This window comes from Simochromis diagramma, unplaced genomic scaffold, assembly GCF_900408965.1.
Source record: "Simochromis diagramma unplaced genomic scaffold, fSimDia1.1 OVJJ01000131.1, whole genome shotgun sequence".
NCBI classification, from domain to species: domain Eukaryota; kingdom Metazoa; phylum Chordata; class Actinopteri; order Cichliformes; family Cichlidae; genus Simochromis; species Simochromis diagramma.
The window spans coordinates 375085-519263 of record NW_024387200.1 but is presented as its reverse complement, the minus strand read 5'-3'; the positions used below and the strand labels follow the sequence as shown (position 1 = coordinate 519263).

Sequence of the window (144179 nt, the reverse complement as noted above, 5' to 3'; positions counted from 1 at the left end):
AATGTGAGTATAGCTAGTAAAACAAACTTCAGAAACAATAACTTGAAGTAATTTTTTCAGAATAATTTTATCAGTTTCTCACAATGTTGTGGAAGAATTGTGGCCGACCTTCTTTACCGTACTGCTCTCAAAGTCTCCCAACACAGCATTTCAACTGGGCTGAGGTCTGGACTTTGCCTGGGCCTTTGCAACACTTTAATTTAATTTCTTTTTGAGCCATTCTGCTGTAGCTTTGCTCCTGTGCTTTGGCTCATTGTCCTGTTGGGTGAACAGGTTTGGCCTTTAACTGTCACATTTAAATCTGGAATACTTTGGTAAACAGAGGAGTTCATGGTCGACTCAGTGACTGCATTTTATGGCCTGAAGCTCAAGTGCATTTGGGTTATGCAACAGGACAAACCAGTACATCCACCTCTGAATGGCTCAAAAGGGAAAATAAAAAGAGGCCTAATAAAGACGTTCTTGACTTTCTTACCAGCGCAGTTTCATTAGTGCTTCTCTCTTTGAAGGCTGATTTCCTAATAAAGACCAAACGTGAATCAGATTGAGATGCCTTTGCATGACCTTAAACAGGTATTCCGTGCCTGGAAATCCTCCAATGTGTCTGAATTAAACCAATTCTGCAAAGACTGTGCCCAAGTAATGTGAAAGACTCATTGCCAGTTATCACAAACACTTGATTGTATACCGTATTTTCCACACTATAAGGGGCACTTAAAATCCTTTAATTTTCTCAAAAATCAACAGTGCGCCTTATGTGTGAATTCTGGTTGTGCTTATTGACCTCGAACCAATTTTATGTGGTACACAGCGCTCAAAAATCTGTCAAAAAATGTTTTAGTACGACTTTGGTAAGCTATGAAGCCGCACCGCTTTGATGGATTGTCGGAGAATTACGGCTGCCGTAGTCAGAAGACTCGCGGAGTAATCTGGGTCCAAAACTCCCTCTGCTTCAGGTCCCAAAGTCAAACAAACACTGCGGCATCACTGAGAGTTAAAAACTGTCTAAATTCTTTCATCTTTAATAAAATGATCAGCGTTGCTGCTTTACCAGGTGTAACAGTTAAGTTTAACATCCAAGCATCCATGAAAACAGAATTTATTCAATTTAACAGTTAGAAGTTAGCAGGAAGTTAGCTCGCTAGTTTCCACCTAAACATGATATAGCATGTTCTGACTGAGAGATTTCTGAAAAAATTAAGACGTACAGCTTTGCTTTCACTTCCAACATAAATAAAGACAGAAAACTAAACAGCAGAGACGTTTGTAGGGTTACTGAAGTTGGACTAGCTGGTATATAATGATGTGATTGCTGCTACGTGATTGCTAGCGACACAGCTATGTTAGCATAACATAAACACAGTGAAGCTGTAGGATGAACGCTAATTTTTTTCCACTCGATAAAAGTTAACGTGAGGGTTCCCGATGGTTAGGGACAAATGCAATCGCATGGCAGGATGCTGTAAACGGACCAAACTTCAGTCAGGAGAACAACTGAGAAAATCCATCCACAATACGAGGTTAGTCATTCATATATTGCAACATGGGAATAGAGCAGCTGCGAGAGAATTCAACATTAATGAATCAATGGTACAGAAGTGGAGGAAGCAAGAAGAATGAGTTGAGTAAAGTTTGACGTATCTGACTGTTTGTTTTGCTTAATGTGTCTTATGGTCCGAAAAATATAGTAGTTATTTATTAGGTTTAGGCCTTTTCCACACAGGTAGCATTGGATAGCTTTTATCAAAACATCATTTTATATTTATTCAGTTTATCTTTGCCTAATATTACAATTCGTTTGATGTGAAAGATGTAAGTGTATCAAATGTGGGGGGAAAAAGACATCAGGAAGGGAGCAAATACTTTTTCACAGCGTGAATGTGGCACTCTGATTTCACTGCTGTAAATGTTCAATGGATTTAATTATGTCATCATCGTGTTCTTCTCCGATGGTTTAAAGACACCCAGCTTGAAATTTAGCCACAACAAGATTACTGTTACTTGCATAATTATGGCCTTCAACAAAACAACCTTTCCTGCAGCTTCAGTGTTGCAGACAAATGTCCAAAGCTTTAATAAAATCAGAACAATTTTGTTCTTGGTATGAGATGACCATGAAAGCAGTCAGCCTTTTCTTATCTTGAAATTCCAATAAATTTAAATATGTTTAATATTTGCTTACTTTTTTTTTTCTTGACATTATGCAGATAAATTCTAACCACATGAAATTAATTTCAGTCTCTCTGTTCTATCCCAACTATTGCCACTGTCACATCCACTCTGTGCAGTGTCTTCTTTTTCTCATGGACACACACACATTGGCAGGTCTGGCCAAGGGCAGGCATGCTGCTTTGTTCAACAGTTTTTCTTCTTGGAAATTTCCACCAAGGGCATTTTAGTTGTTATCTTGTAAGCAGTGACCCAGCAAGATTCCTGATCTTTGCAAAATCTCATGACTGTTATGTCATCTTTAGATTCAAGTGAGTGCTAGACCGTCTTTTCAGAGCCTTAAATAGATAATGGACATGACATCAGTGGACTGCAATGCTTTTAGATGCAAATCTTCAATAAATATTATTCTATTAATTCATTATGTAAACTCAGCCCTCAGTTTCAATTTGTTCTAAATCTAGAGAGGACAGAGGGCACTGAAGATGGGCTCTCCCAGCTTTTTAAGGAACCTAGACTGGATTATTTTGTGCTGTGTAAATTCAGAAATGTTTAAATGACGTTCTTAGCAGCGCAGTTTCATTAGTGCTTCTATTATAATCTCTCTTTGAAGGCTGATTTCCATGAACAGGCAGAGCTGCAGTCTCTTTTCCCTTCCATCAATTGGCCAGCACCTCAGCGAGCATGCAAACCCAGTCTGAGTTTCACAGCAGATGGATGAGTGGCAGCAGCATGTATATATCAGCACAGATGGATGGATGCCAGCAGCAGCAGAGAGACGGAGGCAAGGACTTTGCATGTGCTGCTGTTTTGTTTTTGTTTTTTTTCTTTTGGATCAGACGGAGGCCTCTGGGCAGCTTTTAAATATAAATGAGTTAAGTATTGATGACACTTTAATGATGTATGAGACAACAAATTGTATTGATGAATCGATCAGGCATTTTTCTGTGTGTGTGTGTATGGACAAGTAGGCTTGAAAGTCTCCTCACACCTCAACACACTCGTGCTGTCCTCATACATGTCCTGCAACACCCTCATACAGTACCACAGCTCCTCTCTATCATTTCTCCAGGTCCACAAAGACACCAAGGTTCTCCATCAGCACTCTCAAAGCCAATATTGCATCTTTAGTGCTCTTTCTCTGCATGAAGCCATAATGCTGCTCACTGATTCTCACTTCTCTTCTTTACCCAGCTTTGATAACTCTTTCATGGTACGGCTCATCAGCTTTACGACAGTTCTGCACTTCACCTTTGCTCTTGAAAATCAGAACCAATACACTTCTCCATTTCTCAGTCTCACTCTACAAGATTGTGTTAAACAGTCTGGTTAAAAAGGCTGCTGTTCTCTCTCAGGGACCAGCCACCACTCTTCATTCTCTTCATAGTTCCCATCACTTTTTCTTTACTAATACTCTGCACTTTAATACATTCATCAGCTCCTCACAGCACTCCTACCACCTTCTCAGCACATTTCTATCTCTGTCTTAATCACCCTGACCTGCTGAGCATCCTTTCTAAAAACTCCAGCCCCTCTTTACCCTCCACTGATTTCAGAACCTCAGCTGTGCATTGAAGTCTTTAGCTAATCTGTATCTCTTAATCTCCCATACAAGATGATATGATGTGCCAGGTTTCTAAAGACAGTTTGGGCATTTGGGGAGGCCTTTGATTGATGCCCAATCTGCAAATTACTGGGCCGAAGGCTCCTTTGGGCCCAGCCACATGTTTCTCACAATCAGTCCCTTACCCAAAGACGTGGGCCCAGGGTGGGGCACTGGTGATCAGTAGATGTTGGCATCATAGGCATATTTTGAGTCACACTTATTTTAATTTAGACCCTCAAACAGAACCAGTTTTGCTTTGGAGACCCGACCAGGGTTAAGAAACCCCAGCAACACCCTCCTGGGATCACTCGGAAATGTGAAATGGTGGTGATTCATTGAGGAGGACAAGTCTGAGTCTGAATATCCTGTGTGGGAGGAATAGTGGGGTAAGAGTGGAGCGGATGATTGGCAGATTGGTGCATTCAGCTTCTGCTGTGGTGAAAAAAAGAGCTGAGGGTGAACAGCAGTCACCTGTGTTCATCCATTCACAAATACCCACAAGCTGTGGGTAGTGATCAAGAGGAAAGGATCAAGTGTACAGGCATAGAAATGAGCTTCCTCTGTAATGTGTCTGGGTCAGCCTTAGACACAGGGAGAAGAGCTCAGTCATTTGAGAGGAGCTCAGTGTAGAGCTGCTGCTTCTCACTGAAAAGAACCAAATGAGGTGTTTCTGGCATTTTCAGAGCAGTCTGAGCCTGAGTTTGTGTCTCATCGGGATTAGCCGTGCAGACACTGACCTCATTATTTAAACTTTGGCTGTGTTTAATATGGACGTCCACCAGTATATGAGAAAAAAAAATAGGTCACCTTTAGGCTTGAAAATGATGCTAATTTAGGCTCTGGACATTTTTAAAAAGAAGACTAAGTAGTACATTTTGGGTTTTATTTAATAACATAAAATATAAGTGGAAGATTGTACCATTTTCTAACATTTTGTTCAATTCTCACTTTTTCAAACAGCTGTTTGGGGGGTAAAACTTCAAGGTTAAGCTTTGTTTTGTGATGCAGGCAGACTAAGAGGTTGGGGAATGGATTTTTTCACTAAGGGTTCTCACAGTTACAGAAGTACAAATCAGTGTCTGCAGACACGCGTGACAGTCTTCCATGTGTAGTGTAAGCATAAGCATCTGCCAATGCTTGTCTCACAGTTTGTCCCCATGTATGTGTGTTTATGTCTATGTGTGTGTGAGAGAGTGAGACACTGCAGCCTCTTCTGACCTTGGACGCCCGTGAAGCTGCTGGAAACATGCAGCAGCTCATCAAATATTTACGGCTCCATCTAATTCAGGACTTCATGTGGTCTTTCTTCCTCTGGCCTCGGGCGATTGGCCAGAGGCTGCCAGTGCAGGGAGGAAATCATCTGCTCTCAAGTCCAAACTTACTCTGAACACATGAAAAGCACCAGTCACGCATCATGCCTTTAGGAGCTGTTACACAAGCTTTCTGGGGTTTAAACTGTAGTCGGGTCTGTGCTCTGGAATTTACGTCTGAAGAATGTTTTGGTCTTAAAATGAAATGATTATTATAGTAATAACTGAGATTGTTTTGATGTTAAAATTAAAAATTAAAAAAATCTCAAGCCGGCTCTGTGACTGTAGGGGGAACAATACTGGTCAGATATTAAAATGGACTGAAATGTAATTAGAGATTCATCTCCCCCTTGTGAAATGTAATCATGTGTCACTATTAGATCAATATACCAATTAATGCAATTAGTATGACTTGCAAATCTTGTTTTGCAAGTTGCAACAGCAAAGTGTCTGCAGTTCCTCTAGTGGCCACTAGAGGCTGGCTCCACAGCTCCCGTGGTTAAACCTCACAGCATAAATAAACATGTTTGCAGCCTAGAAAACTGTTTTATTCACTGTAGGCAGTTTCCCCAATTTTGTTTCTTTACAAGGGTTTTTTTTTTTTTTTTTAATAATCCATATAGAGACTATTAACAATTAAAGTGACACTGTTTCCATTTGATTGTGCCTTTTGACAAATAACATGGCCTGCTGTGTGGTACAACCCATGTAAGAAGCTTGTGCTTTTTTTTTTTTTTATTTGTTTCTCTTCTCTTTACAGCTTCTATCCTTCCCTGCCTGTAGGCTCTGGGTTTGTTATAGTCCATATGCACTCATGTGAATAATAATAAAAATGAATAAATAAATAAAAATAAAAAGGAAATACAATGTTTTTTGTCTTTGGGCAGGGGGAGCATTGACCCCTGAGGGTTGAAAGCCCTACTTTAGAGACAAGTCCACATAAGTACCTGTTGGGGTGGTGTGATCAGTCAAAACACCGTGGTTCACATTCCCATTCCCGCCTTTTTCCCCACTCACTGTTTAGTTTTGTATTCACTCACTTCATGCATTTCCTTTCACTTGCTGTTTAGAGTCAGTGACCTAAAACTATTTCATTAGGTTTAGGAAAGTAAAGCACAGCCATTCAAACTTTGCACTGAGAAAAGATGAGTTCAGAGTGACAACACCATGTAACTAATGGCATCACCCTGTGCACACATACCACTGCTAACTGATCCACCCCAGCTGCTTTGAGAAACTTGCATAGTGTTACATCCTGAGAATGAGAACAGCCTGTGTGCAAACACCAGAACAGGATACCTAACCAAAGCACTTTTAGCCACTGAAAGTTAAAGGTTTAGCATATAAATTCACACAGTTCTGTTTGATTCTTAAGGAAGATGCAACTTCGAAAGTTTTTTGTGACTCTTGCAGAAAAACTTCTCTCTGCACAAGCCCACGTGTAGAATAAGCCTCGTGTCATTAATTAAACTCAATCGAATGAGTTTAGTTTTGTCAAAAGTAGATTTCAGAGCATTCATGGTTATTTGTCACCTGCTAAGTTAACAGCACCAGCTTTATACTTAGCTCTGTACTTTGTAGATGTAGGACAAACATAAATTGCTACTGCCTTAAAGAAGGAGAAGCAAAAACAAGTTACTAGAACAAATAGTTGAAGAAATAAATACGACAATCCTTTTTTTAAAGCTTTTTGTCATAATCATGAGGGCCTCCTCTGCTAAAAAAAAAAAAAAAAAAGCCAAGTTTGTGCTCAAATCCTATGCAAATTACAAAAGTAATAGATAGTAATAGATAAATAGGTTGGTGAATGTGAAGAATTGATAGGCAACGGATGTTGAAGAGAACTGACTGATACATTCTGAGACGGTTTTGGTTGCATGCAGTTAAACAGCACATGTGGAAAGCGAAAGACAGAATGGATTTGCCTATGTACAATCATGTGATGACATTATTACAAATAATTGTAATAATAAAAAATTATTGATGAAAAGTGTGTGATGTGCAAAGAACTAAGAAGCAGTCAGTTTAAATTTCAGATGGATTTTCACAATGGGTGAAACGCTTATTCAAACTTTAGTCAGGTTTCTTTACAGGCAGCAGCTGTCCTTATGTGTTACAGTTAAACACGTAAAGCGTATACTAAATAAACAAATTCTAATTTGAAAGAATTTACTCAAGTCCGAGCTTTAAATCTCCAGTCTATCAAATGTCACTAAACAGTCTGTAACTTCTCTTCATCCTCTCCTGTCATGTCTATCTTACACCTTTCTCCATCTCTGAGTGAAGTTACCTCACTCCTTTCTCTCCCTGTGAAATACCTCAGCTGCACCTTTAGCTAGCAACACACTGTGCGACAAACTACACACAAACTGTTTCTGTGTTTGCTGATGTTTGTTGAGCTGATAGAAACATTACATTTAAAATTACCTGCTGAAAGACTGTGACCACAATGTATGGACTGCTGTTCTGGATCATTCTAGCCCTCTTTAACCGAGTCCAGGGCAATTAATGCATTAATCATTTATTTTTTACCTTTTTCATCTCTTCCTTGTGATAAGCCCGTTGCTGAATGCACAAATACGATTGTCTTGTGTTACTGTTTCCTTCATTTAGGTTCAAATGGGTTCAATACTGGGAGGGAGCTCAGTGAAGTGAATTATCTGTAGATATACATAAATATTGTTAGTATCTGTAGAACATATAGATATTTATTTAAAAACATAGGAAGCAAATGTAAAAAACCTGTCAGAAAAATAAATACTCAGAGTACAGATACATGAACACTCTAATTAAGTACAGCAACAGAGTATTTGTACCTTGTTATCTCTGTCTTTTATATACAGTCTATGGCTGTGTGAGGCAGAAGAAAGTTTTAAATTTCATGCTCCCTGAAATTTGTTATTCTTTAACAGGCACAGCTTCCACACTCACCTCTCCCACCCACTCCCACTCCGCCCCACACATGACTGTAAATGTGTTCTGACACCGTTTCCATACAGATTTAAAGGTGTTATCACTGTCTCTACTTTTGGTACCTTGCAGAGTCAACCTGAGTTTGGGTGACAGAAAAGATGGAGATGAAAGCTGCTTCACACATTGGAAAGCTCCATCTGACAGAAATACTGTGAGGTGACATGAGTGTGAGCGCTTTTATTCCCAAAGCAAGCGACGGGATTAAAGAGGAAAAGATTAATCACTCATGATTGTAGCTTCCTGTGAACGGAAACCATTTGTACTTCAGTTTTCAGCAGGTTTTGTAATCCAGCTCTGTTCACATGAATGTGCTAAGTCAAACTGCAAACTCTGGAGGGCTTTTTGATTTTATTCTCAGAGTAAATGTCTTGTCTGATAGTAAAATATCCAGTCTTAGCCTTATCAGAGTTTTTTTCCCGTAAGGTTCATCTTAAATCTTTTCATGTGTACAGCAACGTAATGAATGTGGTTTATGGCCATGCTAGCATTAGTGTTTATGCTGAATAATCCAAAAGCTAATTGATGCTAAATGGTGCAAATGCAATGTCTCTCTGTTTGCGTTCGTTTCGCATGTTACATTCAACATACGTTGCCCTAAGTAACTTAATTTGAATATTGTTTGAATCACCACTAAATACAGAAAGAAGAATTTGAAAAAAGAGGCCTGGGAGGAAATCATCCATGGGACGGGTTTTTACCAGTTAGAACGAGCAAAAATCTGATCTATGGGGAGGCTTGTGTCTCCCAAAAACACCGACAGCACAAACACAGTCAAGCGGTCAAGTTCAGTAACAGGAATCAACGTGGCCACACCACAAGTTTAAGGCCTAACATCATCTGAATGAACAAATGATTAACAAAAAAATTAATAAAATTCATAAAATTAACTTGATAAAAGATATTTGTGACACTGTAAAAATATTTATTTCTTCTGTAGTTGATGTCTGAACATGGGAGTCTCACGTGGCCACTAGAGAAAATGACGTTGCTTCTTCTTTAACTCGGTGCTTTGCGATGGGCAATAATGTGTTCATGCTAAAATGTCAAACGGAAAATCATCTTTTTTTATTCCGACTGAGAAAATTATCTCCGAATTCAGTCATTATCTATAAAATTCTAAGAATGAAGTGACTCACATGCTGTTTGTTACTTTGTTGCTGACAGTTACTTGCTACTAGATATTCAGAGCTCCCGTTGCCTAGGTAACCTGCTAATGTATTTTACCACCCTGCAATGTATCAGTTAATGCTGTCCCTCACTGGTAATCACTTCAAAGTCCACCTCGAAGTTAAGAAAAGTTGAATTCGAGACTCGTCCACTACATGTTGCCATTTACGTCACTTTTAGTTACTTCCTGTGAGGACGCCTCTGTACTCCACAATAAACAACCTTGGGCTTCACAAATCAGATGCTTGTGTCACCTTCACCAGGCCTGACAATCAAAATACACATTTTTACTTTTGTCTAATCATCTTCATCAAAACTGCAAATTAATGTGTAAATATGAGTATTAATATAGCCGCAGTAAACACTGATAATATTGTAACTGCTGCTTCTTCTTCGTCTTCTTCTTTCAGCTGCTCCCTTCAGGAGCCAGCACAGCACATCATCTGCCTCCATCTCACCCCATCCCGACTATCGTCTCCTCTGTCACGCCAACCATCTGCATGTTCCCCTTCAACACATCCGTTAACCTTCTCCGTGGGCTTCCTCTTTTCACCTCTACCAAATTTCATGAAACAGAGCAGTGGTGCATCTTTCTTGGTCATAGTGATACTAGTCAAAGTCAGTTTGATTCAAGAATTGAATGCCTCAATTAAAAATCAGCCATAAGAAGGCTTTAGTTGGGATACATGCTTATTTATACTGATGCAGAGGATTTTAAGAAGAATATGTATTTGCAGCAGAGCACACACTGTTTTTGAACTTTATCCTGCTATTTCCCATTATACAGTAGATTAGCGCTAATGCTGGGTTTGCTTATGATTGCATACATATACACACAGTCAGAGAACCTGGTGACCAGCATGTGTCCACATCCCTTCAAAACTTAAATACGCACATGTACAGCCAACACCACCTCACTGATTTTGTTTCACTGCTGTGCTCAGCTGCTTCTTGTCTTTTTAGTCTCTTCTGATCCCTTGATTGTAATTCAGCGGTGGAGGTGAAGGGCAGATGGAGGCGATGGGAAGATCTGCAGTGAGGAGAAAACAGAGGAAGAGGTTTCCTCAAGTGAAAGGCGTGATTAACAGCGAGGTTGAAGGTGACTCTGAGAAAAAAAAAAAAAAAGAAGCTGAGAGAGTGTAAGGATTTGTGCGTCAGTGGAAGTGAAAGTGCAAAAGAGAAAAGCAGAGGAGGGAGGTGATGTGTCGACAAGACGTTCGCTGCTGTTAACATCATGTTTTTGTGTCTGCGTGAGAACAGAGTGAAGACAAAAGCCACGGGAAGAGTTCAAAGCTCAGCCTGTCATTATGCAGATGTCAGGCTTTATTGTTTTCTTTTGTGAGCTTTTATGGAGAAATGTTAAGTCTCTCATCTCAACCACTAATCTACAAAATTAATTACACAGATTTACAGCACTGTGGTGCAATAGTCACAAACTGCCTTTCAGTCAGGACCACTTCAGTCCAAACAACATTGTTCCACCTTTCCACAGTTAAGGCCGGGCATGCAAATTAACCTTAAGTTCAGTGCACCTTTTTCCTTTACAGCTGTAAGCTTTCACCTTTTAGTTCACCCTGAGGTCGACCCATGTGGTAACTCAAGAACGAGCCAATGTAGGTTTTTCAAATTCCTCCCATAGGATTTATCTACCAAGAATCTCAGATGAGTTTGAATCCGGGAGTTTTGTAATTTCAGAAAATCTTGTGATTACAATAACTCAAACAAGGCAATGTAGGCTTTGTAAATTCATCCCATAGGTCAATCTTCACAACATACTTCATACCGTGTACATTATAACATACCATAATAGACCCATTTCTGTAATATACTCACATATCTATATTATTGCTAATATATATTGTAATATATCTATATCACTAAAGCACTTCTGGATGGATGCAAACTGCATTTCGTTGCCCTGTACCTGTGCATGTGCAATGACAATAAAGTTGAATTCTATTCTAATTCTATTCTATTCTAATCTACCAGGTCTACCAGGTCAGCTTTTAGAAAAAACACCTTGTGCTTTTCAACTTTATGCTATAGGTGCTGCTAGAGTGTTAGAGGCTGTTATAAATGCTAATACTGATAGATCAATAAATAGCCAAAATAGCATAAATAGTATTGGGTGATAATATTGGCCTTCAACAAATCACTCAGGCTCTTTAAAATGATATAGACTGAGCCATCAAAACTGCAATCTGCTCTTTTCAAGCATGAGTTTGGCTCATGGCTAAAACTGAACAAACGTTATGCTCAGTTTGTCTTGATTAAGAATATGAGCATGTCTGAAACTGTTTATCCAATCATCAAATCATCCGATCATTCATTACTTTTATGGCATTTGGGAAAGTCTTATAAAGTGAGCCAAAACTGCCAAATGCAACATCTAAAATGATCTATGGAATATGTTCGGTGACAGCACACAACTGCAAAACGTTGCTGCAAAGCTCTGCATAGCACCTACAGACTACAGACACACAACCATGCTGGGAGTTTAATAGAGCACTTAATCACTCGGATTCTTGGTCAAACAGCCTTTGCAGAGCTGTCAGATGTATCTGCTGCTTGAACTCTGGGACGCACCGATGTGAGCGCAGATCTGAGCAGCTGTTAATCGCTGAGTCTTCGTCTTCCTTTCCTTGGGCAGTCATCCCGAGTCAATTTAGATTTTTTTCACAGGGTTTGAACTTGAACTGAACTTCAAAAAACTTTAAATGTTATTGAAATCTTCAGCAGTTTTCTTATATTCTTATACACAGAGCTAAATCCATTCCCCACTGTGTGTTTACATTGGACTCAGAAAAGATGCTGAGCTTAAAGAACTCAGAATAAGCAGGGAGTAAAAACCCATCTATAACTCACACACCTGTGATCAGCAAAATGAAATCTACTTCAACTGACAGGACGTGCCTTGGGGTTTTCCCCTTGTCAGCAAGAATTAGGGTTTTGTCATGAACAGCCAAGGACCAGACAAGACAAGCAAACTTATTTTTGGAAGATGAATTATCTTATTACAGAAACATCCATGAGTGAGATATAACCAAAAGACTGGACTGTTAATGTAAGGTAGTCTTGACTTCATCATTCGATGTGTGGCAGTACTAAATGTGTTTGCATAATTCAAACAAATTCATGTAAAAAGTAAAATGCATTCATACAATTTGTGATTGGAACACACCATCACTATGATGGCAGCATAACCTGAAGCCAGGTGATGCGTCTCATTTGGTAAACCAAATAGTGGGTATAAAAACACAAAGCCAAATACGCAGTTGAGGATTGTGTCACTGTAACTGTGAACTGTGTTTTTGTCCTACAATGAATTAGTTCATTGTGCGTGTCCTCATTCCTGGGGCGTCACTTCGTACAGCTTTGCTGCTAATGTGGCTAATTTACAGACAAGGTGTCCTTAAGCATTTGTGCTTTGATGCACCGAGTTATGGCATAACTAAGAGTGATGTGATACTCACAATGCATCATTGTCAGGGTAACTATTATTCAATTCAATTCAATTTTATTTATACAGCGCCAAATCACAACAACAGTCGCTTCAAGGTGCTTTATATTGTAAGGCAGACCCTACAATAATAGATACAGAGAAAAACCCAACAATCATATGACCCCCTATGAGCAAGCACTTTGGCGACAGTGGGAAGGAAAAACTCCCTTTTTAACAGGAAGAAACCTCCGGCAGAACCAGGCTCAGGGAGGGGCGGGGCCACCTGCTGCGACTGGTTGGGGTGAGAGAAGGAAGACAGGATAAAAGACATGCTGTGGAAGAGAGACAGAGATGAATAACAAGTATGTTTCAATGCAGAGAGGTCTATTGACACATAGTGAGTGAGAAAGGTGACTCGCTCTCCCTCCCATTCTACTTTTAAATACTCTAGTAAGCCTGCAGTGTGAGAGTGAAGTGCTCTAATGGGGTAATATGGTACTATAAGGTCACTTAGATAAGATGGGGCCTGATTATTTAAGACCTTGTATGTGAGGAGCAGGATTTTGAATTCAATTCTGGATTTAACAGGAAGCCAATGAAGGGAAGCCAATACAGGAGAAATATGCTCTCTCTTTCTAGTCCCTGTCAGCACTCTTGCTGCAGCATTTTGGATTAACTGAAGGCTTTTCAGGGAGTTTTTAGGACATCCTGATAATAATGAATTACAGTAGAAGTAATAAATGCATGAACTATGAAGGAGAATATTTTAACCTATTGTACACAGTGCCAAACCTAAGTGAGACATCCATGATGCCTAAGCCTAGAACCCAGAAGAGAAATCTTCTGGGAAAAATGTCAATGTTCACATTTTGGACAGAGAAGACAGATGGTTTGAAAGAGGAGTGAAAGAAGCCATTTATGTCCACTGTGATTGACCATCTTTGAACAGAGGTTTAAGACACCATTAAAGCGACAAGCCAAGGGATCACAGAAAAACACACTAGAGAAGAGCTGGGCTACACTAACTGAAAAGAGTATAACAATCCAGCGAAGACCAGTACTCCACGAGGCCTTGAATACTGGCTGGAGTAATCAGCTGGGATGAACAACAGGTGAGTAAGTTGTGGGTGTTGAATCCAGGGGGACACAGAACCTTCAGGCGCCGCCGTGGAGGAGAAGGTAAGCACAACCACCAGAGCAGCATCCAAAAGACCGTGACAATTAGAGCCACAGACTAAATTGCTATATCTGGTTAATGCAAACATATCTAACTTCAGCCAAGTTAAACTGCGCTGATGAAAATATATTCCTAACAAATGCACAGAAGCAAGAGAAATGCTGTTTCAGTGTTTGCTAGAATGATTCAGACATTTCATCAAGAAATTATTAGACTGATGGCTTTTTAGGGTTTTTTAATTAAGCAAACCTAAAGCTATTTTCACTTGGTTTCATAACTATAATATAATAACAGTGAAAAAAATGTATTAATGAGCCTCAGTCTTCACCTGCACTCTCGTGTTAGTCATTTCACATCTACACTAATTATTTCAGGTCAAAGGTGGAAAATAATGAATACCAAACAATGCAAATGAGTAAATAATTGATTTTCAGAAGCAAATAAAAAATAAATCATTGCTCTTGTGAAGCCTCACAGGCAGAGAGGTAGCAAAGGGCATCATTTTTCACTTTACAAATAAATAAAAATTCTCTACTGATCTTTGTGCTCATCAAAAGAAAACCAAATGCTAAATTTGCATTTGAATTGCCAAGATTATAAATGCCTTTTGTTTGCTTGCTATTAATAAACTAAGTTGTTCTTTTTCAAAGCGTGACTGCAGCAGACTGAGGGACTGATGTTGTGTAACAGCCCACTCATGTATTCAGTAAAAACACCGGCTATTCACTAAAGTCATTCTGTAAAGCTGAGTGATCAGCCACAAATTGCTTTGCCCCACATAAACCCAGTTAAGAAGGAATTATGAGGTTTGTTAATTAATTAGTTCTGCGATTTTATCCTCACATAAATCATAAGTAAAGACAAACACGAGGTGCTTACGATAACAGCATTCAAAATTTATAATCCTTTATTGAAGATCCATCAAGTGATCGCCTAATGGGTGATCACAGTGCTGTGATGACTTTTGACACGCACGTGACCTCAAAACCTCAAACATGTCCTTCTGGTAGTCATAAATCAAACCTGCAAACTTTTTGGAGGTGTTTTCTTCCTCCTAACTGCTTCAGCTCAAATGTATCCTCAGTATTCTTTTATGTTTACAACAGCTGTCCTGCTACGTGATCCAAATTCTGCTGACTATCAGTAAAATTAATAAAAAACAACCCCCTGACATTACCCGTTTGGATACCTTGATAAAACTGAGGGAGAATACATTTCATTGAAGCTGCTGGGGTGGCTGTGGCTACGGAGGTAGAGCAGGTCATCTGCTAATCAGAAAGTTGGTGGTTCCATCCCTGGTTCACTGCTGTCCTTGGGTAAGATGCAGAACCCCAAGTTGCTCCTGGTCGGATTTACAAATTAATGCACAGTTCAAATTCAGCAAATGCACTGGTGATCTACTGAGAATGCTCTAACTGATAACCAAAGACACAGCCGGTTCATTCCAATAATGACCAGCAGCGTTCTCGCACCAGCAAACACAAATTAGTGGGACAAAAACAAGCAGACCAGATGAAGGACTGAGTAACACACTAAAAATAATGTTGTGTAAGTGTAGATTTCTTGCTGGAAACAGCATGGCAATTCAGAACCATGAGAAGCAGCTGAAGGGGAATCAATACAAGGGAAAACTCTTGTGTGGGCCTCTAGGTTGAGACAGCCACAAAGCCATGAGCCAGAGGAGAGCTGGAGTGTGACAAACCATTCCACTATAATCTGTGTAGCAGCTGAATTATATGATGTGAAGAAGAATGTAAAATATTTTTTAACTGGAAGATTCTTAAGTTAATTATGTTTTTGTGCCATGTGTCTATCCATCGCCCTTTTTCAGGCTGCAGGTATTTATTAAAGTCAATATTTCCCCTTTCATTTTACGATTCAGGTGTTAATCTAAGCCACTTGAGGTCTGCCAGTCACATTAATAGCTGCATTGCAGCAGTCACTTTAATATGGTGTGCTCCAACAGAATATGCCTCAGCCTTGTAAGCAAGCCACGTTACATTTAGTTAAATTCTGCCCTGTTTCATCTAAAAGAGAAAGAAATAAACACTAACATTAACTGATGGTCCTGATCTGTATTTACAGGTTTTCTGCATTACTCTGTAGTTTCATGATTGCTAAGTCAGGCAAATTAACAAATAAGCAGATGCACAATTATTTTTGTCCTTGAGATCACTGTTGGGCGCGTGACTCTAGTCTGTCTGGATTTTTATGTTCCCTCTTCTTGCAGTAAAACCATTATCCTTCCTGTGATTTACTTTATGTGGAAGGTGATACTGTTATTATGCCTCTCAGCTGCTCACACCTGTACTTGCTTACAGACACCTCTACTGACTGGTGTAATCTCATGTGTGTATAAAACTGACTACAACAGTCTAATGTGAGTTAGTGTGTCTCAGTCTGTATACGTCCGCTACTGCACTATGAGTACTACACTATGTTCAATATTTAAGGTATGGTTGGTATTCTGTTTGTAGTCCGTTTATATTTTGGTTCATTTTCTTGGTTTTGTATTACCCGGTTACCATCTTCTGTGATACCTTTCTGACTCCCCAGTCATGTCCCTATATCTGCCCAGTCTGTTTGTGTTCTGTCTATGTAGTGATCTGATTACCCATTTCGTTTTGTCAAGTTTCAGATTCCAGTTACTTCCTGTTTTATTTTGATAGTCTCTCATCCTGTCCTATTAGTTGGATTTAGTTCAGCTGTGCGGTTTTCCCCAGTTGTATCTACTTGCCCCTAATCCCCTCTTATGTACTTAAACCTTCAGTTTGCTCGTGCCTTTGTTGTGTCCTCTCTCATCTCTCAATGCTCCTCTAATGGTGTGGCTGCTTCTAATTTTATTTTTCAGTCAATTTGCCAAAAAAATAACACCATCTGTTGCCAGCAAATAAAATCTGTGTTTTAAGCTTATTTCCGCTCTCATGAGTCTGGCTTTGGGGTCCAACAGGAATTTTTTTTTTTTTTTAAAATGCAAGCAATCATGGAGGGTAACCCATGAAGAAGAATAACAGACATGTTTACAAAAAGGGAAGATAGGACTATCTGTAGATTAGAGCATAAGAGTAAAACAGGTGTTCAGGTCCAGGCAGGCTTGGGTTTGGTATCTCCTTTCTTCTTCTGTCCATAGAAGGAAAAATGTCCAGGGCTGGCATTTCCTTGCTGGCCCACCTTGGGCTAAGTCTCTGTCACTTGGGGTTTTCTTCCCACATTTGCTGCAGTTCTCTGCCAGTGTCATCATGGTGGCAATCAGGCCCACTTCTTGCCCTCTAACCTTGTTTTTTATCTGCCTCTCAATTGCCTGCTTCAAGTCTGACCTGCAAACCTGTTTGCCTGGATCCCTGCTCTCTGAGGGGTTTTGCAAACACCACCAGTCACCTGAACATGATTATCTCAGTCAGTTCCTTCACCTGCAAAGAAAAGTACTTACCAGTTACTCACCTAGCTGTCCACTCTTTCTGACTCTCATCCACATACTTGAGATATTCACCTGCCTGCCAGTAACCCCTCCAGAGCTCCTGTTTCACAAAAGAAACTGTTCTCAATAATTACAATATTTCATTGAACTCACCTTGGCTACTCCTAACTCTCCTCCCTGTCTCCCCTCTCTGACAGGGATGTCAGGAATGTTTCAGTGTCCCACTGGGGAGCTGGAGGAGGTGGCTGTGGAGAGAGGGTCTGGTCATCTCCATTTAAACTGCTGACCCCACAACCCAGACCCAGATAAGTGGGAGAAAACAGATGGATGGACTTTTGTGACTGATCCTCTGTATAAAAGCTACAAATGCAGTCCATGCAATGCATAAATTACAGTAAGAAAAGGGTGTGCAGAACACAGATTTTATGTCTGTGAAGGTTCTCAGTCATCCAGATCATTGTAGTCTAAGGAGCTTGGAAAGAAAAGCGTCTGGACTTAAAGAAGTCCAGACGCTTTTCTTTCCAAGCTACTTAGAACACAGATTTTAAGACTTACCAAAACCTTGAACAAATCAATGAACAAAAGAGATCGTCAGCACAGATTCAGAGGCAAATCTGAACGCATTTACACACAAAAATGATGTAAAAATTCTATCATTATGTTAGTGAGGGCAGGAAGGCTCCTGGAAGGTTTGTAATTTGCATTTAGAAGTAGGAGGGGAAAAAAACTTAACGCTACCCAAGATTAATAAGCACTGCAAAATGCCCCTGAAAATCAGATTAATAGCTCGACACTATTTAATTTCAGGCCAGAACTCAAATTCAAAAACTGATTAAATTCTGCAATTAAGTACGCTGGACCCGAACCTGTGAACACTCCCACCAGAGCTGTCTGCCACTGTGTTTCACTGCTTCAGCTTCAGAGAGCACTGAATAAAAATCTGCTGCTTCTGGCTCGTCACGGGCTTTCTGAACAGCCACTCGCTTGTCAAACAAAAGCTAAGCTCAGCATTTGTGATGGCTGAGTGATGTGTGCATCCAGAAAATGTCCATCTGGCAGTGGATTTCTCGTCCATGTGTTTGTCTCCAGAGAGTTACTGCAGCTGAGTAATTTAACTGGGAACAGCTACAATGCAGAAACTCAAAACACAAAACAAACACAAACATATTTTCAACAATATGAAGTTTACAAAACTTCATCTATTTAATTTCTCTGAGCACGCAGGTTCACTGTGTGCATTAGTTGCTGCTTTCCTCCAGAATGCACCGCTGTGAATGTGTCCTCTAGCTTGCGCTGAACAAATCTGCAGGACTGCCTTATTTAATCTGTGCAATACTGTCAAAATAGAAGCATCCTGTCTCAGAGTGATGCTACAAAAAAGTAATGCATTTGTTATTTGTAGGCTGGACTGTTGTAATTCCTTATTACCATAAGTACTAACAGGGACTAGAAAGAGAGATTATATGCATTTTATCTTCCCTTAACTGGCTCCCCGTTGAATTATTCTGATTACATACAACATCCGATGATCAGGACCTGTCTTACTTCAAAGCCCTATTAGTATTGTATCACGCCGACCGTGCACTTTGCTTTTAGACTGCAGGCTTACTCGTGATTCCTTGAGTCTCTAAAAGTAAAATGGCAAAGTCTTCAGCCATAAGCTTCCTGGGAGCTCCCAGTTTGGGTGGAGGAGGCAGACACTCTGTTCTTTTTGACAAAGCTTTTAGTGAAGGCAGAGGTTAGTAAATACTAGTGATTAAATGCAGATTGGTGTATAAACACATAGTAAGTATCCAGCCCGATATGCCTATATTGTCAAAAAGCAAAGATTTCAGCCTAATCTTAAAAACAGAGAGCATGTGTGTTTCCGAATACATACTTGGAGCTGGTTTCACAGAAGAGGGGCCTGAAAGCTGAAGGCTCTGCCTCCCATTCTACTTTTAAATATCCTGGGAACCACAAGTAATCCAGCAGTCTGAGAGTCCAGCAGTACTATGAGGCCTTTAAGATCACGTGGTGCCTGATTGTTTGTTGTTTTTATCTGTCTATGCTCCCTTTTTCTGTCTTTTTTCCCACCTTGTAGTTTTTCCTCCCCACTGTTGCCAAGAGCTGCTCAAAAAGGACCATCTGTCAACATCCTCTCTATAATATTGCAGGATCTTTACAATATAAATCACCTTGACATAGCTGCTGTTGAGAATTTGCACCATATAAATAAAACCAAACTGAACTGAACTTCATAAGTAGTCAGGGATCTCTTCCATATCGAATTCTCTTTTCACTGAAATCAAAGAAAGAGAGGACTTCTTTTTTTTTATTTGCTCTGCTGCGGTGAATCTGAACATGGCCTAAAAAGTAGTCAGACTTTGCATAATGTAGCAGGAATGAAAGTCTAAATATCTAAGTTTTCAGCTTACATAAATCCACAGGATTGTAATAAGTGTGAAACCAGAACGATGCCAAGAGTGGAACAATCCAAACTTGTGCGTGTTTATATGAAAACAGGCTGTAGGGTTGCAGCAGTGAGGGAGGCTCTCTCACTCCACAGTCCACCTGCTGCTAAGTGACGCAGACAGGGCTGCCACACACGCGCGCGCAGGCACACACACACGTTCACCCCTATAACCCGGCACTTTGCTGATGCAGCAGTACAACAGCCAGTGTGTCTCTCCATCTAAACAGTGTTACTTGAGAGCGGTGCAACATGACAGATAAGCCTCGTCCTTCTCTCCACTTGAAGGGCTGAGACGGCTGCTGATGCACACCGTTACAGATAGACGTGGGGGACCTGACGTCTGTGGCGTTAAACGCATACCAGATGGAGGGAGTCAGCTTTGTGCGTGTGTAAATGTGAGATTGTGTGTGCGTTTGTGTGAAAGAGACAGCTGACTTTAAATGTGAGAGAGAGAGAGAAAGAAATATCGTAGGAGAATGAGAGCAGAAAAAATAGCGCGAGTGTGTGTCTTTGCTGCAGCGTGAGAGATGCCAAACACAACAATGGTGCGCACACATCAGTTCAAACCACAGGAGCCTAAATGATCAGCTGTCACATGTCGTCTTCATCAGCCCCAACTTTCAGCTGAACCAGAGTGTGATTATTAATTAACGAGAACAACCAGCTAAGCATGGAAATTGCTGCAATTATTGCAATTTTCAACATGACGTGGCATAAAGTCATCAAAATCAAATGCTCATTTGGATAATATGTGATGTATATTAGCACGCTGCACTTCTTAGTTTATTCATCTGCACGGTGGTGGTGACTCACCAGCAGGATTACTTTGTATTACCTGAATTGCCTGGGCTTCTGCTGCCAGAGAGCTTTTTTTGCCTCTACACCTGAGATCAGTCAAAAAAGTGGGATGCTCCACTCTGCTGGAGGATCTAGGAACCAAAATCACCTCTCAGCATAACATTAATAATAATAATAATATTACAATATATCCATTATTGACAATATATCAATATTTCATCTTTAAGTGTGTCAGGATATGATTGGCAACAACAGGGAGACATATCTGAGTATATGGGCAGGACAGCTCGCCGTAGGGTTGGATGTGAGAGAGTGTGGTTGTTTGTCTCTCAGTGTTTTCCCTGTGATGGACCACTGACCCATGTAGTGTAAAATTCACAAAGAGCCACACTAGAAAATGGGAATTGGATCAAGGTCCTGACATGTTAAGTTTACTGAGAGGCATTAAAACAAAAGTTGCCTTCACGGCGCGTCATTTTAAGATTTGGCTTGAGATGACTTACTGGTGCACCGCTCGTTCCAGTTCAGTAGCTTTGTGTTTCCTGTCTGTAACTCCATATTTAGAGGTTTAGAGGAAAGAAAACAAAGTATATTGAATTAATCTGTATTCATGTGGCAAAAAATATCACAGCCAAATTAGAAATGAGAACAGTATGACAGAATTAACTGTCAATAATCCAGTAATTTAAAAAAATAAGGGGGTGTATTATAAAACCAGCTGGTTAGCACATCTGTACAATTAAGTGATTTGTCATACATGCTGATGTGAAAGTGCAGCTGGTACCTGCAGCTGTTTCACTTGCCAAACACACACGGTGGAAACTGGGGGTTTTCTCCTGGTGATCAGAATAATCGCTGTGAAAGATTTCATCACTAAAGTGTTAAAGGAATTATTAAAAATTTGTTCAGACCACAAACTCATCTCCATCAGCCATGTTGGCAAATGTGATTAACAACAGAAAATTCATTGGCGAAGATGAGAAATCAGAGTAATTATGTATTCACTTGCTGCCACTGCTTCTGTTTGCATGTATCTGATACACAGATCGTGGCTGATCTCAGGGCAGTCAAAGCAGAGCCAGGAGTAGCTTATCTAACATGCTGGTCTCCTGTCAGCCTCCCATCAAAGACCAGAGGGTTGTCCACAATATGCAAACAACCAGAAAAACCATACGCTTCAGAGCTTGACAAGCTGAAGCTTTGCAAGTGGAGCAAAGACACACCCAGGAATCATCTGTGGCTCAAAGTCGAGCTAAATCCAGAAACAATAATCAGCTGCAGCTTCGACACGACAGTGATTTACACGATGGATGGAAATAGGCAACATGAGATCCTTTAGAGGACAGAAGACTGTTAGAAATGTAAGGAGAGAGGACACTTTTACTTTGTTGGGCTTTAATTGATGTCTATTTTTAGATGTCTCTGGGGAAGTATTACTTGCATTGGATGGATGGATGGATGGATGGATGGATGCATATCTATAGAGAGAGATCTATGTAGATATATACAGTTTAAGTGCTTGCATGGACATGCTCTACATTATCTCTCAGGTCTTTGACAATGAGGAGGTTAGTAATAGGGAAAGAGATCGCTTTCTTTTATGGAGCAAAACACATAAAGGTGTGTGTGGGGGGGGGGGAGTATCGTGAAATCTACCAGCCTGTGGCTTCAACTGGACTGAAATCATCAGCAGACCTCAGTTTGAGTGTGTCACTGCAAACTAAACATCCCTTGTGAGGGAAAGCAAGGCTATTTGAATAGAATAGAATAGAATAGACAAGGAAAGCAAAGTGCAAGTTATATACTGGTGGAGTTGTGAATTTAGATATCATAGATTTGATGCCATGTCCAGACTGCAGAAAGCAGCAGTCAGTACTGCCCTTATCTGACAGCGCAATCGAAAGAAGAACTCGTGCCAACTCAGATGAGCTGTTTTGTGTAGATGATTATTGTGGTGTTCCCTGAAATTTTAGTCCTTTGGTGCAAAAAAAGTTTGAAAACCACGGGTAAAGCTTTTTTCAGACATGGGATCATCGCTGGTTTCATCCAGTGGTTAAAGTGACATCATTCAGACATGAGTCACTTCTCTTTTAATGTTCCTCACAGCTTCACTGTAATAACACTAACTTGTGTTATTTTTTTTTTTATTTAAATTAAATGACATGTAAATTTGATCTAAACTGAGTGACATGTAGCTGGCACAGGTTTGTTGGTCAGAGCGGTTGGAGGTGCTGCAAAATCTGCCCAGATGTTGTGAAACAACCTGGAATTTTTGACATATTGCTTTTAACATGCTCCGTATCTGGGTCAAACTAAATCTTCTTTTGGCATGCTAATATGGTAACTGGAACACATCCTCCATGTGCCCTGTTGGCCACACCCCCACAACGATGACATGTCTAGCAAGCCTTGTCATAAATATTCTTCCACAAAAAAAAAAAAATCACGTCTTTTGAGATAAAAGGAGATATAAGATTTTTTTTTTTTAAATAAGCAGAGAACCTGGAGTGTATGTTTGAATGCCGACATGCTCACAGAACATGTGGTTTCCCTTTTTCTGTAATTTACAGAGACATGTAATAGTTGCATTGCTTGAAAATGAAACTTTAACAGTCTTCACACCTTTGCTGTGAATCTTCACACAAATTCCACTGTCCCTCTCTTTTATTTAAATGAGCCCCACATAACAGGATTCAGCAGGGAAAAAAGAAGCGTTCTTGAATTTCATCAGTTACAGGACAGACTGTCCTCGTGTCCCTGAAACAAACATTTCATGGTACGTGCAGCCATTTGTAACAGTGCACAGGTTCTCTGAGGTCAGCGAGGGGTAACAAGCAAAGACCATCATGCACAAAATCCAGACTGTCCTCATTTAGGTGAAGTGGGAAAGCACCTCCTTTGCCAGTGCACATCAATTTACTTTTTGTATTTATTTTATTTGTTTCTGTAGTAGTAATAGTATAAGTAGTGTATTCATCTGCAGATGTCCAGGTATCATAGGCTGAAAGGCAGCATACACCCAGGAAAGCTTTTGAGTCCATCACAGTGCAAAAACAGCGAGCCAGACAACCACACACTCACATCCACACTTACAGCCAATTTAGACTCAACAGTTAACCTGAAAGGCCCATGTGGTCATTTCTATGGGGAAAACTAACATGGCTGATTACACCTTCTGCCAGGCACTAATGAAAAGTGGAAAAAGGGTAAAGGAGAACACGCATGGGTGCACCTGACAACCAGGTTCAAACCCAGAACCCTTTCTTGTTTTTTTAAAAGGATATGATCTAATAGCACTTCCTACCGGTATGCAATTTACAGCCTTTTGGTGACTTCAATATTTCATTGGCACAATTGTGAGTGCTGTTGTCTGTCTGGTTGTACTAATTACTGTTGTTTCTGTGGTGTTTGCTGTATGCACCTTAATCCATCTCTCACTTACTTGTAGCCTACAGTATACTCTATGTATAGAAGAATAGCAACAAAGTTGAGTTTATCGCCATCTGTGCTGCAGCAAAATAACTTATGTTTAAAAGAGATTTAAAAATACTTAAACACAAGCAGAGGTGTATTTAGAAGATAAGTTTAAACAGAAAGCCAGATAGTTAAGTCAAATAAAATCAAGGTTAAGTTAAAGTAAAGTGCAAAAAAGGGCAAATACCGGTAGGTGAATGTTAACATAAATAAATTAAATGAAGGAATAAAAGCAATAGAAGATTAAAACGTCAGTGTGCACGCTTCTTCAGGTTGTTTTACAAGTAGATGGTCCTGATGCCAAAACTGCAGTCACCTTTAGATCTAAGGTACACTCGCGCTATCTTCACTTTAAAACTACAAATACACCCAGTGTCCATGAGGCTGATGTGTTTTATAACCCCTCAGTAGAAACCCAGTTTAAATCTGAAACGTGAGAGTTAGTATTTTAGTCCAGACCAGCTGTGGAGAATAATCATGCAGGCACTCATATTTACCTCTTAGCATGACTTAAAAATCAAGTGAAAACACATTTCAGATAGGCTCACATTCCTTGTGTGATTTCAACCTTCACGTGTGGGTGTCTTCACATCGCCATGACTTTGTTTGGCAATGCTGGTTCTAGAATTGCTCTCATGCCATATTTGACTGGCAGTGCCAATGGTTTCTGCTCTGCTAATCTCTTTTTGCTGTTCTTGTTCGTCACTTGTATTATTTTCAATGTAGAACCAAGCCTTTACTTGCATAAATGCATGCAAGCCTATTGCCCAGACACTCACCTAGACCTAACAAACAAAAACAGGGTTTTGATGGTTTTATGTGGATGTGATCTTAGTTCTCAGCCATGAACAGCAAGAAGGGCCCCAGAGAAGAGAAGAGGTGAAACTAGGATACGAATTCTGCAATGCAGCCTGAGGCCAGACTCAGATGGGTTTTGAAAGATTACAGTAAAATCTTAAGATTCACTCTAAAATGAACAAAAAGTTAGGAACTGGGTGAGGCGATGATGCCACCTCACACACTTCCGACCAACAGCCAAGTTACTCCCTTCAGAGGGAGCCTGAGTAAAGAGAATCCTTCATGGTAGTGTGTGAATGTGTGTGTGAATGGGTGAATGACTGAATTTAGTGTAAAGTAAAGCGCTATACAAATACAGGCCATTTACCTTTTTTTTTTTTTTTAGAATGGAGGGAATTATGGAAGTCAAGGCTCCAGAAAATAAGAGGCTCAACTGAACGAATGGTTTATTTAATGGCACTAATTTTGTAGTAAATGTTATAAATTGGATGTGTTTTTAAATTTTGAATTCATGTCTTTGAAAGCTGGTTGTCAGTTGGTGGGCATATGAACTGTACAGCTGTGTCACATTTTCTGTGGATAATTCAGCAGCAAAGTGATTCACACTAACTGGTAAGTGCACTGAGTGACTTTGTTGTGGGCCGAAGTCAAATTAGCTTTGAGAATATCGCGTTACAACCAGCCAGACTAGAGGTGCACGCCGGCCGCCGCAGAGGTCTGAGTGGTTGTTTTGCAGCAGCCTGCTATTGACTGGGCACAGCTTAAGAGTAAACAGTGCACCAAAGCACGGTGTGCAATGTCACGGCAGTTTTCAAATTAGAGGCTGCAGATGGAACATTTAAACAGTTGAATGGGAGGGCTTGCATGCACAGTAAGAATAGCTATGGACGATCATCCATTAATCTTCACCCAGCAGAGGCTAGCCTCCTGATGTAGCTACATTAAAGTTGTAATTTTGAGCTCTATTTTTAGTACAGCTGTGCCCAGAGAGTCCCTGAAAGTCCTTGGCTTGTGTTATCTAATCTGCAGGGAACTTACCTCCCCCTCAGCCTTTACACCTCAGCCTGAGTAAGCTGCACATCTCACAGAAAATCTTATCAACACTGCATCTAAAATGCAGAAAAGTACAGATTTACAAGCACAGTTTGCTTTGCTATATAGTGTACAGCACATTTAAGCCCAACAGTAGAAGCTCTTTTAGGCTCAAATTAAACCTGTATAGCCGAGTGAAAATCATGAAAATGCGTGCATGGTTGGTTGCAAATAGACAGAAGTTGCAGCACATAGATACAGTATCTGACTCAATCGAAATACCTGTGAACCCGCAGCATAACTGATCTATGAACTATGCCAAGGTGCTGCAGATGGCACACCAGCATCTTCCATAGCAGCTGTGTGAACGAGTGAATGAGAAACACACTGTAAATAACTTTGTTAAATAAGCATAATGCATCTACCGACCATTGTTTCTGTGTTATAAATGAAATTGAGTTGGATGAAGAAAAGAAAAAAAAAAAACCCCACATAAATAAACTGTAATCTGGAATAAAAATCAGATGGAATATTCAGTGTTCCCAGAGCACTGACTTTTCTATTATCAATAATCTTTATTATTCACCATTCATTACCAGCCATCACTAATGAGCAATAAAACAGCTTTTAGTTTTAGTACTAATTTCTATCAATCAGATATTTTTCTGTGTATTACTGACTGAGAGTGAAACTGTCAAGAAGCTTTAGCTTTTGTAGCCTAGACATACACAACAAAGCACATAAATATAGACTGCCTGAGCATCGTGCTGATTAGACACATTCAGTTTTTCCTAAATTTAAGAGTTAATAGGGACCAAGTGTGTGAGAAATTGATATGTTTAATCTGATTCATTTTAGATTATCTCAGAATATTTTAAGTTATACCTTTCTTTTCCAAGAGTCTGGGTTAACCACCAGGCACCTATTGAAACTCAATAAAATGCTAGATTTTAGGGAAAAATAAACTGTATTTGAAAATATTTTATATGCTATATCAAATATATGATAGTCATGGTAACTGGTGGGTGCAGACTTACAGTGTCTCTCTGATAGAATAGCATTAGCTTTTATGCAGTTTTCTGTGTGTTCATAACTTGAGAAAAACTCCAAACTGAATTATAGATGAAAAACAACTTGCAAAAAATAAGCAAATTTCTGATTTAATTTTAATCCAGTTCCATTCTTTCAGCAACATTTTTCCACTCAAAAGGTCCTTAAAGGATACAAAAGAAAATTCTACTGGAACCAGTCCCTGAGGATTTTATCAGAATGGACCTGGTGGGTTGTATGATATAGGATCTTAACCTATATAATTTTAATATATTTAATCATCTTATAATTTCTACAGAATCATGGAGGAATTTAGTGTGCATCTCATTCTGCCAGATTATCCCTTGGGATTAAGTGGAATAGGTGTTGAAAAAGGGGACAAAGATAATTAAAGAATTAGTGTAATTATTAAAAAAGAAACAAGCCCACATTCTCATATGTTTTTACATTTTGGAAATATAATATAATAATATAACTACAGAATTTTAAATGTGCACCTTTTAGACTTTTAACAGATTTAATGCTACCCCCTTTTGTTAAAATTATGACTGCTTTGCAGGTTAAAATATTATATAGGGGAAAAAAGACTGGTCCCAACAAACAGATTTTTATGCCAAAATGTTTGTTTGTTTTGTTTTGCTTTGCTTTTTAAAAACTTTTTTAATGGGGGATTGCAGCTTTTATATTGCCTGGTCCTATTGATCTGAAAATGTAAGACTGCTTCCATAGGCAGAAAAGGACAGAATGTAAGAATATTGCTTGAATTCTTGAATGTCACTAAATCTGAAAGCTGTACTGTACTCTAAAGATAGTGTGACCAGGGCACAAACCCCATTTATAGAGACAAACTGGACTGCAACTGCTCATTAGACGATCTCTGTTTTTGCAGTAGCGATCGTCGTGCGCATGCGCGGCGTCAGTCTCCACTCTCTCTCCCTGCGCTGAGCGCTGACAGGCAGCAGGCTGGCCGGAGACCGTTGGTGCTGCTGCCGTTGTTGTTGTTGCTGCTTCCGCCGCCACCGGCTTCACTCCACGTTGTGAGCTTCCGTCCGGATACAAAGTGACGCCGGAGCGGGACTTACATTCAGTTAAAGGACAGAAACAACAGCAGCAAAGTGTTTTCGGAGGCTTTGGACTCGCTGACCGGCTGCGCTTTCTCCTCCCGGTCGTCCGCGGACAGTGGTTTGAGGTAAGTGTCCGCTTTTTGTGACAGTTTTTGGGATGAGCGGTCGGCTGCTGCCCTGCGGGTGCCTGGTTTAACTTCAGACCGGCTTTAGCTCAGCTTCAGGACTCCGTGTTTTGTTTGAACGTGTTTGAACCAACTGCTCGTTCACGAGACGGACAGTTTAACGGGAAGTTTTCCTCGCGCGTGGAGACCCGCGAACCGTCCTGAATGTGGCTTTTAAGAGAAAGCAAACTGTCAGCACTCCTCTACAGGGTATAAACCCTCTCCTGTAGGTAGCGTGTGTACTACCTGCTAGTAAATGCCAAATGAAGTTTTCGCTGGCGTTCATTTGTGGCTCTGACCAGCGGAGAAAGAGCACCTGTTTGTTGGAGTATTTGAGGAGGACAGGTAGGCCCGCATAGCGCAGATGCACCTACACCCTGCATGATTTATCACACATTACCCTGCAGGTTTCCACTGAACAGCATCAGTACTTTGCAGCCTTGTTAACGCTGCATGTTTAGTCTGCCGCACTGCCTCATAGTAATGCTGTAAATATCAGGCACTCCATCTGCTAAAGGCTGAAATATGGATCTTTTGGACAAACAGCCTTAATATTCATGCTACTCTCAGAGGCGTGTCGGGGGGGGGGGGGTCATTGGGTGGTACTGGGCCCTCTTAGTGTAACAAACAAAAAACCCACATCAACAGGACAAACTAGGAAGTTTTCAGCAGGTGCGCATTTATTTACCACCCACATCAGAGGAGAAAACCTTTGCTTTCCATTGAATGTGCTTCCTTGTCAGGAGAACAGACTGTTACGTACATGTTGTAGCTGTGCAGTGTCACCAGGGGGCAGTGTCAGAAATGTGTGGACCAGGTCTGTGGGCTACTCAAGCTTGTGTTTATGTGGTTGCTGTGTCTTTGTAGCTATTGCTGTTCAGTGCATGACTGTTTCTCAATACCGAAGTACGCAAGTTTGTACTTGTGTACTTTGCTAGTACTTCCAGAGGACAAGTGGAATGGCAGTGTATCTGATCACATGACATCTCAGCTCAGCCCACCTCATCTCCATGTTTTTACTCCCATCCATCCATCCATCCATCCATTCTCTTCCGCGTATCCTTTTTAGGGTAGCGGGAGGGCTGGAGCCTATTCCCCCCACCTTGGCTATGTTTTTACGCCCATTTCCCCTTAATTTCACAGATTAATATTTACGGTGGAAATTGCCCATGATACGCTTAATTACTAGATTTCTTTGAAGAAGAACAATAAGCATAAAAAAGCCATCAAGGTGAAATAATATAGAAAGATTTAGAAAATAGCTTAATTTAGAAAAATTGCAGTAAACACTTGTCGTTGGCTGTAGCTCAGGAGGTGAAGCAGGTCATCTACTAATCGCATGGTTGGTGGTTTGATCCCTGGTTACTCCAAGTTGGCATGCCAAATATCCTTGGGTAGGATGCTAACCCAAAGTTGCTTTCCGATGCATCCATTCGAATGTGAATGTTAGATAGAAAGCACTCACTAAGAAAAAGCATAGAAGAAAGTGTGAATGGGTGAATGAGGCGACTGTTCTTTAGATCTTAAAACAAGACTAATATGATAGTAGTCAGCACCTCTAGACTTAAAATGTAATTTATATGGCACATGTATGCACATGTTACTGAAATGGGAAGTGGACTGGTTGTTATATGGCACTTTTCTACTCTGAGCACTCAGAGCAACCTCACTGCTTTTAGTCTTCATGATTATTATTATTAGTGATTCATATGATCTGTTTCACACTGTTTATTGAACAAAGACAAACTGTCCAGATGCTAGAATGATTTCATTTTTATTCTAGTAGACTCTCACAACTTACAACAGACAGCTGGCGTTTAGAATAGAGTTGAGTAAATATTAAAAACATAATTTGATCATTTATGGTTTATCGTTTCATAGCTTGACATCTGTCTCCATGAACAACATAAACATGCTGGCCCAGATGTTTCTGCTTCCAGAGAAAAGGCTCATACTTTCCTCCTGGATTAAAATATTTTTAATGTTCGTTTTAATTCAGGAAAAGCTGCCGTTACAATAAGTACAGCACATTTCTACTTTAGGGAACAAACCAATTTTCTCAGAAACAAGTAAAACACTGAAATAAACCAAACATCAACAGTTAGAAATAATATGAGTGAATTATATCTAGTGTTTAACTTTCACTGAGTGGCGAAAGGGTTTTGAAAATGATGTGCCAGGACTCAGATTTTCTGCCAGGTATAATGATCCTTAAATGAGTGGTCAGCTGACAGCTAGTGGGGCAGCTGGCCATTAGACCAGCAGAAATGGATATCTACAAAAACATCGGAGCACTTTTGCAAGCAGGAAATGTCTTGCTGATAAATCAAACAGATATTTGAAGTTTACAAATCTGCATTCATGCCTAAAAACATTTTAAAAGTTTGTTTAATTCATCAAAGACAGTAATATTTTAAATTTTACTTACAGTTTTGACCGCTGTCCTCCACTATTGCCGCTTTTGAGTTTCAGATGAAATGCATTCTGGGGTACTTGGCTGCACCAAGCACACACAAAAGTGGAATATTTCACAATATCATTGCTATCGCAATGCCATGTGTTTACATGTCCAAGTCCACACAACAACAAGACGAGCCTCAGCAAGACTCGGAGCTGGAGGCAAATCTCAGCCTCTGATAAAGATTTAGTACCTTCAGCAAACTCCACCAAAGCACAGTGCTTTGGAAGATATTCAAAAAACCGTTCTGCAGCCCAAAAGTAAACAATATGATGGAAATTACTGATATGGTTATGTGGTGGAAAAGACTTGAACAGAAAAATAAAACATTCAAGGTAAAAAAACAAAAACAAAAAACATTCTGTTTTATTTTGTGGCAGTGTTTTGCAGCGCTTCTCAAGTTATAAAGTTAAATTACTCTAGTTGTTGTTAGTGTTACAGTTATTTTATACTTAAAAGACTGCATAAAATGTCCTGGGAAAACATTCCTACTACTACCAGCAGTTTGGTCTATAAAATGACAAAGTGGCCTGTCCAACACAAGCATACAATGTACTATAGTGAGTTTTAAGGTAGGGCTGCTCGATTATGGCAAAAATGATAATCACGATTATTTTCACTGAAATTGAGATCTCGATTATTTGACGATATTTATTTAACAATAACAATGTATTGAATAATGGCTTTAAAGATTGTCAAAAAATAATATAAAATAGTGTGCAAATACTGATAACAGTGCAAATGTTTGCAATACAGGGAGTGCAGAATTATTAGGCAAGTTGTATTTTTGAGGAATAATTTTATTATTGAACAACAACCATGTTCTCAATGAACCCAAAAAACTCATTAATATCAAAGCTGAATGTTTTTGGAAGTAGTTTGTAGTTTGTTTTTAGTTTTAGCTATTTTAGGGGGATATCTGTGTGTGCAGGTGACTATTACTGTGCATAATTATTAGGCAACTTAACAAAAAACAAATGTATACCCATTTCAATTATTTATTTTTACCAGTGAAACCAATATAACATCTCCACATTCACAAATATACATTTCTGACATTCAAAAACAAAGCAAAAACAAATCAGCGACCAATATAGCCACCTTTCTTTGCAAGGACACTCAAAAGCCTGCCATCCATGGATCCTGTCAGTGTTTTGATCTGTTCACCATCAACATTGCGTGCAGCAGCAACCACAGCCTCCCAGACACTGTTCAGAGAGGTGTACTGTTTTCCCTCCTTGTAAATCTCACATTTGATGATGGACCACAGGTTCTCAATGGGGTCCAGATCAGGTGAACAAGGAGGCCATGTCATTAGTTTTTCTTCTTTTATACCCTTTCTTGCCAGCCACGCTGTGGAGTACTTGGACGCGTGTGATGGAGCATTGTCCTGCATGAAAATCATGTTTTTCTTGAAGGATGCAGACTTCTTCCTGTACCACTGCTTGAAGAAGGTGTCTTCCAGAAACTGGCAGTAGGACTGGGAGTTGAGCTCGACTCCATCCTCAACCCGAAAAGGCCCCACAAGCTCATCTTTGATGATACCAGCCCAAACCAGTACTCCACCTCCACCTTGCTGGCGTCTGAGTCGGACTGGAGCTCTCTGCCCTTTACCAATCCAGCCACGGGCCCATCCATCTGGCCCATCAAGACTCACTCTCATTTCATCAGTCCATAAAACCTTAGAAAAACCAGTCTTGAGATATTTCTTGGCCCAGTCTTGACGTTTCAGCTTGTGTGTCTTGTTCAGTGGTGGTCGTCTTTCAGCCTTTCTTACCTTGGCCATGTCTCTGAGTATTGCACACCTTGTGCTTTTGGGCACTCCAGTGATGTTGCAGCTCTGAAATATGGCCAAACTGGTGGCAAGTGGCATCTTGGCAGCTGCACGCTTGACTTTTCTCAGTTCATGGGCAGTTATTTTGCGCCTTGGTTTTTCCACACGCTTCTTGCGACCCTGTTGACTATTTTGAATGAAACGCTTGATTGTTCGATGATCACGCTTCAGAAGCTTTGCAATTTTGAGACTGCTGCATCCCTCTGCAAGATATCTCACTATTTTTGACTTTTCTGAGCCTGTCAAGTCCTTCTTTTGACCCATTTTGCCAAAGGAAAGGACGTTGCCTAATAATTATGCACACCTGATATAGGGTGTTGATGTCATTAGACCACACCCCTTCTCATTACAGAGATGCACATCACCTAATATGCTTAATTGGTAGTAGGCTTTCGAGCCTATACAGCTTGGAGTAAGACAACATGCATGAAGAGGATGATGTGGACAAAATACTCATTTGCCTAATAATTCTGCACTCCCTGTATAAAGAATAAATGAAAAATGTAAACATCTATGTTTAGTGAACTTTGCAGTGTTGCTCTGTGGTGCAGCTACGACACTGTAGTTTACACACTGTGTCTACTTGATCCACGTCTGGCTCCGCGAACCCATAATGTTTCCACACCACTGAAGTTTTTTTTTACCTCTCTTTTCAACCAACGGCAGTCACTCTCTTCCAAATAACTTCTGCTTAGCTTTCTGAGCTTCCCTCGGGTCCTCTTAATTGTTGTGATGCGTATTCGAAATGCAGAGGGGTGCGCTCGATTTGCCACGCGGAATAGCGCGAGAGTAAAGCACGAGGGAGGTGCTAATAATCGGCTCAGTCATTTTTAATGATCGTTGAAAGCCCAGATCGTAATTTAGATTAAAATTCGATTAATTGAGCAGCCCTATTTTAAGGTTTGAATAACATATATGTAGGCAATGTGAAGATACACGGACATAAAATAAATCACCATAGTCCTGCTGCCATAAGAGTAAAAGCAACAAAGATCTTTCTCGTCTCAAAGGACTGATAATAATAAGTCAAATAATTTCATCATGGTTGTTGAGAATAAAGGCTCAGAGCTCTGCAGCTGTAATGAGGATGTTCAGGTTACAAGGAGAAGGACTGGGTGAGACTACACTGGCTGTGTAATCATTGCCATCGCCTTGTGGTCATTTGAACACACCCTGGACCATGTTTGTTTAATGAGGAAAAGATTTGACATGCGGAAAAGAGTTTATGTAGCCATTGTTTTTGAAATGTCTCAGTTAGGGAACTTTAGTTTGTTTATATTTTATTTAAAACTGATTTAAAAATTCATTAAAACCACAGGCATTCCTTAGAGAAAATGTCCTCATTTTTTTGGAAATCTGATGTGTCATGTTCAAATGCAAAATGAGAATTTTTCCTATTCAGACATTAATATTAATATGTACAATGTACCATTCATGCCTTGTAAATAATTCATTGTGTGTGTTAAATTGTGCCAGGCATCTTATAAGTGTTTAATTATTAATTGGAGGATTAATTCTTCGCACTATAAATAGCTGCAGCTGTGATTGTTGGTGTGTAAAAATGGTTGACGTGCCCGGCGTTTTTGGCGAACCTTGCCATTAACCTTGTCGAGCGTTTACTAATGTTTCTTTCTTTACATCTGCCAAGGTATTTTTCCCTCCATTACTTTTTTCCCCATTTAGAAGTTTTTGTTCTATTCACAACCTGAAAAACCATAAAAAAACCCTCACATTTCTTCTCTCCGCTTTCTGCTGGTCTTTGTTGGTATTTTCATTTTTTTTTTTAACTTCTGGGGAAAAAAAAATATTTATAGGTGGAAATAGTGTGTGTGTGTGTGTGTGTGTGTGTGTGTGTGTGTGTGTGTGTGTGTGTGTGTGTGTGTGTGTGTGTGACACTACATGGCTATCTGCTGACTCCAAACACTGGCTCAGTCTGACTGGAAGAGACCTGGGCCATTTGCCAGTGATCATGTCTTAATCACATGTATAATTAGCCTGACAGTTGTTAAGTGTGTGCCCAATTTTAGACAGGATGCTACAAGATCATCATCAAAACAACAGATACCAGTATTGGGAGTATCTTTTGAATCTGCGAGGTTCAGTAGAGTTCTCAGGCAAACAATGCCAAGCAGCACCAAAGCTTTTGACAAAAGACATTTCACACAAAAAAGAATTGAATAAGGATTTGGATTTACCATGGCAGTAGTTGAAGCTTTGTGACATTTAGGTGTGAAATTAATTTTGGTTAATTGGCTGCATACAGGCAATTGGATATCAAGTAGGCTGAGCCGGTCAAACCTTTGGATAACAACTTTTATCTTTTTTTTTTTTTTTTTTTTTTTTTTTTTTTTTTTGTATGTTCATATTTCATGGGTTACTTGATGTTTTTTGTGTTAGTTACAGAAAAATACTAACTACTAAATACTAAAAATACTAACTGTTACTAATACTAATGTTTAGATTTGTATAGGGCTGAATGATTAAACAAATTATAGCAGTACTAAAAATGCCCTTTGTTTAAAAAGAGTGTAAATCATTCAGAAATTAACTAAAACTATCAACAGAATGTGAAGATGGCATCTTATGTATTGTGCTGCTTTGATGCTGGTTGAAGTTGAAATGGGGACCATTGCGAGAGGGGAGAAATTGAAACCTGGGGAACACAACAAGGTGGAGATAAAATGAGAAATCAAGACAAATCCAGTGTGTATTTATATCAGACATCACTACTTCTACTCTTCCCAGGAAATTAGACAAATTGATTCATTCTATTAAAATGCTTAATGAATGAAACTGCACATTATATTTATTTCAGTCTATGTAAACGGTGAAGTTGTAATTTGAATTTTAATTACATTCAGGGAATTTGTACAGTTTAGATTTGTGTCCTAGAAGAGACATTTAAACATTATTAAAACTGGTGTTGGCTCAAGGTTCGTGTAGAATTCATGTTATTATTGTAGACAGTTGACATATTTTGTTGGCTAGAAGAGCTGATATTCCATTTATCCAAGGTAGGGCCTGGCACTAGGAGACACAAGCTAGTGTCACAGACCCTGAGGCTTGTTCTCTTCCAGGTCTGAAAGAAGGGATCTTTTGATGTAAAGTGAATGTATTAACCAGTACACCAGGGAACCATCGCTTAATCAAACTGAGAAAAGTAAAGCAAAATAAAATATAAAAACACACTACATTTATATGCTAAAAATGGGTAATTGTAGCCTGTTCCTAGGTGGTTGCTAGGCAACATGATGGCATCATGATATCTGATATAGATACAAACCTTCAGGTTCCTAAGGTGTACCTGGTACAGGTAATCAAACAAACCCACAGACAGAGTTGTGGTCACATAGAGCAGAGCAGCGGGCAACACAGCAGCAAAGAATCATACAGGAATCTTCCAAAACTCCACCTTTAAACCTGAGAGAAATTATATTTTTAGATTAGTGGTGATGGTATTTTTTTTTTGCTTTGTCACCCAACCCTTTTCTTATTTTACGTCCACTAAGGAGTTTGACTTGGTTTGGTTTGTCTGGATTTTTCAAAAATATCTGTATGTTAGCAAGAACGCTTAAAGTTGTGTGTGGGTTATTTTGCCTGAGTTTGGGCTTTGCCCAACTTGTAAATTATTAACCTTTAGAGTCATCACCAAGGACTCTTGATTCTTGGTACATTTGTCATCACATCTTCACAAATGCATATCAAATTAAGATAAGAAAAATTCAAAATTCAGAGTTCACACCCACCCAAGAAAATAATCCGAGACTGAAGTCATGCACTGTGTGGAGTGAATTTTTAGCTGTGGGGGAGGCTTGGAGTCTTGGACCGCTCTTATAACAAGTGAATCAGAGTCATTGGATTCAGAGGCCAAAAATAAGCCTTTTTACCAGATGTAGAAGTAACTTAAAAAACCCTCATGCCTAATCTATGTTTAATTATATTACTCTGTCACATGTCTGTGCCAGATTGAACCAGCTGATTATGACTTAACAGTCACTTCTGAAGCTGCTGATGTTTTAAATGACAGTTTGAGGCTCAAATGAAAGCAAGTTGGTATGGAACAGCAACAGATCCTCTCCTCCTCAGGTTTTACTGCTTGAAAGGCAACAGGGAAGAGAAATTGGGATCTTCTGGCCCTTACCTCTGCTGTAATGGACAGTCAGCAGCTTAAAACATGGAAATATTAGTGTTTGGGAACAAAGAGGAGCTGAGCACTATTACTGCTCCCCTGCATTTGCATTCCGTGCATTTGCCTGAACCTGATAAATACACACACGCACACGTCACAGGTTCAGGTTTCAGATGGGGGGGTTGTACTAGGTGAGCAGAGCACTGCTCGAAGCAACTGGCTTCTCCAATCCCAAGGAAGGTAAATAGAAACGGTAACCAGAGCCTAACCTTGGAGCTCAGCCTCCTTGGGATGGGGTGCAGCTAAAAGTGTTGACGAGGATGCAACACTGCTCTTGTAAATGAGGATCAAGTGTGTGTGTGACATTTTGATTTCAATTAGAGTTGTCCTGTGCTGTATGTAAGGAATACACAAACAGTGAATACTAAGAGTTTATTTGAAGCTGTGGTGACCAGTGGTGCTGAGGTTGACTTCAGATCAGCACAAACTCATTGTGTCTGACATAAAAAACAAAACCATGCAGTGTTTATTTTTCCACCATAAGTATCATGAGCTTTAATTTTTTTTCCTTGATACTTTTATTAACTGAGAAGTTAACAGATTAGGATGGGACAAGTTGGTAACTGTTTTGAATGACTTCCTAGTTCTTATGTCAATCAAAAGAAGAGATGTTACATCACTGATATTTTTGTTGCACATTATGTAGAATTGCTATTGTAGTAAATCAAAGAAACCCATTGGCTTGGCTTCTCTGGCCTAACCACTCAGAAAAATCTCTTAGTCATTACCTGGACTTGTCACTTAAAGCATTAAATAACAGAGAACATTATCTATTATTAAAACTTTTTTTTCTCAAATGTAGTACTGCCAGTAAATCTCTTACTTATGTAGTGGTGAATGACGGGCCAATGACAGGCCATGATAACCTTGTTATGAAAAAGACTATAAAATGAACAATGATCTAGATTCATCTCGCTCAAATGAAATGAGGAATTCAGACTCCATGGGCGTAATCGATTGTTAAGGACAAAATACAGGTAAAAGTTAAAAATGCACGCCCTCCTTTCTTTTACAAAGTCATCCAGTGGACGGGATTGGACGTTTTTGGTGGACTGCATGCTGGACATCCCAGCTGTGCAGCTGTCTAAAATCACTTCACTGTCTTTTCCCAACGTGTCGGTTGTGACATTAGCTCTGGAGCACCATCACATGGTATGTTTTTTTTTTTTTTTTTTTTTTTTTTTTTTTTTTAGCTATCCCCAGCTGTTGTGGGTCACTTCAGGTTCTGCAGTACATGCAGGGGATGGCAGTGATGCTGTCCTTTTGATTTGCCCTCCCTGCAGTAGCACACAGTGTCTTTATAGCAGAGCTGCCTGCACTAAGTGAATATCTCAGGATGTTTTATATTCCCTGTTGATCTTCCATTTTCATGAATAACATATACTGAGCGTGCCTTTATTTTTTTAGCATGGAAAGGCTTTGAAAACACATTTAGATGATCACGGGAAGCTAAAGCTCTCCGTGGAAACCAGCCTCATGAAAGTATTTGCTGTTAGAAGATCTCAACTCAGACAGACCTGCCACACTTATTTAATAACTACATGTATGAATAAGAAATGGTGGATTAACTTGCTTGGTGATTAGGCCAAAACCGCTATTAAGTATTCACTGGGAACTGTTGTATAATGACTAGCTTCAAGGTAGCATTGTTTTACTAATTCTTATAACTTTTTTAAGGCTGTAGTTGTTTATTTTATATTATTTAATATTGTACTACACTATATTTCATTCATCTCATTCTCTTTCTCTTGACAGTAATGTCTTTAAAGATAAGAAATGTGTTTTGGGGTCAACTTGAAAAGCAGATACAAAATGTCAAAGTGAGATGAGAGGTTAAATGTGACATAATATTTGGATGCTAACTGTATGACATTTAGATTTCCCATATACCTTAGTCACCCTTTGTAAAAATACACAAAGAAATCTAGCAGTGAAGGTCATACTTTGCTTACATCTTGTGGGAATCTCACTGGTGCATATCAATAGTGAAATATCTCTGCATCTCTTTAAGCTACAAGCTTCTCGTTTTTGTTGAAGAGTGCAGGTCAAACTGGGGGATTAATCCTTTTAACCTAAAAAATATGTTCATAAATTGACTGTGCATTATTGAGATGAGATTATACATTTTTCCACCAATAATGGTGATGTTTAAAACTCGCAGTCAAACAGTAAATTTAGAGTTTATCACAGAAATAGATTGTATTTTATGATAGTAAATAGCGGCAATAACAAGTTCCTCTTACTTTCTTCTCCAGTGGGGGAACTTCAACTCCACTGTTGGACTACAGGGCGGTAGTCCTTGTTCTGCTCTGTAGTCTCAGTGAGCTGCAGAGTTACAGAGTAGAAGAAGAATTGGCATCGCCAGCTACCATCAAGAGTTCATCAAACTGAGCTGAAAGACCACAACATCGTCGACCTGTCAGTATTCTGGACCATAAGTCCATGACTGAAAGGAATCTTACATATAAGATGCATCTGTGATGCTGCAGTTTAAGAAATATCTAATAATGAAAACATAATCAAAAATCAAACATAAATAATGGAGATGGGAGCAATAAGATTTGATGTTCTTTAATAATGCATTATCACAGTGGAGGCCACAGATTCAGCCTGTTTTTTAGAGACGGATAACTCAATATTTGGGTAGTATGGCTTCTGTAATTCAAACTGTTTTTCTTTTCTTTTTTATCCTGATATTTGTAAATTTGTCAGATCCGCACAAACCCATTTGTCCTTTTAAAGGACAGCCAATGCCTGAGATTAAGATTAAAACTTCTTTTTCTTTATTTCTTATGACAGAGAAGCTTTGCAATGCTGGACACATGTAATCACATAAATTATGAATTGAAATTAACATTTAATGAAAATTACATCAGCATATTGTTCTCTCGACCTGCTGCCAGCATTGATCTTCAGACTCCGGTCTGCTCTCGTGTATTGGCTGGTCTGCAGAGGCTTCTTGTTCTCTGTAACTGAACAGAGCTGTTGAGGTAAAACTGTGAAACCTGAGTAGAGACTTTCCTACCACCATCAGCTCCATCTTCTCTTATTTCAGCTCATCCTTCGCCCTCATTTCACCAAGCTAGAGAGCCCGGCTCATCCTGCATTACAAACCTCAGAAAGTAACCTTGCTTTAGAGCCCTGATGATGACAGAATCCAGTTGGAGCCGGCATCTCTTTGGTTTTGCTAGGGTGAAATGAATATCTCATCATCTGAGACATTTTTTTTTTATTTATTTTTTTTACTTTTTTCCAGAGTCCCTGAGGACATCTCTTCTCCCGAGCTGTTTGATGTGCTCTGAAAACAGAAACCCTGCAGCACTCTGAATGTTTGAATTGTGGTAGCTGCCAGTCAGTTTATTTCTGCCAGCACCAGAACTTGTTTACCAAACCCTGCATGGACTTTGATCACAGCCCTGTTAGCTTACATTTACACTCAATTCCTCAATGACATGCATCAAAAGCCAGACCTCTCTTGAAGTATTTCTTCATTTGCTATTTAACTATTTAATGTGTGTTGTGGTTGTGACTATGAACTTGTGTGGTGCTATTCAGCAGCTCACTGTGACTAAACTATGTCTGGTTGCTAATTTTATTTCTACTTTGCATGAGTGGCCAGTTTTCAAGTGGACAAGTCTCTTACTTTTATTTTGAAAGTTCCACTAACCAGCTAGCCCAAGCAGTACATCTCTGGAGTTGGAACAATTGGTGGTGGGCTATTTAACTGCTGGCTGGTATTTTGGCCTGAATTATAGTCAATATTTAACAGTTTAACTTTTTTAAAGTAGTGACTCGATGTCATAGCCTCTGAATAGCAATAAATGAATGTATAGATGGATGCTAACACCTGTGGAAAACCATTAAACCTTGAGCAGTAAAAGGTTGTGCAGCAGCAATAAAAATCAATGTTCCGCCGAAAGTAGTGAAAAGGAAAAGATGGGCAGTAAAAAAAAAAAAAAAAAAAAAAAGGTGAGGAAGGGCTGAACATATCAGATCTTTTAAAAAGGAAAAGAAAAAAGAAGGGCACTGGGAGATGATGCACCCAGATGTGCAAAACTGACATGTTTTCAACAGCACAAAGCAACTGGAAGCTGTGGATAAAGAGTGAAATGTTGAAGAGTTCAGACTTTTAAGTATAATACTTGTCAATCTTTTACAGAGAATTTTGTATGCGACATTTGTATGTGGCCAAATATCACAAATCTCTTTAATTTTTTCAAAGATGACTTGCCTATGAGAAATACAAAAATTCATTGTATCCATTGTCTTTTTATAGTGACAAAAACCCAAAGTCTTCCACCAATATTGACCTATAAATTAGCAATGATGATCTTAGAAATTACTTTTGTCCTGGCTCAGTGGCCAAGTTTCTGCCACAGAGGTAGCAAGTACTTCTGAAGGAAAGATAATGTACTCTGGTCAGACATGCTCCATCTCCACCAACTTGGACTCCAGCTGCTGACAGTACTGCTTGAGCTTCATGTAACAGATGATTATGTTGTTTAGCTTTTTATTGGTCATGAAATATTTTGCTAATACAATGATTGCAGGAGAAGAAACATATGAACAAGATTGTTTGAGAGTTCACTTAGAAAAGCAAATGTACCAATTTTCACTTCATCTGTGCCTATGTGTGTGTGTGTACACATCGGATATTTCCTGACTCAAAATGCATTTTTAAGAGAGAGGCTATTGTGCTTGTTACCATGATTAGTGTATAGTTGATGCAAAGAGTCCATGCCACCTAATTGAAGACGTCTTTGCATTTTACCGCTGTCACAAATACAATGTAAGTCTGTGAGGGAAAAACTGTTCTTCATAGTCTGATTGTCCTAACATCACCCTGTAAGACTGCCAATACCTGATATGATTGCTGTGAAGATGGGTGGGGGAGGTGAGCATCATTTTAAATCCCTGTTTCTGCTGGAAATAAAACAGTGCAGTATGAGATGGGAGAGCCAAAACAATAGTACTCAGAATAACTGCAAGGTTACTAATAAATCTGTCGCTTAATCACTTGAAACAACTCCTGTCACATTTATTGGGTTTTCTATGTAATTTCTAATGTAAAAATATTGATTAATTGATCTTTCAGAGTCAGCAACACATGAACCAGTTTCACTTTAGGAGTTTGTGTGCTGCCTTAGTGCTGTCTAATTTATAAATGAAGATGCATTAGTAAACTTATGAATTTTTTAATCTCTGTATGCTGAACTTGCACAGACATTAATGTATACTGTATTACATTTTGGCACTGGTGCAGCTTCCTGATCAGCTGTCAGGCTCAAATTCAGTTGTGATGTGTTTACAGGCTGCTGGAAATAATGCATTGATGATTATGATTATAATGGTCAAAGGTACTCACAGTAACATGTAGGGGGTCAGTTGTGAATGCTGGGTCGCCAGTCCCAATCAAAGTCTGACATATATTTTATAACAACCAATCAACCCTGCAAAGAACTAGGATTTGTACCAGTCCTAACAAGCTATACACATCCCAGTGCATTACCTGCACTAACCAGGCTGTAGTCTCCAGTTCTTCCACACAAACTCCAGTTACTGTGCTGAATCAGGGGTGATGGAAGCCTCCCAGGGATACAGGACTAGGATGGAGGATAGTTGGTTTCCAGATTTGGCAAGAACAATGTTCGCCTTCACAGTAAACGCTGTGCCTTACCCCTGAAAGCAGCATGTTTCAACTAAATGCTTTTCCTGTCAAAGCAAATTTCCGTTTCTGGTTTGTGTCATTCTCTTCACACTTTAGCTACCCCTTAGCGAGTAGCTGGTTTAGTTGGATACTCATTTATTCCTAGCAACCAGTGGTTGCCAGGCAGTTGCCAATGAGTCTCTAGACCGTTTGAAAGAGATTGCCTTGAGCCACTGCTTGTTTGAGGTTTGCTGGAAAAAGGCGCATAGAAGCAGGGTACTTTGCACACAGCATGAAAGGATGGTCTTCACTTTCTCCTCTGTGCATTCGCGTTCATCCAGCTTCCTGCAGATGAAGGACATAGGACAGAGCTTATACACTGGATAAGCATAAAAATGGATTTCAGGGTGACACTGGCACATTGAGCTGAAACTAGCCCTTTTATTTATCATCAAGACATCAGCAGCCAATGATCCCTAAACACAGCATGAGGACCAAAGAAATATGCTGTGACTTTATTTCTGTAGATACTTTTTGTCATCATTCAATCAGTCAGCAGGAAATACTATCAATTATCTGTTGACTAGACTGTTGGTGTCTATTTTTCCTAATATAATTCAGGTTGGTAGCTATGACACCCAATTAGGGCAATTAAACTGAAAATAATGTTAAATTGAAGCGTATCGTGCCAAAATAATTGAACTTTACAGTTTTCTTTGGAATGAATGTGACATGTTTGACTGCATATCATTTTGCTGTCCAGTAAACGATGTGAGCAACAAAGGATACTGGAAAACTTTCTGGGAAAATCTGGGCTGATTAAGAGAGACGTGCCTCTCACTGCAGATGATGCAGCTCTCATATCTAGAAACATGCTGAGTTTCTATTCTGTTAAAGGAAAGAAAAAGGAAATGTCACTAGTGTGATGTCAGTGGAGAGTTTGTTTTGTCTCAGTGGTCCACTCAGACTCTCAAATATGCTGTCTGTATTTTTGGCACGTAAATATCTGAAGTAGACTCAGATGGTTTGGATGAAATTACATTTTTTTTATCACCACAAATGTAATTAATGCTATTGATATCTACAGTAGTTTTTTGGCTCTGATCCCAACCCAAGTTCAGTAATAGAGCAGACAATATTGAATTGACTGGAGTCCAGTGTTTATCACAGAACTGCTTTCTACTTGTGGTGATAGCAGGGGTGCATACACGTGTGGATGAGAGTGCGCATGAAAGATGGTGAATGCTGTTCGCATCCTAAATGACTTCTGTTTAATAAGTGATGACCTAATGATCCTATTTCTCGGTCCTTAAGCCTAGCGCACTGGATGAGCTCTCATCCTCATAATGAATATTTTCACCTAACAAAGCCACGCCAGGTGGCTGAGTTTGTTAGCTGCGTAAATCCATAATTTTTCGACAGTCCTTACTGTTATCATGGCTTCTCAGGGTGTGTTACCTGTTTTTGTGAAAACATGGTTTTGACACAGTTTAATGTGTATTCTGCTCTGTTCCTTTGTTGGGTTTTAAATAACCAGAACATCTCCACACTTCCAAATTAGGTCAAAAGGCGACAGTGTCCTCGTCTTTTGAGACTTGGGCTGTGTGTTGGGGTGCTAGCGCTGTTGCTTTAGTTTTCATTTTGTCTTTTTTTTTTCTTCCTACGTAAAATCCTTACATACTAGTGTGTAGCAGCCCACACATTAGCACATGTGATGCTGCTGGCTATGCTCTGTGTATCAACCTAACCTAACCTGACATTGCTGTAACTCTATTGCAGCCACATGACTGGTCTGTGGGGTGCTATTACCATTGTCACTGGCTGTTCATGTTGTCTGTGAAAGTATGGATCTCTGTCAACTTTATATTGATGTTTTATATTGCGATAGAGGAACTTTTTTTCACGATAATTATTTTAATGTTTTTATTGTCCAGCTGTACTTTGCTGTGCTAATATATTTATATTAGCATGCCTAGAAGTCTTTTTGCTAGCCAAAATAAGCTCGACTTTACCTCCAGACATTGCTGGTGTTTAGTTTTCCATCTTTCTACACATCCAAAGTTATAGCACTGCTCCTTTTTATTTATTTATTCTTTAATGGAAGCTTTAGAAACCAGATAACTACCCCAGACTCTGTTAATGCTTGTAAATCATTTTTTTCATGTCTATGTTGACATGAGATTTTCTTGTAACTGTTGGGGGAACAGTTACATGAGCTGAAAGAGTTAGCTCTCAGTGGTCTCTGTGTCTGTTTGCTTTTGGGAACTGGGTCATTTGAATCTGAAATGAATAATAATGTCAGACTTAACAAGTGGATAAAGTAAGAGTCTACTTTTTGGAAGCACGCTGTCTTTTCTTCTAGCTGACAAATAGTCATTATTCTGCTCTGTAGCCCTGGTGAGCTGTAGGTTCTGTTTAGAGCGACCATGTTGCTCACAGTGGGTTTTGTAGAAGAACTACCATCTCAAGCTGGGATCCACAATAGTGGAGTTGAAATCCATCAGGCCGCAAGAGAGGCAACTTTCTGAAGAAGCAGTTTAAAGATATCAAGGACCACTGCGGTAGGGGTCTGCAGCTATTAGGAAAATCTGAAACTCTGATGTGAAATTTAGTATTTTGCTTAGTGTGGCCTGAGTTTGTTATAAAGAACCAGATCAAACTAATGAAGGAATGTAAATATTTGGTGATCAGATTAAAACCTGACAATTGAAACAACAAAACTGTCCAAATAACTTATTTGCAGGTTGTTTTTCTGTGTGGCTTAATATAACCACTTCAGTGCTTACATCTCGAGGTAAGGACTGTCTCAGGGTTTATACTATAAGATGGCTTCGACTGTCAGGCTGATGAGAGCTTACATTTCAGCTCTTTGCTAACCCTGAGTGATATCTCTCATCTTTTGCTAGCATCATAGAGCTGTTTTTCACTCAAGTCAGACTTTTGAAATTACTTGCTGCTGAACTTTAAATCAACTCATTAAACCAGGTTTAAACTGGAACAAAAATAAAAAAACTTATTGGTGTATATGAAGTTAAAGCTGAGGTCATCTGATGCTGTTAGGATGGGTGATTTTTTTTATTTTTATTTTTTTTATTTTATTTTTTTTTATATTTTTTATTTCCCCCTCCCTCTCATTTCTTCACTTCTTTTATTTCACACAGCAGAAAAGCTGTGAATAGGTATGTAAGCTGTGAGTGTGATGAGGTGGAGTCAAGAGGCACACTAATGAAAGCCATCAGTGGACTGAACTACTTCAGAGGAGACTCTCCCACAGCTTCACCTGAGCGCGATCCAGTACGGGAATTGCATCATGGCCCTAAAAAGCTGCCAGGGCTCAAGCTTTCATCTTCACTGTTGAGAACATAAAAGCTCAACTTTCTTTGTGTTTTTCATGGTGTATTTAGGGCCTGACAGTGAGTAGGTTTGGCTCAGGGCTCAGGACTGTTTCAGGCTGTTCTGATGGCCCAGCTGGTGGAAAGTACAGCCACAGCAAGCTGGTTGAATCTCAAAATGCTCTTTATATGTGAAAAATCACTTTAAAGTGAATGGCCCTATTATGCTAATTTTCAGTTACAAGTGTTTATTCTTAGACTCCACTACAGTGGCTTTGCATGATTCACAGTTATGATTCATTTATGTTCTGCTCGGCTTTGGTACAGCTCCTTTATTTATAAAAAAAAAAAAAAAATCCTGTCCTAGCTCTGAAATGTAAAAAACAAACAAACAAACAAAAGGTATTTGAGTCCCTAGTTGTTGTTGTTGTTGTTGTTGTTGTTGTTGTTGTTTACATTTATAATAATAAGAAAAGAAAAAAGTTTTTGTCTTTTTTACTTTTAAAGTTAATTCTTACAAGACTAACTGCTGGTTTCGTGCTGTCAGTGTTGGACGTCTGTGTGTGCAGGGCCACAGATGGCAATGGACTCTTGTACCTCAGGAGACCAGCAAAATGTAAAGCTTGTTGTTGACTCTCCTTTTAGTCTTTTGGATCATTTGGAAGAAGAATAGCTACTGCGCTGCTGTCTTTAATGGCAGATCTTAATAAACTAAACTAGTCATCATGGCTCACGCTGAACTAAACTATATATGAGTTTGCACTTTGAAATCAACCTTACAGTTTCCATGTCTTCAAATTTAGTAGGATTTGTGTGCGTGACCTCAATTTTACCGTAAGATGGTAAATGCAGCGGACTGTGCTGATGCTTTTGAAGTCATAACCTCTCTGAACTCACCACTTTCCTACTTTACAGGTCTTTCTGTTTGTTTGACTTGGTTAGGGCTCTTCTTCTTCCTCGCATGTGTTTGGCATCATTTTGAAATGCTTTGGTTGATCCTATTATAGGAACAATCATCTGTCATTTGCATGTGACTGCGTATAGATCCACAACCGACTATAAAGGCAGGGAAAAATGCATCGCTATAAAGGAAAGAGCTGTTGATTTATTTAACAAGAATAAAATAGAGGAATAATGTTACCCTCATTATTTTGTTTTAATTGTTATTAGTGGCTCTATAGTGTGGTGGTGTACAGTACGTGTTTGCCTCTGATTTTGATCCTGGGAGGAGACACCGTTGTGGTTGCATCATTAAGGGCATCTGGTGTGAAAAGTCTGCCAAACCAAACATGCGGCACAACCCACTGTGACAGCCACCTGTGAAACAGGGAGCAGCCCAAAGTAGCTTTTTCATTTTGTTTTCATAGTCAATAAAAGTTAAAATCATAATTAAAATGTAAAATTCATAAGCAGCCCTATCTCAGTCATGAAAAACAGTTTTTCTTGGTGTTTGCTTTCATTTTCACATTCTGGTTAGGGAAGGTGGTCCACACTGCTAGGTTTAGACACCTAGTGCACTGTGCTGTGGAAAGAGATTAAACCTTAGGCCAAAATACATTATAGGAACATCTTACAAAGCTTAACACAACATTGATAATGGAACTTTTACTTGTGCGTCTTCATACGACCGTAACATCACCTCTTAAAGGCAACAGCCTACTGAGGCACCTAGAAGGTACAGAGACTCGTATCAGCTCAGGTTGGCTGTTCATTGAACTGAACTTTCAGTGAACACCGAGATCAGGTGCTGAAACCTCCAGATATAATATTTAAAGAGCAACTCTGATGGTTTATGTGTTATGGTAAAGTCAGAGTAGAGAGACCGCTCAGGCCCTTGTGTGATTTGCTCTGTTGTGTGAAAGATTAAGGGATTCAAGGTAAAATCTAATGATGCTGTTGTACCTTGGATTTGGAAGCAGTATAAAAATGCATGTTTTTGTATTTGTTTCAAAGCACTATTTCTACGTATACTATCTCTTTTATGAAAGAAACCAACAATTTTCACCATTTGTGTTACATATCGTTTGAATTGAAATAAAATCCTTAAATTTCATGGCCACTTCATCAGTATTTTATTTTGATGCCAAATCTTTGCAAGGTTGCATGAAAGAGCTCATGTTGGGAAATGGATTTTTAAAAAATAAAACATCATAATATCAGGACAAAAACGGTCCCTAAATCCCTGCATAGACTGCCCCGAACTTTGAAAGTGGATTTCAGAGTGCGGCTCACAGCTTTATTTGATTCCTCAGGTGTAGTGGCAGCAGGTCTGCTGGAGCGCCGCGAGGTGAAAAGTCTGGCGGTGAGATAACTCTCTCCCAGGCACTGGATTGTATGAGGTGAATGGTTGTACTGAATTGGGCTGAGTCCATGAAGGCTGCCTGGACGGGAGCCCAATACTACGCTGCTGTGTATTATAATTAGCTTCTTACACTGGAACCTTATTCAGGGCTCACACAGGGCTCCCAGGGAAGTTTGGGAAAGGCATTTCATTCTGTGCACTCCCTTCAAAATACACAACAACCACACTAAAATAACAATGAAGGCTATGCAAGAAGCAGAAAAAATAGATTGAAAGAAATTTGTTTGGGCTCATTGGTGAATGGGTCAAATGTTTCAGTTTTTATATCATAAAGGGATGAGCCAAACGCTCAAATAATTCTATGCACCATTTACTGTAGCACACTGCAGTGGGTTTTTGGTCAGTTTCCACAGATGATTTTTGTGCTGAACTCACTCCTGAGTGGACATTATTTACCTCACTTTATTTGTCTAATCGTGAAAAAAATCTAGCTTCTTTATCTGGCGTATAAACACATATTACATTACAATGTTTTTACGTGTCGTTGTTACATGTTTTAAGTAATCATTTGAAATTGATCTTAAATGACAGTTTTGGCTTCCAGTGTTTATTATAAAAGAATCTTTGTGCTTAAGATGGTTTTTCAGTGTTTCTTTTGACTTGTCAGGTGTTAGAAGGTGTTATTTATTCTTTTTTTTTAATGCCTACTTAATCATTTATAGCTTAACTGTAAATTTAGTTAATTACCAAAATGAACTGAAACATGAAGTTAGTCTTTTCTAAAGCTCCAACACTTCAAGTTCATTTACTTGTTCTTGCTAAATGAAAAACGACACTTCTTCTAACAGTGTGCTATACTCCGAATGTCAGCTTGTTACTCGAAGCAGTAGCCTGTAGTCGGAGTGATACTGACACCCATTTACTCAAATATATAGTTGTTCAACAGTGCAGATATGTGAAATCATTTAGGAAGGAAACGGCCGAGTGTAAGTGTCCACGTTCTCTGCCCTCTGAGTTCCTCTCTGCTGAGCTGTGAGTGGTCAGCCATGCATGGCCACATGATGTCTCCATTACCTGGCTGAGAGGCGGACATGCTGCCTGCCACACGCACACTTATATACCACCTGCTGCTTGTGTTCACTGCAGGCAACTCGCTTCATTGTCACTCTCTTCTGATTGGTTGCAGCCCGTGCCATGAGGCGAAATTGGATACAGAAAGTGTTTTACAGCTGCACATATACCAAAGTCTGCTCGCCAGCTTATTTGTTGTTGTTTAAGGAGTCCTCTGCAGAGCGTTTTGCACTAGTTATTCTTTGAGGCCGTATGGGTTGCATCCCTATTGTTGTCTGTTTTAATTATTTGAAGCTGGCAGCTAGGAGAAAATGAGCAATTAATGTGGACTTGAAAGGTAAAAAATGGGTTTATTTAATGTGAATCTCTGTTTACAGTAGGACGGTTCAAAGCAGCTCTTTAACCAGGGTACAACAAAGCTGGAGTTGCCATTAACAGTTTACTTTCTTGATTACATTTTTTTAAGCCTTTATTAAAGTTGATATTTTGTGGGTTTTTCCTTTTTTTTTCTGTTTCTCATGGGGGTAAGAATGAATAGTAAAAAAATAATATTTTTACAGTGATTATTTTGTTTGGTGAAGGACCCGGCTCTATGCTCGTAAAATTCAAGAATTAAATCATAGAGCTGGATATAATCATAACAGGTCCGTGTGGAATAAAAACTTCAGGTATCTTTAGTTCAGTAAAGAAAAGATACCCAAAAGATATTCAAATTTAAGAGCAGCACAATTTAAAAAGTCTGAATATTTTTTTTGCTTGAAAAATTGCTAATTAATGAATAATTGTCCTGCCTATAAAAACTGACTTTTTTTTATGTGGACGTAGTTCTCCAACTGGAAACGCTAAGTTCAGATGAACAGAACTGACTTTTCTTACCTGGATGATTGAGCATGCATCAAGAAATTTATTGGACTGGCTGTTCCTTAGATGAGGTGTGGCTTAAAAGCTGTTAATGGAAGTCAGGCGAAGGGCAGCCAGTCAGAAAAAAGGCTCCTAGGGAGCAGAGCTTTAAAGAGACGGGAGCAAAACGGCGGTTTTTCAGACAAAAGATGCACTAAGGCTCTCTGTGACTTCATGGTATAACATAAATAAGGATTATTGTGAATTTTGAATCGTGTAAAGCTATTTTAAAATGGCCCAAGAATAAAAATATAGAGCTGGAAATGAGTTGGGTGAGGCAAACAACCTAAAATCTTCAGTGTGAAAAAACTAATACCTGAGTCCTGACATTGAAAAATTACTGCCTACCCACTGAATGAAAAAACTGTTTGGGTAAAATTTTAGCTTTGAGTTTCCATAGAACAGATGCAAAAAGGAAAAGGTTGCAGACTCCTGAAATTTTTCAAAGATTAATCCAGGCTTCATGTTCACGGTGACAGAATTTGAAGAATCCATAGAATCGACAATAAAACCAATGGATGTTAGAAATGCATTCAACAATGAAGACTAACCAGGCTTACCCTTACAAACACAGCGGTACTGTCTGTTAAAACAGAAAGCGGGTTTCTATTCAATTACTGTTGGTAAATATCCACAGTGCAAACTCAACTTTCCTGTTAATTTCCTGCAGCAGTTCACACAAACAGAAACACACGTACATGCATGAAATGTAAACTTAATCTGCTGCATATAAAACTTTCTTGGGAAGAAGCAAAAGTGCTTTACAAACACTATAAGGATAATAAGGAAGATGGTACAGCAAGCAATAAAAATGCAAGGCAAGCTTCCTTCTATGGATGAGAATAATAAGGCAGAAGTGAAGAAAGCAGCTGCTTTCTGTTCTGTCTCACAATTTCCAGGCGGAAATTCTTCTTTGAGTCATTGTCGATACAGAGACAGCTTTATCTGGGAGATGGTTACACTTCTGTGCTATGACAACATCCTCACATTCACAGTTTGACTCAGTTTTTCTTTGCAAGAAAACTTTGGTGGGTAAAGTTTTGGCTATTGTCAGCAGAGTCTGGCAAGTTTGAAATCCCTTACCTGCAGGGAGAAAGAAGGACAGAGAAGCACAGCTTAGTTAATGAATTCAGATCCTGAATTAGCTTAAAATGCTCAAAAAAAGTTAAAGTAAACATCTATGATCAAATAACAGCCAAGCACAGTCCATCTGGAGAAGCTGTTCAGTGGCAGCAACACAGCCAGACTCGAAGTTTGTGTCGTATTGTTATTCCGTCTTACCTGTTATTCACTTTAGCTCATTTCCTTTGCGAGGGATTTCTATTTTCCTAAAAAAAAAAGCAAGTGTGCACTCATCTAGAAGCCAAAACAACAACAACAACAACACAGTGCTGCTGAAGTATATTTGCTTTATGGTTTTTATTTTTATCTTTTTTTTTTTTTTTTTTAACTCTGTCTGAATGCAGTGCAAAAAACGAGTGCAAAGAATAAAACACTTTAGCACTAAACAAATTTACAAATTATTATACAAGAAGCTCATTTTTTGTTATACATTTGTAAAATCTCTGCAGTAGATCCTGAGGTAGACATTCTGTGTTAACTTAACTTAAATTTTGCAAATTTATGTGACAGATTAGGTTTTTCAAATTAATAGCTCCAGAGGGACAAACAGAAGTTCTGGTACCTTGAACCACTTTTGAAAAGGTTTTTTAGACCTGTCTGCTGCCCTGTTAGTGGGAATAAGTGGACAGATGGTAAAGATGGACAGTACTAGGTAATAACATTTGCTTGTTCCTTTTTTTCGTTTTTAAACTTTTTGGATGCATGAGCTAAACCCAGGCAGGCTTGAAGTCCACTGGCAACACCTTTGCTGACAAAATGATTAGGCCTACTTGTGTCAAAGTACCACATTAATGGGTTATTGAAGGGTTTCACTCACCTAGCTGAAATATAAGGTTCTTGTTAAAATGGTCCTATTTGGACCATTTTGAGTTCTTACAACAAAACTGCTTAAATTTAGAATCTCTTCGTCCTAGTGTGACACAAGCCCAGTGCACAACATTTGTCTAAAGTGTACATACAATTACACAAACATGGACACACACTGCTGCTGATGCTTTTAGTATCAGCCAGGGATGAGATTGTTGTGCTTACTTGGATATTTTCAGGCCCTCAGTGCAGCGCTGATCCATTAATGCATTAATGAAGGCCTAATCCTCCTCTGGAAAAAAAAAAAAAAAAACCCACTGAAGCTGCCGTTTCATAACTAAATAGTTGAGTTTCCTGAGCTTTCTGTGTGGGCGTCACCCGGCTGGGCTTTATAAACTTCACCTTCCTCCAAAGGAGCCTGACTGCAGGTGATCGTGCAGATAGTGGGCTCCGTCTATTGCTAAAACTGCTGCTAATGATCAGAGGTTAACCGTTCTGTGGAGAGACCTGAACACATGCCGCGAGGCGCCAGCCTAAAGCTTTATGTTCAGTGTGCATGCTCCAACACTGCAAAGATGACAACAATTTCTCATTTATACATTTTTCTATCTGCTTGTTAATTTTTTTTTATTTATTTTTTTGTTATCAGTTTGAGAGCTTACATCTGTACACATAACTCCTGAATTAAATGTAGGCATGTTCAGCACCAGAGTAGTTCAGCTGATTGTTGTCTGCACGACTTTGATGGTATAATTTTAAACAGCTGTAGAAAATAACAGGACTGGAGGCTGAAACATGCTGTGCCAGACTGCACATCGGCAAAAAACACAGCAGGGTGTTCTCCATATACCTGCATATACAACTGACAACCACAGTAAATAAGTGAAAATTTAAAGTACCATTATTTAGCTTTAGGTGTACATTTATAATAAAATATTTAAGAGGAAAACATTATTAGAAACTGTTTATACAAACAAGCAGAACATGGGTCAATATGGGCAATGAATGCTCTGTCATTGTGCTACGGTGTGAGCTTTGCACCAGGTGTCCTTTGGCACTGATGTCATCACTACTGTTGGATGCAGAGAGGGATCACTGGCCTTCTAAAATGTTTCAGAGCCCACATTTGGATACTGGAGTGTCTCTTAGTGGAGACTGTGGTTAGGGTCCAGCTCAGGAGCTTTCGTGATTTTTGCTTTACTTAAGTGCTGCCAAGCATTGAGAATTTGTTTTATTTTTAAAATGTTTTTTTCAGACACAAGCTAGCTCTGTTACACTAACTTATGTATTTAAAAGGCTCGCCATGACTGTTAATTACACATGTAATGACAGAAAGAGTTACTATGGGTAAAGAATACAAAAATATCAAAAATCCAAATAAAAGTTCTCTGGGCAAATAGGTCCTCAGCTGATATCAGTCCGGAGCGTGGTGCATGAAATGATTTACTGTTCTGTCATCAGTCGCTGTGTGTCTGAAGTAGCAAGAACTGCACCTAAACTCCCGCCAAACAGCTGTTATGGCTTTGTCACACAGTATGTAGTGTGGTGGGTGGATAGCCAGTGGGTCTAACACTTTCATGGTGGAAATCCAGAAAACCATCCACTGTTAGCACTGTCTTTTTTTTTTTTCACAATTACTTATTCATTTTCATAGTCAAATGTGCAAATGTTTGTAATATTTGATTATATAATCAAATTTAGAATATTTTCTGACAGGCTTACCTGGCTCAGCTTTGACTCGGTGCCATTATGGTATTGGCTTAAAATACACTCCTTCAGAAAATTAACCCAGACCTTTTTTTTTTTTTTTCCCTTTCTAACAACCATTTAATTGTGACTCCTTAACAAGCTTCCAAATATGGCAAGGCCAGACTTTAACAAATACTGCTGTTCTGTTAATTTTGTCCAAGAATGATGATTTCAACAGAAGCCTGAAGGCTCTAGTCAGTCTTCGGACTCTCCCTGTTGGTCCAAGAGTCTTGATGTTGCATTAGGGTTCAGAGCCAAAGAACAGAGCTGTGTGTTTGTTAAGGAAAGCTTATTTCCAACAGTGATACAATATATGATCTGCTGATTATTGAGGATTTCACACGTACACTTTTATTGCGCGGGCTGTCCAGGTGTATCGATGGCCATCTGTGTATAGTTTGTGACGTATTTTAATGTTTTATCCATCCGTGAACATGCAAACACACACGTGCTTCCATCCACACTTCAGCCGCTAATACAATCGAATTCTGTGGAAAACACCATCAATAATTTATAATTAGCAACTTTTCCTTAAAGCTAGTATGAAAGAAGCGTGCAGTCACCCATTGGTTAGTGTGTTCCCACGACGAAGTCTAGAGCTGAGCATTGGTGGTCTGATCTCAGTGTGAAACTACGTTTTTTGGCTAAAACTTTAGCGCATATAGTTCATCATGGAATGAACTGTGTTCCAAAAACTGGGGATTGAGCCGATAAAGGACCAGTCATGTCACAGAGAAAGTAAGCATGTTTTCCCAGACATGCTCTTTTTCTTAGAGGAGTTTCCCCCTACTGGCAAGGCTTTTTTTTTTTTTTATTCCTTACAAAACTGAGGCTCACACCCTCAGACCCACCTGTTTTGTTTGTTTGTTTTATATCAAATCAAATCAAATCACTTTTATTGTCACATCACATGTGCTGTACCAATGTACCTGCACATGTGAGTGAAATTCTTGTGTGCGAGCTTCACAAGCAACAGAGTTGTGCAAAATACAATAATGTAAACAAGCAAAATACAAGAATGGCTACATCTGAAACTAATAAATATATGTACAATATATAATAGTATATGCATTTCTGAATGTGTATACTAAATATTTTTCTACGTGTGTGTGTGTGTGTGTGTGTGTGTGTGTATACACATATTTTACAAATTGAATAGAGTAAACAATAAATAAAAAAATATATAAAATAAAATATACAGAGTGAGACATGTGCAAAACAGTGGCATTACTGTACAGTATGGAGTGCATAATGTTAAAGTTCCAGTAGTGAAGCTGAGGTGTCTATGACGTGTTCAGCAGTCTGATGGCCTGGTGGAAGAAGCTGTCTCTCAGTCTGCTGGTACGGGACCGGATGCTGCAGAACCTCCTTCCTGATGGAAGTAGTCTGAACATTTTATATATCTATACCCATATAAGCAAAAATACATAACAAATAAAAATTTTCCCCCTTTAAAAAAAAAAAGGTAGGACTTGTGTAGTTCATCTCACACAGCCAATAATCTAGTTACTATCTCAAGACAGCTCAGTTGTATATCATAAATCTTGACCTCAACTAATGGGTCTTTACAGCCAGTACCAATTTAAGATTTAAACGCAAACAATTGCAGAGAAAACAATTGAGCCCGGACAGGCCGTGGTGTGAACTGTTAGTCGATATGCTCTGTTTTAAATTGTGTGGACCGTCACCCTTTGCTTTGTCTGCTTAAACTACGACCAGGATGCCTGATGTTTGGAGGCCTCTGCCTCCAATTAGCACTTTTCTAGAGACCCTGATGTGGTCTCACCTCTCATCTTTAAAGCAAATGTGTAGAAATTCTGCAGATCCCAGCCTGTGATATGGGATAATGGCTTCTTTAAAAAGACTGTGAGCTGCAGCTAAAACTTCACAAACAACCGGGTGTTAATTAACATCCCTCTTAATTTTGATGATATTTTACACGCTATTTTTATCTCTGGCTGTTAGCCCTGACTCTTCTTTCCAGTGCTTGGCTTTGTTAAGATCTAGAAATTGAGTCTTTTGTACAAATCTTTAGAGGCTCACTGAAATGTATAACACTTATTGTAACATTACTCCCTTTTTCTCGCATTCTAGTCTTACACAGGAAACTAGGCCTGGCTCAGACATCTCACCCTGTCTGCGACTCCTGGCTATAAATTCAGAGCATGCTGTGATATTTTTTAAGGTAAATATTAGAGATGGCACAATACCACTTTTTTATGTCCGATACCGATATCATAAATTTTGATATCTGCCGATACCGATATGAATCCGATATAGTGTTTTTTTTAATCAATAAAACTGTTTTTTGTTTTGTTTTGTTTTTTATATCTTGCTGCATTTTGTATACGTTCATATTCAAGTTTAAATAAACAACAACACTAAAGCTCATCAATACTGATCAAACTAATAAACTTAAACCTACTCCATCCTTCCTATTCTGGTATTTTAAAGAGTACTTAGCAGAAATATTAAGCAACCTAACTAATAGGGTTGCAAACTCCCAGCAAAGAAAAATAGGGAACCACCCCCCACCCTCCACCTCATGATGCTTAATCGACGTAATCAACTTTAATTTGATGCAGTGTGAAAAAAAAAATGCACAGAAATCAATTATTTTTCAAGAATAATTAAATAGATTCAACATCTTTCTTCAACAGAATTGCAAATGGTATCTTCCCAAAGGAAAAAGTACTATAGCTTACTAGGGTATATTAGACTTAACAATTACTATATACAGTAATGGACTTCTATATATTTCACACAAGATTAAAACTTTGGGTGTAAGATCCAGATAATTATTTATTAAAAGCTAGACATTTTAATGAGAATAAGAAAGAAAAGTATGTCTTTGTGCCCCCTTTTCCCTGTTAATGCCCTATCGGCCCCCCTGGCTAAACTTTGCTAGATCCGCCCCTGCACAGTTACCAGCCATCAGCTGCGTAGAAAAAGATCCTGGTGTAGAAAGTAATATTAAATAAATTCTAACAACAGCTTATCAAGCTTAAACGTGCTGCTGTTGTTCAGCCGCTGGTTTCCTCTTTCTGGTGCAAAGTGGGCCAAAAACAAAGAAGAGAGACGGACTCGCGACAGAAAAGCCGATCAGCTGATCATTGATCAGTTTCATGATTGAAGTAGCAACAGGAGAGGGAGGGAGAGAGAAGAGGCAGTCGCTCCATATATCGGTTGTTAAGCTTAACGTGTGGAATGCTTTACAAACATTCAGAGATGAACTTACACACTTGCTTTACTTCTCTCTGGGAAAACTTCCTCGGAAATGAAATGCTGGTTTGGTAGCGAGGCTACAAATACACACAGCCACTCTATCACGTGATGCATACTGCTGCAAGTGCTACGGTTATGAGCCGAGTTACGCCATGTCGCAAGTTTTGTGAGGTGCTTTTTTGATATTTAATGGATCGGATTACATTTTTTATTTCTCTCCAATATCCGATCCAGTAATTTACGTCAGTATCGGACCGATACCAATACGTAATATCGGATTGGTCCATCTCTAGTAAATATAGCCTTGTCCCTAAAAGCATCTACCTTCGAATGTGTACCTTCGGATCTCTGTTGCTGAGTGTAGCTCTTCCCTGCCAGCTGTGGCTCACATTTATAACATTTGTAGTTGGGTTTATTGGCTCTGCAGCAGAGTCGGACATCTCGGGCTCTGCCAGGAGATCACAGAGGATCTGTGCAGCTGGTGAAATATGTTCTCTGCTGTGCTGTGAGGCGTCATAATGTTCAGGGTTACAGTACCTGCACTGAAACGCATTATGATTCTGCAGAGCTGGTGGGAGCGCCCACACAGATTGCCTCAGTGTTAGGAGAAAGCTGCAGAGAATGAGGCTCTGTCACCGAGGTTAGCGGGTCAAGACTCACATTGTTTTTGAAATTAAGTATAGAAGAAGGAGTTTCTGACCCGTCTTCACATCCTGCACATCTGTCATAATATGTGCTCTCACACTGAAAACCTGCAGCATGCCCCAAAAATATCCAAATCCAGAGTGTGTTCTGGAAATCACATTGCAGTCAGGATAAAGGAGTGAGTGTGCACAGACTGATGGACGGGGGAGATGGTGAATGAGGCTACGGTTTCATGTTGTCAGGACTTGCATGTATTTTTCTGTACAACCCTTATTAGTTTGATTTTACATTACACAAATTTTTCATAGTAAATTAGAAAAGTGTATACTTGAGTTTTTTAATGCTTATTTTTTCCTTTTTAAGTTCTCTCTTTTTTTAAAATGAAAGATGTTAATGTATGGAACATTACAAATAGTAATGAGAGAGAGACTAGGATGCAAAGGTGAGTCTCAGCTTGAATCTGATTGGCTTGCTGAAGCAGACTAACAACTTCCTGTTTAATATTTGACACAGAAATCCAAACCGACAAGCATTTTGCGTTAGATTCATAGATTGTATAAAATATGGATGTAACTTTCTGGTCAGAAAAATGTCAATTTGGAAGTGCCTTAAACCTGCATTTTATCTGAAGGTCACCAGATGGCGATAGTTGTGGTTGCAAAAACGCTTGCAATTGGCTGGGAAATGGCTTTCTTTCTGGACCTCTGTAAATACTTACGAGTTTATGGGCTCAGTTGCTCACCTTGTGTCATACTGAATAAAACCAACACTCTTATTTTGTACATTTTGGTCATACCACGTTATAAAAAGGTGGATTAGCCATGTTTTCCACGGCACATCGACTAATGTCAATCACAAATCAGCGAGCAGTCAATTTGTTTTGGGGTTTTTTGTTTTTGTTTGTTTGTTTGCATTTTTGTGTAACCAAGATGGCGGAGGCCAAACATTTTTTTTTTTTAAATAAACCATGCTCGATGTAGACAATTGGCAAATAAATAACATTAAATGTTAAAGATTTATCAAGTCAAGCTCAGAACGAAGTTTGAAAGGACTTCACAGGCAGAAAAACATATTTAAAAATGGGAGAAAATAATTAAAATTTATCAACATATTGAAAATCCAAAACAACCAAAACTTTAACATGCATTAAAACCAACCGAGAGAGAAGATGAGAAAGAGAGAGAGGAGGAAAAACACACAAACTTAGAAGAAAACCAAACAGCCAGTATGGTATAGATAAAGAAAATGTGCATCGGCTTGACCTGATTACTAAATGTGACTGAAACCTAACAGTTGGTGTGTCTGGTCTCTGAATATATGTTTGCTCAAATTGGATTCAGATTCATTTTTGACATTGGCTATTTGAGAGTTTGGCCTCATGCTTGGAACAAGCTGCATCCTATTTTGAATGAGCTTCATTCTGCTGAAAGTCCAGCAAACAACCCTTGTAGTAATACAGCGTACTAGAAAGGAAATGAGCGTGATGCATTGATTACTTGACAGTGCAATTCTGTCGGACACCTGGCAACAAATCTCCTGGGAAAGAAAGTAAAACAGCCAGGCTATATGCTTTTGTTTTCCCCAAGCTTTTGCTAGTTTTTCTCTGCTTAAGTGGTGGATGGTAAAACTGTGGAAAACACAGAGGAACTATACTTCACAAAATAAATTCCTGAGAGAGAGGGTCATAGAAACAAAATCTAAAACATGAAATCATGTTAATTTTATTCTCATTAGTTTTTGAGCCGTTTTACTTTAGTTTGCAGGTATCACTTCAGAAGCAAATCTCAAGTGTAGGAAACAGTGTCATTCTCAGCACTTGGATTATTATGAGAGAGTCTGGATTGTCTTTTGTCGTCAGATCAAATGTTAGTCAGAAAAGCTTTGTATAAGAGAAAAAGCCTTTTTCTTCCCTTCTTCCCATCCCCCCTGGTGCAAGCTCACAGGATTGCGCAGGGCATTATTTGAAGTCTTGTATGAACATAAAAGCCTGCTCATAAAAGTTCCCTGCAGTGAAAACGACCTAAATAAACACAGCCCTGAAATAAAACTCTCCCCAGGTTCAGCTAACCTTTCCTCAGAATGGAGGATGGGGACAGGAGAGGCTAGAAGAGGCATTAGGGACCGAGTGCCTGAGCATGGGATGGTTTTGTAGTGGCAGAATGCAGCTATTTGGTGGATGTAGTTGTCCAGAGTGCATTACAGCAGCATGAGTGGTTGCATTTTTAGCCAGGCTACAGTCTGACCTCTGACTCTGGTAGTGATGGTAGTGTTTCAGTCCCACTGGGGATGGAACCAGTAGCACTTCTGCCTTTCTGCACACATAGTCGCACACATTCACAAAGGTTGTATGTGGAAGTTGTCTATTTGAATTTCAGTGAGATTTCTGAAAATATCTTGAGCTGTGAAGCTGTTTGTTTGTCTGAATGCATCATTCATTCATACCTTAGTCGCCTACTGTGGCTCACGCAATCCTAGCAATCTCTTACAACATCCTATATTCTGCCAGTTGTGTTTCTAGTTTCCAATCTTCTGACTGACACCAGGTTTACTGCATCTGCTCACGTCTCCTATCGGATTGCTTTCTGTATATGGCCACATTCAACAGAACATGTAAAATACAAACTAAGTGTAACACATCCGAAAATGTGATCTGCAGTATTGAAAATACTGTGTTATTCAGGCCACTCTCATTCCAAAATCTTGTGACGGTTTGTGTAACACATCCCAACCACCTAAACATTATTACTGCCCAGGGCACACCCAGATCTCATCAACCTCTCCCACAGTTCAAGGAACGTGCTCAGAAAGAGCCCATAGCTGAGTGACTGTTCAATAAAAGTATCTGAACATGTGTCAGAACAAGCCTGATCTGCAGAGGTCCCAACCCACAAGCCACAGTGCATCCTCTGCCAGTGGTGTGTGGTAGACACCAGAGGTCTTTTGTCCATACCACAAAATATGAGAGCTGTTGTGAAGCATGAGTGGGAGCTACCCACTGTTACATGGTTTTAATTTTATAGCTGATCAGTGTGCAGACATTGTTTTTTGGGCTCAGCCTATGACCTGTGCTTTTTTGCAACAAGCCTTGCCACTATCGCCCTGCAATAAAAGCTATTTTCAGTTTACTCTTTACCTGAACCATTACACATCTGTGCACACCAAGACAGGACATGATCTTAATATAAAAAAGGTGGCTAAATGGACCCCAATGACAGTGTAGTTCACTACAAATCATGCCCAACATATCAATAGTGTCCTTGCAGTTAGCTACAGTGATTAAGGATGCCTTCATTTCTTTGCCATAGCTGTTGCTTAATCCTCCTCCTCCTGGTTTGTATGTATTTTAAATTCATGCATTGAAGTGCCACATTTCATTTTACAACCTTTTGAAGCCTCTGTTGGTAAAGTAATGAGAGCTCAACAGCAGTGTTGTGGGATGGTCACGACATGGGAAGATATAACTGGAGAATTCCTTTCACATTCAGTCTAATTTAGAATTCACGTTAATGTAAATCTAGACTACAGGATACTTTTAATTCTTATTGTTGGTTAAAAACATATTTTAATACATTTTAAATGCACATAATTTGCTTTGTTTTTCATGTAACTTGCAATAATTAAAGAAAGTGCCTCACAGAAGAAAAATCAAGCAAATATAATAAAAGTGTCATCACACTTGTTGGCAGATGCTAAATATTAAAAGCCTAGGTCTGGATTATGATATCTTTGTGCTCCTTATTATTTAATTAGGGACATGTAAGATCCCTTCGTGTAACTGATCCCCCTCTCTGTGCCTGTCCTCACAGCCAAGTTGTTGCCTGGCTCGACCCTCCTCTGTTATAAATAACCAGTCCTCATAAGCAACTAAGGTTATTTGTACTCCATGTGCAACAAGCACTGCATTTGTACCACGTCACTGAAGCACAGTGAAACTAATTTTGCTTTTGTTGCTTAATTCTTGCAAACATTTGTCTTTGACAGGAGTTTAATGATGTTAATGGCTGTTTGACAGAATCAAATGAAATGCATTTGCAGAGTTTTTGTTCTTGCCGAAGCTCTGAGATTGGGGAGTGCGTTTTAATTTATTGTCCTATAATGTGGGTGTTTTGAAGCCCTTTGAGACTCTAGCTGTGATTAAGTTTATGCAAATAAACATGACTCAAAGAGAGTGGATGCATTTAACGCAGTGTTTACATCCTTTATTATGCAGGCTTTTCAGTGTAAAACATGTCAGTCCAATGATAAAAGTTGTGTGGAAAGTGTATTTTTAACAGTCTTGCTTGCTAGTGCTCACTCCCTGGCCTGCTTTTTACTTTTTTTTTTCTTTTCTTTTCTTTTTTTTTTTTTTAAATCATCATTGTCTTTTTGTCACATGCTGAGCTCACCATCTGCCACTGCTGCAGTATCGTCAACGTCCTTAAAAAGTCATTGCTGTATACTTAATTATCTTGCTTTAATCGCCTGCCCTCTTCAGGGAGATGAAAGGTTATTAGAAAATGAGCCCACACGGGGATTTTATTAAAACTGAAGCACAACTCTGTATGCAAGTGTATATACAGCCACGGTTGGGGATGTAGGTCCTGTTGTCCTTGTACCATGTGCTTCTTTTTTTCTTTTTCTTTTTATAAGTGGTTGAAGCTACATCCATCACACTTGAATCCTTCCTCTGGCTGTATTTATATTAGTTCTGTATGACTTGTTTGTGTTGTTCTGGTCTGTCAGGTCCTGCCATCTGAGAGTTTTTGGAGTGTGATTGATTGTAGATCCTCCTGCAGTTCTGATCAATTCCACTTTTAATCATAAAATGCTGATTTAAGAAAACAATGAGATAATTTTGTTTTTGAGCATATTGAAGTTCCGACATGTCACGTCACAAGGGGGCTCGCCTGCTCTTTCTTAACGAAATTAATATAATATAATATAATATAATATAATATATGACACTAAATAATGGCACATTAATCAGCTGCCTCTGTAGTGAGTTTCCTCGGGATACCTCTGGGATCTTGGACTGCAGCGGTAGTCCAAGGAACACGAGGAAATCACCCAAGTAATAGCAGTGTGTTTACCTCCACCTGCAGCTCTGTAAAACGGTGAGAGCAATTTTGAATTTTTCTATTATTTTGTCTGCAAATGTGTCACTTACACGAGTGTAGAGAAACCCGTGGCCTGGTCCTCGGTCTGTCTGCCAACAAAAGAAGTGGTAACTACATCACCTTACTGCGTCCTCCATCCTCTTCCTCCTCAGTAATCCATCACTGGCACTCAGTCAAATCACACTTTTCATGCTAGAGATGTGTTAACCAAATGGGAGCAGAGATGTAGCAGAAAAGTGGAGCGAGGAGGCCTGAATCCTGTGGCAGAAATGCAGCTCTCTTAGTGTGAGAAGCAGGCTCGTTAGCATTCATGTGTTGCGTTCCTGGTCTCTCACACGTAGCAACATCCTCCATTATTGAGCAGTAGTAAATGCTTTGAAGTTGTGCTGTTTGGGGAGTTTGTGCTCCAAAAGAGAGTAGGAGTGGGGACGCGAGGCTTTGAAAGGCAGAAATCTCAGCTAGTTATTGTGTTGTATTGATCAAAATCCTTTTTCCTGATATTTCTCTGCCCACTGTTGCACTGTGTTTTTTCCTTTTACTGGATGGTAAAAATGGCTGTTCCACATAAAGCAAAAGAAGCAGCAGCAGCACCAGCCTGCTCTGGTCTGTCATTGAAAACAAGGTCAAGGTGACGGAGAATCTAATTGACGCTTGGCTCAACCCCGCCAGTCCCCCCGGGATGTTTAACAGCAGCGCTGCTCACTCACCCTCCTGCACCGCCATTGCCACGTGGTTACACCACAAGCTGCGACTTGCATTTCATTAGCATTTGACAGCGTGGGCCAAAGCTGCAGTTTCATCTAATGCATTTAATGGTGAGACTATATTCAGAGTAATTTAATTAATGCCTTAGTGTGAGTCTGCGGTCAGATAACATTAAAACAATTTCACAGCAGCGTCACAATCAAAGTGGTGTGTTTCAAATTGTTAATAGCTGGTTTATTATTATTCATAATAGGGAGCACATCTTTGATGTCATCCATATTAAACATAAAGCACCATCAGTGGGTGAATTTTTAGATTATTATAGCCAAATAACTTACACTTGGTACATGGTACATGGTACATGTTTACAGGTCTGTGATTTGAAGGAGTTGTTGAGCAAACTGAAGAAATCCTATGGATGTCATCATATATCTTTTCTTTCTGTTTTTCTCTTTAATTTTGACTGTTTATTATTCTGCACATGTGAGAATTCAACCTGGTAAATATTTTCAAGGTGCAGTTGCTTAGTAGCGCCACATGGTAGTGGAAATGCAGTTCCTGTTAATAACGTTGGACAGAAATTGGAGGCAGCCAAGGGTGTAGCAGGAGGTAGCCCTCGGCGAATGGAGCTAAGGGACTAAAATACTTATTTCTACATTTACACCTGCTTCTAGACTTTTTAAAAATAATTTTAATTTTCACAAATGTGAAATGGATGATCTGATTGGATTTATAACAGGACAGATTCCCCCGATTGCATTAATTTCCAAGCAATAGCTAGAGATTATAGGTGTAGTTAAATCACAACAGAAACTTGGGTGCGTAACAAGCTGCTGATTTTCTTGTGTATAAAGTACAAAATCCGGAGTCTAAATTCCTGAATATATTAGAAATATTTTGGTAAAGAGTTGTGGAAAGACACTGATATGTTTTGCTGAAATATTCTGCTCTTTTAAGACAATACGTTTATTGGTTTATTCATTCTTTTCAGTTATTGTGGAATGGAAAGCAACATTTCAGCAAAGAGTCGACCAATCACACACATTACTAATGCAAACTCCTCACAGAAAGTGGTTACGAAATTCAAATCTAGAAACAAATAATGCGCCATTGTGGCACCTATAAAAAAGAAAATCACTGCTCAGAATAATCCCCCCTGGGATTTACAGAGTATGTGACAAGTTACAAAAATTAGGTGGTGAATGATGGTTAGCTTTCAATTCAGTTTCATTCAGTTTCATTTCATTTCAAATCTCAAACAGTCACCTCAAGGCACTTTATTTTGTAAAGTTAAAGCCCTAAATTATTAGAGAGAAAACTCCAACAATCGAACGATCCACCCGTGAGTAGGCAATTGGTAACAGTGGGAAGGAAAAACGTCCTTTTAACAGGAAAAATCCGCTGACAAAACCCGGCTCAGGAAAGGCCAGCCATCTGCCAAGAGAAGAGAGCAGAGGAAGGTGGGACAAAAGAGACACAAACGAGAGAGCTGGAGTTTAAAATTACTGACACATAACTGTAAACAGGACTTTAACTCGGGAGATTGTGGTTCATGCCCTGTGTTATTATCATTTTTTTATTTTCAGAGTAGAATTTCTGAAACAACAGTGGAGTCTGTTTTAGCGACAGATTGACGTCAGCATCGTCAGGTTTACGTCCCGCCCTCACATAAAAACTAAAAGATGTGGTGGATTTGTGGAAAGTGTGGTTCCACTCCAATCTTTGCTTTACTCTGATGCTTTTCTGAAAGTTTTCTCAGTTTTCATACCTTCTGTTTTAAGTCCGCTATAGTTGTACGAGGATGGAAGATTTGTGATTAATAGATGTGCAACATGGAGCACAATGTCCAAAAATGTGACATTTGGGATTATTGTTTAAGTCTTGATAATGCAGCTTCACATTTATAGCATGTAGCTGATGTTTATTCAGAGCAGCTTAGAATAAGCTCTAAATCCTGGATCACCCACATTATAAGCAACAAACTGTACAAATACAAAGATTAAAGCAATACCAGCAATCCAACAAATGAATAAACTCTCTGAGTGTGTGGGTGTAACAAAGGTTAATGGAGGACTTAATCTTTATATTTTGTCTCCGCAGTGAGACTCTGACCGAGGAGCCGACAGTCGAGAGGTGTTCGACTGCATGAAGAGGCCGAGTGACGGGACTCTGGTCCTCACCTAAACCCCTCCCACGACCTCTCCAAAAGCCTGGACATGGTGAGTCTCCTGATTATGTCTGGTGTTTGTATATTTTGTGTGTTTAGCTATCAATAGTGTGTTTCCAGCTGTTATATACACATATTCACCTGTAGTGTGAACACTGATCAGGTACATGATCAGTCAGCACGATGACCGATCATGTGTACCTCATTCAGGGAGAGGAAAAATACATTGAAAACAAAATTAAAATGCTAGAATTCTCCAGTATAGCACGACAACTTGATAAGAAGAGTAACTCTACTTTTCCATGTCCTATTTTTGAGAAAAAGCTGATTGGATGATGCCCTGTGATCTGGATCTTATCACCCCAATCAAAGCTGTTATTAATGGTTATCAGTCACATACACATCCCCAGCGGGCATCTTCTCTCCCGTTGAGCAGGCTCCATAGACTCTTACCATTCATTGTAACCACTGACCAGCGGAGAAAACCAGATTATGTAGACATCTAGTGGTTGTGTGAAGAAGTGCATGTAAAAGCTCTGATGGTAAATGCTGTGATAAATGTTGTGACAAAGTTTAACAGGCTGGGTTTTAACCCAGACTGTGATTTATTTTTTATTTCCTCACCCTAGAGCTAATTGTCAACAACTGCAGTTCCTCTAGAGACCACTTGAGGCTGTTTCAAAGGGAAGTAAATCCCTACTGACTCCCAGGTTACAATGATAAACTTTACAGCAAAATAATAATGTACCACAAAAAAGGTTTTGGCCTGTATGCCTTGTTCCCTCTTTATATCGGCTTTATGGTGGATTGTTTCTTCTCCACTGTTGCTAAGGCTTTAGGTGTATGAGCAGTCAAACACCTAGTCATACAACACGGGCAGCTGTTCTTGTGATGCTTGTGGTTCTTGTGCCCTTTGGACCATTTATAAAGGAATTATAATGGAATTATCTAACAAATAATTCCAGGAAGTTTGGTCTTGAGATTTGTTGAGAGAAATTATGATATTTTATTAGTCTGTCAATTGGCACTAATTGGCACGCAGGCCTCTGGGCTTTCACAACGCAGTCTTGTACTTAATGAATGACAACATGATAATCTTTGCTTATCTTTTGTATACGCATCACTGCATATTGGGTACTTTCAGAATTGCCTTAAACTTTTATGGCATAGGTTCAAGAAGCATTTGTCATGAATTTTAGTGCATGTTGACATGATGGCATCACACAGTTGCTGCAGATTTTTCAGCTGCACATACATGATACGAATCTCCTGTTCCAGCACATCCCACAGGTGCTCTGTTGGGTTGAGATTTCAGAGATGCTGTTCTGCTTGTTTTGGTTGAAAGCAGTCATCTGACACTAACAAACACGTCACGTTCAAAGACACTTAAACTGCCTTTCTTCCCCATTCTGATACTAATTTTGAAATTCAGCACACGACCTTGACCTTGACCATGTCTATGTGCCTAAATTCACTTATTTTTACAACCATATGATTGGGTTGATTAGATATTTTACAAACAGTTTATCAAGTACACCTAATGAGGTAGCTGGTAAGTCTAGTCTATGAACCAAACAGAATTTGTGAAGGAAATGTTGTTAAATTGCAATCGAATGATGGATCCAGGCACCGCCACGCCTCCAGCCTTCAAATGTAGATTTTTGTTGTTTTCTTTCTGACTCGAGACACAGCAGGAGAAGAAAATAACCACATTTGCATTGGAGTATACAACACTTTAAGCAGAAGAGGCCACCTGCGTCTGATAACGACTGATAACAGTCATTTAGTTAAGTAACGTTTTCACACTCATCCTGATGGTAAAGATTCTCTGAGGTAAACAACATCCAAGGAGTAGAGTCTTCAAGTACTTTTCTGATAAAAGTGAAGCATTAAACACAGTAATGGAGTCCAAGTCTTACACTCTCACCTGTCAGGCTTTTAAACCTCTGAATCACTTTCTCTTAAAGTCGCAGTTTGCACCCGGTCCTTTTGAGCTCCAAACAAAACCGTTTTGAATGGTGCCAGTCAATCATTCCTGGTGCTGAAGGACTCACTAAGAATGGACTGAAAACAGTCTTTACCATCAGACAACCCCCACCTTTTATTATTAGCAGAAACTATCATCCTGTATGTGTCAGCCTGTAACATTTTGTGTTCATGCTACTTCCTAAGTTTTGTTTTTAACCAAACAGAAGACATTATCTATTGCATTTTTGTTTGTGCACTCACCAGAAATAATGTCGTTTGGAGAGTACTGGCAGGTTAGTGGCTTGTTTATGTGTCAGACAATATAATTAATCGTAGACATTGAATGTGCCGGGCAAAAGGATTGGAAGCTTGTTTATGTTTTGTTGGGGGTTTTTTTGTTCATTATTTTTAATTTTGCCATGTTAAAAAACACTTGCCTCCTTTCCTGCTCTGAAATGGTCTAAAATTAGTGGAACTCTTGTCAGGCAGTACGCTGAGAAAAACAAAATAACTGCAATAATGCCTAAAGCTATATTACATTAAATTTCACGAATGCTAACTGTTAAAAAAGTGTCTTTACTATACAGATTTTAAAAACAAATACAAATGTATATTTTACTTTGTTGTGGTCAAAGATTCCACAGGTGGTTTAATTACTTGCTTTCTGTATTTAGAGCACATTTGCAGACTGTCATGAATGAGGTGTGCGGACAGCTGAGGTAGGTATAACGATCTATATCGGATGACGACGTAAAAACATCTATCGTTTCATTTTACGCTATCGTTTGTTTCGTGATGTCGCAAAATAAACTGTTTACGGCAATATTTTTTTTGATCGTTTTGGTGGTCATTGTAGTGGCTACCGCCTGTTTTTATGTGTTGTCGTTAGCAACAACGACGGTAAAACCATCACGTATCCACTTGTTTATTTTCCACATAAACCTTTCACAATAAAGCTCAAGATCCTGTTGAGACTTTTCAAAATAAACTGAATCCCATGAACTAGTATGCAGAGTGTTTACAGATGAGAAACAAAAAAGAGCCGCCAGGTGCTAAAAAATAAACCTTAGACTCAAACGTTAGAACAGGCTTTTCCCCGCAGCACACCGTGTAATAAATACTCACAAAGAAAACGGCGGCCGTTACAACTTATGTCTAAAAATGTATAGCTTCATGCATCGGTTAAAACACTCGACTCCAGCTACATGACGCGCAGCTGGAAACACTTCCCGCAAGTCGAGCTGCCCGAGAGTCACAAAATTTACAGAAAATGTTAAATTTTGGTGATTTATATCAGGGACGATAGATGTCTTATATCGGGATATGAGATTTTGGTCATATCGCACGGCCCTAACCTGAGGTCTGATTCATAGTAGGAATTTCTCGCATATTTTAGAGAGGAGATATCTGCAGACCCGAACCAGCTGGGTGGACCAAAATAAGTATTTGTAGACTTGAGCAGAATCACTAAAAGTTTCCATCATGTGTCTTTTTTTTCCCGTAAGTGAGCCTCTATATTCAATTTTAAACTAAATCTATATTCAAAATTGAAAAAATGAATATACTGCTCTTTGCCTTTGGCCACTAAATTAAATAATTGACATGGCTATAGAGTGAGTTCTTAAAGGCTGGATGTAAGGAATTTTTGTTCTTATTAAATTCAACATCTGGTTAAGTCACTCATTGGTTTCTGAAGTATACAGAAGTCCCATTGACCTTGGCATTTTAAAACTGGATGTGATGAGCGAGTGGATCTGACTGTGATGCCACAAAGTTCAGGTTTAACTCACTTTCGAAGCCAAACGTAAGTGAACTACTGTAGTGGCTTGCCGCTTGGTTTAAGCATACAGCTAAGATGTCCTGAGAGACTGTTTATGTACATCTTTTTATCAATGAAGAAAGACTTCTGGATCCATATCTGTATATGTCTGCTGGCTTCACAGTAAACCCGGCTGATTTTACTCTGTGAAAACCTGTTTGTGTCAGGTATCATCCTCCTGAGTGATTCCACAGTGAAAACAAAATGTTAAAGGAATTACTACTGATTTGTATGTTAGATTTAAGTACAAGACATCCTCCGAAAAACCTTGCAATGCAATTAATTAAAGCAGTAGATTTGATTATCTTCTAATTGCAGCGCGAGGTTGAACTCCCAGCTGACTCGTAGGCCACAAACAAAAGGAAGCAGCCCGATATGAAGCCAGGCTGTGATCCAAATCGGCGCCGATGCCATGAAACTCTTAATCTTTCATGTAGATCTTGTTAATGTTTGTGTGTTATGGTTGTCGACGCTGCCCACACTTGCCGCTACACAGCCACGAATGCCCCGTGGCAGTTCAGCGAGAGATTAGCTAGGTCGTGATGAATGACCCCCGCAACTCCAGCACAAGCCCTCGAGATTCGTGGCCATGAATTATTAAAGCACCGTCATAAATAACTCACCGTAATGAGGGGTGCTTACACGCTGCAGGCAGGGAGAACAGGAGGAGAGAGGGGAGGACTGGAGTAGAAGAGGAAGGGATGATTGAGAGAGGTAGCAGTTTGACCTTGGACTGAAAGCCTGCCGTGATGTTCGACCGGCGTACTTTGGCTTGTAAAAGCGAGCGCTGATGCGCTTTGCACATCAGCCCTTTTTCATCTACCCCTCAGAGAGATGGGCTCCATCCCTAAGCACATGCCATAAATGTTAATGTTAAGTAACAGCAGCTGAATCTAGGCCACGCACAGATTGGCAGCAGCGCAGGTTGCTTCAGGTGTAATGCTGTCATCGTGCTTACTGTGAGGAATCTTTCTGACACCAGAAACAAGCATTTGCAGCAGCAACAGGAGGAGCACGGGGAATCGAAGTATAAACGGTGTTTTCAAGTTCAAAGAAATCGATTTGGCTTTGGATTTAGTCTGCTTCCTCCAGCAGCGGCTTCAGCTTCAGCCTGCTTTCTCTGTAATTAAAAGGAGTTGGCAGTGCTTTGATGATGGTGTTTGATGAGTAACGATGATGATGATAATGATAATCCAAATTTCAACCATTAAACCAGTTTTCTGGTATTTTGGCATTGATGACCTTTAAAACTTGGCTGCTGAATATCTGCATATGTGAAATATGTTATAATCATTGATCAAATTTGGTACTTTAGTGACCAGAGAGAGAGAGAGAGAGAGACTCAGTTCAGCTTTGGTCTGGAAGAAATTTGTGTTTTAGCCCCGCCCCCCTCAACATTGCTCTCATTGGCTGCCCCATGTAAACAAAAGGATTGAACAGCAAATGGTTGGGGCTGCTGTGTCTGAGGTGACCATCATGTTGTGTTATATAGTCCTGATCATTTTGTTTTACTTGTTTGGGAAGCAGGTTGTAAATGAGTAAATAAAACTGTGTGGGTGGACCTGTCCTGCATTTTATCTACTGTAAACCACATCAGCAGTTAGTTTGCTTATTAAATGCTCTATTTATGGCTTTAAAAGCAATGGACAATGAACACAAAGAATAATGAACGCACAGAACACATTCTTAGTTTGAATCATTACTCTGTTGACAGCCTGGTGATGATCCAGATCATCAGCACTGAATAATTTCACTCATCACTGGCAGAGGAGTGAGTTAAGAGAACCTCAATTTCCAGGGTTGTTGTTGGTGAGCAGATTGTTGCTCCACTAACTCAACTGTCGTGACAGAGCCTGTAGAAGCCTGTAAAAGATTCCTGTTATTCAGTAGTTATTACTCCTTAGTTTTCCCTGTAAAGAAAGTAATTTGTTACATTTTTGCAGTAATATATAACACTAAACTTTTCATATCTCCATGTATCTGTTTAAATCTCTATCCACATAAGCGTAAAAGGAGGGTTTTAGTAGTCTGTTTAAATAAAAGCTGACAGCCAAGTCAGTAAAAAATCAGATATAACCAAACAGATGTTGTGTTGGTTATATATAGAAATGTAGAGTCCTACAGGACGGTTCACCTCTGCTGTCGTCAATTAAGCTTTGGCTTCTTGGTTAGGGTCTGCATGCAGTCAGCTACAGGCTTTTAGCATCATAAATCCTGCCTGTGACCACGTTAACGTGTTGCTTTTGTAGAGCTTCGACATGTTAACTGGGGTTGTCACGATGCTAATTACCCAATACTAGAAGATACACAGGAATATATTCAATACTTGATACATTTTTTGATATGACAGGGAAAAAATTATAAAACAAAAATAAAGAGGCATTAACATAAATGATGGCACTAATTTTAATCTGTCGAATGTACTGCAAAGAAATATAGACATTAACATAATTTTAAGATGTATGTATATGACAGATTCTCATAGGTAGTTAAAAAAAAAAAAAAAAAAATTTTAGGCTTTTTGACTTGGTGCTGTGTTTCTGGTGACTTGGCTCCATATTTTCATTGCTGACCAGAGCTGGTAAGGTCGACTACACTGTTTTTGTCCAGCTGCTGCTAGACTTGTCACAGCCTCAGTCTGAGCTTTTAAGAGTAGTGTTACAGTTTCTAGACACAAACACTTGTATTATTCTGTTCTATTAATGTTACAGACAGGTGGGAATGATAATGTTTGATGCCAACTCTCACATAAATATTATTTTATTATTAGCCATAGCTGCTAGCTGCTACCTTAATGATAAGTTAACAGATAGCATTTTTGATTTAGCACAGGTTTTATGCTGGATGGCCCTTCTTGACACAATCTTCCTGTTTATCCAAGCTTGGGACCGGCTGAGGCCGGTGATGCTAACAGTAAAGTGCACCGACCATGTTACCATTTATAAACACTGTTCAGTACCTGAGTGCTGTTAAAATGGGAGCTTTTCTGACCTCACAAAATTTCTCATAAAAGGCACGGTGCTTACCTGTCTGCAGGTGCTGCGGGGAAGTTGTGCATTAGCGGGAGAGGTGTTTAGTATTAATTAATATCTAAATAGTGACTTTTTTCCCCTTAATCTATTTTTTTAAATTGTTTTTCCTTTGTTTACGGTCACGTTTTGCTTTTCCCTCCATGCAATAAGAAGTTGTTGTTGCAATAATTGTCCTTAAATATTGTACACCTCACTGTTCTTCTTATTCTTATTCTAAATGACTTGAGTTTGAGTGAATGTTGCACACATATAATTCTTTCTCTCTAACCATCCTGCCAAAAATCACGTTTTGATCGCGATTACCTAAAATCGATCAGTCACAGATTGAACAATATTAGACTTAACTTTGGAAAGGAAGAAAGTTGTCATCTTAATGAAGTCAGTTTCTTTGAAGTTTAGTCAAAATAAATAAATGATTGTGAACAGAAGCAAGCTTACCACAGGCTGCTAAGGAGTGAAGCACATGTAGGAAGACACTGAGGTGTTTCTACGCCAGACGAGAGACTTTATCTCTCCGGCATGTCCTGGGTCTGCACAGGTTCACGAGTTCCCAGTAGGACATGCTTGAAATGCCTGATCTAGGAGGGATCCAAGAGGCATCATATGCTTAAGCAGGCACCCTAACCACTTCAACTGGCCTCTTTCTATGTGGAGGAGTAGGGCCTCTACTTTAAACCCCTGCTGAATGAATTAACTTCTCACCTCATCTCTTAAGCTGGCCCCAGTAAGGAAGCTCTTTTCTGTCGATTGTAGCCTTCTTTCAGTCACTAACCACAGCTCATGACCATAGAGGAGGGTCAGAACAAAGATCAACCAGTAAATTGACAGCTTTGCTTTGAGCCTGGCTCTTTTCACATCAACGTTAATGCGTCTGTCGTTCCCTTTCTATACTCATCCTCCAGAAGAAGCTGTGATACTCAAACTCCTGCACTTGAGGCAACGACTTATAATCTGCACTCCACACTCTGTCAGCTGACAGCCATATTTATTGCAATCAAATATTATTCTGCAAATTATTGTAGCAGTTTTTAGAATCTTTGTTTAATCTTTCTTGTGAGATAACAACGACCGACTAAGTTTCCCAACTAGCCTGCTCACTGCCCAGTGCACTGTTTTGGCTCTCAGTAGCTTTCAGCTACCTCAAGACCAGTTTGATAAAATTCATCACTCTCCAACACTGCCTGTGGAAATCAGTGTCTCTCTGTTGGCTAGGGGCTAATTTCATCCGTGATGTTTGGTGAATACAAAAAAATGTGGATTCACAGTCAGGGAAATGGAGTCAAACATGCTCTCACAGTCGACAGAAAATCAGCAAAATATTTTTTTTTCTGCTCTGTGGTTTTATTTTAATAGGAAACTCTTTCTGTTATTTATAACTGAGAATGTTTTAAACTGTATCTTCAAGTCTTGTTTTTCATTTTAAAACATTTTCTACTGAAAAAAGAAGAAACATTACAGCCTCTTTTCAGTCGTTGGGTCATTATGTGCTCACTGGTGTGATATTTATGCTGATTAATAACGTTAGATCAACTAGACCATCTCAAAGGTCACAAGTTGTAAAGGCCACGGGTTTGAGTCCATTTAAGTCCATCAGTGAACATATTTCCTGTCTCCATGTCTTTGAATCTCACTATGACCCTCCACCTGCTCTCTCTGCGTGATTCATGCCTGATGTAAGCACCAGCTGGAAAGACAGTAAAAAATTCTCTCTCTCTCTTTCTCTCCAGAGGTCGTTTCGGTCGTTTGCAAACGACGACCGCCACGTCATGGCCAAGCACGCCAGCATCTATCCAGCCCCTGAGGAGCTGGAGGCTGTCCAGACGCTGGTGTCTACCGTGGAGGGAGCCCTCAAGAAAGTCTCTGATTGGATGGATGACCTCAGCAAATCCTCAGGGAAGACATCCACCAATAACGAGGCCGGGGATGACACGGTGGAGGAAGATGCTGCTGAGAAAAAGTACGTCCCACGGCGAGTGCTCTTTAATGTTTGTACCGTGACCATGACTTTTATGTTCGTGCAGTATTTTACTTCAGCTCAGTTTTATAAGAACGAGTTTTCAGAGCGTAACATGACATAAATTTGTCTTGTTCTAGTTTTTAAAGAATGTTTTTACCTTCAGCTGTTTCCTGTGCACAGCTCGCTCCCGTTATAAAACTGTGTCGTATATCTTCATCGGGTAGTGAGGTGTGATGACTGGGCAATTAAACACGCACAGCGGTCATAAATTCACTGCATTTGGCTTGTAGCCTAAACATCCACACAGAGCTTCTATATTAGCAAAACACCTATATGAAGATTTAGTGCAGAGCTGGTTTTATACAAATAAAATGGAACCAGGACGGTTAAAGAAAATCTTTGGTTTTTCATGTGATGGTGCAGGTCAGTACAGACACATGTTAGTACACACATGAACTGTTTTTCTTTGGGAGGAGGGGATCCTGAAGGAGCTTTGTGAAGTACACGTGGTACCTGCCCCTTTGCTCAGCATGTCATTCACGATCTGCAGGACTTCTGCAAGTGACACGCACATACACAGATTGAATATATAAATACACCAAGCCTGCATTCTCTTTAATGGTCAGCAGGGGGTGACTCATCTGGTTATAAAAATACTTCTGGTTGTACTGAAGTCTATGGGAATGTTTGGCTTCCGTGTGCTTCACAGGCATTAAAAAATATAGTAAAAGTGGGAATGACCTGCATATTACAAAAAACCCAAGCACCCAACAATAATAAAATGGGTCAAATTTAAATTGGGTATGGGTATGCTTTCATTTTTATTTTTTTATGGAAAGAGCTGCAAAACTCTGATTGCATACTTCATACCACATATACTACACATAAAGCATTTTTTAAAAATGTATTTTTATTAGCCTTGAAACTAATCAAACGTATAATTTCCTACTATTATTTCTTATTTTTCATATTTAAGGAACCATTAACAAAAGTTCTTTTGAATGTTTTCTGTTTTTAAGTTAAACAATTTTTAAATATTTATTGGCCTAAAAAACTAGTGAAAAAACTAACCAGTGAGGAAAAATACATGAGAAATATTTGTTTTAGCTCAGATTTGTTTAAAAAAAAAGAAAAAAAAGAAAAGAAAAAGGATCGTTACCTTTGCAGACAGCAGAGATCGTTCACTAGATTCTTGTTCAGCATTGTTCAATGTTGCTAATCCATTTGGAATATCAGACCCTGTTGAGCAGCCCAGGGCTCGTTCTCTGGCTTCAGTGTGTGTGTTATCACCTCTAAACTCTCTGCATGGCTGTGGGATAATCTGACGCTGGCTGCCTTCCATCTGCCCTCAGGCTGGATGCTGCATCGGTGCTGTGTGGGGTGACGCGTGTCGGCCTGGTAGCCAAAGGGCTCCTCATCAAAGGGGACATGGACCTGGAATTGGTTCTAATGTGCAGAGAGAAACCCACCAAACTGCTGCTCTACACCATCAGCGCCAACCTCCCCCTTCAGATCCAGGTACGCTCAGCCACACCTCCACCACTGTGGTGTTCAGCACTCCGCATTTAAAATGAGCCACGCAGCTGAGGGAGGCTTTAAAAAATGTTTATGATCCAAGCTTCAGTGGAACAACACCCACAGAGGTTGTTTGGTGACATTGAAGAACAGACGTGCTCATAATGATGATGATGATGATGATGATGATGATAAGAACAGTAGAGGAGCTCTCATGTGGCTCAATGGGACAGTAATGTATAGTGTATAAAATGCATCAGCTGCAATGAATATCAAATGTTAGCAAGCAGGTTTTTGTGACTCACTTTCTTTACGACCACTCGCCACAGTTAGAGGATAGACATTTTTCCACTGTACACTAGTGACTAATGGTTGACATGCAGTGGTGACTGGTCTCTTCGCAGGTGTGACTGAGGCCTTGATTAAAAAAAATTATGTTTTAAAATATATTCATTTGGATTTTTAATATGATGCAGGCACTCTAATGAACCGTGGACAGTAAATGGAGAAAAGCAGAAATAAAAGTCAAGGTTTCAGACTCCGTTCAATCCAGAATCCAAATAATCTTCACTGTGATGTGTAACAAAGATAGGCTTTCAAAACTGTGTTCTAGGAAGGATTACATGGTTTTGTACCACACTTGCGTTTGGCTTGTTTATAAAAGCCTAAATTTATTAGATCATTTTCATGTTCTTAGGTTAATTAATTGTAATATTTAAAATGGGTTCTGTTATTGATATTCCAATCCATGCAAAAAACAAATAATCGTTTAATCATTGTTTAGACCTCTAATTAAGACTCCTGCAGAGCTTTAGCAGCACATTTAAAGATAAATTTAAGCACAAACCAACGGAGGAGCGCTGCAGTCTGAATGGAGCACAGACTTTTATAGACATCTGTCTGGGTGACGGTGTTTCTTTTTTCTTAAACCAGATGAAAGGATTATTTTTAGTCCGTGGGAGAGGAGAGGGTACAGAGGAGATGATTTGAAGTGGATATGATATAAGGAAGTGACTGCTGCTGCTGAGATCGTACTTGATTTATGTCTGCCATTCTGTTTCCTTTAGACATCCAAAGCCCAGACTCTATAGTGTAAACTCACCCCTGCACCTCTGACCACTGGGACTTTCCCTGCTTTTGCTCATTTCACTTAAATATGATGCATCCCGACACTCTGAGAGCTCAGCGAGTTTAAGCATCCCAGCTCTGAGCTCTGTGCTCCTGAGTCGTACAAATAATTTCATCAGAAGAGCGCCTCCCTACGCAGTGTTTCCCCAAGCAACTGCAGTCGCTAACAAAGCAGCAGTGTCATCCACAGAGCCTAAATTTCTTCCTCTTCCCCTCATCTCAGTTAATTACCTGCCAAAGCTGCCGTGCGTGCTTTATCATCAAGGGAGGAAACCATTTGAAGCTCTCATTTCCTGGGCCAAACTGGGAGAGATTGGCATGCAGTGGGGTGATTGATGGGGTCATTTCTCAGAGAGACGCGATAGAGAGAAAGCACTTGAAAACATGCCACTGAAGGTAACAGCAATCTTAAGGGTGGAATAAAAGAAAAGAGGCATGCTGGGAACCGGCTGGCAATAACAGGCGTGTAAACTCGAGATGAAAAGCTGCATGTAAACACAACTGTTTGTGCCTTTTGCCGCCTTGATGGGCCTGCTTAGTGTTTCATTGTTGAGATGTGTTTTGCCATTATTCTTTCAGTGCCTAAAGGTCATCTTTCACATGCATTTCCATAAATTATAAAAAGATAATCTGTTATTTAAATAAAGGAATGGTTGCAAATGGGCAGAGGCTGTTCAATAATAAGGTCAGCAGGATTATTTAGTTTTAATATAATGACTCATGTACAGGTAAATTCCTGATATATATATGTTCACAGCTGTTACAACCCCACTTTGCTACGTGAAGGGAGAGCAATATTCGTTAACCAGATGGCAGAAGGTTTCGTGAGCTAGTCCGAGCAGGTTTCACAGTCCACAGATAAAAGCAAACACGCACAATAAAGGAAAGACGCGGGAGTGCAATGTGATTGGCTGCAACACAACACAAAGACACAGAGACTTGTAATAAAAGCGTAAAAGCTACCAGAGGAAAAAAAAAAAATCCTTAGGTCACTGACCTGACTGACTGATATCTAACAGCTTGGTGTTTGTAGAAAAATTAGTAACAGTTAGTACCTCACCCAGCTTTCTGCCTCAAACAGAGAGAAACATGAGCAGCTTACTGAAACTGAAACCTCGCTGGGAGAAAACCCACAGCACGCAAACTTTTCTATTGATGCCTGCTATGTTTGTAAAGGAATTAAGTAATTTTAATCAAGTACCAAACAACAAAGAGGAATGGGGCAGACCGCTCGCTGGACCAATCAAAGGCAGGACACAGGAGTCAGGAGCTGAGGAAGACATGGAAAATGAACAGGTCTGCACAGACTAATCAGAATAAAAAACTGTTAAATTACACAAGCAGGGAGGAGTGGAGTGACCTGGGGCCTTAACAAAAACACTAATCCCACCAATACGACAGAGGTCATGTGACACCCACCGATGGGGCGCTCTGAGTTTCTCTTTTTAACACAGTAATTTTTTTAATTCGCTCATAATTCATACATATTTTTCTTGCTTGTAATCACTGTAAACCCAACATTTCATGAAAATGTTCAAATTCCTACCAGGAAATAGACTGTTTATTCAAAATGTCTATTGTCTCAAACATTTGCTTCTGAATAAAATGTGATGCTCACTTTGTAAATAATGGATTCCATTAGAATAAAAATACAGCCACTGTCTTGTCACGTCCAACTAGGAGTAGGGAAAAAGTCAAACTCTAAATCTTTAATGTAAAAGAGGCAGGGGTCATACACAGGAAAACAAACAGCAAGACAAATATTCCATGAAATGGAACAAAAGGTCATACACGAGGGAAAATGAAAAACAAGAGGAACAACAGAAACCAGCTAGAAAGCCTGAGCCAAAAAACAAGACCATCTGGCGAGTGGAAGGTGAAAGCCGTGAGTTATATATACTGAGGTGACTGATTGAACACAGGTAGGCAAATTATACAGAGCTGGTACTAACAAGGGCGGAGAAGATAATCACAAACTGACAGTGTAAATAGACCAGGAAGTGTAACATAATAGAGGAAATTACTTTAAAAAAAAATCACAAAACATGCCGGAGATTCGTTTAGGAAGCCAATGAAAAAAGAAAGCTGATGATTTCAAAATCGAATTAAAGCAAAAGTATAGAGCATCACCTCTTTTCCTGTCCACTGATACTTTTTAACTGCACATGACCAAAGCCTACTCAAGCAGTAATTGAGCTCAGACTACAAGCTGAAAAACAGAAAGCCGAAAGCTCCTGGGAGGAAAAACTCTGGGATCTTGAGACAGCTGTGTGACATGAAGGACTGGGGGAAAAAAACACCAACCCAACCGGAGATTTTCCAAAAATGGTAATGAGCTGTTGCATTCAACAGGTTAGGAATAACATAAATGTATGAGCAACTTCATCAAATTCAGTGCTTTTTAACACCCAGCATGTGGCTGCTGCTTTGAGTTTCTTCACATGGCTGAGACTTCTCATAAAACAAGAGAACATACGAATAGCTCTGTAAAAAATAAGTATGTCCGTTCATATTTTACATCTTATTTTCTTAATTAACGATAAAATCTGACCATTAGTTCCCTGAGCTTGAGGTAAAACAGTCTCCAAATAGGTAGAGCAGTGATGCCTTGTTACAAACAGCAGGACTCAGTGCTACAACTGTGATTCGATTTTTAATTAATCATGCAGTTTTGCTTTGCAGACAATGACCGACGACAAATACGAGGTGCGGTCGTGCGTGCCCGAGGCGGCCATCCAGGTCTGCACCACCAAAGACCCCCATCTCACGCTGAAGATCACCCTCTCCTCCTTAGCCATGAGGGACGAGCAGAGCGCCACGGAAGAAGGTATTGACTCCTCCTCCATTCCCCTTCCACCCCCTCCCTCCACCCACCTTCATCTGTGCCTCCTGTTTCGGCAGGATGCCTCACCTGTTTTTATCTGACCTTTTTATGACTACAGAAGGCTGAAAAGGAAGGAAGAGGGGAGGGATGTGAAGGTAAACCTGAGCTTAAACTAAAAGACAGTCTGGGGAAAACTGGAGGATGATACAGCAAGAGGTCTGAAAGCTGAGAGGCAAACGGGGAGAAAAAAGGAGAAGGGATGATATGGATCTGGGTCAAGTGTTGTGGAAATAGCCAAAGAGAGATGATTTCCACTGAGAATGTTTGGCTTGGATTGACGAAAAAAGATATTTCCGTCTTTGGTGTCCTTTTGTATCATCCTGCATTCCTGCAACTCTGATAAGAAAAGAGTCAGCCTTCTTTTAAACAGAATAGATATATTTTAAACAACTCTGGCTGTACAAGTGAACCAATATGTGTCACCAAACAGATATTTCATCTCGTGTAACCAGCTGTGGAAAAAATAAAAAAATAAAATCTCATTTCAGGTGACCAAATTTGATGGGAAACGTGCTCAAGAGCCGCCGGCGTTTGCCATCAGCGGTTTCATTGTTTGTTCTCGGCCCACAGATGGGAAGGAAATTAAAAATGAATGATAGGCGAGCTGGGACTGAAGAGCTGCCATTACAGAAGCGCGAGTCCCTTAGTGGTTCTCACTCACAGTGGGAAAGATTGAGCCTTCACAAAAAAGGTAAAAAAAAAAAAAATGGATTGTGCCAAACAGGAGAGAGGCAGAGCACAGCCGAGCTCAGGGCAACAAGGAAGGGAAAACAGCTTCAGCATCCTGTCAGGACTCACAAGGACACCGTTTCTTTTGTTTCATTTCAGTGTGAAATGAAACACAGTGACATAGTAGACTGTTTTCATACACTTCAGCAGAATTTAAATGAAATATTCTAAATAGACTCAGGTGAACCACAGAGTAGCTCCCTGAAGAAACACTTCATTTAAACACCTTTTTTTTTATCATGCTTGGTTTAATAATTTCTATTTAACGAGATATTATCCTGAGATATTAGGATTCTTTTTAGCAGGTGTGTCTCTGGTTGACCTAGCATGTTTTCACATAGTTGGATATTTAGCTATAGCACTGTTAAACTACTGAATACATAGAGAACATCTTTTAGCCTGTCCCCAAGGTTGGTTTAAACAGCTGAAATCCAAACCGTCAAGTCCAAAAAGGTAACCTGCAACACTGTGAGCTGGTGTCGGAACTCAGCTGAAGCTTGTTTGTTACATAAAAAGACAGCACTCTGCAGCACCAGTGCATCACTCTGAGTGTTTTTGTGCACTGGGCCGTCTGCTGTCAGTCAGCTCATTGCATAATCTCGGAGTCAGTGTTTGGAGTCTCCCAGTTACTCTTTCAGAGCTGTGACAAATAGGAATCCAAGCAAGAGGCTCAACGAAAAGAGAAACAAAATGCATTTAAACCAACACAGGACAACAGTGGTGTGTGCAAGGCAGTAGTTTCATTAATTCAAGTAGTCAGTGGGTGTGTTACTGTAAGTGATGGGTGGGTTTGTGGAAAGTGCGGACACAAAAGTAGGTTTATATCGGGGAGGGTGAGTTAGATATGAGGCTGGATGGCCCAGTTCTCACCCACAGATAAAAGCTACAGTAAATAAAAGAAACGGTGACATTACTTCATCAGCATTACTACAGTCAGTGTTTTGGCCGCAATTTCAGTCTTTTTACAACGCCTGTACTTGCTAATTTTTGTCATATAGCAAGCTAATAATGTAACTTCCAGTAACCACAACTGAAATACAGGCTTCTTAAACAGGTTGTCATTCAGCTGTCATAGACAGCTGAATGACATGAAATCCAGACAGATGTGGTATAAAACCAGCTGTTATGGAGTGGGAAACTATACCCTGAGAGCCTCTTGGGTGAGAAGTGAAATGTCTTCATGAAACTTAAAGTCCAGTTGCTTTATTTTAGAGCTCCTTATTTTTGAGCTCCTCAGATGACCAGAGGTTACTGAATTCTGACTTTGCTGGCCATTTAAACTGGTAGTCTTTGGATAACTTTTGGAGGCAGCTTCAATTGGCCATTAGAGGAAATGTAGTCTTTGCGACTTGACCGTTGGCTTCATTTGTCAGGTCCAGAGGCTGCAGCTTGGACCCACCTCCAAGACTGTGAGAAGGCTGTCACAATGTCATGTGATGTGAAAAGTTTTCAGTCTTCACTTGGAAGTACATCAGTGAAAACAGAGGACTCCTGCACCTCCTCCCTGGCATCTGTACACATTCAGAGTGCTTTGGCAGTTTATTGAATGAATCTAAGGATTGACGCTGTTGATTGTTAAGTGACCAGCAGGATTATTTGTTTTATTTGTTTTTGCTACATGCACAGTAAAATTTGGATCCACCCAATAGAATTTGGAACAAGTAGATCTTAAAAAAATGGGAGAAAAATTACACATTTTAAGCAAGAATTATTCATTTTATTCGAATGTGAGGAGGATGCATGTATACAGTTGGACCACCCAGGAGGACGTTTCCTCTGCAGAAAAATAAACAGCAATTGTAAAAATTGCAAAGATTTGGGTATCCTACTAAGTTAGTACTCAGCAGTCCCTCTATGGCAGTTTGCAAATGCTTTTTATAGTCAGGTAATAGTCTTTTTATTCTGTTCTCACTTTTAAACCCTCTTTCTCCAGATTACTTTAAGTTCTCACTGCAGATGTTCAGCTCAAATGGCTGAGAGGAAATTCTGAACGCTCCAGCTTATGTTTCTTATAGTAGCTAAAAGTGGCTTTTGATGTCTTCTTTGGCTTTTTCTGCTGTTGCTGAAGTAATCTTTTCAGTTTCATTTTCTTGACTGACTGCAGGACATCAATGCAATTGAAATTTAGCGCAATCCATCCTTCCCTCCATCATTGTAATGTTTCTGTGCCACTAGCTGTTACACAAACCCAAAGCAGAATATTTCCACCCCAGTGCTAAAAAGTCAGCAGTTGATTCTTTCCATCAAGCACTGACTCCTTTTTTCCAAATGTACGTTTGGTGATTGTGGCCAAATGGCTCTATTTGTGTGTCATTTGTTTCAGACGTTACTTTGCAGACTATAGATATTGACTAGTTAATTTTGTGATGAGCTGGCTCTGAGCAGCTTTGTATCTGTGCCCAGCAGACATGCAATTTTATCTGGTTTTATTTAGTTTCAGAAAGTGGAAACTGTAATGTGGAGGCACATTTTTGACTCTTCTTGCATCATCAGCCCTGCGTCAGTTTAGACTTAACAAGTTCATGAAGTTCTGTGACAAGCATGCCAGAACTGAGTTTTGTCTGTAGACAGAAACACATGCATGAGTGTTTAAATGTCTGCAATATAACATGAGATTTAAATTTTGCGTTACATTGTGCAGGTTAATAAACATTCGCTAACTGTGTAACTCCGTTTAAATTTGACCACATTTATTGTAGAACATTGGTTCTTACTTCACCTGTGGCATCAAGCTTTGGTTAGTTACTGAAAGATGATGTTTACAAATACCAGCTGCTGAAGGTGGTCTAATCTCAGCTTTAGAGAGAGGACAAAGAGCTCCGAGTAGAGATTTGGGTATATCTAACTACATGTAGATCTAACCTCCACCCTCAAGAAGAGCTGGTGGAGTCGGAGCCTCTGGGCTTGTGATCTGGATGCCAATAAGAGGCAGAAAATATAGATGGATGGTTGAAATAGATGGATGGATCCATAAAAATGGTATTTAGGACGGCCATAGAGTTTAACATTTCCAAATACTTTGCAAACCTGAAATTACATCTGATTAAGGCTGTTTCCACACAGACAGTTTCAGGAGAATCAGGTCTGGAGAGTTTACACAGTTGGCAGGACATGACACCCACTTTCTAGCTGCGAATTCACTGAAATATTAGCAGCATTTTTCAGCACAAACGGAACTTACACAGACTTTAAAATAGAGAGCTGGCAGGTTAAACATGAGCTGTGCAGGGCATTTGTATTCGCACATGCAGCACTCATGGTTGTTGCCTAGAAAAGTTGAGAACGTGTGGTGAGGTGAGATGCTTCAGACATGTCCAACCCTGACGCTTTCCAAGGCGGGGTTTCTGAATGCTTAAGTGTCACAGTCAAGTCCTGATAAGCAGTAGAACATGGATCATAATACAAATGAATAATTGATTTGATATGAAGGTCGTGAAACCACTGAAAGCGTCACTTGTTTAAAAAAGTTAAACAGATAACAATGCAAAATTGCTAAACCTACACTTGTAGAGGTTTGATTAATAAACAGTAGGGTTTTTAAATTCTTTGACTGAAACAGATTGTCTACTTTAACACTCCATACATCTCCACTGATGTGTACCAGTGCATTTTATTGAAAAATCCGAGCAATTAATTACTTAACTGCAGTTTTCAGGCTTTGAAAAAGCCATCTGGTGGGTTGAATAGAACCCTTTGGCAGGCTGAGAATTTGCCCCGGGACACATGTTTGACACATACTGTTTGTTTCATTCTCTCTTTTTAAATAATAAGGTTACCAATGGGGTGTCTCTTCTTTCTTTGCCAAGTAAAGGTGATATCAAATCAAAATCAAGTTTAGTTCTAACTTCAGCTGTTTCTGGGTTTTTGTCTTTTACACATGTTAAAATAGGTTTTTATCAGTAATAAAATGCCAGCCAAACTCAACCCTATCTGTGCTACCTTGCAGGGTCTCTGAGGGTCTTTTTTCTGGTGACTGACCCCTGACAGTCTAAGTGGTTCCCTGGTTTTTATCGTGTGCCTCCTGTAGCTGGCCGCTGCTCACTGACTCTTGGTTTTGTTGCCATAGCTCCGCAGGTCGCCTCGCTGCGTGGATTGGCACATCTCTGCGGCCCCGCTGCTGACGAGGCATCCCCCACACCCAACAGCAGGAAACCCCGGGTACAAGGGGCTTCCCCAACAACCAAACCAAACCAACCCACTCTCACTCTCTGCCTCAGACATGCTCCTCTACCCCCCTCCTTCTTCTCCCACCCCTTCCTCTGTTAACTGGACTTCTCACTGGGTCACCATGAAATTCTGGTCCATGTCTACTGATAGAGCACACACACCAAAAGGACAAAATGACTACATTACCCAGCAGCCCACATCCACACCTGTGCTCCCTTTGCTTTAATTACTGGGGCTGACCTCTGTCTGTTGATCAGTTGTTATTGGCTCAGAGTGACATCCCATAATTTCATGTTGTAAAAATTGTGTTAATTGAATTACTCTGATGTCCCGGTCACTAATCGAAATTCCCCTAAGCTAATGATGTCGGGGAGAATTTAGTGGGGGTTGTCCTTATTTGTATGTGGTGTTGACCTGTGACTGATGGTTCCTTCATGGCCTGCCTCTGGGAAATGATTTTCACCGCTCACTGTTTCACACACATACTCCTTATTTTTCCTTCATGATTAAATCTACGTGTGTTTTTAGCCCTCTGCTGTAGTGGAGCTTTGAGTTTGTTGCCAGAATAATTCACTTTTTAATGACTGGCCAGCTGGTCCATCTAAATCTGGTTGTTGCTGTCATTTATATGTAATTTAATTTGTAGGTGGCGCTCGGCAGTCCTGTGAACTCAATTACAGGCAGTCATCTTTAAATGAAAGCTAATCAGAATATTTAAAACAAATGCCAAATCATGAGACAAGCTAATGCCTCTAGCAGCTTCTTGTAGGTCTTAATTTTAAAATTTAACTCTGGTTAATTACCAAAATTTATCATTGGTTTAGGTTTATATTCAGTACACAGGATTAAAAAGAAGTTCAGTGTTGATGATGAATGATGCTTTAATCCCTGCAGTTTGTATCAAACTGACTTACAAAGCAAAGAGCAGAGACAAAGCTACACGTGTTAGATAAGAATGAACTGTTTAGTTGATTAAACAACACAAAATTGATATTTGGCAATTTTATGTCAGTCAGGGATTTTGAAAATACAAACACTCACTTTTTTCAGCTTCTCGGATCAGATAATTGCTAGTTGTCCAAACGTTTTTAGTTTTGTGTTGTTAGACAAAAAATATAAAGAAAGAAATAATTAAAATAATTGATGGGATGACATCAGTAGTTATTTTTGTATATAGTATTGCATCAGGCAAATCACAGCTGCCTGCATATTGTCTTTATTGAATAAAATGTTTTAAGTCAATCTAATAAATAGTACTTATAGTAAAAGTAGCACATGACATCTGTTTCTACAATTTTGAATTTTGAAATTTACAACTTCAAAACAGCAAAACAAACAAGCCGTCTTAATAAATCTGATTGTTTGGTTTTTTTCACAGTTTTCATACCAAGCAGAACAAGTTAAAAGCACCTTTTAACACAACAAAACATAAAAACTCAAAATGGTTGAATAGAGCCTTAAGTTGAGAAAAATGTCATTATAGGTTTTTTGTTTGTTTTTGTTTTTTTGGGGGGGTGGGGGTATAATTAGGGTTCCTAATAACAACCGAGAATCACCAGTTAACCTAACATGCCTGCTTTTTGACTGTGAGAAGAAGCCGAAGGAACCCACACTGGTACTCGAAGAACATGCGGAGTCCAGCCAGTGGATCTGAGCCCAGTACATGCTTGCTGTCAGGTCACATTGCTAACTACTGAACCACTCTGCTGCCAAAATAATTAGAATAGTAATGATAATGAAGTGTATTTCAAATCTAAGGATTTAATTGGCTCCAAAGACTCCATAGATTTCACTATAATGAAGAAGATGTCATGCAGTAAAGGTTAGGTAGGTCCCTAATGATTTAGTTTTAGACTTTACTAAAACTGAATGATTGATTCCAACTTACAAAGAAAAACGATCATTAGCCTGGCACATTTAAGAGCAGAGGAATGCAGTAAATGTAAAGGTCTGACGTGTTTGTAATACTTTTAAGATTTTACATTAAGTTAAATAATTAATTATTGAAAAAAATAAGCACCTGTAATTAGCATGGCACACTTGAGACTCCATAGATTCCACTCAGCCTGTCGTGTAGTGTGTAAAGTGTTTGTATCCATCATGCTCTGCTTTGTTGTCTGTTTATCTATATGGAACATCGTTTGCGTGACCCTGGTATCCAATTGTCTACTTTGTGCTCCGTCTTTAGTTTATAGCCACAAACTAAGAGCCTCTTAATGGCTTGTTGTCGGGGTTCACTTCATTTTCATTTGTTTCCGAGGTCTCCAGATGCATCAAGCAAGCAGAACGTAAAGAGTGCGCCCACACATGCACGATTAAAACAAATCACGCCATTAGCTGCACACTTGCTGCCAAAGTGGTAAATAGAAGCCAGAAGTCCCGGGGGCAGAACATGAAGGTCCTCACTCAGTCTTGGTCTTGGAGGAGGAGTGACATGGGAGAAATCCCCCGTCTCTCTCATCAGCTCCTTCGTTTGTCTTCCACCTCTTCCATCCTGTTCAGCTTTCACTACGGTCTCTACAGCAACAGACTGCCAGACCACATGCATCGCTCCTCGGCTCGCTTTACTGCTGCGGTGCCACATGGATAAATTGGAATTTGAATACTTGTGGATTTAGAGGCTACACTGCTGTTTCCTCTCTGTGAGCAAGAGCCTTTTAATGCTCTGCGTCAGCACTCCTGTCAGCTTTAGTCCCAATTTAATCTCTGCTGGCTGTTGCTCATTGGAAGAGTGCTTTGAACCATAATGACACTGATTCGAGTGAGATGGTACATCAATCAATATCTGATATTTGCAACAATGTCTCAGCTTGCAGGGAACTCATTATCTTAGATTTATTTGATACGAGATAACCTGCGGGCCTTCACCGAGCTCTGCAGTGTGGTCTGCGGTCTGTTCCCCCTTTTGTTCATCTGCTTGACTGTCCCACAGTGGGCACCCCTTAGCTGCTCCTGAGAACAAACAGCCTTCACTTTCTTTCCAGGGTGGCGTTCTCACTCTCAGATGTTTATGTTGTCATCTGCTGTCACTCTTCTTCTGCTGTCGTTCTCCCATGGCTTGGCCTCCAGTCATGGCAGGAGTGCTCCCCACAGGAACCCGGTGTGGAGAGACTGTTTCAGTCAAACATAAACATCTGACCGACCCCGCAAGAGTGAAAATACTAGCATGGCGCCCCAGAAAACTGCATAGCCTTTTGAGCAGGATGACTTTTTCCCCCTCTTCAAGTGGAATAGCTAATGTCTCTTTGCATCAACTCTGCCTGTGACCCAAACTCAGACCCCCTTGAGCCAGTTTTTCTCGATCCATCCAATGTGTTCTTGTTCTAAAGTGTTATTTTTAATCTCTAATCTGGCTTTTGGTCCTGAGTCATTGCCATGCTCTCATTTTCGTCCTGCGCTGTAATCGATAACACACTAATCTGGCGTGTTCCATTGCCTTCAGCCACTGATCTGCATCTAGAGTGAGACTTCGGCCGGGCAGCAAGACGCATGCGCTCACGTCTACTCCGGTTCCTCCTGTCAGTGTCATGAAAGATCCTGCCTTGTGCATGAGAATCCTCCCTCTCCCAGAAAAATCACACAATTTCTCAAATTTCCCCTCCTCTTAGCTCATTCGGTCAGATCAGTGGGTTTGCCTAATAATTAGCTGTCCGACCCTGCTGCCTGTGTGTCTGTGTGTGAGTGTGAGAGGTCAGCGTGCTCACGCTCAGTCTGTCTTGTCTCATCCTGTCCCTCTCTCCAGAGGAGGGCGAGCAGGACGCTGACAAACGGAGACAGGAGGAGGAGGAGGAGGAGGAGGAAGAGGAGGACGTCCTGGACAGGCAGAAGTGCCAGGCGGCACTGGCTTCACTCCGACACGCCAAATGGTTCCAGGTGAGCACAGCTGGGCTGTGACAGATTTCTCTACACTGTCTTTATATTCTGGCAACCTGAGCATTCAGCCGTGTGCCTAAAATTACATTTGCTTGGCTTTAATATGTGACAGCAACTTTGTTTTGAAGGAAACGTAATGGCACCTAGATTTTCTTTTTATCACCATAATAAATGACACAAAGTAATGAAGTCTATCATTAGCACGCAGGTGTTACGGCATTGACATTATGAAGCTTTTTACTGCTCAACTGATGCACTCATGCCAACACTGCTGCAGCAACAAAGACACAACCTGCTCCTTACGTTCAGAGTTTTTGGTTCTCTCTACTTGTATAAGCTGAGGCAGTTTTCCACCTAACACAGGAACTTCCCCTGACTTCTTTTAGGGCTAATTTCAGGGGGAGTCTGTTCACAGTCCTGTTAGTTTATGCAGTTCAAAACCACTAGCATGGATCATTTAAGGTGTTTTTTGTTTTTTTTTGTTTTTTTTTGTCCACATCTGTGCCCCAGCGCTTCAAGGTAACTAGTCATTTGTAGACTAGCAAGGTTACTGCTGTGCAGGAGGCAGATTTCAAAGTGTGTTCTATTCCTAACCATGACCAAGTAATAAGTCAGAAAGTAGAAAAACAGCAGACCAAACGGGACAAGAACCAGGCTGTCTGATACACCTGCAATTACCCGTCCAACCGCCCGCTGTGGACGTTATTACTCAGCCGAAACACAGCTGTTATTTTTCTGCCATGAAGTTTTATATAGCAGTGGGAGAAACAAGTGGTCTGACAGAACGGCGTTATAAGACATTTACAAACACAAAACATATCGGAAGGGGGAAGCACATCATCGCTGAGTATAGAGGGACCGATGTCATAACCAATACCAATTTCAGGAGCGTCTCATCGTGTGAACCTGTCTGTTGGCATGGATGTCTGTTTTAGGAGCCACTGCTACCAAATACGCTCTGTGTTTTTCTTCAACTGTCTTCAATGTGGTCCTGAAAACCTGAAGTAATTTACATGAAAATAACACTTTCAGAAAAGCTGTTCACTTTGTTACTTACTCCTGGACCACGATGCAAGCACGTGTATAAAGGACATAAGAAGAAGACTGAATATGAGCTGGGAATTGTAAATTGTTCACAGCAGCAGTAAAGTATATTTGTTTCATTTCTCTTACATAGTGATAATGCAATTTTAAGAAAGTATGCAAATGAACTAATGTGCACATCCATCCATCCATCCATCCATCCATTCGCTTCCGCTTATCCTTTTCAGGGTCGCGGGGGGCGCTGGAGCCTATCCCAGCTGTCATAGGGCGAAAGGCGGGGTACACCCTGGACAGGTCGCCAGTCTGTCGCAGGGCTAACACATAGGGACAGACAACCATTCACACTCACATTCACTCGCACATTCACACCTAGTGGCAATTTGGATTATCCAATTAACCTATCCCCACAAGCTGCATGTCTTTGGACGGTGGGGGGGAAGCCGGAGTACCCGGAGAGAACCCACGCAAACACGGGGAGAACATGCAAACTCCACACAGAAAGACCCCGGCCTGATGGTGGAATTGAACTCAGGACCTTCTTGCTGTGCGGCACCATGTAATGTGCACAATAGGTCTAAATTTATAGTCATTCCAAGGTGGCCGACTGGGTGGTTGGGGGGCAGCGGGGTGCTCAGGAGCCGTCAGCTTGTGGGAAGAAACTGTTGAACAGTTTGTAGAACCTGCTTCCAGAGAGGGGTGTAAAGTATGTGAGCTCTGGGATGACTCAGTGAAGCTTGTGCCTCTCATTTCCCTGAAACTCATCAAGCCACAATGAACACATTAATGAGAGGTTGAAATGAAGCTCCTTTTTTAATCATTTAAACAGCAGATATAGGCATCATTCATCATGTCTTCTGTTCTTTACTCCTTTTCCAAAGCTGCTTTCCTGATCTATTAAAGACATGCATCAACATTTAATGACTGAAATCATTGGCAGTTATTTTTGCATTCGCCTAAATGCAACATTTGCAAAAATGTGGGGAGGAGAGTATTTAAATACGTGATTTAGTCATGTTTGTAGCATTCAGTTTACTCCAAAATGCACCATTACTTAAAGTTGGAGAAAATGTTATTCTGCGCTTTATTTAGCTGCAGTAGTTGCTGTGAGGTATGCCAGGTAGTTATCCAAAGGAGCATGTAATTGATGTGGGTGGATTGCTTCAAACTGTGGGGGCTTTGGTTTTTCCCACTAGCTCTTAACCCTGAATATTTGGAGCATAGCCTCGGTTGTTCCTGGTCTTTAATAAAACTGTTATTTTAATACAACACAATGGAACTTAATGTGGAGTCAGAGTGAGAACATTGGCTCCGTACAAAACACTAACAAGCAACTTGGGCTCGATTAAAAAGGCAGCAATATTGTATGAATCTTACAATGTGTCTTTCAGGTGTCACTGAGCGTAACTGATGCCCACAGGTGGAGCTAGATTCTTTCCTTAGACTTGAAATTGTCAAACCTCCCATACAGACAGAAAATTAGAGCGAGGTGTTGAAAAATTCTGGAGAGAAATGGATATAATATTTAAGATTTCTTGCTCCCTCAATGGGTCTGCTTTTTTGACTTTCCAGTTTTCTCTATTTTTGTTGTATTGCTTTTGTCCTTAATTGAATTAACGGATTGCAGATTGTTAGTAGATAACCTACAGAACAGTTCCTTCAACACAGTTTTGCACTTTGTGCATTATGCTAATAAATCTTATGTGTGCTCTTTGCCGTATTTAATGGCAGATCAGTCAATAAGCTCAACTCCAGATGTCAGAAAACTGCACTGGATAACGATGCATATTCCTTTGCCCTTTCTTTTGTGAGAAACTTGACCAGTGAGTCCAACTGTGGAGTAACAGAGCTGAATATAGATGTTTCCAGGATGAGCTTGTAGAGTTTGTTAGAAAAAGAACAGGCAGCATGGGAATAGAAGAAACGGTAGAAGTAGTGAAGTTTTTATCAGCGTGAGTAGCTGAGGAGCCTGAGATATAGCTCCGACGGAGACGGGGTCATGAAGAGGTTCTTCACCGAATCAAGTTTCAGATGAGCTTCAGCTCTGCTGTCCTGAATGAACTGAGCTTTTCCTCCACTTGAGAGGCAGGAGAGAGAGATGAGGGTCAAGGTCAGGTGAACCGGCCAGTAGTTTCCCTCGGGGAAGGAGAGCTAATTGACAAGTACTATCGGAGTGAAGGGCTGCACTGTGGCCTGAAGGTGTAGCAGCACAAGCCGGGTTCTGTTTCATCATATTCAGACGGGGCTGACATGACCTGAGGATCTCCACTGATTTGTAATAACTGTAGATACAAATAGCGACGTCTGTCTCATTCGCCCTGTCTGCGTAGTTTCAGTGAGACCACCTGAATGAAATTACAGTCTTGATTATTATGAAAAGCCATCCTGTGCAAATTAAAGTGTCAGTAATCTCAGGCTTAATTTGCTTTCTATTAAAGTCTAGATGTAATAGCCTCAACCACAGTCTTCTTTGGGTAGTTCAGTTACTTTTCTCTTTATATTCTTCAAGTGGTTTCTTTTAAACTTGAAGGAATTTAGCAACAGGTTTGCTATTATATTAAATGTAAAGGTGTTGAGTGAATCATCTGTCCTGAGTTTAGACACTTTTTTTTTTCTACTCTGAGGGACTGTGTGGAGAATTATCGTATTGAAAAAGTGACAAATAACACTCTCTGTGTGCTTGTTTTTTTATCTGATCTGTGTTTGTACAGCGTGCACAGAGCACAAAGTTTCAGGTCGTTCGACAGAGCGGTTCTCATCATACTTTGGCTACAGTTTGGTCCCTCTCTCGTTACTGGTGTCCCCCCTAGTGACTGCTCCACTCTGTGTAGGAGGAGAGTCATTTCTGGGTTCCTAAGTGGTCCAAAAACAGCAGCCCGGGGCAACGCTTTGGTCTAAATGCACTGTTCTATCCACTCCATAATACATCAGCATCTTCCTTTGTCCACATTCCCACCTCTCTACCAGACTTCATCAAATCCAGATGGATTTAGCAGCTCTGGGTGGCAAACGATGCTGAGATGTCTGCCTCAGTAGAGGGAAAAGTAAAAAGAAATCGATGTGTCATTTTTTTATTTTTTTCATCTCTCTAGTTTCCCTGTAATTCAAATTTTATCAATTTAATCATCTAAGAATGATGATTATGAGGAAAATGAACCACACACAGACTTGTAACAAACCAGCTATCCACCAAAATGAAATTATTCTCGATATGAATATTTATGCAGGCATTCTAGTTAATCACATTTTGAAAACTACATTTCGGCTTCACTTGTGTTATCTCAGTGTTGGCTGTTCATGTATTTCTTTGGAGAAATGTCCCATTCATTGGTCTGGTCAGGATTTTCTTTTTTTCTTTCTTTTTTTCTTTTTTTTCTTTTTTTTTAAGATTTTGGTGGAGTTTTTCATTTTTCTTTTTCTTCTTTTGGGCCTTTTCTCTTTTCTCTTGTTCCACTTTGCTTTGTGTCTGTACCACAGAGCCCAGCAGTTAGCTGTGGTACATGCAGTGTTGCATAAATAGACAGAATAGAGAGATTGCAGAGCTTGTAGGGTGTTTGTGGCTCTCTAAAGAAGCACCTAATGCATCTGTTTTTGTCATACAATTGAAAGATTAAGGAAAAAGATGTAAAAAGTACATATTTATATAACATATATACAATTTGTGAACAGATGAAGTTTGTCTTGCGCATTTCTTCCAAGTGCAAGAAGTCAGAACTGGACTACCAGGGAGAAATCTAAACATGGCAACCATGCTGGGAGTGGTCCAGCAGTGCATGAGAGGATGCAGTCTTGAGGTGGGAGCTGCCCAAATTTTAATCAGATAAGGTGTTTGATTTTTGGGAGTGTGCAGAGTCATAAAGAGCTGTGCTCTCAACCCAAACTCTCCCTCAAGACAAAGTCAGCATGTGAAATTGCAGTCATTAATTAGGCAAAAACACAATAAACCACAGTTAACTTAAAGCTTAAAGTCAGCAGGAATGAGGCGACAGGATAGAAAAATTCAGATTCAGCCGAGGTACTCTAAGCCTGAATTTAGAGGTTGTGACAGAGGCAGCTGCTGCAGTATTTATTCCACAGCTGAGCTCCCCTGAATGTAATGCGTCTGATATTTTCACATTGTCACGTTAAATCTCGCACTCAGTCTCTTAGAGATGTATTAGCAGCATATTGAAATTTCAGAACTCATGAAAATGCCTCTCATAACGCTGCACAATTTTCATCTTTCAGAGTCTAAAAGTTTCACTTTTTAGAGCTGGCGCTGCTGAGCCTGCAAGCACTTGCCTCTTTAAAATGCTTCTCGTGCTGTTGGTGACTTTTGCCCGTTTTTCCCTCCCTAGGCCAGAGTCACAGACCTCAAGTCCTGCGTCATCGTTTTGAGGATCCTCAGAGACATGTGCAACCGGCTGCCTGTGTGGCAGCCTCTCAAGGGCTGGGTAGGTGACGGCTCCAGAATCAGAATAATGTTTGGCGTAGATACATGGAAGATGCAAACTGCTAGCTTTATTTTAAGTTTGTCCTTTAAAAGTGCTTGGTATGTGTGACGTGTAATAAACTGCCCCAGTAACAGAATCAGGACTGTGACTGATTTAGTTCATCCTTCGCTGAGTATTTTGTGTTTGTTCGTCCTCTGCAGCCTTTGGAGCTGATCTGTGAAAAGGCCATAGCCACCTGTAACCGGCCGCTGGGTCCAGGTGAAGCCCTGCGCCGCGTCATCGAGTGCATCGCCTCAGGGATTCTTCTCCCAGGTCAGCAATCATTTACACTTTCACTCTTTTCTCTCTGCTGCAATTCAGAAGCCACAGCTCATCCAGGAATATCTTAATATTCATGAAGTCATATAAAATCTGATGAATACCTGAGAGAAATTTAGAGGCAACTCAACAAATACAGAATTCACTGAGAGGTATGCACTATGAGTTGAAGAACTGCGGCAAATATCTGTAATATATAGACTTAGGATAAAATATAATCTCAGTTTTGCTTATATTTAGTTCATTCATTTAAACCTGAGCATGCACTGTTACTCTGCAGTGCTTACACACCTGATAACAGGTGTAAACTGTAAACTATCAGAACAGAAATCAGGAAAAAAAAGCAAATAAACTAAGAAGCCAACGTGTACAGAAACTGATTTTCATTCAGAGTAACATAACATTACATACAAAAATAAAATCTTACAAACAATTCAGCTGCATTCGATTTCATTTGTATAGTTGTCAACTGTCACCTTGATGCACTTTATATTGTAATGCTAAGACCCTACAATATTAGAAAGAAACCCCAAAGATGACGTGATGCCCTAAGCACGTGGCGACAGTGGGAAGGAAAAACTCACTGTAATCATTTAAAAGAAAAAGAAAACACAAGAGAGATTTTACCTGAGACATGAGTGGTATCCAGTAAGGCCATAAATGTTTAAGCCATTTCAGGTAACATTTGATGTTCACCAAGAATTAATGCATCACATAGTCCAAGTGAAACAGCTCCCGCACCCTGGATTTTTACAATACTGTAAGGTATAGAAGACACTTGGAACTCGTTTTCCTCGAGAGTGCGTGGCACATCACTGAGGATCACTCACCCTTTTTCCTTCACTCAACTCAAAGATGTGTCACAATACATGTTGACTTGCAATCTCACCAGACATATTTACAATCTTATTGAATTTGTTCTCGTTAACGTCAGGGAAATAAAGATACGAGGCAATAAAGTGGAAAGTTTGAATACTCTCTCCAAAACAACAATATAAAAGATCAAGTGTGTGTGGTTGCTTCCTAAGAGTCGCAGCTTCCGCATGGAATTCAATCGCTGCAGTGCGTCTTTGTAAATGACACTTGTTTGAATGACACAGTTTTTCATCGATTGCTGTCCCCAAGCATTTATTTTCATTTACAACCTCAATCCAGTCACCATTAATGTGTCTTCCTTGCCACTAAAATAAGAAATAATTGCCTTTGTTTTCTCTGTGTTTAACTGAAGAGACACAGATTTGTATTCACATTGTGCATTTGTTTGTGAGTGAGGCCCAGTGATGAAAAGGGTTAGCAGCAAGATACAATAAAGCAATACTTGGGTAAAAGGTCCCCCAAAAAAGTCAAGAAGAAACCCAAAGAGGACACAGTGAAAGTGGATAAGCATAACAGGTAGATACAATGGCCAACTACCGCAGAGATGGGCAGGAAAACCAGCAACACAAAACAGCCAAATAAGACAGGAAACAGACATGAAGAAAGAAAAGCAGAAGACATCAGGAAAGGATAAGGACAAAAACCGATAAAGATGAACACAGCATCAAAACTCCTCAGACGGTTTTAGGACTTTGAGTTTTGCATGTGACATCATGGAAAATCACTTTAAGAGGTGTTTGCCATACTGGATGTGATAACTGTTAGCGATATCCAATAACGCAGGGGTGGGCAATTCCAGGCCCCGAGGGCCGGTGTCCTGCAAGTTTTAGATCTCACCTTGGGTCAACACATCTGAATCACATGATTAGTTCGTTACCAGGCCTCTGGAGAACTGCAGGAGCTAATTTAGCCATTTAAATCAGCTGTGTTGGTTCAAGGACACATCTAAAACTTGCAGGGACACCGGCCCTCGAGGCCTGGAGTTGCCCACCCCTGCAATAACGCGTACCTTGTTTACATAGAAATTATTGCTGCCATGTTTTTTGGCCTATATTCTGCTGCACTGTTGCATTCATCAAGAAAAGAAAGAAAATCATTTTTTTATCACTTACCTGCTGATTTGGATAAAAGAATATGGGGGCTAAAAAACTCTGATACAGCGGTATCAGTCATAGTATCAGTTATAAGGTGTTTCTGCCATCCATCTACCAGCCTCAGTCCTAAACTGAAGTCCGGTTCTGAAGTTGGTCATCGTCAGCAGATCAGACATGTGACCCTCCTGTCTCCAGACAGCTGACAAGAGCCGGCTAAAAAACATAATGCTATAAGCTATGTTTATGCAAGCTAATTTTAATGTTATGCTAACGTCCTAAAACTCTTACTTTTCCTGTGATAAACAGTTTGATTACATTCTCACAGCACATGCTAAGTTCACGTCTACCCACGTTAGATCCACTCCAAAAAAGGGTTCAGTAACAGTGAACAGAAGCTAACTGATGGAAAATTATGGATATTCTCAACAATTCGCCTCAGTATCACTCTCATCAATCACAAATGATCTACACTGACTTGTTGAGAATGTTAGGGATAATACGCAGAGCCATGTCAATATCAGAAATTTCATAAACATCCGTTGGATACCTGAGCAGTGACCACTTGATCCTGTGACTACAGTTCCAGGCAGAGTCCCATGACTGAGGCTTCTTACTCATCTTGACACAAAATACTGATAAGCCTCCAAACTTTTATAGGGCTTCAGATCTCATCCAGTATAATTTGAGGGGTTGTTGATAACAAAATGATGAAAATCGTGAGGCGTGAAGTTGGGAAGAGGGCCAGGGTTGCACTTCACAACATGAGTAAACACACTCAGAGGGAGTAAATAAACATCCATCCTCAGCTCCTCCTTTGCCCAATTTCTCCACATAACGAGCAAGACGCTTACCATGAAAGTGTTTTACTTCCTCTGAGAGAAACACTTGTTGTTTACTCGTGGTTGCCATAGTTTCTCATCTGCATAATGTTTAGCAGGTTTCTCACTCACTTGATGTGTCCAAAATGGCCGACGAATTAATGTCACGTGGTAAGCTGTGACGTGTCTGCAAGACGTCAATAGGTGGTTTTTCTGCAATGTGATGTCTTTACATATATGGTCCTAAGATTCATGGCAGGCTGTGGAGTGCACTGTGATGCGTTCACGGTTTCCAAACTGGGGCACAGAGTCCCAGCGGGTTCACAGCAGCATGATTTCATTCAGTTAAAATTGGTGATGGAGTATTTTCCTGAATCATGGGAACATTTATCCCCGGAGACTCTGTTTTCATTTTCGTGCAGTCCACATGAAGAAATGTTTCCTATTTACCTCCAACAAACAGAAATATGTTCTCACGTTTATTTTTTCCACCGCTGTTCGCTGCTGTGTTTGAATGCTTCATCTGGGAAAACTTCAGCTCGAGCGAGTTCGTCCTTGTGATGATGTCACTGGACTTTTAAATTTTGGCTCCGAAGTTCCTTCAGCATTGAGGGCAGTTTGTTTCATGAATGCACTCGGTCACTGATGAGTTATTATTCAGTCTGTGCACATTAAAGTAAGGTGAGCTTGTTTGTAAAGCACCTTTCATGCACTGAGGTCTTACTGAGTGCTTTACATGAGGCATAAAAAGCATTAAGGCAGGAGGAGAATAATTTGTGTTTACCTGTTGAGTGAAATAAAGTTCGAATGTCTGACTGTTTTTTCTTTTTTTTCTTTTTTTCCTTCAAAGGGGGTCCAGGAGTTCATGACCCCTGTGAGAGGGAGCCCACGGACGTCCTGTCTGACCTCAGCGCCCAGCAGGCCGACGCCATCACACACAGCGCTCAGGTCAGTGAACATGTTACCCATCCGCCTGCTATGATGACATCACGGTTTCCTCTTCCTGCAGTGTGCATGCTAAGCTCTTCAACCCACAAAATTCAGAATGTATGTCACTTTTTTTGACATTAGTTTTTCCCCCATCCATTTCAGCTGCTGGTAAGTGAGAGGCAGGGTACACATTGGACAGGTTGGCTGTCTGTCACAGGGCTAACACACAGATACATCACCATTCACACTCACATTCACACCTATGGGCAATTTAGAATCACCAACCTAACCACACGTCTTTGGACTGTGAAGGGTAGGTGGAGTATCCGGAGAAAACCCACACAGGTACAAGAAGAACATGCAAACTGCTCACAGAAAGGTGCCAGCCAGCTGGAGGATCTGAGCCTTCTTGCTGTAGGGGAATAATCCACTAATTCACAGTTTAATTGATCTTAAGGCTTTGGTTTGCTCATTGTGTATCACTTTGTAGTTGAAGGCTCGTGGCTAAAGGACATTTCAGGCTCTGGTAACCATAGGCATATATAGTATAGGCATAGGTAACCCTTTTAATTCAGTTCCGTTTTATTTATATCGCATCAAAGCACAGCAACAGTCACCTCAAGATGTTTTATATCATAAGGTAAAGATCCTACAGTAATACAAGGAAAACTCCAACAATCAGATGACTCCCCTGTGAGCAAGCACTCGGCAACAGTGGGAAGGAAAAACTCCCTTTTAACAGAAAGAAACCTCCAGGAGAAATAGGCTCAGGGAGGGGGAGCAGTTACATAATAATGAGATGTCGTGTGGAGCCTGGTCCTGCATGGCTTTATAAGACAAGGTCTTTATGTTGTTAATAAAATAAATGCAGAATTTCACTTGAAGCCGGTGAAGAGAAGCAAGAATGGGCTGACTAGTGTTTCTGGAACAGCTGAAAGACGAGCTCGGGAGGACTAGAGAGAGAGAGAGATCCATGTGAAAAGTGAGTCACAGTAATCGAGACGGGAGAAAATCAAAGTGTGTACTAAAAGTTCAGAATTACTGGATGACAGTAGAGGTTTGATTTTTGTGATGTTTTTTAGATGAAAGAAACTGGAGGTGCTTTGAGATGTGAGATTCAAAGTTTAAATGCTGGTCAAAAATAACACCAGGCGTCTTAGCAGAAGATCTGATATTGCTCGCAGGCGGGCCGATGTAATGACTGACCTTTTCAGTCAGAGAAACTGTCGGGCTGAACACCAGCGCCTCAGTTCTGCCAGGATTGAGATGGAGCAAGTTTAAAGACAACCAGTGCAGTGAAGGAATCACTGAGGTAGGAGAGGATGTTGAGTAATGGTAGTAATTACTCAGCAGATATCATAGTGATATCTGTTTTTATTCACATAAAGGTACCAATTTTTTTTAGTATTTTAGCCATCTGCCCCATAGTGCAGGACTTTTTCCCCTCGGGTGGGTTTCAGTGTGTTTGTATAATACTGTTTGCTTTGTGTGACAAAGGCGTTACTACTACATAATAACCACATTCTTGTTAACCGGTTATCTGAAATTGATCTGAGATTACTCAGTAAATATGACAAAATGTCTCATGTGTAATAAGATGAAGGCATGATGAAGCCTACAATATTCTGCAAGAACAGACTTTGAGCATATTTTACATTTGAACACCTACTAGTACAATATTCCTTCAGTCGAGCCTTCTGAAGGAACGGAATGTCTTATTTTGAAGGAAAAGAAGACACAAACTGTGGATTTAGTGAGCCCTTACATCCCTTTTGCACAATGATACACAGTGAGGTCCATTAATTTACAAAAATTGTGTCATTGCCCAAAAACTTATGAACCTAACTGTGCTTACACCTTAATATTATATTACCCCCCTTTAGCTCAGCTCCAACTCCATGTCTCACCTGTGGGCCACAGCTGTCCAGGTTTTAACTGGTGCTGCTGAAAATCTCCAGTTTCATCGAGTCTGGGATGAGAGAAGTTAATTTTTTTATTTTATTTTTTTTTTAAACACTAAATCACTAAAAGAAAGATTAAAGTTAAGTTGAGAATATTTCCGTATTTTCAGAGATCAGTGACGTCCAAACTCGTTCCTCCCTGGAGGTGAATCAGTGCTGCAAAACCACAGATGTTCTGAATTTAGAGATCCATTTTCCATCTAAGACACTCTTCTTTATGGATGTTAGCTTTACATCTTTCCCTCTGAGAAATTCCCTTCCTGCTTTCCAACTATAAAACCAGCCACAGACACTGAGAAAAATCAGTTCATGTGCCAAGAAAGAAAAAGTCAGACTCAGCCATGCAACTTGTGAGACCTTGAAACATCCCACTATGGTGCGTTTCGATGCCCCCCTCCACCCACTGTACGAAAATCAGCATTTTTTCCAGTAAATCGGACATGTAACACTCCTTCCCGCTACACCGATTGATGGAGGGTTATTTAAAACGAGTCCTGGGCCTCCGCCGGTGGAGCCCTGAGCTCATGTCAGCACTATAAATAGCTGAGTGTCCACAGAAGCACGGTTTCTGACCTCAGATAAGCAGCCCCTCAGTGCTGCGGAAGCTTTGACAAACTGGCAGCTTAATTAGCCAGCTAATGACCGTGGGAACGCTCTTCCTCATCTACACCCACACCAAGAGTACTACAACTACTACCACCACCACCGCTGCTGCTCCACACAAAATAACAAAATCTGGCCCCCGGGCAGAAAGTGTAGGCTCAGCAGTGAGAAATATAAAGACATCCTCATCTTCATCTTTGTTTTGCTCTCTTGATGAAGTGCAAGTCTGGGAATATATTTTTCCCATTTCCTCCTTTGTTTGTGCCTCGTCTCCATAATGCATGAAGTTTCTCCCAACAGAATTAGTTGGTTTACACAAACGGCGAGCAGCTCGCTCAAGTTTCCCCGATAATTAAAGCACATTGATCTGAGAATAAATGGCCCTGCTCTCCTGTGAGTGCAGGAGGGTTTCTGTGGCTTTACCACCGCAGTGATGTGCCCTTATTCTGTCGGCTGTGTGTGTTTCAGCATGCGTTACGCCTCCTGGCCTTTGGACAGCTTTACAAGGTCTTGAATATGGATCCTCTGCCAGCCAGCAAGCCCTCACTGAGGCTGTTAGAAGGTGCGTGCAGACTTGTTTGTGCTCTCTGTTTTGCAAGTTTATTCGTTTCCCTGTTTTTACCTTTTTTAAATTCATTTTTGAGCCCTCTGTTCAGATACAGTCCTGGCAGCATTAATAAAAACAGCATGCTTAGACGGCATGTGCGTCTGAGTGGGCAGTGTGATGTTTTAAGTGCTCGGTCGTTTCCGCTCTGCAGGCGGCTGTCAGAAGAGGCTCCGGGAGGACATCGGGTCAGACGACAGAGACTTCATCAAAAGGATGAAAGGTGACTTTGACCGTCAACTCACCCGTATCGAAGAATCACTGCTCAGATGATCGAAATCCTCTTCCTCTCACTTCTGAGGTGCAGCAGACACTTAGATTCAGGCTGATACACGTGGCTGGCTGTAGCTTTATATTAAACAGAGTTCATTGCTGGAAGCTCGAAGTCACACAGGAGAAAAGAGCAAGACTCCGATATAATGAATATTGATTAAAAACCTTATGTTTGTGTGCTGTAATTTAACTTTGAAGTGGCTGAAGGGGCTCATTTATTAACCCAGTCCATATGTTTCTCTATGCTCTTGTGATATTTCCAAACATAAAAAAGTTTCCTACATCAATCTACTTCCCATAGTCACTTAGATAAATTGGTTCATTGGTGTGCTGGTGGGTTTTTATAAACTTTATCAGGCTTTTGTTGTATTTTCCACATTTAAACTCTACATGTGCATGAAAGATATCTTTTCAGGGATTTTTGCATGTTTAAATATTATATCGCTCGTCCTGATCTCTGTGTGGATGAACAGTTGGTAGCTTTTCAGGGGCAGGTGCAGTTTCAGGCGATACATCCCTTCTAAACATGCCAAGTATGGCATAAAGATCTAGTTGGAGCTGTGATCCTAAAACTTCTTTCTGCATAAGAAAACTGAAAACGTAATTCATTACATCATTATGAAAAGACAAAGAAGGAATATAAAGAAGACTATAGATATGATACAACATGAACAGAGCCGCTAAACTAGCCGGCTTTCTTGAAGGTCATAATTTATCTGAAAAACGCTTAAATAGAAGACAAAAAGAGACAAAAACACATATGCATAAGTGTAATTATTGCAGTAAAACCACAGTCAGACACTTGCAGTACTGTGAGTACATGTGAGTGAAGGTATGTGTGTAATGTGAGAGTTCAGCATGCCTCTGGTTTCTGGAGCAGCAGGATAGCTGGGTTAGATTTATCGTGAATTTATTATTGTTTTATATTTTACTAATGTTATTTTTATTGCATCTTATAACTTTTGCTTTTTGGTCTTTTCTTTCTTTCATATTATTCTGGCCAAGAGCCACAGAGAGGTTCTGGCACTTCTTGGAAACGGCTCATCAAATATTAATTATTTATACAACTGTAGATACCATATGCAGTGCCCTCCAAAAGCAATGCACAATAGTTAACTGCAAATTGTGTTTGAATATAAGATCATGATTTGACTGAGATGAAAGTTAGAGACTAGCTTCGGCGTTTATTTAAGACCATATAATCATTGGATGCAGTGATAAAACCATAAAGCCTCAGCTAACTTACATTTTTAAGCTCTTTTGTTCACGGTCATCTTCTGGAGTTTTTGAAGATTTCATTTTTAGATCATTGTGATCAAAACTATCACAAAGAGCAAACATCAACTCTGTTTCAAACTGACTCAAATTTTATGAGGAGCGTCATCAAAGCTGGCTCTCCAGATACAACCGAGCGGTCTTCAGCGGAAGAACAAAGGCAGCTCGTCAGGCGATGAGCGAGACTGGAGGCATTTGCTGTTTTGCTTTGCACCAAGAATTCATTTCCCACTCGGAGACCGCCAGCCCAGAGTTTTGCTGTAATGTCCCGTACCATCTGATGGAGAAAACTCTGAGGAAATGCTCTGAACTGGTGCCTCTGAACTAGTACCTGCCAGCGTGCAATCTCGTGCCAACACAAAGTGCTTTGAAAACACTGGAGTTTTTTGGCCACACCAGCACAGTTTGTACTCACCACGCGTCTGCTTGCCAGCTTTGCTTCTCTGTGACTTTGTCCACTTCCAGAAAATGAAAATCTGATTGAAGGATCATTGCTTTGACCCACTGGAGTTGATCCAGCACTCGTCACAGAGGTACAAGAGGGCATAAATGAATGATCTAAAAATAAGCCGCCACATTGGAACCTGCCAAATTTAAGTCAGATTTTTTTTTTTCTTTTTATGAGCCCATTCCTGGAACTTTTTGGATTACAGCTGAACATTCATGAGTTAACATATGAACCAATGTGAAAGTTTGTTTGTTTGTTTTTTACTTCTTGTAGATAAACCCATTTTTATCTTTGTCTTTTAAATTTGCCTTTTTAATAATGATTCTTCTTAATACTAAGCTGATTTTTGTTCATTCAGATTTTGTTTAAACAGCGCGTTTGCTGTAATATTGTGGCAGCGGATTTTCCAGCTCTGTAAAAGTTATTAAGGCGGTGGTTAATTTCTCCTGCTCTCGATGAACAGTCGAATTACCCCATTGACAAACGTAATTTTCCAGCAATGTGCACTTGTGCATATCTGAGTGGCAATTAAAGTGCTGATGAAGTGCTTTAAAGCAACTCAACCCTGCATTTGTCTATAACAAAAGACACGACGTTTAGTGACACAGCGCTAATGTGTTTGTAGGGACTGGCTGTTGCAGGTTGTGTCCTCTAAAGCGCTATTTGGATTCCTTTCCACCATCATGATATTAAAAACTCTGGCTTGTCTTTAATGGAAAATGGCGACATATTAAAAATGTGCACAAAAGATCGATCCTGTGCAGGTCACATTTGCCACGTCGCACAGAGGCTGACTTCCCTGGACAAAAACTCTTCACAGCAGATAAGTGGATATTGACTGACGACTAAGAGACAAGGCTCATGGTTCAGTGTGTGTTGGACATGTGTGCACTATAGCTGTCTGTAAAAGAGGTCTTTGTGTAAAAGGTGGAAAAGTGAAGCACTGGAGCTGAAAGAAGTGAGCAGCGACGCTGATCTTTTCTCAGAAACCGGGACGCTTTGTTGTGACAGGGATCAAATCGGCCTGTCAGGCCAAAGAATAACACGGCACATTCACTTCAATCTCTGTATCAGAGGAGAGAAAATGGCCTGACCCTGCTGAAAGTGATCCATTATAGTCTGGATGTGTAAAACCCAGCAGGCAGCGACGTCCGATATCTTCATGAGATCTTATTAGGAATCCATTTCAGGAACCAGCTCGTCCCCTTCACTGCATCTCAGAGCGGCGTCAGTCAGCAGCATGAAGCGGGTTAAGGAAGATTTCAGGCAGCAGTGGCTTTTAGGTGAGATGTGTCCTCGAAGCAGAAAATTGTGTGAAGTTATCAGATTTCCACAGAGCTGATAGAGAAGCTGGTGAAGCTTAAAAGACATTCAGCTTCAGACAGTTTTAGGAATCAATCAGCTCAGGTTGACAGAGGTCTGTGTGACAGTGGCTTAATGTCAGATTTCAGTCCTGAACACCAGAACAGTGTCAAACCACCCAGATTTTTGTTAGCCTTCTGAACGCTCCCCCCTCACAGAGGGTTTTGTGGCAGCTGTTTGGACAGCACTTACACAGGCGGCGTCTTCTGTTGTGACAGTGTGTTTATCAGGCTAATTTTTTAAGTATGGCATCTTGTCATATTTCTTGGCTGACATAACTTCATATGGTGCTGTCAGGACATGATTTACAGTGTTGTGTGGCCCCCCTGCTGTGCTGCTCTGTTGACATATTACAAAGTTTCACTCAAAACACAACTTCTCACTGATTTTTCTGCTAATGAGACATTTTTCCTCTAGTGCAGCAGTCCCCAACCTTTTTTGCGCCACGGACCGGTTTATGCCCGACAATATTTTCACGGACCGGCCTTTAAGGTGTCGCGGATAAATACAACAAAATAAAACTAGTACCGGAACTGAAAAGAAGAAGATTTATTCATAACACACGTGAAAAGACCCAGGAAAACCAAGTAAACGATAAAAACGATAACAAAATAACGCTGAAAACCGATAAAAACCCTGAAAACCTATACATTTCACACCTGAGCCTCAACTCTCGCGGCCCGGTACCAAACGACTCACGGCCCGATACCGGTCCGAGGCCCGGGGGTTGGGGACCGCTGCTCTAGTTCACTCAAATTCAATGAAATATTGATGATTTATGTCAATTTTTTAATAATAATTTTTACTTGCCCACTGATGTCTCAAAGGATTTTAACTTTCTCTTGGTTCAGACCATAAAATCCACGTGCACAGGTCACCTGATACACACAGATCACATCACCTGTGTTCAGACACTGAATGGTTTTAGCTTCTATGGTGTATTCAAGTGCATCACATCAGCTTTCACTTTCAGATCATATAGGTTTCTCTCCTAATGCACTACTTTAGTTCTGTTCTTTATATCCTGGTCTCAGCAACAAAAGAAAAAAAAATCTTTGATCATGTACTGTGCTGCACACAGGCTAGTGTTGCATAAAATTAACTACAAGTAACAAATAAAAATGAAAATTTGCAAATAAACTTCAGTTTCCCTGAAAATCTCTCGCTCAGCTCTCCCCTCTGCAGTGAAGAAATCTCACTTTGAGAAAAAACATGTTTTGCTTTAGTTGCCTCTTCAGCTCAGCAGCTTTCTGCCTCGCGTCTCCTCCTCCGTGGCTCTGCATCTCTGCTGGTGCGTGGAGTTGAAATGTTGTTTGAATACAGAGCCTGTGTCGTGGTGGAAACGCAGGCCTCCCTTCACACACGCTTCTCAGTCTCCCATCTTTCTTTAAACCGCCTGCCCTCTGCACCAGTCTTTTTTTTTTTTTTTTTGCCAGTTTGTGTTCGTAAGCTCGGGTGCTGGGAAGCTGAATCCCTTTGTTTGGTTTGTTGTGTTCCTGTGCAGACCACAGCTGAGCTTAGGTGGACCAAAATGTGTTAGCCAAAAAGGGATGTTCCAACTGGATTAAAGCATACAGAGGGCTGTGTTTGGCCATGAGTTTGACACTTGTTTTGTACATATATTCAAATGGATATTTTTAGCCATGGACTGCTCGTTAAACAAGACATTTAAAGATGTCTGGCTGCTTTTTCTGGTATTTTATAGACAGTTTAATCCAATAATTGCTAAAAAAAAAAAAAAAAAATCAGCAGATTAGCTGACAGTGAAAATAATAATTAGCTGCAGCCGTAAACTAAACGGTCTTGGCACTGATGGCTGCAGCCTTCGGCCTCTTCACTCCTCCTCCCCCTCGCTCTCAGTCTTGTCTGTCAGTGTCACAGTAATTAAATTGGCCCTCGCTGGGACCATCGTCTCCGGCAGCCCTCATCTGCTCCCAGTTCAAAGGAGGTGACGGAGGCAGAGATAGAGGAGGATTAATACTGCTGGCTGTTGCCACGCAATTATCTCACCACCTCCCACCACACACACACGCGCGCATGTTGGGTTTTACACACACACTTACAGTGCTTTAACACCTCCCCTGTCTTCCTTCCGGCACCTGTCCACCAGCACCTCCACATTCGTTTTCTTACACCTCGTCTGCATCCATATTCATAGAAGTCGCACTCAAGTCTAAAGTGCCTGTCAGAACCTTTCAGTAATTACACACAGTGGCTGCAGAACCAGGCGGCTGCACACTTCACAAGCCTCAAGTGTCCCCGCTGTGACACCTGTTACACAAAAGCTGAAATCTGTGGGTGGCCATATGCAAATAAATGATCACCTCAGCATCATCGATAACTCTGTAGTGTTTCTCAAGAATCTGAAATTACACATGAACGTTTCTGCCGGCCCTCTTCCTCTTCAACTTTGCCCAGTCCATTAACCCTGCGTTAGATTTGAATACCTGTAATAATGGTACAGGTGGTGACAGCTGTAGCCTTGAAGCTCTAAAGCATGTTTTTTTGTTTTTGTTCTTTTATAAAACTACAAATTAAAACTCAGATGACAAGAATAATTTTTTTAAAAAAATCTAAACAGGTAACAATGTTTCTATGTGGATTTACTCGCTTTTGTGACGAGCCCCAAGTGGTCATTAGAGGAACAGCATCTGTCAGTCAGAGGAGCCATAACTTCTAGCCCTTACCAGTATAACTCAAGGAAGAGTGGACACTATCCACAGAGGCCAAAATGGTTGTTTGTTTGTTTTAATACCCGCAAGTTCATCTCTGTTTTAGAGTTGTACATTTTAACATACAAGTCTGTGGGGATTGACTCCGTTTTGAAGCCAGGCTCAGGTGGCCCTAACAGGAACTGCACTTTTTGGAAATTGATTTCATTTTTCTGCCCCGGATGTTTCCACTTGGTGACATCTGTTATCACCTCTCTATGAAACCCTGCAGGTTATTTGAACAGCTTTATTTTTTATTAAATTCATAGATTAATAAATAGATCCATGTACGTGGACTTATCCAGTCAGTTCTGTCTCCATTATATTGTGCACACGTTTATGTAATGAGCATTCGTCAGTTCCTTGGAAACAACCAGCACCTGTTTAATTGATCAGTTTTCCTGTGGGTCCGGAGAGTTTTTGTTTTTTTTAAAGCATCTTGTTGAACTTGATTTCAGACTATGATGTTGTTCCCATTTCTATATTAATATTAAAAGTTTGACAGCTGACAAATGTCATTTGACTTCAGTTCTGTCCTTTATAGATCTTATTTGTTTACAAAGTCAAATCTTTTGTAGCCTCATAGCACAGTTGACAGAGTTGGACTAAAATCTGCTTATTATTAAAAATGCTTATTATTTGGCGACACTCAGCACTTGTTTTGTAATGGATGTCACCAGGAGTGAGGTTTCATTTCCAATTCATCAGTGAGATATTACTGCTCAGGACTCCGGGGAGGCAGCTCATCTCTCGTCACTGTGTAGGTGTGAAGTGTCGCTGGCTGAAGTGTCAGTGGTGTAACACCCGGACGGTGTCATTCCAGTCCCATCAGCTAGCTGCTAATAGGAAAGAAGCTGGGCCAATGAAATGGCTTCTCTCACTTCCTGCTTGTGGAGTCATGAGGTCTCTGTTTCATTAATAACATGTGCATCTCTCCTCTTTAAGTGCTAGACTGGAGGATGACCGATCCAAACCATCCCATGAATGCTCTGATGCGTCTGAACCAGATCCACCCGGGCCTTCAGTACCGCCTGCTGTCCCAATCCGGCCCAGTGCACGCTCCAGTCTTCACCATGTCCGTGGAAATCCAGGGAACCACATACCAGGCCACAGGGAACTCCAAGAGAACCGCCAAGCTCCAAGTAGCTCTCAAGGTACCAACACAGTTCAAAGAGCTGCATAAAAGTCACAGAAGTCTGGGGGTTGTATTTTAATGAACCTTAGATGGGTTGTCTGATAGTCATCGGTTAGCAAATGTCTTCTTTGGGACATGTAAACACCTCAAAATCCAGAGTATGATTTGTGCTTAATGTTTGAAAGCTTCAGATTGAGACAAACTAAAATGATGAACATCACTACCATTTAATTCTGCTCAGGGTCACGATGGGCTAGGCACCCAAAGCGCTTTACAATTCCATTATTCATTCACTCTCACATTCACACACTGGTGGAGGCAGCTACAGTTGTAGCCACAGCTGCCCTGGGGCAGACTGACAGAAGCGAGGCTGCCATATCGCGCCATCGGCCCCTCTGGTCAACACCAGTAGGCGGTAGGGTAAAGTGTCTTGCCCAAGGACACAACGACCAGGACAGAGAGCACAGGGATCAAACCGGCGACCTTCCAGTTACAAATGCACTTCCCAACCTCCTGCGCCACGGTCGCCCCCCGTTTTAGTCTTCTAAGACTAAAAAGAACAAGAGAAATCATGAGAACAAAGGAAATCCGGTTTGTCATTAGTTGCAGAAACTCCACTAAAAGCAAAAGACATAAAAAATAAAGGAAAAGCAGAATAGGTCCACTTTAATATCAGCACAGGTATCAAGTTGCTTTCTCTACTTTTAAAATTATGACATCTGTAAGTGAAGCAAGTAAAAAGGGGTTCAGAGGGTTAACAACACCACTTTAGCTTCCAGTCCTGTGTCTGCCTGTTAGTTTGGTTTGTCAATAATTTTGTACTCAGGTGTTTAAAAGCTGAACATTAGGTTGGACAAAGAAACAGCAGCTGAAGTTTTTTTCTAAATCGATACGAGAACACACAATGTTCTTTTTGTGACAAATCTTTTATTGAACTAGAAGTTTGACTGCTCACACTTAGTCTTTTTCACACATATTTATTCATTCAGTTGCACTTTCACACTCTCAGCACAGCCAGTCTTTCTGTTCTTGTTGTTCGCTTTGCAGCCTCACTGCAGCAGCTGGGGTTTGAGTGCCTTGCTCAAGGACAGCTCAGTGACAAATGATGGATGTGAAAGCGTGACTCATCTCCCATTTGCGGCTGTCAGGACGTCACAAAAAAGTTTATCCGCTACTTTTGTAATCCGATGACTGTCGTGTTGAATGCAGCAGGAAGTCGTGCGGTGATGAAATTTAAATGAACGTCCTCTGGCTGTTTTTGTTTTCGCTGCTGTCGTCCTCAGGCGCTGCAGGCTTTGGGCTACGTGCTCGGCAGCGATGGAGACGTGGACTCGCTGAGTGCCGACGAGAAGTCAGATGGCGAAGGGAAGAACGACAGGATGTCCACCAGCTCCAGCTCCACCTCCATCACCTCCTCCACAGACACACAGGAGGTGAGGAACACACACACACACACACACACTGTGGCCTTTTGTGAAAGGTTCTTCCTGATTACAACACATCCATGAGGTTCATTAGAGATTCAACACAATAAAAATTCTTCTGCAGCTTTTCAGTCGTCCTGATTACAAAGACTGGAAACCTTGGATTTAAACATGTTCTGTGCAACTTTCTTTTCATGTATTACTAATTTTTTTCTTCCTGTCCTTATGTGAACAAAAATGTAACCTTCCCCGACTCTGTTGCCTCTGAGAGCCTGAGTACTGATTTCTATGTGAAGGACAAATTTTCTAAAAATCCAAAAGGCCGTCATGTTTCTACTCACTCCCGGATACCTCAATGCCTCTTTTAAAATCACCACCAAAATTCATTTCTGTTTTATTCATGTGGCACCAATTCACAGCAGCAATCACCTCAAGATGCTTTCATCATAAAGTAAAATTTTAGAAAGAGGACCCCTCTTAGGGGCAATTGGTGGATAGGGGAAGGAAAAACTCCCTTTTAACAGGAAGAGACCTCCAGCAGAGTGTGGGGAGAGTTTGGGTTTCACAACCACACTTAACTAATGTTAGGGATTACCCTGAGGCCAGCAAAACAGAAACATGTCATCAGGTATCAATAACATGAGCAGCGTGAAAGCAAGTTTTGCTTAATCATCTATCTTATTAGTTCTTATATCTGTAGCTCCGTTTGTCCCCTGCAGTCCCTTGGTTGTTGAGGTTGTGTCTCCTTTTTACTTGTAAATACGTGTGTGTGTGTGTGTGTGTGTGTGTGTGTGTGTGTCTGTGTGTGTACAGTAGGTTTACATACTTGCACACTCAATGAGAGTGAGACTTCACAGTCAGAGCCGCCCCCTCGCTCGTCACGTCCGGCGTCAAACCACTGACAATGGCGATGGTGAAAACACTCAACTTGGGACTTCAAAAACGTTTGTCGACCTCACAATGGTTATGCCCGTGTTTTATAAAGAGCAGACGACCTTGCTTGTAGGTGTTGTGTGTGAAATATTAATCTCGATAGGTTTACAATCATTTTTTAAAAATGACAGATACAGCCATTTAAAATTGCTGCTCTCGGTCAGAGGTCAGCTGCTGGGAGTCTGGCGCCATATAAATAAAAGTTAATTGAATTTCATTCTTTTGATAGCTTTCATTGTAAACCTCCTCATTCATTAAAATATAAAAACTCAAAGGCGAGTTTTGAAAATGTAAAATAAATAAAAGTTTACTGTCAGTTTGACCATTCAGACATGTTATACTGCAAATCACCGAAACTATTTCCAGTAAGCATTTCTTCATTCATCCATTTCAGTCTAATCTAATAACATAAAAAAATAGATACAATTTTAAAAAATGAAATACAGTAAAATAATATTCTTACACACAAGTTTTCTCATAGATCCCAAACCAGATGTGGAGGTTATTTCTGAGACTGGTAGAACCTGATTTTTCATTTAGCCAGTGGTTTGCTGGGTTGTTAGTTCATCAGACCATGAAGAAGCATGAGCTTCATTTTATTCTGTTAGGTTGCAACTTGATACTTTGATTTATTCTTTAGATTTCTTTGAACTCTTCTTTAAAGTATTGAGCCAGACTTTCAGATAGTTTTTCTTTTATTTAAGTGCTCTCCAAGTTACATCAAGATGTTTCAAAGTTGTTATTTGGAAATACTTTTTTAAAATCATTTTCAGTCGTGTCCTCAGAACGTTTTTTCAAGCTCTGTTTTAACTTTCCAGTCATATAAATTAAAGTGTGTTAGATCAGTGTTAACTTGATAGCATGGGTGTGTGACTATCAGTGGGCTGCGTTTTATGTGGGCTGGGATGATGTCTTTGAAAATGTGAGCAAAAACACAAAGAACCTCATAATATAGGCTGCATACCAAAACTTATTACTATGTGAATTCCATAAATTTTAACAAATTGAATTATTAAAGGCAGCACGGTGGCACGGTGGTTAGCACTGTTGCCACACAGCAAGAAGGTCCTGAGTTCAATTCCACCATCAGGCCGGGGTCTTTCTGTGTGGAGTTTGCATGTTCTCCCCGTGTTTGTGTGGGTTCTCTCCGGGTACTCCGGCTTCCTCCCACCGTCCAAAGACATGCAGCTTGTGGGGATAGGTTAATTGATTAATCCAAATTGTCACTAGGTGTGAATGCACGAGTGAATGTGAGTTGTCTGTCCCTATGTGTTAGCCCTGCGACAGACTGGCGACCTGTCCAGGGTGTACCCCGCCTTTCGCCCTATGACAGCTGGGATAGGCTCCAGCGCCCCCCGCGACCCTGAAAAGGATAAGCGGAAGCGAATGGATGGATGAATTATTAAAGTGTTTATTTTTATTCGTGGTCAGGGTTCAGACGGGCCCTGGGGTTTCCTGTAAATTTTGCGTGGTTTATTCCCTACATTCAGGTTGAGGGGTCATATGATGATGATGCTTTGATTGAACAATCCCAAGAACCAATATAGAAAAAATATAATTTTAAAAAAGGTATCAGCTCTCAATAATCAGAATTGCATAGTTAAAAAAAAATATGGTAGCCTGGTGGGGCTGAGAGCACCGTCTGCATAGTTCATTAAGACCAGGATGAACGTTAATGACTGTTTTGGCCTACCTGTCAGCACAGAGTTTGTGCACTTATAACTGTCTAACCATCTAACTAACTAAATAAATAAATACTGCGGGCTGGACACTTATTTGTGGGACATACGCCCGTTGTTGCATTTGTTGCGTCTCTTTCACAGCACAACTCCCACTAGGGCTTAAATACCTGGGACTCTCCACCAGAGAGAGAGTGAAACATCTTCAAGGAACTTAAAGAAGTCCAGTCGCTTTTCTTTCTAAGCTCCTTGGATACTTTAATACCTTATTTATCTCAAAAGTTGGGAAATGATTTTGTTACAGAGTCTTTTAACAAAATAGGTTAAGTAGATCAGAATACATTATGACAGGCGCAAAATATCTCACTGCATAAAGAAAACAGAAAAGAAGCAGCTTAGTAAAGATGAAAAACAAAAAGACTACATTTTCTAATTAACTATAATAGGCATTTGTATCTGTAAGCTGTGCAGCAAATACTGAATATCAGCAGCTTGTTCTTTCTCACTCTTCCAGCATGTAGGAGGTATACCTGATGTGAACGGGCTGCTTAGATAGCTTGTCTTACTTTGAGGAAACATGAGCTCTTGAGCACATTTGGGGGGGATAAACCGGATGTAAAGCCTGCAGCTGATTCTCTCTCTCTGCATGCGTCTGCAGTCTAGAGCTCCTGGACCGATCCTGACGGCAGGAGGTAAGAACCCGGTGATGGAGCTGAATGAGAAACGCCGCGGCCTCAAATACGAGCTGATATCGGAGAGCGGCAGCAGCTACGACAAACGCTTCATCATAGAGGTAGGAAAACAAACACACCTCCACTCACTGCTCCGCTCTGTCTCCGATGTCTTCTCTTATTAGGAGCAGATGAACGACAGGATGCGTTTTATGTTCAGAGCTTCCTGTATATGAAAACAGCTTTAAATGCCAGCAAACGCAGCCGAACATGAAACTAGTTTAGTCCCTGTAAAATCGCTGCTGTAGTTTGTTTTCTGCTTGCTTTTTAAGGCTATATGTTGTTGCAGTGCTTTATGCAAGAAGCTCTGTGTTTCTTTATGTGGCGATGATTTCCTTTGGCATTAACAACAAAAGAGCTGCATATGTAGATGTCTTATTAAGAAACAAAGGTGCTCCAGAGAAGATGTTAACGACAGGTGTGGGACTGAATTACTTATATCACATAGCAGTTACTTTAATTTCCGGTTTCTCCCTTGTCGATTAAGTCATTATTAAAACAAAAGAAGAGCTTTTTCAAAGCGGTGCTTCAGGAAAAGAAGGTTGTTTTTGACTTTTTATAGATTAAGCTGGTTGGCATAATCTATAATAGCGTGGCATAATTTATTAGATTTATTGTAACATTGATAATGAAAATCTGTATGTTTCTATTATATGTAAATATAACAGAAAAATGTAAATTTAATATGTAAATTTGTTTTTTAAATTAAGAAAATTCATTTATCTTAAAAAACAGGGCCTTAACTGGTATTAGAGTCTACAGACAGGCTTAATCGTGCTAACATGCTTTAAAAGGGGATTTAAGGAAGCAGGAGTTAATTGTTTTAAATAAAATTCTAATATTGCAATTTAAAAGTTGGATAAACAGTTTACTGCACTGTATGTTTGCTAGCAACAAAATAAAGAAATGCAAATTCAATGAGAATCAGTTATTTTTAATCTAAGCACTGCAGCTGTACTGAAGCCGTGTTGTGTTTGTGCAGAATGTGTTTTAAATTTTTACATGATGGGAATCGAGGCAGCCCGCTCAAATTCAAGCATTTTGATTTTCTTCTTTCTTTCAAACAAACTTTTTCTCTAACCATCAGGGAACAGCGTTTTGTTCTTATTAATAAAGTTATTGTTGAGTCGATCTTGTACACAAATCCAAGTGGTTTTTTTTGTTCTTCTTTGTCGTCTTGAAGACTTCAGTCTTTAGCAGGAGGAACCCTGTTAATATGAGCTCTCATCTCTGTGTGCGATAACAGGTTGAGGTAGACAAGCAGGTTTTTCGGGGAACGGGTCCCAACAAGAAAGTAGCCAAAGCCAGCGCTGCGCTCGCCGCTCTGAACAGCCTGTTCTCCGGCTCTAAATCTACGACCAACAAGAAGAAACGGCCAAACCCTCCAGTGAGTAAAACATTAAGGTTCTCAGAATGACTTTCAAATTAACGTCCTGCATTGTGTTTGTGTGTGAATTGGTGTCAATGTCTGGGAATAATGCCACGCTTCACAGGGAATTAAAGGTATAAATAGGATATAACAGGAAACTGCCCACACTGGAAACCAGATATTGACAGATGAGACAAATCAGAGAGTTTTAAACTTAAATCAGTCTTTTTCCTTTTAGCAGTTAGATCAGGATGTGAGTAAAATGTTGATAAATTCCCAGTGAAAGAAAACAACATGTATTGTTCTTACTGTGGTCTATTTTTTTGTGCAGCCAAAGCGACCCGTGGCTTCGGTCCTCACCCTCCCAGCCCTCGCTGCCAGACCTCCACGGGTCCCCATTATCCCCAGAGCTCCCTACATCAGCACCCCACCCGCACATGGATACATCCCACCAGGTGAGTCACACAGCAGTCACATCATTGTTTAACATGTCCGTTACATATACCAAGGGGAAAATTAATAAATCAATACTCCTTCATTTGACTGACTGTTAAGCTGTACAAACCTGCGTTATACTGAATGATCTTTAATTCACTGTTCAGGATTTACACCAGAGTGTAAAGTGTTTTAATTAGCTTCCTCTTGCTGTTAACCTTCTGTATAAGAATCTGGAAATAAAATCAGTCCCCTACAAAACAAACAACCTTTATTTGCCACATACACAGTTATACAGGGTACAAGATGTAGTGAAATTCTTGCGTCCGAGCTGCAGACATAGCCGCGCCATTCCAGGGCTTGGTTTTAAGCATGGAGGGTCTAGCCAGGACCCTTACTGGATACCAGGTGGGAACTGAACTTGTGACTCCTGCTCCAAAGGTGTGTAGTCTTACCACTACACTATCCAGTGTCCAGGTACAAGAGAATGGAGCAGATTAGCACCAAATATTTACCCAGAATAAATTCGAAGGACCTATCTCAAGTAGTTTTCTAGATAATGGATCTAGTGCTAACAACACCTCACCCTGATTTATTTATTGGAGAAAACTAATGACAGCCTGAACCCAAAATTTTGTATAATTCATATTAAGACATGTCTTTCCCAAGATTTCTTTCAGGCAAATTCATCTTGGTCTGGTAGGATTATTTTTTTTATTTGATGAACTGACATGACCCTTGTGTCCACCAATTACAGTAGATTAGATCTTTTTTTTTTCCCATTTGAGAGTAACTTTAGCCATAATTCGGTGCTCTCTCACTGGTAAATACACACTCGTGTTCCATCTGCGCCTCACAATTAAAGCTGTAGCAGATTGATAGTGCTACATTAATTGAGTGCAACATTGAATTGCCCCCCAGTGCTGTACAAAGCTGCTCAGATTAACAAAGTTTCTGGCGAGGTTCATAATAAAATGGCAGCTGAGCAGACAATCTACAAGGGAAAAAGGGCTGGAAGCACAACAGTTTTTAATATAATTCAACATAGATGTAGGTGAAAACTATTGCTGAGATGATAATAGATTACAAAAGCTGTGGGTGATACAGGTGTGTGTGTGTGTATATAGGTGCTATTTAATGATAACATTTGATTTATTTTATCCCCCCGCAGGTTTTGGTGCTCCTTATGGTTACAGCCCTGCAGGCGCCCTCCCTGCTTACGGTAATTTCCCAGTTTCACTTTCGATCCTTAATCCATCCATTTAATCTATTCCATCACCCCAACATTTGAGTTTCTTTTTCTTTCTTTCACTCTTCCTCAGGTTTTCCCTCCAGAATGCCCTCAGTAGTTGTCCCAGTCATCAGAGTTCCCACAGCATACCCCGTCACCCACCTCTACCCCTATTAGGACTCTCCCTCACCCACTTCACAGGAAGTCACTTGTTAAAGGAATATCCTGACTGGCTGTGTATTCACCACACAAACCCAACCCTGCAGTCTACAAACCTTTAAGCATCAAATCAGGCAGTGGGATTTTTGTACAGCATTCATCCTCTGGGCTAAAACAGTTTCACAGTCATGTCATTACTATCCATGTGAACACAGAGTTTGACAAAAAAGCTCTGTATCATTAAATCATTACGCAATCAAAAGTTCAGCGTTTAATGAGCAGTGTATGGAAGACTGGTGAGGTAAATATGACAAATTAAACAGCCCTACATGTCCTGCTGGGTAATACATCCAGCAGAGAACACAATAATACAGTGTAGTTTGTTTTTCTTAAAACTTACTAAACAAAAATATATTATCCACTTAAATGTCATTAGTATTATGAGGCGCAATAAACAATAATTTATGACCATGGTTGAGTTTCCTATTGTGGGAATTTCTGTATAGGACGACTACATGATTATCGGTGAGAGTTTATGCAGTGGGGGAAAAAGCAACTGGTTCTAATATATCATCCTACAGTGTTCCTAAATTATTTTAATGATCCAAACATTCCCTGTAGGATTAAATTAACAGGATAGTGATATATTTAGAGGCTCTTATTTTGTTCCCTTCGATCTAAAATGTACTGAAGATGGCTACTGCAGAGAATTAAATATGACATGAGCATTACAAGGAAGTGAAGTGAGACTACTGAAAATACGATGCAGTAAATATGTAAATAAATACATTAAATGTTTAGAAGGGATCTAAAAATACATTTAACTAAGTATTAAGTATCTACAAAACTAATGTAATATACTAGCAGGTAGGTTACTTAAAACTAAATACATAAATTCAGGTTTTCAGGGAACTAAATTAGCAACAACTACACACGGATGATGAAATGGCTCACTAAAACTAACTTTTAGCAAAAGAAACACAGATGACAAAGTATACGATGGAAATATTCAATAAAACATCATCTCTAGTTAAATTATTTATTTATTTATTTAATTTCCCTAAAGTGTCCCAAAGCTTACCATATTCTATTTGATTTAATAGATTTAAAAACAAATGTTTAACTACTCGAGGGAACTAAATTAAGACCAGGTATAAAGTGACTACAAAGTAGCAAACTAAAATTGCTGATTTTTTTTTAATTATTTTTTTTTATATATATTTTGAAAAAAAGAGAGTAACAAATATTCAATGTGGAAACTAGAGAACTAAAAATAAATCTGAAGGGAACCAAAGACCTTTCAAATCTAAGTAACTACTAAATACCAACAATATGGAGCTACACCGTGATTGTAAAGAACCAAAAGAGCCAACACCACACTAAACATACAATAATTCAGCGTCCCTAATGGAGTAAAAAAAATCAGTCGTTGTAGGGAAATGAATAATTATAAACATACTTTGTTAAATTAAAGCATGTCCTGGAGGTGAAAGTGATCAGAGCTTCTTTGTCAAAAGGCTATGTATTCCTTTAACAATCATTCATATATGTGAATGTTGTTTTGTATTTTCATTTCTCTCCGTTTTCTGCAGATGTTTTGTTTCTGTTAGAGAGAAAAAAAAAAGACAGGTTTACAATATTCGGTTGCACTGAGAAATATTTTCCTTTCGTTTGGATATCGAGTGTCCGAGTTTACACTTACTGTTGAGTATGAGCCATTTTGTGTTGAGTTCAAATAATTTCTTCTCAGAGAGCTGTTTTATGTTTGTAGGTAATATTCTTTTTAAATAAATTAATATTTTTGTCAACAACTGATTAACTTGTGGTCCCCAGTTTGTTGCATGCTGAAATTTCTAATTAGTATATTGTATTAGTCACACTAATTACTCTGTTACAGGACAGGCTTTCTTGCCAAATATGTGAAACATTTAGTTTTTCCCATGCCGATGGATATTCATCGCATTAACCAATGTATGGTATTGCTACAAAGCCCCTGGACACCACAACCGACAGGCGAACTGGAGGGTGCTGACAGTCCGTGGGTGATACTGGTCACAGAGAGGTTTACAATGCTGCATCAGATCCCGTCTTTATTGAAGCAACGTCTTTGTGATCAGTCTCACCTAGCGACAGTCAACAACCACCCAGTTTCTAGCAAGTAGTGGCAGGGTCGACCCCAACTGCTACTGGGATCGTATATGTCAAAACGTGGGTAAGAAATAATTGTAATGTATTGAACATCCACAGTCAGGCAAATATAACCTGAAGAAACTTTGTCCTGACTTGGGTAATAGAAATGCAAAACATACTCACCTATTCCATCTCACGTGTCCACTAAGAAACCCTTAAACATGACCTCAAGTTTATTATAATTGTTACATCCAATTTTCATAGCTCTGGCTTTTGTTAGCATCATATTTTAAACTTTCAAGGCCAAACACTTTTTAAAATAAAATCTCTGAATTTTTTGATGTACAAACAGATTTTTTTAAAATATGAAATCTGTCTTTCTGCAGTATTTATCAACTCAAAACCTTCTCATAATTTGAAGATAAAGTCCACCCGGTGCCTTCAGAAAAGAAGCCTTATTATCTTTGACATTAACAAATTTGTCATTGGCTAATTGAAGAATCTCAAGATAATTATTCATTTGAAGCTTCTAAAATTCATTATTTAAGGCTTTGTGTCAGAGGCGTGAAGGTTTTAGTCCTTGCAGTACATACAGAACAGTTGTTAGTTAATTAACTGTTAATATAGCGATAGCTTTAATACCTGTTATCCTGCTCTAATGTGCACAGGTCTTAAAAATAATTAAATTAGATTTCTAAACAATGCTAGTAAAGCCATGTCTGCAGTAATCTCTAATGCTCTTTCTGCCTGACTTTACATCGCGGTCACCAAGTACAAGGCTTTAATAGGTTTCTCTATTTATCTCTAGGTTTCTGTTTCCCTGTTTAAAGGGCTTGCATCCATCATGCATGCATTGAATCTACTTAATTCTTCTGGCCTTTAACAATCCTGAGAGCCAATAAAGCTTCCTCTAAAAACAGCAGCACCCTGAATGTTAGGGATCCGTGTCCTGCTCTGCTCATGTTACAGGTTAAATTGATGACACTGGATGTTTGGTTTGTTTGTTTGTTTTTGTTAAACTGACTGCAGAGAGAAGAAAATATCTTAAAGGTGGAGTTTTAATGAACTGCATTAACACCATTTAAAAACCAAAACTGTTGCACTCGATGAGTTTTGATCCCCTGGGGCTTGTTCCAGTAAGTGAGTTTAGTTTGATAAACTTGTGATGAAGGAAACTCTGGGTTTTCTGCTCCTGAAGGAGAGCTTACATTCTGGGTAAGTTTCTACAACAAACTCCCCGAGGGCTCCACCGTGAACCTGCTCAGGCTGAAGCAACTGTCTCACATTCATTTCCTCACTCATACAGTTGATCTCCAAGCCCGTATCCTCGATCAACTACAGTATAGAGAAAACTGCAGTTAGGTTCACTGCTTACACTGAATCAGGAAGAAAACCTTATCGCCACCTACAACATATTAAGACTTTTATTCATACTTTGACTTTACTAGCATAAAGTAAAGCCCTGCATTATTCACAGGTCTAAATAAGCTTCGTTTCTCTTATACTATGCCTCAGTGCAGCTCCCCAATTTATCCTCTGTGTTAATGAGCAGTTTGACTGTTCAACACATCAATGATACAAATTAAAGTCGACTAAAACACAACATTTCCGAATTTTGTGCTGCCTCTGTTTTCTGTGCTGAAAGCGTCTCTCTTGCGACTTCCTGTTTGGAAACTCGTTAAACTCTGGTCAACCAAGACGACCTCTTACGTTCCAATTTAAAAATACTGCTGGATAAACTTCCTGTTTTGATGGTCCCCTCTTCATGACCATCATGCTACAGCTACCTGCGTCTCCACACAAATCTGCAGAATCAGACTAACATATGTTTATAAAACATGGGGGTAACTTCAGCATCTAAAAAATGAAGCCAGCCTGGAAGTGCCTGTATTCTTTTCAATGGCCAGCAGGGGGCGACTGCTCTGGCTGCAAAAAAAGAGGCAACTCTCTTGTTTTGTGAGAAAGTGCATTACTACAGTTGTGAAGGAGGATTATCCTAGGTATGCTCATTGGCTAACTAGCTACACTAAGATGAAAATGGTAAAAACACTCTGCTCGAGTCTTCATAGAGACCTCATTAACCATTGGGTGACATCCTAGTAGCCGTGTTCATCTTTTATACCGCCTAAGGGCAGGAACAGCTCGACTAGCAAATGATTTGAACTTTTGAAAAAGTTCAAATCTCTATGATTAACAAGCTCCAGCTTTTGTTGACAGAGGGTGGACCATAACCCTTGACACGACAGATTCAGTGGCTGGTAGGCAAGCTAGCTTTCAGAGACAGTAACCAACTGTGGCCACAAGATGGCAGTAATTTTCAGATTGGATATAGGCTGAGATCCGCTTCAGAACAGCAGCTTTTGGTATGGACCTTCCATTAGCTGATAATGATTATTTCCTAATCATGTTAACCCTGCCTGTCTCCTCTCCGCAGGCGGCCTGTACATCGACAGTGCCTATTACCAGCCGCAGACCATAGCCACACCTATAATCATCCACCTGGGCCCTCAGGATCTTTTCTGACCCTTCCAGTCACAAGAGGAAAGACACAGCAACAAACTCCAACCTCCCGTTGAATCCCTCACCCTTATTAAACACTGTCAGCGCCCCTGGATTACAGCGGCACAGCTCTCCCGGGCTTCTCCTTCAACAGCAGAAATATTGAAAGCAATATAGGAGAAGGAAACGCCCCGGGCAATGCTCTAACAGGTCCAGGTCTGGTTTTTGGGGAACAGGAGGCTACGGTCGAGACTCACTTTTTTCTGTCAGAAAATAATAAAACACGAAGCAATACCCCTGCTGCCTTCGGGAATCTCAGCGTGTCCCAAAGCAGCTCGACTCGAAGCGCTATTTCCAGTCCAGCTGCTGAACTCAAACAGGCCATCAGCACATTCACAACAGTGTGACCTACTGTATGTAAATATGACATTTACTATCTGTACATATGGGTGTGTGTTTTAAATATATATATAAATATATATAAACATGTTAATAGATTTGAATATGTAAAACCCAACATTTATAATCTATCTGAATGTAAATACACTAGTGACTGAAGTAGGTTTGTATTTAAAGCACTCTCAGATATGATATCTATAAATATTGAAACTTACATTTTACAAATTGTCTATAACGCTGTATTGCTATGTTGATTCTATATAATCCCAAATTTAACATTATTGCATATAGTAGATTAAGTAGTAATTTTCCAATCTGATTGTCTTCATGTTTTCCATCGCTGCTGGTATGGTTCAATCAGTGGTTCCCAATATACGGGATAAGGACCCATGGCAAGTTTTTAAATAGGCAGTTTAAAGAAGTTTATTCTAAATCAACATTATTAAATCCTTAAACTGGATTAAATTTAATTCACATAGTGTCTATTCACAACAACAGTGGCTTATACGTTGTATAATATCAGAGATAAAACGGCAACAGACAGATAATCGACTATGAGAAACACTTGGAAACAGTGGGAAGGAAGAACTCCCTTTTTGTATACCATCTACATCTATTTATATACGTACCATCTGCATTCATTCAAATATAACCCCAAGTAAATAAAGTAATGCTCTAAGCGTTAATCTCGTTAAAATGGCGTTAACGCCTTAACCGCATTAACGCGGCAAATCTCCGTCTCCACCGTGCGTGGGGCCTCACGGCGTCAATGCGTTAGCGCGGTTAGCTCGTTAACGCATTAGCGCCATGCAGCCCCAAGCACGGAGCGATCCGCACTAACTCGCTAACGGAGACGTTAGCGCCATAACTGCGTTAATGTGGTTATGGCGTTGACGTCATTTTAACAAGATTAACGCTGACAGCGCTAAAATAAAGTCTAAGCTTAAAAATCAAAACACTCCAAGGGACTCTCGTTCTGAAGTACATCAAAGATGCCTGTTATTCTCATGGCGTGGTCATGTTCAATGAAAATTCTTTGCATTTTGGCAACAAGCCTTCATCAGGAAATAGTACCTCTTTGCTACTTCCACTAATAAGAGTCTTTGTTTACTAAAACAATAGCAAAGTTCCATTGCAAAGCACATTGCTGCCCGGGCGCTGCACTGGGTGAATGGGTTAAATGCAGAGGAGCAATTTCCCTATGGGGACTAACATATACACACAACCTGGTGTGAAGGATATTCCACCAATAGGAATCTTGGAACCTGGATGAGGCGTACAAAAGGATGTCCACATAAAAAGACATCTTTGGATCAAGAAGGACAATCTACGGGTCATCAACCTGGACATCCAGAACCCATCCGAATTTCAGGTTTTGGAACGGACCACTTCGTTCTTTACATACAAAGAAGCAACAAATAAAGAAGGCGTACACAAACACAAGCTTCGATTTATAAATTACAGACCAGCAAACACCTCGGCCTAAATGAGGGCTTTCTGTAGATGTGAGAGCTTTTTGTTGATTCCTATTGCTAGAAGATTCCTGTTGGTCGCACATGACTAGAGAAAAGCGACGGTTTCCATCCCTCTTTCTAATTTTCCCAGATTGCACATCATCGACTCCTCTCCCCACGTCCCTCCCACCAGCGATTCAAGCGGGGGAGGCGATGAATGGAAACGACAACAACTACAGCCCATCTACTGCCGAATTTATGACCTCAGATGTAACTGTGCTCGTGACATGTTTTATATTTAGGGCATTGCATCATGTTGTGAATTAAATTCATAATATGATGCAATGTGACAGGATATCATACCTTTTTTTCAAAAATCTCACACACAAAGGCTGAATGTTTGATCCTCTTACATAACTGACACAACATATGAATAAAAAGATGAGTTCTCCTCTCTCCATGTTCTTCATAGTCCAGCTATGTGCCATGCTTCTTTTATAGTGAAGGTAAAAACATCTCCAAGGATACATCTGTGCATCCTTAATCACAGCTTCTTCCTGTGCCTCGGCCTGTCCTCTCTCCTCTGTCCTCTTGATGCATTTTAGGAAGTGAGACATCCCTCAGCTTGGAGTACTGAGATTGATTCAGGGTCACAGCGAGGAGGACAGGGGAGACGAGGAGGCACAGATTAAAGCCTCATTAAATCCTGCTTGCTTGTGGAGTTTGTATGCCAAAGAGCATTAGAGGTAAAACATGAGCATGCCATGTGAATAAAAGCATTTCAAGTCATTTTTAAAAAGATCTTTAAGCTTTTCTATATCTGCCTTCCAAACTGCAATTCAAACAAAAACGACCTAAATGAAGAAAGCACTGCACCCCAAACGCACTCTAAACACGTCTCAGTCTTAGGTGAAAATTTTGGGAACCACTGGTTTCAAACGTTTGTAGATTTTCCTGAAAGAAAAGGTCCACAAGCTTGTTAACAGTGCCAATTCAAAATTCTAATTATAATATTCTGAGATTATGTATTTTTTTTTATATATATAAATAAATAAATAAATGAAATACATTTTATGCATTTCATGGTGCAGCAAAACATATTTATTTAAATTTGCATGTTACCAATGGCATCACCATCAAAATTGTGCCAGACATTTGCTGCATTTGCTAGTGCTAATTTTCCTAGTGTGAGCATTAAATACTTTTTATTTAGCGTGCCAGCCAATGAAAAAGAAGAAGGAAAAAAAACAAATAAATCCATGTCAGTGATTTGCTGTAGGTTGTTAGCTTTACTTTGATAAGCACAGATGAAATACAGTTTCCATTGTTCTTCAGTTACAGTTTTGTTGTGTTGTTTTTTTTTACTTTTATTTAACCGGGAAGTGAAGAGTGAGTTTCTTAGGCCGATACAGGGAGCATTAATCTAGTAAAACATGCAAACTGCATAGAAAGACCCAACACATGTTTGAAACCAGCAGCATCTGTGCTAATCACTGAGCCACCGCGCTCCTCATTAAAACCAATGTGAGCAGCAGTCAAGCGCAAAGTAGCACTCTGAAGCTGCTCCAGTTCTACATGATTGTGGCAAGGATGCAACAATCCAACATTTTCCAGTTCACGTTTCCAGTATGACACCTTCAGGTGTTTGTCAATAGCAGCACCACTCTGGTACCAGTGTTTAAATAAAACAAGGGCTGGGAAATCATTTCTATGGCATCATCAGGCTTGACTCGAGATGTGAGTAAAATAAAATGTTACAACTAAATATCCAACAAAAGACAAAAGCGTAAATGAAATGTTATCACTCGTGCTTACAACACACATCAGCTTTCCAAGAAGTGTAGCAGCTCACAGCTGATCGCAAGTGGACTCTGAGTCGAAATGAATTTAACAGATGACCTCACATCTGACCAATATCCAATCCAAATACAGACTACTTGTTGCGTCCCTAGGTTATAAATACTCATTATTGTATAGACACTTCATTAACATGTTTTAGCTGTATACCAGAAACTATGTATGGAGGCACACAGGGCTACAGATGTTAATAGAATAGTGACTAGCTAACGTTAAGAGGTACCTAAAATATGCTTAAATTAACCAGTTTCTGGGGCAAAAAAAACTCTTCAAGACAATTTAGCAAATTTGGTGGGAAAAACAACTGAGAGACATTTTTTAAAAAGTAAGTTACAGCATTAGTACAGTTTGATTTAAAAGAATGAAACATTTCTCGAAGCAGCAGCAGATCATATTACATTTCTGGTGACTGGAAGCACAACTGTCTCAAGCAATATTCAACTCAGGAACATCCAAACCATAAAAAACAAAACAAGAATGCAAACTTGATCTGATTATGAGATGTGGAAATTCTCTACAGTGTAACTGCAGAAGGGATGAAACAATGTTCTGACAGATTATATTACAATGAATGCCACCGTGGATACAGTGGCGGCATTGTATCCACAATGCCACCGTGGATACAGTGGCATTCATTGTGATATCCAGATTTTTGTGTTGAATGTCTCTGGTAGAATGTAAAACATGTACAACATTTTTCCTTCTTGTGCAGATGATTTATCAGCATTATGTATCCAAAAGATGAAGAATTATTAAAATTATGTTTTTTATTTCATTTTTCAGTTTATAATTTCATTCAGAATTAATTTTAAGGTCTAAGTTTAAACTTTGAAGATTTACTTTTGGCTTTGGACATGAGAGTGATATCATGAACGACGCCTTTAGAGTGTTAAACGGTAACAAACCTACCACCCGTCGCTGTATGGAAGTTCATTAACAACAAAAGTATAAAACCACTAAATGTGACCAAGTTTATTAAATTCAGTGTATTTTAAACCTGATAGGCCAGCACTACTCACTGGGTCAAAATGAGAGTAGAAATTGCTTCATTATCTCACGACATTATATAAAGCAGGGTTATTATATAAACAGTTTGCAACTTTTACATGTCAACATCTGTATTTACAATTCTCAAGATTTTTTTTAATAACACCTTATCACAACCACTATGAATAAAGTGTGTATTGGTAGTTAATTATCTTCAATTAATAGTTATTTACGGCTAACAAAAATAATAATAATTTGAGTTGGGTAATGGTTACTGTAACCAAGCTGCAATTTGACAAGAAACAACCAGATAAGTAACCAGATGACGATCTGTCCGATCAAAATAACGTAAGATTGTGAACTTTTGTCCTGTTTCTCTTTGCTGCTGATTATTAGTGTTATCAACTTATCTGCTGCTCTCAGTCAAACACAGACACACATTCAACAAGTGTATTAATAAGTTATTAATATAGTTTCCCCACAAAAGAGTGTCAAATATAAATATAAGATAAAAAAAAATGTAATATATTAACATGTTATATTAATAATCCAATTAAATACTATTAATTGTGCAAATAAGTTCATTATTTTTAATTTTTCAATGCTAAATTATTTTTTAATTAACTTACATTTATTTACACTTTTTAAAATTATTATTATGTTTATTTTTCCATTCAAATGTATCTTTTCTTCACATTTTGGATTAATTAATTCATTTACCTATTTATTTATATATTGTCACATTTCTCCTTCATTAAGCAAAGGAGGCACTTTTTGTTTTCAAATGTATTTTTTTTTTTTTTTTGAAATTGGAAATTATTTTCAAATTAATTTTAAAACATTGTTTTCATTCATTTCTTCTTCTTCTTTTAAAAAAAAATTTCATTATTTACTTTTTTATGCACTTAGAGCTGAGGCACTTATGTAATCCATTTGAGAACAAGTCCAAACTCAGAGTATTCAGTCATATGTACAGCATTTCATAATTCCCTATACCAACCCTAACCTGATCACATCTGCAAACACACCTTAATAACTGTGTCTGCAATCTCTCTTAGAGTGGAGTTCTGCAATCTCTTAAACTAAACTGAAATCTTGGATTGAAATTCCTCTTTTTTTTTGTCATTCTTGAACTTCCATACATCTCTGCAATCTGGATTTCTTGTCTTTAATGTGCAAAATGAAAAGTGTTTTTCTGATTTGTGACACCAAAGCAAAACACAGAAATTGATTAAAAGTGCAACATGAATAGAAGAAAGGGGATAAAAGGAGTTGTAGAAATGTGTACCAGTTGTTTGCTTCTAACCTCTTTTTCATCAGGGCGAGCGCTCCCCAAGTCACGCTCAGCTGCTGCGGAGCTAATTACATCTGAGAGAAGAAAAGGAGTGAAAGAAATGTCTGATTACACACTGAGAGAATCAGATAGCAGCACAAAACAAGACATTTAAAGCAGCTGTTTGTATAAAAAGCTGCAGCACTTAATGAGAAGAAATGTGTAGAAAGAGTGTAACTCTGCAGGATGCTTTTTCGGTCTCCAGTATCCCACCGATGTTTCCTCCATCTCACCTCGATGCTACATGACAGCCAGGAGACTAAAAACAGACTTAACACATTTTAATTTTCCACTGAATTAAAACCAGTGTTACTGCTGTCGAGGTAACGTTCAGTTTTATTACAATCACTGATCAAAGTCAAAGTGTTGATGTTTTCACCTGCTGATTCATGTCTGAAATGTTTATGTCTCTTTTAAATAAACTTTCATTTCCCCTAAGGCAGCACTTTGTTCCGCTTTAGTGAAATTGCACACGTCACATAACACATATTGATAAAAACTGTAATACTTCTGAGGCCTTTCTCTGTTTTTCATCAGGGGATCATGTGGAAAGTTATGAAAGCTTGAACTGATGAAAAACTCAGTTTAAGAAATGGTTGTAAAGATACTGAGGGGAAAGAAAAAGAAAAAAGTCACAGCAACAATCTGGATTTTCACTGGATAAAACCCCTGAAAAAGATCTAGGCTGGAATGAAAAGTGGAGTAAGTGTGCAGGTGTTACCAGTCCTGCTGTGTTTACAGTCAAGAGTTTCTCTTCAGGTTTGCACTTCTGAAACCAGAAGTCCAGAAAATCTGAATTCTTGACTATTAAAATAAAAAACTTGACCTCTGTGACTGCGATTTCACCGCAGACAGCAAACGTATGCAGAGAGAAATCATCAACTATCTGTGTACACTTATAAAAGTTAACTAAAAAAAAAAAACTAAAACGACGTTTTAAAAAATAATAATAAAAAAAAAAAAATACTAGGGTTGATAATATCAGTCTTTGTTTATTGTGGCAACTTTTTTGGCAAAAAGATTAAAATAAAAAACAAGTCAGAGGGAGGCCATGAAGACCAAAACGAATAACTTCACAATGACTTACGGTGTGATGCAATGAATCGTTATTGCCTCCATTTTTGCAGCTCATGCTTCTTCCCCGTGTACCAGTTTGTGTCCGTGCACAGGATGGTGAAGATTCTCCAGTTTGAAGGGGGAAAATTGTCTGCATTTGGAGCAAAGATGGTGGCATATATGTGCAATTTTTAAAGTATTTCACGACCATCTGGTTCTGTTGTTTGCAGCAGAGGATAGAGTGTTAAAGAATGGCACAGACTTGCAGTCCTGAACGTAAGATTTTTGGCACAGTGTGACATGTGCTGTTTACATCCGGTATTTGCAGTCAGCAGTCTGAGTGCTGCTTCTTAAAACCACCATGCGCCGGAGAAAAGCCTCGACGTCAGCCACCCCGAGATCCCCTACAGCCGACCTGCAATCAGAGCTACAGTACGACACCTCTGCGTGAGATTAAAGCAGTCGTAAGGGATGGGTGGGGTTTTCTTTTTCTTTTTCAGTGTGAGGTGGAAGCATGCAGATGCAGACGGTGAGGATGGTATCAGATGGAGATCCAGATCCTGCTGGTATTTTTAGCTTTGAGAGAGGAGCCAGAAGGTGTTGGATTACGCAACGTGGGCACATGCCACCCTCACTGATGGCAGTTTGTCATCTTATATGAGCAGTGAGGACCACGATGCAAGGAAGTATACTGCTTATTTATGTTCTTACCCAATCAAACACCTCAAACATCGGCCCAGAGCATGAAGAACAACGTAAAACATTTTGCTCTAATATTAATAATAATAGAAACATTCTTGCTGTTGTTGGTTAAACTTTCACACTTTAACCTATAATTTCGCAGACAGAAACTGTACATTATATATACGCACCAAGTTAATGGCATCAGTGTGTCTGTCTGTGTGTGTTTGTGCTGTTTTTTATTATTCGGTTCATCAGCAGTCAGCGTCCCTTTGTCAACACCCCTGATTTTTTATTACGAAACATATTAATAAATATTTTTTGTCGCATAATTAATTGATAACTATAGTTATATATCTTAGTTAAAAAAAAAAAACAGTCATACAATAATATTTTATTTGGATTTTTTTTCATGAGATCAGAATGAAATCAGACACTGAGCTTCAAAAATCTTCTCACAGGACTTTTTGAAGGTGCAGGCTGCTGCGAGTTTTACTGTGAGACCACAGCCTCCTCTGCTGGTCGTCTTACTGAGCCGACAACATTTAGCTGAGAGGCTTTTTGAAGGTTGAGGTCATTTTTTCTTCATTTGTGTCTATTTGACTTAAAGTTTTCCAAGGTTTTTTCTTTCTTCTAAAGATGTGAAGCAGCAAGAAGAAACCTGAAAAAAGTGAAGATGGTAAAAAAGAAAAAAAAAGAAAAAAGTTCAGTAGAAATGCAACAGAAACAAACAAAAAAAAAACAGTTAACAGGAGGAAAGAGAAGAAATTCAGAAAGGAGAGAATAGCTGAGGAGGATCGTGGTTTTTAAGACAAGTGCCTCCTGCCTAGCCCTTCTTCTTGGTCTTCTTCTGTTTTACTAGCAGTTGGCAACTCATTTAATTAGAGCAGGTAGTTAGAATAGAATAGAATAGAATAGAATTCAACTTTATTGTCATTGCACATGCACAGGTACAGGGCAACGAAATGCAGTTTGCATCCATCCAGAAGTGCTTTAGTGATATAGATATATTACAATATATATTAGCAATAATATAGATATGTGAGTATATTACAGAAATGGGTCTATTATGGTATGTTATAATGTACACGGTATGAAGTATGTTGTGAATATTCTATAACTATAAGTATGTACAGGCTGTAGTGAGTACAAGCTATGTACAGGATATGAACAGGATATAAATATGAAAAACTATACAGAATATGAAATAAATAACTTTACAGAATCTGAGATATACAGTTATACAGAAATGGGAACTATGCAAGTTGTAAACAGTTGTAGGATTAAAGATTATCGAATGTACAGAATGATTATTTACACAGAGCTATACAGTAGTGCAGTTAAGATAAGTGAGGGTGTAGATAGTTTCTACAGAGGCTATATAAAGTGCTAGTGGTTGTGAGTGGTGGTTCAGTCCATGTTATTATTGTGTGTTTGAGGGTACAGTTGTCCATTGTGGGTGCGTGTATGTTCAGTCCATGAGTTTAACGTGGGTCAGATGTCAGGAGGCAGAGTTCAGGAGTCTGACAGCTGTGGGGAAGAAGCTGTTCCGGTACCTGGTGGTCTTAGTCCGGAGGCTCCTGTAGCGCCTCCCAGAGGGCAGGAGGGTGAAGAGTCCATGTGATGGGTGACTGGGGTCTTTGATGATTTTCCCAGTCCTTTTCACACACTGCTTCCTGTAGATGTCTTTTATGGCAGGAAGTGGTGCTCCGGCGATGCGCTGGGCAGTTTTCACGACCCTCTGCAACGCCTTCCGGTCCGAGGCAGAGCAGTTCCCGTACCAGACTGTTATACAGTTGGTCAGGATGCTCTCGATGGTGCAGCGATAGAAGTTCACCAGGATGTCTGAGGACAGGTGGTTCTTCCTCAGAGTCCTCAAGAAGAAGAGGCGCTGGTGAGCCTTCTTGACCAGCTTGGAGCAGTTGGTCGTCCAGGTGAGATCCTCGGAGATGTGGACTCCCAGGAACTTGAAGCTGCTCACACGCTCCACAGCCGTCCCCTTAATGTGGATGGGTGGATGTGGGTCAGCATTCCTCCTGTAGTCCACGATGAGCTCCTTGGTCTTCTCGGTGTTAAGCAGCAGGTTGTTTCTGTCGCACCACTCAGCCAGACGATCCACCTCCTCCCTGTAGGCGGCCTCATCGTTGTCACTGATGAGGCCAATCACCGTGGTGTCATCTGCAAACTTAATGATGGTGTTGGAACCATCAGCAGGTCTGCAGTCGTGGGTGAAGAGGGAGTAGAGGAAAGGGCTCATCACACAGCCTTGTGGTACACCGGTGTTCATTGTGATGGTAGATGAGCAGTGGTTATCCAGCCGGACATGTTGGGGGCGGTTGGTCAGGAAGTCCAGTAACCATTTGCAGATGAGGGAACTGATGCCCAGGTCTGTCAGTTTCCTGATGAGTTGTGAGGGGTGGATTGTATTGAATGCTGAACTGAAGTCTATAAACAGCATTCTGGCGTAGGTGTTGTTGTTGTCCAGGTGTGAGAGGACAGAGTGCATTGCGATGGAGACTGCATCCTCTGTGCTCCTGTTCTGGCGGTATGCGAATTGGTGGGGGTCCAGGGTGGGGGGGAGACAGGATTTGAAGTGTGCTAGGACCAGTCGCTCTAAGCACTTAGTGATGATGGGGGTGAGTGCTACTGGGCGGTAATCATTGAGGCAAGATGGGTTGGAGTTTTTGGGTATCGGGACGATGGAGGTGGATTTGAAGCAGGCCGGTACCACAGCGTGGGCCAAGGACAGATTGAATATGTCTGTGAGCACTCCTGCAAGCTCCCCAGAACACGCTCTGAGAACACGCCCGGGGATGCCATCAGGGCCTGCAGCCTTGTGGACATTGATCCTGCTCAGCACCGCTCCTACATCGGTGGGGGAGAGAGTCAGAGGTTGGTGGTCTGGCGTCATGTCTGCTTTGGTTGTGGTTGTGGGGTTCCCTCGCTCAAAACGAGCATAAAAGTTGTTGAGCTCGTTGAGGAAGGAGACATCAGAGGATGCGGGGGAGGGTTTGGTGGTCCTGTAGTCTGTGATGGTCTGGAGTCCTTGCCACATGCGTCGGGGGTTGGAGTTGGAGAAGTGTTCTTCTACCTTCTTTTTGTAATGGTGTTTGGCTTTTTTGATGCCCTTCTTTAGATTAGCCCTGGCTGTACTGTAGGCGTGTGCATCTCCTGACCTAAAGGCGGTGTTGCGGGCCTTCAGGAGGAGACGAACATCCCGGTTCATCCAAGGCTTCTGGTTGGGGTACATGGTGATCCGTTTCTGGGTGGTGACACTGTCTGTGGTTTTGGAGATGTAATCTAGTACAGATGAGGCGTACTGGTCCAGGTCTGTGTGGGTGAACATATTCCAGTCTGTGTTGTACTGCCCTCTAGTGGAAGAGAATGTAACCGTTGTCCATTACTCACGCCGATCGCTTAGAGTACTAATCAGGTGGAACCAGATAATATTCTATGGCACACCCATGTACTGCAGCACAGTGGTTGGGAAACACTGCTTTATAAAGCTGTATAATAACTCTTCACTCTGTGACAGGTAAACACACCTGTCAGGTAAAAGATTTTGTATTATGCAGCTGTTGTTTGTTTATTGTTTATTGTAGACTTTACTATTTTTACTTTGTATTACTCTGCTGTGGTATCAGTGAGGTATCTATCCATCTTAATCCACATGAAGACACATGGATGATCTGAGTTTGCAACACTGAAATTAAGTGTCACAGCAACTGGATGTCACGCACTACAGCTAAAGGAGGGATGCTGTTGTTTGCCAACAGCAACACTGACAAGCTGAACAGGAAATGAAGCAACAAGAAAGCATCAATCCCAAGACCCTCTGTGATCCAGGCCCTCCAAGATAAAACAGATAAAACCAATATCTGGCTATCAGTGCCTGTTTGTATTCCCCACAATAGCAGACATTAAACTGGTTTCATTTTGCTATTGAAACCATATATAGTTATATAGACTTTGGTTATAGAGTAAAACATGGTGAACAAAAAAAAAGAAGCTTGTTCTAGTTTCAGGTTGTCATTCTTTGAGTGGAAGTAAAACTGATTTCGTTTTTAACAGAAACTAAATGTGTGTTTTAGCCCTTAAAATCTGGAATATTTCCTGTAAGACACGAGGTGTTATAAATGTTGGAAAAAATTAAGTGATAAAATTTGACCAAACCCATAAATTACATGGTGCATGGCTTCATTAAACAGAAGATGGCAGCAAACCTCCGGCAGTCTGACTGAGCTGCGCTGCAGCTGCAGAAACACTGCCGGCTTTGTCTCCTTGAATTCGGTGAATGTTTAATTATGAAGTGAACAAAACATGTTATTGTCTGAGCCAAAGATTCGGCTGCATACACGTCGTTATCACAGGGTGTTTTCAGCTTATTTTAGTTACAGCTTCAGTGAAGCAGTGAGCTCCTCCGGCCAAACACACTGGCACTTCTCCAAAAAGGTACCTTGTGTTTTAACCGCCAGCAGTAAATGGTTCTGCATGTTTATCACGAGGATGATCTAAAATTATGCAACCTGGTTAAAAAAAAAAAAAAAAAAAATCAGCTCATTTACTTTTTCTATTATGTGAAGTTACAGAAAATCAGGTCTGAAGTGAAGGCAGCTGTCTTTGGTAAAACACAGAAGACTTAAAGGATAGTGAAGCGTAAAAAAAAGAGGTGTGTAATAAACAGAAAACATCCATTTAAAGTGTAGAATTGTTATTGATTTTGACCTCTGCGTAACCACCATCGTCCTCAGGCAGCTGAACGATAACACATGCGAAACAAGGAGAGTCAGGAGGAAGCTCAGAGAGGAGTTTTTATGCCTGTAAACCACTGCTCAAAAATTTTGGACCGTGTAGAAACGTCTGTGTTTTGAAATAATGTCTCAATAATATTTTTATTTAACAAACAAAGCAATTCATTCACAAATTTTACAGATAAATCTACAAAAGTGTACAAAGAACCATAACTGCTGTATTTTCTGTGCATTTTCAATCATCAACTTAAGAATTCGCCTTAAAAAGCTGTGTTTTTGAAGCCAAACATGACCACATTTGGATGAAACGGTAAAGCTAATCAGCTAATGCCAACAAGCTTAACCAGCAAGCAGAATAATTACTCAAATTAATCTAGCCAACATCATCTGCATCCCTGCAACCGCAGCACCAATCTGTCAATCTCCCCTCACTCATGAACAAACCCTGAGATACTTTAACTCCTCCACTTGGTGCAGGAGCTCATCCCTGACCCAGAGTGGGCACTCCGCCCTTTTTCAGCTGAGGACCATGGCCTCAGATTTGAAGGTGCTGATTCTCATTCCCACCACTTCACACACAGCTTGGAACTGTTCCAGTGCGAGCTGGAGGCCATCACCCGATGAAGCCAACAGAACCACATCATCCGCGAAAAGCAGAGATGAGATTCTGAGACCACCAAAGTGAAAGGCTTCCACCACGTGGCCTCACCTAGAAATTCTGTCCATAAAAATTATGAACAGAATCAGTGACAAACGGCAGCCCTGGCAGAGTCCATCACCCACCGGAAGTCCGACATACTGCCAGCTATGCGAACCAAGCTCCTGCAACAGTTGTATAAGGATCGTAGTAATGGGCCAGAATTGGTCCGTCATGATGAACAGAGAGCTGTGGGTAAAAGCGAAGCACTCAATTTACCGGTCGATCTACGTCCCTACGGTCACGAGCTGTGGGTAGTGACCGAAAGAACGAGAAAGCAGATACAAGCGGTGGAAATGAGCTTCCTCCGAAGGGTGGCTGGCATCTCCCTTAGAGATAGGGTGAGAAGTTCGGCCATCCGGGAGGGGCTCAGTAGAGCTGCTGCTGCTCCACATCGAAAGGAGCCGGTTGAGGTGGTTCGGGCATCTGATAAAGATGCTTCCTGGGCGCCTCCCAGGACACGCTGGAGAGATTATATCTCTCGGCTGGACAGGGAACGCCTGGGTGTTCCCCAGACAAGATAAAGGAGGTGGACAGGGAGAGGGAGGTCTGGGCTTCTGTGCTTAGGCTGCTGCTCCCGCGACACAGCCCTGGATAAGCGGAAGATGGATGGATGGATGGATGGATGATCTCACCAACACTATAACATATTCTTCTTTGATGGCTTGTCTGTATATTATTTGTCAGAATAAGACAAAAAGGCTCTAACACCACAAACAGCCCAGTTTGGTAACCTGTTCATCAAAGGAGTCACAAACAACACTTAGTTTGAATAAATAAAGTTAATTTAGTGATCTTTGATTTGGCGACAGAGTAAAGGGATTTTCACATCTCCTATTTTTTGACTATGGGAAAGTGTCAGACCACTGTGCACACTGAGTAACATTCAGTGTTGAAGAATATCAAATTTCAGAGCTCTGATGTGCAAACCAACAGAATCACTGAGAGCGAACCGAGCAGAAAAACAAATACCTCAAGATAATATTGTTTTTTTACCCACTCTGTGCATTTGTGATGATCATGAATTCACGTTCTGCAGCTGGGGTCTCGTTTGCTCTTGCAGATCCCAGTCGATCAGTTGTCCCCATATCTATCTATGACAGGGTTATCCATAAACCAGGAGACGACTGACTCCAGATATTTAACATCATTTTTGAATCAAATGTGCCAAAGTGATTCATCAGTGCATCTTTGTTCGAGCTACAAACAGAATCTATGTATGAACTTCTAGATTTGATTTCCTGAAACGTCTACATCTAATCTTTTGTTGATTTACACTCCAAACACGGTCCAACGGACACGTGCAAGAGTAGAATTGGTGTTTTATGGTCTATGTGCCAACTCACACAAGAAAGAGTACCAGGTTGGTAATACACAGTCAGAAACTCTACCCGGAGGCCCTGTCAAAGCACCCAGATCTATCAAGCTGGGACCATTTCAGTAACACTGTGAGTCACAGTACTGATGCCAAGTGTATTTCTGCAAGAAGCTTAACCAGGTGTCTTATTTAGAAATTTGTTACTAATGTATAATTAACAATGTATTCTCATAATTCCTACAAATTAGCATTGTTGAGTACAATTTTTGCTGTCTCTTTGGACTTTGGCTCATTTTCAAGCCGAAGTTCTTTAATTCAGCAGCATTTCTCTGCTTCATTCACTGAGGACACAACTGCAAACGTGGAGGCAGCTAATACTGCTGAAGATGGCTAACATGACGCCCAACAGCTTTTGTTTGAATATGGACAAATGCACAAAAAACATCTGTTCCAATTCTGATAAATTGTCCAAGTATAAACAGAATAAAATGGTTAAAGTTCATGTTCATACGCGCCAGTGAAAAAAAGCAGTCAGTCAATGGAAAGATCACACAACTAAAGTCTGTGTGCAAAGAGACAAAACTGAAATTATTAAAAATAGATTTCACACTATTCGACCAAGAACTGATGTCTCGACTTCCTCTGCAGCAGCAGGAAGTCCTGAACCTGAAATATTAATGAAACCACAGAACCAGAGCCGGTAACACTGTGCAGGAGCTTTAACTGCTTTATTTCATCTAAAGACAGCAGCACTGTAACCAACCTGTATCTCAGATACACCGAATAAAAATATCTATCATTCAGGAAAAGTCAGCAACCGCCCGAAGGAACAGAAATTTTCACTCTTATATGGTAACAGTTGAAGGTGTGTTGGCTCCATTTTAGTAAATACAGATCAGCACAGCAGGATGAATTTACTCGACTGATGTGTGTTTGCACCTGTTGCACTGTTAGTGGGTGTTCGTGCACCATTGCTTAAGTGGTAGGTATATGCAAATATATACCTACCACTTTACTTACAATTGTGTCACAACTAATTTAATATTAATTAATATTCATTAATTAATAGGTGTAATTTAGGGGGAAAACAATTATTTTATAGTGAGCAGTTGAATGCATATTGGGTTAAACATCATGTACTACAACATTCATTAGGTTTCAATCACATGTGGGATTATAACATTAACTTTCTTTGATTTTGTTTAAGTTTTACACCCAAGTTTCTCTTTATTTATTAAAAAAAAAATCATGTCTCTACTCACATTTGTGATTTTCACAGACAGGACGAGGATGGCATCTGTTTTGGGAACCTCAGATTAGCATCCCTGTTTGAACCTGTGTAAACAGTCACTCCAGGATTAGTTTTTCTGTTTTCTTCTTATTTTTGTTTACAGTACAGAACAGCAGACCCACATGACAAAGAGCTGTTACGACCATAAACTCAATGCAGAGAAAAAAATCCATTTGCCGTGTTGTCACATTATTTTAGTGATTGATTAGCAGGATTACTTTCTAGAGGCCCTGTACAGCTGAACACCACAGAAACCAGTCGCCTGTGCGGTGCAGCTACAAAGGAGTCCTCCCAATGAGCAGAGCAGAGAGCCTTGTTAGTTTCAGCTCCTTGCACACTTCTCACAGTGCGACTGATTTTTGTCCACACATGGTCCATATCCTCCATTGTGGCCCATAGATTATGCTCCTGCAGTATTTGGTGACTCATTAGCTGCTGGTTCCATTATTGATGCTCTGTTTGCATGCCGCAGAGAAACCTCACTGAATAATAGATTGAACCCGACTGCTGACGCTTTTGGGACAGAAAGGTGGGGAGCAAGAATAGAAGGAAAAAAAACAAGAATGGTCGTGGCCATCTTTATTTACTCTGCAGAAACCAAATGTAAGAATAATCATTTTGTACCGTTTTTAAAATGTAAAGCTTTTACATGATACTTATTATTAGAAAGAAACTTCTAAGTAATGTCACTTTTCTAAAAACAACTTCTTTGCAAACATGTAGGACTTGAAAACAGACGCATAAGTGTGGTTATCTCGTGATATTTTCTTTCCAGAGTCAGCTGATATCTTGAATTTTCAAATAGCTGCAAATGACCTTTATCAGATGATGAGTCAGAAAAAGTATGTGCGGCTGTTTTGGTGCTTGTATCCACTTGTGAATGATTTCCTGGAAAGTTAAACAAATAATGTGCTGCACCATTGTAGACTGATTCTGTTAAAGAAACATTAAATACATTTAAATTATGTTAGCACTGGTTTGTGTAACGTTGCTAGCTTATCTGATAAACTGCCCCTGAAGTAACCAGCTAACATTAAAGGACCAGTTGTGTCCAGTTTTCCAGTCAAGTTCACCCCTCTCCACTCAGCCGGGCGCTTCGAGACTTTACCGACCAATATGTGATGTCAGAGTAGCCATGTTTAAATATATTTAATGGTCCTGAAAAGCAGTCCCACTGGAAAACCAGCTGGAAAATAACTGACGTCAAACCTACACTTTGCTGACAGATAAGATCTTTTCAACGTCAGAGTAACGTTTCATAAATAACTACTTAATTAAATCACACTCAAGAGCAAAAAAGACAAAAGGTCAGTTTTATAAATAAAGTCCTAGCAACGTAATCTGATACCAGTATAAATGCAATTTAAAAAGCAAATTAAAGAATCTTAAAGGCAATTTTGTTCTTAACTGGTAACCACTGAAATGAGAGGCCAGCAGAGCAGACATGGAGTCCCTTTTAGTGCTGCATTTTCCACCAGCAGCAGAATAATACGTCTGTTTTCTGCAAATCTGCTGCCACCTCCACAAATTTCCAACCAGTGCCTCCAACAAGGTGAGCTGTGCAACCGCCTTGCAATCAAAAGTCACCCAGAGGTTGAGGATGTTGTGTGCTCAACCTCTGGATAATCAGTGGACCTTTGCAACTACTGTAATTGTTTGCCAAAAAGATGGGAAAAAAAATCATCCAATCATCAGCAACCAATATTTCCTGGTTAAAAGACAGTTTCTGTCCCATCTTTTCTCTAGTGTTTGTAAGTCACAAGAACATTTGTACACTGATACTACAGGATGAGCCCTTTTTTAGAGAGTTGGAAAAGTTGCAATATAAAATCTGTCGTTTATATAACTGATGCAAGAACTATTGCCCAAATAATTTATGTGTTTATTTTATTTTTTTATCTGAGGATTCAGAAGTTGTGACTACTGTTCAGAAAGTGTCCAACATCGTCTCACACAAAGATCCTCTTTGCTCCATATTTGGTTTGTTAGGATCAAATCACCCAATCCACTTTATGCAATAATCAAATAAAACTATCTGCATTGGATTTCAGTTTATTTTTACACAATCTGTAGCTGCAGCAGATGAACAGATGACAGTTTAATGACTCTCAGATATCAGGCGGGTAAAACAACGAAGTGTTACTGGAAGTGATGCCTGCTGTCGAACACGGTCTGTGGTCATACGCCCACAAAGGCTGTTAGCAAACATCGCTACGTCTTTCAGTAAGATGACATCCTCACATAAAACTCTGTGCTCGAGTCAGAAAAAGAAAACAAACAGCAGGGCGGTTAATATGATTTCACCGCAGAAAAGAGCAACGCTGAGTGGAATTGGACAGTGCTGAGTGTTATTACAACATTTATTCAAATCAATTCAAAGTGAAAACAGCTTTGTTAACATGACAGCAATGGTGTGTTTCTGCCAAAGCTGCACAACAATCTCATTTGTCGAGCTTGGCAGGAGGAATGTGAGTTTAACGGTGATGAAAAGACTCATTATGATCTGTGAAGAAACCCTTAAAGGGAGTGTGTACTCTGGATTTTTGGCTGCTGTTCTTAATTTGTCAGTGGGATATCCCATCAGCTCACTAAAGGCTCATCAGGGCTTCCACATGTAGCTTTGTTTTTGCCAAAGTGCTGCAGTTTAAAGAAGTGTGGTTTACATTTTTCCCAGGCTACTTGAATTTTATTCAACTATTTCCATTTTCTGCTACTTTATTATACTCCACTTGTGTCTGCATGTTTTATGATCATTCCACTATTTAAAGAGTAGCCTAACACGGGCTAAAAAAACGACTGTTTTGCTAGCCTCTCTGCTTAAAGAGGACCTTTAGGGGGCTAAATAATGAGATCAGCATATATTCATGTAACAACTCTGAATCAAAATCTCAGACTAAATAGTGAAGTCTGAGATATATATCTCTATCTATCTATCTATCTATCTATATCTATATCACTTCCCCAAAAAAGTAATCCCGTTACTTTACTGATTACTTATTTTCTAAAGTAATTAATTACTTAGTTAGTTTTTAAAAACACGATTTACAACCTGAATAGGTCATAAAGCGATAGATCTTTCAGCCCAATTCTGCATAATCCATCATACAAAATGTAATCAAATAGAAAAGTCTCTTATTAAAACTTGTTTTATTAGTTTTAATCTTTTAACTTTATGCATCAAGCAAAAATTTAATTATATGCAACATTCTCTGACTGGAAGACATTTAAACCTATTTTCTGCACATTCCAGCACATAAAATAAAATAGTTTTTGTGTTTACACTCAGTCTTTCAATTAGATGCAAGTAAAACACAGCAGAAAATAAATAAAATCAAAGAGTAGTGGTCCTTTTGCTCTATTTTCACCTGTAAAGCAGGAGTAGGGTAGGCGGAGGTTTGCCCTGGTGCAGGTGTGCCGCGGCGGTCAGTGGAAGAATCTGCGAGTTTCTCTGTGAATTTCCCATTACGTCGTAGCGCACTTGGTGCTTGCTTGGAAGTTTAGGGGGGGGTTTTTTGCGCTGTAAAAAGAAGTTTTCTTCCCACGCACAACGGACGCTAATGTCACTTTTTATGGAATCAAACTCAAAGTAAGGTCAGTACTTCATTTGAAAATGCCGTTTTTGTGTCGCAGTGTGGACAACGAAAATGGAGGCGAAAACGATGACGTATTTTAGTCATGTGTTGCAGTCATGTGACCAATTAAACGAAGATTATGGAGGGCATTATGCAGCAGTTGTTTTGTTTGCTCTCAATGTTGACAGCCCCATTAAAGATTAAAGTCAGTCTGTACATGCTCCAGATAGCTTTTCTTCAAATTCTTTAATTCTAACTCACTTTTGCAACTTTTGTATTACTCGCAGCAACAACTCCACCTCATTGTTAGTCCATTTAAAAAACTCGGTGCTTTTACTCGACATTTTGCCGTGACGTTTCAAAGAGCCAGAAATTAAATTAACGGCAGACAGAAATGAGGCAGGTCGAATTGTCTTACGTTTCACACATGCGCAATACAGGAAGGCAGCATTTTCAGTGTGGATGAAAACGATTGAAAACGGATATCTTCAACGTCATGCTGCTCTGTTGCATGTTAATTGCCCCTTGGGGATAAATAAAGTCTTTCTGATTCTGTCCTGTAAATACTTTCTGTCAGTGATTCCTGAAATACCGTTTACATGTGTTAAAATCACAGTGATGAGATGAGAGATATTTGTGCAGGGGTTTGGAAGTTGTTGGCCTTCTGTGAGGTTGGAGAGTTGTTTCAACGATTACCTAATGTGTGACAAAGGAACTCGCTGTGATGCTAATGATAGTCTGCGCTCTTACCGGTTTGTAAAAGTTGGTCTTGGCCTTAAAATTACTGCAGCAGTTTATCAGAGATGTGCAGAGCGCAGATGGGGAGTTTAAAAACTACAGCTGATTCATGGGCAATGTACAGCATTTTAAAAATAGACAGTAGACAACTTGAGTAAGCAGGCAGAGCTTTGATATTTTCCGCTATGACTGTGAATTTATTTGGAACTTGTAGATGGTGAGGATTACCAGCAGCTATGAGCACAGCGCCAGAGCTTCGTGGTTCTCTCCTACAGCAGCGTTTCGCTGAAATTATTAATCACTTAATAATTTAGCTAGAACAAAGCGCCGCATATTTCTGGCAGAAATAAACACACATACATATTGCTGTGCAATCGGAGTGCAAGTGTGTATGAACCCTGTAAATCAGGGGTAGGCAACTCCAGGCCTCGAGTGCCGGTGTCCTGCAGGTTTTAGATCTCACCCTGGGTCAACACACCTGAATCAAATGATTAGTTCATTACCAGGCCTCTAGAGAACTTCCAGACATGTTGAAGAGGTCATTTAGCAATTTGAATCAGCTGTGTTGGATCAAGGACACATCTAAAACCTGCAGGACACTGGCACTCGAGGCCTGGAGTTGCCCACCCCTGCTGTAAATGAATGAATGCTCCTCCACACTGCTCCTCCTGGTGGATACACCATTACAACCAGCGTTAGTACTCATGATTGTGTGTAACCCAACCGGACTCTACCTTGTGTAATTTTGCCTTGGATTGGGGTGCACAGTAGAGAGACCAGTCGGATACAGGCGTTCAATTTGTGGCTTGGATGGCACCGTTTATTTAGATGCTGGGGCATAAACCATAAACCAGCTCTGCTGCTAGCCCTTGCAAAGCAATCACAGAAAACATTGAGCCAAGATGGCGCTCGTGCAAACAAGAAACTTGAACTACGGTGTCCTGTAGAGGACCAATGGTCAAAATTGCGCAAATCTACAGTGTCTATGCAGCTCAACAGCGGCACCCTGTGATGTGCTCAACTCACTACCTTACAGTTGAATCGTCCACGTCACAGGCGGAGGATATCATTACGGCCGTTGGTCAGGATTCCACTGTGCATCACATTCTCACAGGAACGTGCACATATCAATCTGAAAACTTACAAAATGTATAAATGTTGTTTTACTTCATCCTCAATCTCTCTTACACCGCTGGAGTTGCAGCTACTTGAAGGTAAGACACGCACAGAGAACATCTGTTCAATCAAAGTAACGTCACCGACCCGGCGTCTCCTTTAGGCTGTAAGCTTTAATGTTTAAATGGCACCAGTTTAAAGCTTCAGAGCTGTAATGTGAAGCCATCACCTTAGAGATGAACATCAGCACCACCATCAGCGCACTCAGTGATAAAATAATTAACTTGAATTAGGTTTATTTTACTACTCCCTGTGCACTCCAGCATTCATCGCGTGTCCTTTTTCCAGCAGTGTTGCCTTTTGCTGTTATATTTTTTTTATGTTCTTTATAGATTTTTGATCACCATTTTCTCATGATCCGATTGTGTCTCTGATTAGAGTAGGTGGCACTCGGAGGGATCATTTTCTGTGGAAGGAATTGAATGAAACCCCCCTTTTAGACCGGTCAGATGCTGCAAACGCCACTTTTTGATGGTCTCTTCTATTGTTAAGCCGCTGCTAGTCACTTCCTGTGTGGATGCCCCCAAAGCATCACATCTTTCATCTATCAGTAATAAAAACAAGCATGAAAAATGTTGCATCCATTTACAGTGCCATCTTTTAGTATGACCTTTCTCCCTGCAGCTTGAACCAGTGACTGAAGCCTAATATCCCTCAGAAAGCACTTAAACTAACTCAGTTAACAGAATGAAATGGGTGGGTTACATCAGGAAGGACAGCTGACATTAGAGTCTGTGACAAATCAAATATGAGAATTTATTCGCTGTGGCAACTCCTTCGTAAATACAGGAGAAGCCAAGAGTGTCTTTGTTAATGTACAGTTTGTTCAATGCATACAGAACCAAAGACACTAAGTGTGTTGTCAAAAAAAAAAAAAAAAAATGACAGCACATGTATCGGCTTCAATGTGACGTTTCACATTGCGTTTGTATTTTCCTTAATTCCGTGTTTTTGCTAAAAAAAATCCACCATAAATTCTACGAACTCGGGCTTACATAACAAGCAGATAAGATGAAGAATGCACTGCCATCTAACCACGGCCAAGAAATAACTGTTTGTTCCTGGGAAGCCAGTAATATTAGCGTGATAAGAAGCAGGCGTGTGACTGGAGAGCTGACAGGGAAAAGTGAAGGAGAAACACTTTGTCTCGCTCTTTAAAGCTGCCACCACGAGCGCTCGAGGAGAAATGCTTTGATGTAGTTAACAAAGTCAATACACAGTGCAAATCAAAGAACACGCAGATGTTTGGCATATTTGTATGACACACAAACATTAAATGTCTCTACGTTCAACTCTTTAGTTTTCCTAAAATGGTTTGTTTAAATTGTTAACACGCCTCATTTAAAAAGAAGAGCCAGAACCATCTGCTGCTCGTGGAAAGACTGAATGTAAAAAACGCTACAGAGAGGGAGAAACTGCTTTAAAATATCACTTTGTTTTATTCATTTGATCTTTGCTTCTTCGTCTTTAGTTTGCTATTTTGTTATGACACGATCCAGCATATTTAGCACATACTCAAAGCTTGTTAAATAAATCCATATTTAAATCATATAATTAAACCAACAGACGTGCTTCAAACTTACGCAAAGAATTCCTAAAACTACTCTCTGGAGTTCTGGTTTCATGGGGCAGAGATAGCTGCACATGAATGAACGCGTTTACATTTTTGTAGCCCAAAAATGTAAACGCGTTTGTCACATTTTTGACTGTAGGGACGTGGACACGGGTTGTAGTTCAACTGTAGTATGAGACACTTTATGGCATCCACCATTTTTGTTCCATCAAGCGAGCAGCAGCAGACTCCTTCAACCACCACGATGTGATGCAAACACTTGTTTGCCTTTTCTGTCTAGAAGAAGCTGTGCGTAGTTATTTTATTATGAGCCGATTCTTTGAAGCATCCTTTTGTTTTGCAGGGATGGAGCAGTTCCCCCTGATTAGCCCTGAGTGAGTTAATTTGGTGCAAAACACGAGAGAGA

The 144179-nt window shown here is 40.0% G+C and overlaps 1 protein-coding gene and 2 long non-coding RNA genes across 5 annotated transcripts; 1 reads left to right on the top strand and 2 right to left on the bottom strand.

Moving 5' to 3' along the window:
• Window positions 1-23460: 23460 nt before the first annotated feature.
• LOC120745452 lies at window positions 23461-30568 on the bottom strand. Its single transcript, XR_005698638.1, has 2 exons — window positions 30526-30568; window positions 23461-29561 (listed from the first exon to the last, which is right to left on the bottom strand). It is a non-coding gene; the product is annotated as an uncharacterized LOC120745452 (long non-coding RNA).
• LOC120745451 (spermatid perinuclear RNA-binding protein-like) lies at window positions 27780-122566 on the top strand. Of its 3 annotated transcripts, none has more exons than XM_040050315.1 (18): window positions 27780-28058; window positions 65280-65398; window positions 73893-74122; window positions 75475-75640; window positions 79448-79592; window positions 88288-88418; window positions 93797-93892; window positions 94093-94204; window positions 97849-97946; window positions 100961-101054; window positions 101251-101319; window positions 108111-108319; window positions 109584-109733; window positions 112995-113129; window positions 114314-114454; window positions 114768-114891; window positions 116043-116093; window positions 120826-122566. In XM_040050315.1, the coding sequence occupies exons 2-18, from the start codon at window positions 65396-65398 to the stop codon at window positions 120912-120914; spliced, it is 2043 nt and encodes a 680-aa protein (XP_039906249.1). In that variant the 5' UTR covers window positions 27780-28058; window positions 65280-65395; the 3' UTR covers window positions 120915-122566. The 3 variants fall into 3 exon arrangements, with proteins under 3 accessions (XP_039906249.1, XP_039906251.1, XP_039906250.1); XM_040050317.1 differs by lacking the exon at window positions 120826-122566 and adding an exon at window positions 116194-118076; XM_040050316.1 differs by lacking the exon at window positions 27780-28058 and adding an exon at window positions 28065-28442.
• A 3898-nt stretch (window positions 122567-126464) lies between these two features.
• Window positions 126465-137420, bottom strand: LOC120745764. The gene is made up of 2 exons (XR_005698698.1): window positions 136686-137420; window positions 126465-126955 (listed from the first exon to the last, which is right to left on the bottom strand). It is a non-coding gene; the product is annotated as an uncharacterized LOC120745764 (long non-coding RNA).
• Between the last annotated feature and the right edge of the window lie 6759 nt (window positions 137421-144179).

Excerpts from the sequence above, each read along its gene's own strand:
- LOC120745451 (XM_040050315.1), top strand. Across the intron at positions 75,641-79,447 it reads ACCTCCCCCTTCAGATCCAG|ACAATGACCGACGACAAATA; the intron begins GTACGCTCAGCC and ends TTTGCTTTGCAG. Across the intron at positions 109,734-112,994 it reads CCTCCACAGACACACAGGAG|TCTAGAGCTCCTGGACCGAT; the intron begins GTGAGGAACACA and ends ATGCGTCTGCAG.